This window comes from Melitaea cinxia, chromosome 6 (assembly GCF_905220565.1).
Source record: "Melitaea cinxia chromosome 6, ilMelCinx1.1, whole genome shotgun sequence".
Lineage (NCBI taxonomy): Eukaryota > Metazoa > Arthropoda > Insecta > Lepidoptera > Nymphalidae > Melitaea > Melitaea cinxia.
The window spans coordinates 12,003,647-12,147,825 of record NC_059399.1 but is presented as its reverse complement, the minus strand read 5'-3'; the positions used below and the strand labels follow the sequence as shown (position 1 = coordinate 12,147,825).

At 32.8% G+C, this 144,179-nt stretch overlaps 3 protein-coding genes and 1 long non-coding RNA gene across 4 annotated transcripts; 3 read left to right on the top strand and 1 right to left on the bottom strand.

The window, feature by feature from the left end:
• Window positions 1–47,393: 47,393 nt before the first annotated feature.
• On the top strand, window positions 47,394–93,126 carry LOC123654375 (polypyrimidine tract-binding protein 3). Its single transcript, XM_045590287.1, has 14 exons — window positions 47,394–47,494; window positions 56,082–56,228; window positions 62,762–62,908; window positions 68,308–68,427; window positions 71,647–71,773; window positions 78,570–78,628; window positions 86,707–86,920; window positions 87,577–87,773; window positions 88,240–88,273; window positions 89,160–89,252; window positions 89,923–90,037; window positions 90,802–90,903; window positions 91,242–91,319; window positions 92,994–93,126. The coding sequence occupies exons 1-14, from the start codon at window positions 47,435–47,437 to the stop codon at window positions 93,124–93,126; spliced, it is 1,626 nt and encodes a 541-aa protein (XP_045446243.1). The 5' UTR covers window positions 47,394–47,434.
• A 3,769-nt stretch (window positions 93,127–96,895) lies between these two features.
• On the top strand, window positions 96,896–97,863 carry LOC123654657. The gene is made up of 2 exons (XR_006743261.1): window positions 96,896–97,294; window positions 97,713–97,863. It is a non-coding gene; the product is annotated as an uncharacterized LOC123654657 (long non-coding RNA).
• Window positions 97,864–102,377: 4,514 nt separating this feature from the next.
• LOC123654656 (RPII140-upstream gene protein) lies at window positions 102,378–106,653 on the top strand. Its single transcript, XM_045590548.1, has 6 exons — window positions 102,378–102,705; window positions 102,799–102,964; window positions 103,557–103,645; window positions 103,785–103,918; window positions 104,936–105,044; window positions 106,469–106,653. Exons 1-6 carry the CDS (start codon window positions 102,536–102,538, stop codon window positions 106,587–106,589), a joined length of 789 nt encoding a protein of 262 aa, XP_045446504.1. The 5' UTR covers window positions 102,378–102,535; the 3' UTR covers window positions 106,590–106,653.
• A 10,995-nt stretch (window positions 106,654–117,648) lies between these two features.
• LOC123654655 (twinfilin) lies at window positions 117,649–122,687 on the bottom strand. Its single transcript, XM_045590547.1, has 9 exons — window positions 122,663–122,687; window positions 122,421–122,498; window positions 121,877–121,988; window positions 121,552–121,714; window positions 120,718–120,851; window positions 120,018–120,121; window positions 119,777–119,920; window positions 118,823–118,941; window positions 117,649–118,022 (listed from the first exon to the last, which is right to left on the bottom strand). The coding sequence occupies exons 1-9, from the start codon at window positions 122,685–122,687 to the stop codon at window positions 117,870–117,872; spliced, it is 1,032 nt and encodes a 343-aa protein (XP_045446503.1). The 3' UTR covers window positions 117,649–117,869.
• Between the last annotated feature and the right edge of the window lie 21,492 nt (window positions 122,688–144,179).

Genomic DNA, 144,179 nt, shown 5'->3' with positions numbered 1-144,179 from the left:
ATCTTTTATCTATAAATTCTACTGCTGCTGGTCAAGATGGAGTATGTTCCAGAATGATAAGTATCATTCTTCCAGAATTTCTTCCCATACTAACTCATTTATTTAATTATTCTATCTCTAGTTGTGTTTATCCGTCAGCGTGGAAAAAAGCCCACGTTGTCCCTTTATCAAAAATTAACAAACCTACTTCACTAACTCATTTTCGTCCTATCTCCATACTTCCTTTCCTCTCTAAAGTGCTGGAGCATATTGTGCATGAGCAATTGTCTCGATACTTGCTAACTGTCTTCTGAACCCTTGGCAGTCTGGATTCCGATCGGGACATAGCACTGTTACTGCGCTTGTGAAAGTTTCGGAGGATATCAGATTTGCTATGGAGAATCAGAATCTTACGGTTGTTGTTTTGCTGGATTTCAGCAATGCATTCAATTCTGTGGATTTTGACATTTTATTAAGTATCTTAAGATCTTTAAATGTTTCTTCCTCTGCGTGTAGCTGGTTCGATTCTTATCTCCGGGATCGTTCACAATGTGTTTGCTTGAGTGAATGTTATTCAAATTGGTGCACTCTTAGGACGGGTGTTCCTCAAGGTGGAGTTTTGTCTCCCTTACTATTCTCTATTTTCATAAATACAATTACAACGGTAATCTCTTCCAATTTTCACCTCTATGCTGATGATCTACAACTGTATCGACAATTTAGTGTTGTGGATGTAACGGCTGCTATTGCTCATATTAATGAAGACCTTAATCGTATTAGCTACTGGGCTGAGTGTTTTGGTCTTGTCGTCAACCCCGAAAAATCACAGGCACTGATTGTTGGTAGCCGTTATATGCACTCTTGCCTATCTACTTATAATGTTCCTACTGTGACGTATAATGGCGTACCTATTAATTATGTCGACACGGCAAAAAATCTAGGTCTTCATTTTAGCCGCGACTTGTCTTGGTCCAAACATATCAGTGAAATCTCTAAAAAAGTACATTATTCATTCATTAAAAAATCTCCAATACTTTCTTCCCATTAAAACTAAAACTATTCTTGTTCAATCACTTTTACTTCCTCTCCTTGACTATGCTGATGCTTGTTATCTTGATGCTACTGAAGAACAACTCAATAAACTAGAGAGACTACAGAACTCATGCATTCGTTTTATTTTTGGACTTCGTAAGTTTGACCACGTCTCTAAGTTTCGAAGTGAGCTCAAATGGCTTCCCATTAGGCTTCGCAGGAATACTCATATTCTTTGTCTCCTTTATAACATTTTATTTAATCCTTTGTCACCTAATTACCTTCGCGAGCGTTTTGAATTTTTACATCCTCCTGGTTCCTCGTGCCGATCCAACGTACAACTACTGTTGCGTATTCCTTCACACTCTTCTGGTTTCTATTCTAATTCCTATACTGTCCACGCAGCTAGGCTGTGGAATTCATTGCCGTCATCAATTCGCACTTGCACGTCTATATATACATTTAAGAAAAAATTAAAAGAGCATTATCTTTCCTTATCATAATTTTAACTATGTGGGTATAATATATTTATATTTGAATATTATTCTTTTGTGTGTCAGCTATATATATATTTTTTTGTATGATATGTATATGGACTGTGTGAGTATATGTTTGCGCGTGTGCATGTCCATATGTGTCTGTATGTGTGTGTGTGTGTATGTGTGTATATATATGTATGTGTGTGTGCGCGTGTATATGTGTGTATATATATCAATTATTTAGTATTTTCTTTTGTACGTCTGTCTACCTACTTTAATTTCTGTCTGTAATCGTTCCTTTTTGGGTGTGCTGGAAGAAATCTCTCACAGGGATAAGCACACCCATTATACGTGAGTCTCCATGACAAAATATTGTGTATAATCTTGTACGTATAAAAAATTGTTAAATAAATAAATAAGAAAGTCCAGTCAAAATATGCCAAGCCGTTTCAAAGATTAGTCGGAACAAAAAGACAGACAGACAAAAATTGTAAAAAATGTTATTTTGGTATATGTATCGTGTTATACATCCATATGCATTTAGTAAAAAGCGATAATTTTAATATTTAAAACAGACACTTCAATTTTATTTATTTGTATACATAGAACCTGCCATTTGAATCAACACAGAAGTCCTACATCCTGCATATTTAAATAAATAAGTTTTTTACACATCATATACATATATATTTTCCTGAACTTCTTTTTATCTATAGACAGAATTATTTTTCCGCTATTCTTAATGGCTATGTTTGAGTTCAATATTAAAAAAACATTATAAACTATAAAATACTAATAATATTTACAGAAAAAAGGAACAATATTTTATATTAAAACGCGGTAAAAGCGTATGAAAATTATTAAAGAAACTAAAAAAAGAGACGCTAAATGTGAAAAAGAAGACTATAGGAGAGAATAGTAGTTGAAAATACCGACGATTCCTGGCTATTACCCGTAGTAATGTGCATACCTCGACACGTAGGTGTCAGAAGTCATAGGATGCACGTGCCGACGTTCATTAGCGGCCTGACGCGTTCGACGTCGGAATCTAATCTTACCGCATGCGAACAATGCACAATGCAATTGACAGCCGATTTGGGCGCAACCGTTAAGATTCATTCCTAAAAATTGCATGGAGGTTGTTTTTTTAAATATATGATGCGTAATTAAATGCACACTGCATTCTTAATTATAACCGCTTAAATTAAAACAAAACTTTGTATAGTTTTTCGGTAACTCAAGAAAACACAATTATGCTGAATTAAATATCACACAATTATACTTGCACGATTTTGTCTGTTTCTTTGAATTTCTTTGTGGATCGTAATTAAGTTAAAATCTCTACATCTGGAAATTTGTTTATTTTGACGACCACAAAATATTCTTATCCATTATTATTTATACTAATATTATAAAGCTGAAGAGTTTGTTTGTTTGTTTGTTTGAACGCGATAATCTCAGAAACTACTGTTCCGATATGAATAATTCTTTCAGTGTTAGATAGCCCATTTATCAAGAAAGACCTAAAGCTATAATTATATCATCACGCTAAGATCAATAGGAGCGGAGCACTAATGAAGTGTGTTTCAAAATCGGCTAGTTTTTTTCAAGTAACAATTTCATGCGGATGGAGTCGCGGGCAGAAGCTAGTTTATAATATGAACATTAGATTACAACAAGAAAAATATAATCTTGCTTATATCTACCGTTCTGTAAAATTACGTCGCGTGTAAAAATCATACAAGCAAAGATTAAAAGATATCGTCTGTCGTCGACACCTCCGCTCCACTGATGCGCGTGGCTCAAACTGAAGTGTTGTAAAGTCAACACGGCCAGGAACGATATTGAATTCTATTTCCAGGTGGCTGATCGGTATATTTGTACACTTTATTTAATCTCATCTCGATGATATTCATGTATTGTATTTGTCTGTGAATCAATGTTCTATTAATTTGTTTTCAGACAAATCATTTCATTACTTTAAATGAATTTCATTTCAATCAAATGTTTAAATTTTTATATGATAGTCTCGGCAATCGTATATTCAAAAAATATTTTTATCAAGAAGAAAGCCACAAATTACATTTTACTTTCTTTACAACTATGTCGGCAAACAAGTATATGGCTTGTCTGATGGTAAGCGATTACCGTAGCTGTAGACGCTTGCAACACCAGAAGCATCGCAAGCGCATTGCTGGCCCTACCTCTAATACCCTTCAGGAGCTCTGGTTACATCACTCACCACAGGAACACAACAATTCATGAAACCAGTATTATTTAGCTGTGGTCTTCTGTAAGGTCGAGATACTTCCCAAGTCGGACTGCTCCAGATTTTGAGCAGGTCATTTACTGTCTTAGTGAACTGGATTACTTGTTGAAATATTAAAAATTTTATGGCAAAAAGGTGCAATTTATGGAGTAAAAAAAAGCGGGTAGATTGAAAAAAATAATAAGTTGTCATCATACTACTTATTTACTACTACCGTCTGTAGTAACACGTATGTTATCTTAGTTTACATTCCATACTGTGAACCGCGGCCGGGTGTGTTTTTGATCAGTTTCCGTAGTGTTTTAGTGAATATTAATAACAAATAATGGTGTTTAGTATACGTGATATGCTAACTCGCTTGAGATACATACACGACGAACGAGACAGCTTGCAAAATGACGACGAGGTAAGAGTAATAGAATATATATGATTTTTATGGAACTATTAGAATTAAATTTTAATAGTCTAAAACCATTTCCAACCATTTTTATTTTGTTAAATTAAATATTAAACATGCCATTTATTTTTTAATATATATTTAATGAATGATATATAGGCAAGCTTCGTTTCGCATGGTTTGTCGTATGGATATTTTAAAAGGATTTTTCCATTATTCAAACTGTATTGTATTCATGCAACTTTCAAATAATTTTTTTGAAATTCAAATACTTTCATTCATTTTTTTGACTTTCAAATACTTTCATTTAATTTTAATTGGACTTCTTATGCAGTTCGTTTTCGTTCATTCTATACAATGTAAATACAATATATAATATAAACTTTAATTATGCTAATATAACTTCGGAAGTGACAATTTTAACTAAGTTAAACTAAATTTAATTTAATCACATCAAATGTCATTTCATGTCCTGATGTGACAATTAACTAACTATGTTTTAATATGCCAGCATTTTGAACGTCTATAATTATGACAAGATTTATAAACTTCATGTTCAAGTAAAACAAATGATACTAGGGATAGAAATACTTAAAAAATTTATTTAAATTAGTATTTTCTTGAAAAATAAAAGAAGCCTTTTGGTAAAATACCTGTATCGACGATGTGTCAATTGACATTAAATTATGCAACAGAATTATAATAAATAAAAAATAAAATTACTGAACTAAACTACTGAAGAAATACTTTTAATTTTGTAACCCTACCTATAACCTTTACCTATTATATAAAGGGGATACAAAGACTAAATACTATACCTAAATAATAACAGAAAGTTAGAAAACTGCTGCGTGATATTTGTGTTAATTAGGATTTACAACGAATGCATCTACACAAAGTACCATACTGTATAACTATATACTTATAATAAATTAAACTGTTGTTTTTTGAATATATAAAATAATTTTTTGTATCTATTCATTGTACTAATTATTATACTAATTTTATGATTGTATTGTAACAGTAAACTTTTTAAATACATTATAGTGCATAAAACCATATCATTTATAAATAAAAATATATAAACAATTAGTAAACATGTACTGTATATAAAACTAGCTGTTACCTGCTGTAGCTGTAAGCTGCTGTCGTGTTGAAATGGATTATATTTAAAAATGGGTGCTAAAGTAGTTCCTAATCATTATATTACATTAACTTAGGACCTCTTTGCATATCATAATTATCGACTTTAGCCCGCTAGAACTACCGGACTGCTCGCAGTGAAGATCTGTCGTGGAACAACACAGATAAACAGTTGTGCGAAATACAGTCTCTCCTTAGTCTACTTCAGCTATTTACCATCCAGAATTAACGCTCAGGTTGGGACACTAATATATTTAAAATGCAATCAAAAGCCTAATTATTTTTATAGGATATTAGGCATGAAAACTCGATTGAGACTGGAAAACTTACTTATTTATTTTTAGCCAGAAAAGTATGGAAGATGCAAAAGCCTAACTAAAATTATGATTGGTTTTGAGAAGATTTAAGCAGTGTAAAATTTATGTGTTTATTAAACTTTGACTTCAATTTAATTTGACGTGTTGTAAATTATTCCTTGTAATAAAAAACAATACACCATTTGCAGTACTTTGTTTAGTTTCATACAAACGTTTAAAACTTATACCTACTACGTATACCTACAAATATACAGTGTGTCATATTAAGCAAATGTAAACCAACGAATATTGGTGTTACCGATGGCTTGGTTTCCATTTGTCTTCACCGCAGCTTCGGTTCTTTGCTGCACGTGCCTCGTCACGGGCAGAACATTTATCAATGAATACATATACGTTACTGACACTTGCAAGCACCTTTTCTAAGTGGATACACTCGTCTCCTTTAGGTTTATATTTTATTAGCTTTTCCCGCGACTTCGTGCGCGTGGAAATAGGAAAAATTCGGTTATACATGATTTTTGTGAAACTTTTTGTGTTTACGCAGCGCACGCAGCGGAAGCACTCAAAAGAAAAAGAATTTTAAACATTATCCAATGGTGATCCGCTCCTATTGGTCTTAGCGTGATAATATGTAGCCTTAATCCATTCTTGATAAATAGGCTATCTAACACTGAAATAATTTTTCGAATCGGTCCAGTAATTTCTGAGATTAGCGCGTTCAAGCACACAAATAAATAAACTCTTCAGCTTTATAATATTTTGCAAACTTAACACGTAACAACGACTTCGTTAATAATTTACTTTATGAATAATTATATATATATATATATATATATATATATATATATATATATATACATATATATATACATATATATATATATATAATATACATAATATACATGTTGTATAGGTATGTAAATGAAAGACAGATACGGTTTTACTTCGTTTCTTATACTTAAATTGCTTATTAAAAAATCTTATTTTTTTTTCTTACCTATTTCTTTTAAAAACAAAATTTAAATGAATTTACCATATTGAAACTTTTCTTACAGCAATCTCAATTTAGGAAGAAAAATTTAGTCACGCATTTTAAATATAATTCTTATATATATATATATATATATATATATATATATATATATATATAATCCTTATACATCAAACACTGCATAAGACGCAGTAATAAAGCATGTCTATAACTATTATTTTTTTTTACAATTTAACATATCTGAATTTATTCATGTGGCATTTAATATAGCGTCGTATTTGCGATAGCAATTTGAATATCGCATCATGACATTTTGGTGTATATTACGTTTGTTATTTTAACCCTTTTTCATATTTACACGAATGAAACACTTCTATCGAGTATGTAATCGTATGAAGTTGATCACGAGTCACGACATAAATCAAATTTGAATGATATATCGGAAATTGATAGTGTTTTCTCCCTCCAGAACTGATCCTTGTTAAAGCATTGTTTTCTCATTTTATTAACCTCTGACAAAAAGAGGTGTTACAAGTTTGACGCCTGTGTCTGTCTGTGGCATATTACTCTAGACCCATTTTGATGCAGTTATTTTTACGTGAAACGTTGTTGTTACGTGTTACATGTTTTGTTTCATGTTTTATTTGAAATCAAGCTTTATGCAGAACTTTTAAGCTTTTTAGCAGCTTAGATAGTATCAATTCTTTTCCAAAACAAAAGGCTTTTTCGACATAAAATGGAATATGTTTTTTTGCGAAGGCAATTTTAAAACTTTTGATTTAATAATTATTTATTTGCTTATGACTAAAGAATTTTTTGAATTTGTAATTAACGTAAATTCAATAAGTGACATTAACTCAATTAAAAACACATATTAAATTACTTTACCAGAAAAATATCAATTTACTTATAAACAACAGATGTAGTCAATGTTATAATATAAGCGATTAAAGCGCTTTACGAAGTCTTAACGGTGAATTTGATAGACTGACAATTGAAGTATTCAATTAATTATAATTAAAACTGCAAAATTCAGGCGTCTGTCAAGTACGAACTGTAGGCAATCCACTCTTATAGTAATTGTTTCGAAGGAGTTTTAAATTTAATACTAAAACAATGAGTATTAACGCTTAATGTACCGACAATACGACGGGACTTAAAAACTTCGGCACTAGAAACTTGCATGAAATGTCCACACAAGTTGGTATGTTAGGATATCTCTGTTTACTATAAAATACTTAAACTGATTAGAATATCTATAACATAATATTACGTTCTGTATCTGTTAGGAAATTAAATTTAAAACTGTATTAAATAAAAATTTGATTTATATTTTGCAGTTTAAGTGGCCGTTTAATTTATAAAAATTGCATTTTAACCTGTTTAAGCAAGAAATACTAGTATGTTATCATGAATCAATTTAATTTCTATATCCCCTAAATTTGCATAATTTGATATCAGTTCAGTTCAGCCTATTGCAGTCCACTGCTGGACGTAGGCTTCCCTAAGTTCGCGCCAGACATCCCGGTTTTCCGCAATCCTCATCCAGCCTACACCGGCAATCTTACTTAGATCTTCGGTCCAACGGGCCGGGGGACGTCCCACACTGCGTTTGCCAAGACGCGATCCATACTCCAGGACCCGTCTGCTTCAACGGACATCGGTCCTGCGACACAAATGATCAGCCCACTGCCACTTCAACTTGCTAATTCGATATCATTGTTGTTTTATTTTATTGGTACAATTCAATGTATATATTTTAATAATTAAATTAATATAATATTTATATTAAATGTAACTTACTACCATTATTACTTGTATTTAAAACTTTACAAATCTAAAACCACACGGATACCTATTGACGAAAATAAAAATAAAAAGCGCCTGTCCACAACAATCAACATTAGTTACAGTATCGTACGTCGCGCTCATTGATACGTTTATTCAACTAGATAAATCAAACTTCAAATGTATCGAACACGGTCGACGTGTATTCGATACGTAGGTATAGCTACAAATTCAACGTTAACTCGGCCGCCTGACATTCCGCATGTTCAGTAGTTAGTAGTAATTGGTATTCAGTGCATTGGAAGCGCCTGCGTCGGAAATTAAAAATGATTGTATTGCCTTGCATGCATACCTCGACTGTATAACTTAGCTTTTATTGAGTGTAAGCGATACCGTGTAGCGCGTAGCTCTACTGTAGACTCGTAGCTTGTAAAACGAGGCCATTTTAAAGATTAAGTTTAACGAAACATTTTAAGTGATTTGATTAGATCTTTATTTTTCTTAAACGTGCTAGTCAGTTCATAATATTTAAACAAAATAAACTTTTTGTCATTTAATCGTTTTTAATTATTTTGAGTAAATGTCATTGGCCTTGATCCGTCTACTGTGGTGCCTAGGACACTCTTAAGGAAAACGCAGAGGTGCCTAAGCTCTGCGCCACCCTCACATCCTCACTGGCTAGGCCCACAGGAACGACGACGAGTAAATGTAGTACTTATCAATTAATAAAATTTGAATAACTCCCTTCATTACATATTATATATTCGATGGAATATTTAAACACATGAACTGCACATTTTTCCATCAATTAACGTATTGAGTAAAAACTCACAACAAAGGCCTGTCATCGTGGATGCGTAAATGTTTACTCAACACATCGGACTGTGTGCATCAATTAAAAATATATTACTCGTTCGGTTCACCGTGTTATTTTGTGTAACGTTCGGAAAATGTTTTAAAAGGAAAATTAAATTATGTTATACGCTAAGTTATTTCATCTAATACAATGTTTTTTAATTTGTAATATTTTAACTAGTTTTTTTTTTTTTTTTTGATAATAAAATTAAACTAATCTATAATAAAAAATATTAATTTTATTACTCGTTACATTGATTAAATTTCTTTGTATAAAACATACTTATGTTACCGTTCATTAAAAAAATTACAGAAATGTTAAGGCTACGAAATCACCGCTCGTTACAAGTTGGTATCATAACGTTGAATGAGAACTTTTTAGTAAAAAAACATATTTGAACAACTTTTATACTCGTCGTTTAACTTTCGCTGCACATTTAGCCATATTTGCATATGAATCTGCTTCGTGTGACATATTTTGATTTTTTTTTTGGTCGTTACCGTCGACTACCGATAGAATCAAAGCGTATCTGAGCAACGAATAAATTGAAAATATGAGAGGAATATTTTTTACACAATTTATATCGTTGAAATGGATGTATTGCATTGAGCGCTTCGAAAATGTGATAAGTCAGTCGTAAATTAAAAATATATATTATTTTTTACGTAACTGCCCACTAGAAATAAAGATGAAATATCATTGCAAATATTAATTTTATTGGTCTTCTCGTTCAGGTATTCTAATTGTTTCTATCTATGTGTATTTATCAGATGTTCTTTTTCTAAATTGTTTTGTAAAACGCATAAAATGTAACTTAAGTCGTTGAGTGGTTCATAAAGAATTAAAGGGTATAAAATTTTCACGTTAGTCGCTTTTTTGTTGGGTTACTTTCTTGAGATTATGCCTTCTTAACTTTATGTAACTTGAATAAAAAAGGCGGAAGGTGTAAACGGAGTACCGTTAGAACTAAGCATATTCTTTATTACGAGTACGATGTTTTATTAGACTGCTTAGTGAGTATTTTGACTTAAACAAATATAAAATCATTGCTATAAATAAACTCTTCTATTAAAAATAATTTTACACAATCATATAGTTTATATATAATTGTGTTTGCTCGCAAATAAAAAAAAAACGACTTCAGTTACATTGACTAATAATGCGAAGCAGATAGATGAAAAAACTATCAACTATATAATAAATGGGGTTAGATACCAAGTAGCAGCTTTTTGGTAAAAAAAGAATCATCAAAATCGGTCAAGTAAATACGCATTATTAGAGATAACTCGAAAAGTACTTGTCAGATCTGATTTAATTTAAATGGGTCCACATGACAAGAACCAGCACAAGTGCAAAGTTCTGAGGTAACACACAAAAAATACAGTCGAATTGAGGACTTCATTCTTATTTTGAAGTCGGATAAAAAAACGTCCGCCTGTATATACGTAAATCTTACATTTACTTGAAAATGTTACGTTTTATAAAGGTCAGGATTCTAATAAGCACAAGGTCGATATCGTGAAAAATGATCAGTCTCTTCGCCTTGGCGTAACAAAACCCAAGCATTCATGCATATCCTTTCTGCTACTGATTCGACAATCAATATGAAATAAATACAAACATTGAGAAGAAATAACAAAATAAGCCACATTCATTAAAATTAGGAAAAAAAGATGAACAAGTTAAAATTGTGATTGCTTACAAAAAAATGACTTCAATTACAACGACCAGTAATACAAATTAGGTAGACGAAAATATATATATATATATATATATATATATATATATATATATATATATATATATATATATATGTATGTATATATAGTATATACTTTATTGGACATAACTCCAAAATACTAATCAGATCTTTATCACATTTAAATGGGACTGTATGACAACCACAGTGCTTTTGATTATAAAATGCTCACTGAAATCGTTCCACCTAGTAAGTAAAGTTAAAGTACAAGTAGTAAGTAAACTAAGTATAAGTTATGAAGTAACACACATAAAAAATACAGCCGACTTGAGAACCTCCTTCTTTTTTAAGCCGGTTAAAAAGGGTGCATCATTGCCTGTACCATTGAAGTATTTAAATTTTACGTATCCTATTCGAGGAATTTCAATTAAAAAACTAACAACATATTTCCAATATTATCTCTAAGTCGATACGCATGTTTTTTCGGATTTTTTAAAAGCATAAAGGGTTGAATATTTTAACCCACCGCCAATACTGATATGTTTATCTTCCTCTCATCTCGATATACGTATTTGTTGATGAATGCTGCGATCAGGATCTTTCGTATTTGTTTTCTCGGACCGAGTAATTGTACATTTATTATTTTATTCTTATTGTCTTATTACAAGTCAAGTAGAACAAATGAAAAATACGGAGGTCTGAGTTTGTACTCATCCATGCGTTGATGAACATTCATTTTTAATTACTCCTATATAGGTACCAATTAGGACATAATTATTTTAAAGTACATTTACATATGCATGTATGTAGAAAATACAAGCTTCGTTTTCGGGTGTTGGCTTTTCATCAACATGGTAATCGTACAATAACACTGTTTAATACGCAACTGCGCACCTGTCTCGAATTAAATAAAAATAATCCACCAAATGAACGTAATGGGTAATATTGTAAAGGCAACGTTTTTGCGAGTGTCGTTACGTACACTCAAAGTGCCTATCATTGTAAAAAAGTTCGCTGAATAGACATCATTAAAACCTTTGTTGAATTTTATAATATCGAAGTGTTCGTGCCAGAATTGATTTTTTAAAGCATAATTACAAAAGGCGTAAACACCTTAGCCAATAGAAAAATAGGAATTAAAAAAAAAATATTTAAAAAAATTTTATATTCCGAGACAATTAAACATAGTGACCAAGGGCCGTTTTCGGTCGTAAGTTATGTTTACGACACTATATATTTAACGGCAATCGTAAAAGTACTCATGTTTTCCATCTAACGTAAACTAACTGCAAATAGTGCTGGGAAAGTTGTTGTGACGTATAGATAATCCATTCACGGGTTCGTCACGGGACCCGCTTAATGACACCCAATAAAATCTTTTACGTCCGAATGTGTTCTGACCGTGTTTTTGAACGAAGAGAGAATACTAATTCATACCGCTTAAGTTTAGAACGGTAATACTTGAACGTTAGAACGAGATTTTTTCCACTTAATAAAGAATCGTGTATTATATTTGATTATTTTTTTATTTACATTACAAAATCTATCTTAAATTGCATGATCAATACAAAAATTGCATGATCGATACAAATTTGAATTAAAAGTATAAGGATTAGTAATTTTCCGATTCCTTTCAAGTATATGTCATCTATATTTCAATTCTGGAAACCTAAAAAAGATTTGATCGAACTAAAATCACGATAATAATAATAATTTTCTCGATTGAAACAACATTTACCCGCAATATAGTCCCACAGGTAAACAGTCGTACTTTTAGATGAACGCACGCCAAGCTATCGATAGTGAGAATGGCCGTTGTTATGTTACGTACCGTACCGTAGCGATTTATTGCAACCTTTCCTAGCGCCTTAGCTCCTGCGGTCGTTCGGCTGTTTTCACTAATAAAATTTCCTGACGCTTACATTAGGTATAATGCGATCGGTTTTTCTATACGCCTCTCGGATACTTTAGTATGTATTGATCGTTACGGTTTTCTTTATAAGTAATGTGACTAACGAACGAATTTCTACATTATTTTGTATAAAGTTTTTGTTTTACTATAAATATTAACTTCTTTCTAAAAGAACCATTTGTTGTGGTTGTATTATTTTACTTAACAATTGAATACAATATTATACATAAAACTGAAATAAAGTAAGCGTATAGTTTTCGCAAGATTTTTAGGATTTTGTCCACCATTTGACCACCATCGGTAATGCAGCATGGTGGTTAAGGCTTAAACCGTAAATTTTAAATAAAATGAGTTACGTATCTTCTTTAATAAATAAACTCTGTAGGAAGACGTGTATAAAATATTAAAATACAAAAAATTATTTATTTATTTTAATAAAACAATGCTATTTTATAATAAGCCAGTGGTTATAAAAGTTATATGCTAATTAAAAAAACTGTTCTATGAGGAACCTCAGTAACGCTATCAATCATGCAAATATAACAGTCATAGCCAAATCAAATATGCACTTTAATACATTTACGATAAAACAAAGTTCTCGAGACACTATTGATAGAACCGCTGACCGCATAACCGCTGTCATCATCAGTTGTGTTGACTCGGACCGAATTTATAATTACCACCTTTCCACATCTCATTGCTTTGTTTAATATTAAATCTTCAAATTCGTCAATATCAGATTTTTTAATTATATTATACCTTTATTCGAAAATATAATTTACAGTTTATTTTAATTTCACTTTTAGTGCAATTAACATCAGGAGCTTTAGGGCCTGTTTCACCAGTTGTGGCTAACACTGTTTGACTGATAACGATATCCAACAGATAAAAGTATTTGATCGATTCTCACTATATTTATGAAATGTTTCTATTCGTAAATATGAACCTAAACCTTGTAGTTTGTTAATTGAGGTGAAACAGGACCTAATGCCATATTGTACCTCACACGCACACACTTCAGCCTATCGCAGTCCACTGCTGGACATAGGCCTCCACAAGTTCGCGCAAAAATGGCGTTAACTCATGTGTGTTGCCCACAGTCACCACGCTGGGCAGGCGGGTTGGTGACCACAGGGATGGCTTTGTCGCACCGAGGGCGCTGCTGTCCGTCTTCGGCCTGTGTATTTCAAAGCCAGCACTTAGATGGTTATCGCGCCATCGGTCAGCTTTTTAAGTTCCAAGGTGGTAGTGGAACTGTGTTATCCCTTAGTCGCCTCTTACGACACTCACGAGAAGAGCCACACAGCATGATTACTTATTGATATTATACCTACTGCTGTTAAATTCTAATGGTAACTTATTTGCAAAATAAACTTTATATCCAAATGGTGAAACACGCCTTTAATGTTTTAATGTACACATATGTAAGTAGTAATAAGAGTTGGTGATTAATTTAAAACATGAAAAATGTCAACATATAATTGAATATGTAACAAACGTAATATTTATAAGCAGCAAGTGAAAGAGTTTATTTTTAATGTTAGGTTACCAAAAAATATGTATAGGTACCTACTTCATGTTAATAAGTAACGAGTATCATGGCGGGTGAGTGACCGCACAGCCGCTGTCAACGTCAGCCGCTTCTGTATACGTATGTATCTAATTAAGGATCTTTCCTGAAACTACACACTTTATTTACATTTTTCTCTTTATTATTTATTACAATATTATAACATCACTAGAATCTAGTGTGTAGTCGAGATTTCACGATAATATTTACGCTAACGAAAACTTTATCATGAGAAAAATCCAGTAAGGTAGGTAATTGAAACACGCAATTTATTATTTATATATTTTACGGAAAAATAAATTTACACAAAATTTAATCTTTTTACGTCATTTCGACATTAAACAAAAATATATAAAAGAAAACGTTACTTTTTGTGTATATTTAAGGCGGAATAACATCACTTTTCACATATTGCGCAAATGTTGACATAATAAAATTCTCCTATTTGTTCACATCGTCGACATCCTAAATAACCGAAGCGAGTGAGATCCGAATATTGCGCCTCTCTACCCTATTCAACGATACAGCACACGCATTGTAGGTGCAGGAACTCTTTCCTTTACAAAAACCTTCTTTATTATGCTCCTGTGTGGGATATGAGGAAATTGACTCAATGGATTTATATAAAAAAAATTGTGTAATCTTCGTAGGATATTCCGAATATATATAATTCACCTTTTTACGGCACACTCATCCTAGATAATTAAATATGGATAAAATTAAATTAAAAACTTATGTGCTTTATAGCTGATTTTTAGAATAGTGTTATTTTAGCTGGTGACGAACATGAAAGTATTTAATTAAAAGTTAACACCTACGTGCTAAGCAAGTTACATGGTGCGGTCGAAAGGGATAGCATATTTTACGAGCCGATGAATGAAAAGTTTGCTGTACCTTATATAGTGCGCTACTTGGATTCCCGAGACGTGGCGTCGGATCATGATCGCCGACTGAACGCGCCTCGGGACGTGAACTCGCTATCACCTCCGACGCTTCACCGGTCCTCACAACACAGCAGTTATGAAAATTCCGACATCGGAATTTCGACTCACACTAGAGATATTCGCTGAGCTTTGCGGTTGTCGTCAGCCGGATTTTTTAAAGAACCCGAGTCTGTTACGTTTATTTCAGTCTGCATTTTATGGAGGCGGGAATGTGCTCCGCTTTGGTTTATTTGTGGGCCGCCTTTCTCATGAAATTGCGCTGTTTCATTGCTTACGAGCCATTTTGAGATTCTCGTTAGAGCAACATTTTTTATCGTGATGTATTTTTCTCCACAAATTATCTATCGCCGCACCGGCACCTCGTTTTATTTTTTGGCCGGCGGTGTAAGCCGATAGACAGAATCCCATTTCAGAGTAATATTTCATAAATAGCAATTTTATCACAAAAACTTTTGATCGCGTAGACTTAAAGTTAAACGAATATTAGAATATTGTCAATTCGTTGTGGGTATCAATGTTACAAATTAATGATCGAAAAATCAAACAAAAAACGACTGGGGACGAATATAAATTTTCAAAACCCATCAACCATTAACAATAACAAAAGAAAGGTAAGGAATGAAATGTTTTATTCATTTTGTTAACGAGGAAATTACCGAGAGGGCGGCGATGGATCGGATTGCAAGAGGATTTCAAGAACCTTTAGGGGGAAGTATGCCCAATAACCTTTCTTGATATCTTCACCAATTAACAAAAGCATCTTACTCGAGTACTCTATAGCTTTATTTTACAAATTTCATAATTAATCATATATACTATAGCATAAGCTATAGTGGCACTAACCCTAATGTTATAAATTATTTTTGAGTGGAATTTCAGGTAATAAATAACCTTTATATATTGCAAGGTTCTGATAGCCGCTTAGATTACTACGAGTATAATACCCGTAATCGTTTGTTACAAAATAATTATTAACGCAACAATTTTCGTCTGTCAAACGGTGTAATTTAATTTGTAATTATGATTTGTTCTTAAGCTAAAGAGGCAATTTTTTGTATGAAAATAAGGTATTGTAAAGAGTGGTGTAGTATGATTACAAATTTGACATTTAATAGCTTAAAAATTAGAAATCTATTACATACGGTATCGGTTCGCAAGGAATTTCATGTGTGTGTGTGTGTGTGTGTGTGTGTGCGCGTGCGTGTGTGTGTGTGTGTTTGTGTCTAATTTTAAAGTAATATTTACCTGCACAAAATATTTTATATTAAGAAATCGGAAAAAAAAACGAAATTAAGATGATAAACACCAATAGCGAAACTCACATACAAAGAATTCCGTATATCTTTTTAATTGAATAATACATCATTAAAAATATATATTGTGTGTAACCTTCTTCATTTTCATATTATTTATATAATTTTTATTACTTCTCGTCGACTACAATACGAGTATTATAAAGAAACGTTTATTCAAATAAACGTCTCGACGATTAACCAAAAATCTGACTACTCTGTAATAACAAATTTTATTTGACAAAGAAAATTCTATTTCATATTTTAAGTGAATTTTTATTTAAGAATATTTTGGTATGATATTTAAAAAAAAAAGAATAAACGTACTCTGTAAGGTATCCAATATTTACAAAATTTAAGCATTAACATTTAAGATCGGAGCTAATTACGTAAACTTTCGCTTACAAATTCAGAATGGGTCGTAAAGAGTGTGAATTTGCATCGAGAATATTTTTCGTCAACAATTAGCCGGTTAGGCTTTTGTCTGCTAGCAGGGGTTGGCTTTAACGACGTTTTAAAAGATTTCAACCCGCGAGACCGAGGGCTTATCGCGAACGTGCTCGCCTGCTTGTTACAAAAACCCCTTTATTAACTTTACGATGTCTTTAAAGAATAACAGATATAATAAATATACAAGATTCATTTTACTACGTGGCAATTTTATGCGCCTGAAATCTTTTTAAAATCCTTTGCTTTTATATTGAACGATTAAAACGAAAACAAATTATTTTTTATTGAATAAAAATTAGTTATATTTTTATGGCTTTTTAAAAATATTCATTTAATAAATATTTTATTCTATTTTCTAAGAGGATCTCCGTAAATTATGTCACATTTTTGAGCCCCTCCTCGTACTCGTCACAACTGATCACATTTATGAGATATCACATCAGTTTCGACATTATTTTTATTTTCATTTCAATTATTTTTTTATAAAATCAGCATCAGTTAAATAGATGTAAAAAAATTTATAAAACATTATTAAAATTTAAGATCCGCTCCTAATACTTGTACATCGAGTATTAATTCGCCAACAAAACAATTTTAACTGAATTTTATTTAGTTATTTTTTAATAGGTATGTATAGTTCAAACATCATGTTTTTGCACTTACAATTAGATATATTTGAAATGTGATGTCACAAAATTTTGTCCCCCCTCCCCTGTCACACAATGACACACTTCTTCGATTCCCCTTAACCCCCTCCTCCCCTAAACGTGTGACGTAATTTATGGATTGCCCTCTTATCTTCCTATTATTTTTCTTGGATGTTTGTTATCCTTTTAAAGACATCTAACAGGCATTTATGACAAGTATAGTTACGATTACACGCACATCATAATTTAAAGCTTTACTTTATCTTTGCCTAGCATAGAGTATAATAGTTAATCCAGACTGGTACAATATCAAAAGCAATCGGAATTGCATACGCAAGCTATCAATGCATTATAAGCATCAAACCAGGTCTCTTAGTTACAAACGCCACATTGCATCGACGGGTTTATTATGAGATACAAAAGCCTTTGCGCGTCCGTTTCGAGTGCCCTGTTTAATTGGTGAAACGAAATTCACCGGCTCTTTGTGCACCATACTCATGAGAGGACTAATACAAACTATAAACCGTGAAAATATAGAAATATAGGAATAAAATTCGATACTTGGATATTTTATCATTGATAACTTTGTACTGCCTTCGAACAATCTGTTTGGATTTTGAATTAATTAGTAAATTTGTACACTTGTTATCTATATTAATGTAAGGAGAGTTTAAATGAATATAATGTTGATCTTAAGACAATTACAAAAAAAGTTTTTACACCTCTAAAAGGCTATTTTACAAAACATGTGAGATGAATGTTTAGCTTCGTAACACCGCTTGTGCAAAATGAGAGTAGAAACACAAGGCGAAGGCTGCGGGAGATAGGGATCATTTTCCAAATGCCGTGGCATCCGGGATTATAAATTATATACCTGCGTATGTAGAACTCAGGATGAGGGGTGTTCGGTGCTGTCATAGCCGCTTTGTCGACATTGGCCGGGCGATGTCCGTTGAAATGATTTATGTTTGCACACCAGCTTGTGCCACTTTGACCACGTTAGCAACTAAGGCGAACTTTGTTCAGTTTCATGAACAATGTATTCACAAACAATCCTGTGAAGTTGCGATGCACACGTTGGCACCCTAAATGTGCTTACAACAAATGATAACTTTTTTATTTATGAACGCTTTTTTATTTGTGACACTTTATTGACGCTACGTAATATATTTAGAGAATACAACAACGTTTTGCGTATAAAACATTGGTGAAATCACTCTCGAATGTTTAGCTATGAATAGAAAGGAAAATACATCATTGAATAAATGACTACGCATTTGACAAACGAGCATTCACAGCTATATCCCGCGGTAAACGAGGAGAATGATCCTCCCCAACGTATTATAAATAATATAGGAATTCCTCAAGGGGCCGCGAAAATGTACTGGATTTACCGTATCTTATACGCGTTTTTGTTTCGTTGAGTAAAGTTTGACTTACTCTGAAGTTTGAACTTATTGTTTTAAAAGGTGCGTTACTTATTGACTCCGAATAATCAATTATTCCTATTTCTCAAATTTATATGTTATAGTATTAGTTATATGCATATAATATAGGTATTAAAAGCGAAAATCGAAAAGACCCGCGGAATCCCGCGCCTCAAAAATGCGTATCCGCAGATCCCTCATGTTTAAAAATTTGCGGGCACAGCTAGTATTATAATATAAATAGATTATATATATATATATATATATATATATATATATATATATATATATATATATATATATATATATATACAGTATTGGGAATAATTATATATAGTATTGGGAATTTACCTTTTATGTATCCATTCTAATACATCTGAAAATTACAATTCGGTTTCATTTTTTTTTTGTAATTTGTTTGTTTCAGTTAAATCAAATATATTATTATAATATAAATTATGAAATAACATTAATTTTATTCACTTTGTAGCACTCGGTAATATTTCTTGAAAAGCTTTAGGTTGTTAGGGGAAATTATCAAGTAACACAATTTTTCTTATTCACGCAGAGAAAGGCAAAGATTCCATTGCTCATACTTGTTTTTCTTAAATCTCTCTAAGCAACTCTATTATGACGAATCTGGTTAACGTTTGAAATCATTTTCTTTGCCTCAGGAATAATGAGTGCTGTGTTTTCACTCGAAACTGCGGTGACTTTTGTTTAATGGAATGATAATACGAATGCTGGCCTCTTTGTAGTGGGGACCGAGAATATTGTTGTTTTTCCTCGGGCGGGTTACTTTAGTTTCCAAGGATAATTTCATTGCTTTTCTAAATTTTTCGCTAATGGATTACGAGACTGTACAATATTAAAGTCCCTTTGCAAAAAAACTCTCTCAAAAATACATTATTTATTTACTGAAACGATACGAGAAAGGTACGATGGCGTTGTTGTTTAATATTATGCAGAAGATGAAATAAAAGACTTAGATGAAAGAATTTCTTAGGAGGACATTTTCAAATAGAAACACTTTAAATTTTTTACAGTATATTAGTATTGTTACAATTTTTATTAAAAGTCCTGCTTTAATGGACAGCCGTCAATGAATTCACTTTCTGTCTTCTTTATCCGGTAGACGTTGTTTTTATTTCGTTGCGGAATATGTAGGTAACCAAATTTAATTACAGCCTTGAATTAGCCACAATAGCTGCCATCGCCGCGAATGGAAAACTTCAAGACCACAAGTTTAAACGAGTTTCCCTGCAAGTGGATCTCACAAAAAGTGTTTTGTAAAAAACACCTTTTGTAAGTTCTATCACAATTACATTCACAAGTTTTTCAATAGGGACGAAGTGTTCACTTTGTGGTATGGCTTTTTACGTTTTCTTCTTATTCTTTCTTTATATATATTTATAAATTTTAAAGAAAATTAATTATATATGAAATTTATCTAAAAACAATTCACAAACTTCACCGACATCAATTTTTCTTAAGATTGTTGTCGTGAGACAGCGTTTAATACTTTATAAATTGACATTATTTTCATGGTGCTTAAAAAAACTGAGTTAATGAATGATTTGTGAAAAGTTAACGAAATCTAAATTTCTGTAGATTACGTATTTATTATTCAAAAAACTTTCATTTGAATTCATTGAAGTATTTTACAAAGTTACAGATATCCAAATTTTGATAGGTCATTAAATAAAACCGATACGTGACGGCAAACACTGCAAGGAAAATCGCAAACTATGTAATCAATTTGGTAGCGATAGCCTATTTAATATTAAATTTACGTTTTCCCAGAGGTTTAGAATTCGTGAACCGAAATTGCGGTATTGTGTTAAATAAATTGTTATTAATGACCAAAACGCTCCTTACTCGCCGTAATAATAGCTGTCCGTATTTTGTTTGGGATATTTGGATACATAGTTGAAAAGGGGGAATCTTTCTAACTCTCTTTGCTAACTTAAGGTATTTTAATAGTGCTACTTTTTTATGACCTCTCTTTTTATGAACTCTCTTCTAGAATTTATTCTATTCAGCCTGTAACATCCCACTTACACTGTTGGGCTTAGGCCTTTTTCTCTACGAAGAAAAAATCTAAGATTTATTAAGTATAATGGCTTCTTTTCTTAGGACCTTATTTAATATTTATGTGAAGTTTTATGAGTTAGATATTATATATATATGAATAATTGAATATATTATATATTCTTAAATGGTGTTAATGGTTTCATTTTCATTGATATTAATTACTATTTGTATAAAATGTAAATTATGACAGATCATCTATACAAATAAATAAAATTGGAGTGTCTGCTTGTAATATTAAAATAACCGCTTTTTACTAAATCCATATGGATGATTACACGATACATATACTAAAAAAAACACATTTTACAATTTTTGTCTGTCTGTTTGTTCCGGCTAATCTGAAACGGTTGGACTGATTTCGACAGGAGTTTCACTGGCAGATAGCTGATGTAATAAGCAGTACTATATTTTTTATTATTATTTTAAAACTGTTATGTATTGTGTGGCTACGGTACTAAAGAATATAGCCACCCCCTCTCTTCCCGTTGGTGTCGTAAGAGGCGACTAAGGGATAACACAGTTACGCTACCACCTTGGAACTTAAAAAGCCGACCGGTAGCGGGATAACCATCCAACTGCTGGCTTTGAAATACAGAGGCCGAAGACGGGCAGCAGCGTCTTCGGTGCGACAAAGCAAGTACTGCGGTCACCAACCCGCCTGCCCAGCGTGGTGACTATGGGCAAAACACATGAGTTCACGTTATTTTTGGCGTAAACTTGTGGAGGCCTATGTCCAGCAGTGGACTGTATAGGCTGTAATGATGATGATGATGATGATGATAACTGTTAACTCAACAATAACCTTTGTAAAATTCCGCGCGGACGAAGTCATCGGCGCAGCTAGTTAAATAAATAAAATATTTGAGATTGTGTAAATTCTCAACATATAAAATAACTTCTTCTGGCGTGACGCCTGTGTGACGTCAACTTTACTAGCTTTTTACGGCTAAAACGATACATCTGGCGGTGGACTTTACTATCGCGCAGGGTGACGTCTGAACCCGCCTCATATATAATGATGAAATGTGTAAATTCTTTTGAGATAGGTACAGTTTTCGTTCCTTCCTTACATTTTTACGTATGTTTTCACTACCTCAGAAAAAAATATTTTACGAACAAGAGATGTACCAAAGAGTAAAATATGTTAACGCTTACCAAACGAGAAAAAACGATACGACGACATCTTTAAGTCTGAACTAGAAATCCTAAATTCTCATCAGCTCAATTTGTCTTGAAATTGATTTAATATTTTTGTCTTGTTGAAAGATATCGTATAAACCCGATATTTTTCGAAAGGAATTCTAAGATATAATATTTATATCCATCCTTTACGCAGAGTGGTGACTGGGACATTTGCAGGATGTTACAATTACAGTTTCTTACACTTATTACGTTATAATGATTATTTTTTTATCACCAACTTATTTTATTATAGATATGTATATTTTCTGATTATAAAAAATCAATAACTTATTTAATATTATCAGCTAGTATTCATATGTTCATAGTAAAAGGTCGACTGCTCTTTATACACTGAAACCACGGTGAACGTAGCCTAAAGATAACCCAGAGGCGATGTGAGTGCTGTTGAATTTTACGATTCTGCTAAGCCGCCTTAAAGTCGGGCCCTTCCTGAATATTTTGATTTATTTATAGGCAGCAAGGCGTAGCCAAAGGGGTGTTTCGAAACAATAAACGTGTGCTCATCGACACCACTTTGCATACCACAGCTATTTCGCATTTGTCTCCTTTTTTATGAATTCGTATCTACACTACTCTAAGGGGTCATCCATTAATCTCGTGTGACTCGAAAGGGGGAAGGAGTTCGAAAAATATCATACGCTATATCACAGGGTACTGAGATATCACGTTATAATTATATCGTTGGGCGAGCGCTTTAAAATTCAAAAAAATCTTTTTCTAAACCAATATGCTCTTTGTATACTTTCCTACCGCTTCTCATTTTCTACGCCCTGTCCTATACCCCAAGTTTGTCTGGAAGAGATCGCTCTTAGCGATAAGACCGCCTTTGTACATCTTTCTTTGCATGTATCACTTTTTTTGTTACGTTTCCTTATGGTTTACGATTCAGCCTTTAACATCTCACTGCTGAGCATTGCTGGCCTCTATCTCCATCTAGGAGAAGGATTATGATATACAATAAACAGTAGTTATTTTATTATTATTTAAACAACCAACAAACACCATGCAACCATTATGCCTGCCAAGAATGTTGTAACACAATGCTTAATTTTTCAAAGTATAATCAGATTATGCCTGTATTTAAAGATAACAAATGAAAATTACAATTTCCTCTACAAAAAAAAAGATAAATTCTCGTAATTTTTTTTAATCTGAAACCTCACCAAATATTAACAATAATTTGGTAGGGGGTTAATAGTTTACTAAAAATCATCACATGATAAATAAACGGTCCCTAAAGGGTATAAATACTAATAAGTTAATTTAGTATATCTACAAATAAAATCAAGGTGAAAACACGTTTTTTAAATTTGATAGGTATACAGATAACCGATGCTATATGAAGAGGTGAATAGAATAATGTCAACTCATAATGTGAACTCATAATGTCAGCTCAAAAAATGAAAAAAGAAAAGATGATACTTAGTTGAAGCTGAAATAGTTCGACAATTGTGAAGTTTTATATTGAATATATAATAATGTAATATAACCGTGTGAGGAGACGCAGGTCGCTTTAAGCACTTGCCGCCTTCGCTTCTAACACTTCATTGTGATGCTAATTTGGGACAGCTTTACGAATATAGGGGGCGGTGCTCCCATCTCGCACTTTTTGCCTCACGACGCTAAATTAATTTGAATAATACTGCCTAAAAGCAAGGAACTTCTCTGAAATGTCTTTCATACGAGTTTTCGACGTGAAAACTCCGATATGAATGTGATAAATACATTGTCCCATTTTCTTAAAATCCCTCGTGCATTTTTATGTCTATTAGAATAACAGAGACGGCTTATTTATTAACTAAAGACATTTTGAATAAGATATAAGTACATTTACAATTTAAATTTAGAATGATTGAGAAACGGAAATGTGGAAATAATGTACATACGAAACTTCCATTAAACAGTCGTATTCTTATATGCACTCAAGCCCGGAGTAGTACCAATAAAATAAATTTTACTTAGCTCCTAATCACGTCCCTAAAGCGTGAGTGTCCGTGTGAGGGAGGTAATGGTGCGAGCACTAAGACAAAATTGGCTTAAGCAATCTCACGCTCGGAGAATATCTGCGGTGCGCGATGACTGACACCAATTGAAATACGGCATACACGCGAAACGCGACGGATCTAAGCCATACGAGTACTGTACGTGTTCGTCATAGAAATTACTTACGTAATTTTTAAGTGAGCTTTTTCCGTTGCAACGCTTACACTTATTCAGTCCCGTTCATACGTTCGAGCATCCCGAGGAAACGAATCCACTTTCAAACAAATGTTAACTGTGAGAGTATCATTTGTAAGTCGCATCGTTCTTTAGCCATTTCAGCAGTTCTTAAGTAGATCTCAGTACTAATTTTTATCAAAGGTATTCTTTTACTCGTTTAGTTGAATATGATGGAAGATATCGTGGTATAAACGATTTTGCTATATTCTCAAGGCTTACAAAAAAAAAAAATACAAATAAAATTGATAGTTTCGTAAGCTATATTTAAATCCTTAAGTAGGTAAAAACAGTTTGTCCAGTATTGAGAACAAGTACGTTGACTTTTTTCTTATAGTTTGTGTAATTATAATCTATTTAAACTAAAAGAATTTGTAGGATATACATATTTTACATATATATGTAGAAAAATATTATAGTAGTAAAAAGAAAATAAATACAATAACAGTGTGTACTAAAATATTGAAAAGATGACATAAAGCCATTTAATAGCAACTTTATGGGCCATCAAATAGGGCAATATCAAATGCTACCATAGTAGGACACACTTTACCTTAACAATCCTTAGCTATAAATCCAATGGATTTCAATCTAAAATTATGAGCACATTTTTAGAATAGGCCTTTTGTTAAAAACAATGCTTTGACGAGACTACACAACTTATTTATTGAGATTTTCATCTGTAATATTAAAAAAAATCACAAAAAAAGTATTTGTCAATGTATATGTTTTAACTTAAGACATCCTTAAATATATTTAATATGTTCGATATATTTTGAATTTGATCTAATACCTCGTAACAAATCGTTATAAAGGGTTTCCAATGTGTAACAGCTAACAAAGTTGTTATTTATTTCCCAAATAAAACCAAAGCAAAACACGAGCGGAACGGTCTTCGATGTTGACAGCCAGTTCGGCTAACCACTAAACGGTGCAGCTCTTCCGCAGCTGCTACAAATGTTTGCCCACAATTGTTTGTTCTCATATTCGCACCGCTATCTATTATTTGTGCTGAGTTACGCTTGTCGCTTTGTAACACAAATAACGCCGATGATACGCCTAGTGTCTAATAATTGTTCTATTTGTTGTATGGCTAAGCGAGAAGTTAAACTCAAGCGGTAATTACACCTTACACCTGCACGAGAGGCTACCGACTTAGTGTTTTCTTAAATAATTAGCACCGTGTAATATACTTCACACTACGTACTAGTTAGTAGTTATTGGATTATATTTATTTAATGTTTTATAAAAATGAGACTATGTAACGACCTCAAATGTGATACAGTATGACATCGCGTGCTCGTAATGGTTGTTCATATATATTTAAGTATGCTGTATGCATAAATATACACTTTTAACATAAATGTTTACTGTAGATTATTGAACCTATATTAAGAAATAGTTTTAAAGATTATTAGAATCGTAGCAGTATATATTTTGAGATTTAAAATATAAAATCAGCTATAAAAAAGCTATCAGCCTTATTTTTGTACTTATATAATAAAGCTAGACTTTGTTTGTTGTTTGGCTTGAATGCGCTTAACTGAAAGTATCTCATATATCAACTGAAAATATAATAATATGTATGTAAATAAACAAATTTAAGATGCCTACGCTTCTAAGGGCCGAATGTTAAACCTTAAAATAATTTTCAACGTATCAAAATATACTAACACCTGTCATTTACTGTTAAATAAAAAAAAAATCAACTAAGTACTTGTAAAAACATTTATTTTATCTATTTCTCACTAGGAAGTTCAATAACATTTTTTTTTTCATTATTATATTATTTGACAGCGATATTGCCCGTGTCCATGACAGCGTCGGTAACTCGTCGCCGGTGGTCACCGAAATATCGGAAATCTCAAAATACATCAATTTACATTTTATACTTATAATACTAACAGTGATATAATCGACTTGAACATCAACCACAACATCGTGCTACGTTATGCACAACGTTATATTTACATCGTATCGAATTGTCCGTCAGATAACTCTGATATCTCTCTATAGTGTATTTGACGTGGCAACTGCATTTAATTTTTAATGTTTTAAAAATATTCGTCGTATTTCAGTTTTAAATTTGTTCATTTCGTTTACAAATTAAAAATTAATATTCTTTGTGTTATATCATTGCAAATATAATTCGACTTAAAAACGAAGATCGTTCGTAATTGGACTTTTTTGTGTGTACTCGTATGTTACGTGATATTGTCGACTGTAACGAACCCGTTTTATATCGATTTAGACATATTAAGGAATATCATTTTAATTGAAGACACGACAATCAAATGTAAAAGTTTATGAAATTAACGTTACAATCACTGAATATTTGTAAATACATATGTGTTAATTAATATCACGGCTTATGAATCGCGGCGATGGACTGTCAGTTGTGATCAGTTACTAAGTTTTATTTTCCATCCACTCCGACCCGGTTCGATCCGGTACGATCCGGATTTCCCGTAGATTGTCACCGCGCGATAACGTTAATAATAACGATCCATCAATACTTTTTTAAATTAATAATGCGTCTGGTAATTTTGTTGTACTATACCGCCTCGTGCTACTGTGGACTTTTATTGTGATTCTTAATACTTCTGATAAGGTTTATTTTTATGTCTAAATTATGCATAGAAGTTTAAGTATTTGTGTGTGTTGTAATAAACAAATCGACCGATTTCAGATAAATGTCAAATAAAAATTACGAGTCTAAGTGAATAAAGGACTTTCAAGTATAACTTTTAAAATTTCAGGACTAATAAATACTAAAGGAGAACAGATATATTACTTAGATATAAAAGTTTTTATCTGTGATTGTTGCACATAACTATTATTCTTATACATAAGCTTATTATTTTAGGCGAATAAAATTGATTATTAGTTTAAATACTCGTAATACCAATTAGTCTAAGGTCCACATGTGAAACATTTTATTAAACACAGATCTAAATCAAGTTACGCTGAAAACATTGATATCGAACCGTGCAGCTTAGTCCTAATAACCGTAATAAACATCAACGGTAACGAGCAATAGGCAGCGATTCGTGCTGATGTTACACTGTTTTTATACACGACCGGTACATGGGAAAGCTTTCTAATTGCCGGAACAATGCTGAGCCGGTTATTTGCCGGCGGCATTGTTTTTGTCTGCCGGTTCATTTTACCCCACCTTCCCCCGAGCCGGAAGATTAATGGAATTTGAATACGCATAGCCTTTGTATTCGACTTTACGCGTAATTTAAGCGTACACCGGCTTCGTGAGTCGGCGTTTCGCGTCGTTCTTAGGATATCGCAGGTGCCCGGTCCCTCTTGGACTCAAACGTAAATCACATATCGCCCGTTCTGTGCACATCGGTCGATGTTTTTCGCAAAGTCATTGCTGATAGTGAGTAAAAAATACTTATCATCCTGATCTTTTCATTCCCATTGTAAACATTACAAAAGTGAAAGATTTTCTATCTTATAAAGCCTTTCATCGCATCCACTCTGTTTTCAGCAACGATTTTCAAAATATTTTTCTTGACTTATGTGATGATTATTTTCGTACATTTTGAAGCGGCTTCCGTTCAATAATAATCAGTGTGTGTGCTCAAAACACTATCAATCATCCTCCTGTGCCTATACACGGAGAGAAATAAAATGTATTTGTTTTATAGCAGCACACGATATTGATTTTAGAAGGAATGACTGATGTCCGGCGGGCTTGTGTTCGGTAATGGAATAGGCACTTCGTTAGAACTTGAAAACCGACCAATGGAAACTCTTATTAATACTTACTCAAACGAGATAAAATATAGAATAATATTTTCTGTTTACACGTTTGTTTCTTCAGTCATTAGTTTATTTCACTTATTAGAAGCAAGTCCATTAGTGTAATTGAATATCTCGTGTCCGGGCACTTCGCTGCTGAATCGAAGACATCTTTGACGCATTCAAGTAATGAAGGACTGAGTCGCGTCATCAACCCTAATGCATATTTACAATACTACTTGCTCCACTCTCAAACAAAGCTCGTTGAATCAAATCAATGATGAAATGAATTAATATCCGTTTCTAATTTGATTATTTTATTCATAATCGTTGATTTCATTGTTCATATGCTTTTGGGTTTTATAGCAGCGTCTACGGTGCGACAAAGCCAGCCCTGCGGTCACCAACCCGCCTGCCCAGCGTGGTGACTATGGGCAAAACACATGAGTTCACGCTATTTTTGGCGTAAACTTGTGAAGGCCTATGTCCAGTAGTGGACTGTAAAGGCTGTAATGATGTAATGATGATGCTTTGGGGTTTATATTTGATCCGCAAAATGAAATCCATATATATATATATATATATATATATATATATATATATATATATATATATATATATATATATATAGATCAAATATAAAATATATATATAATAAAGGCTGATCAAGTTAGAGATTGCTCGCTAACGGAAAAAAAAACGACTTCAATTACATCAACCAGAAATACAAGGTACAGTAGACGAAAAAATAAGCATTATTACAGATAGGTAACCCAAAAAGTACGCGTCTAATCTTGGTCAAATTTAAATATGGCCGCAAGACAAGCACCAGCTTTCGATAAAAAAAAGAATCATCGAAATCAGTTTACCCACTAAAAAGTTCTGAGGTATCACACAAAAAAAATACTGTCGAATTGATAGCCTCCTACTTTTTTGAAGTTGGTTAATTATACATTTCTATAACAACCAAAATTCAAACATTGGGTATTTATTTATTTGGTTAGTGTGTTCGTATTTTGTATACAAATATATAAATTTATACATTTATTTGTTGACTCGTTTTTGATTGAAGTCACCAAATTTTTTTTAAAGTAGTAAAGTTTAGTCAGAACATCATACAGGTCAGAACATCATACATATAGGTTATTTTGAAACGAATATACTAAAATGTAATCAGTTTAATCTATTTGTTACTTTAGTTGCAATATACCTATATAATATCAATTATGTTAACCAATCTGTAAAAGAAATATTTACTTTAATGAGCACATTACATAGTTATGTGTCGCAAATGAACCATTGTTCACACAAAAATGCGACGGAACACCGCCGCGCCGATTTATGATATTTTCAAAATTGTAATATAATTGGGAGCCGGTGTTGCCACAAATTAATTAAAGCGCTACGCGATTTTATTAACTTATTGCAATTATATTTATCGGGGCGATTACGGAGGCGAGCCGCGGGCCGCAGTCAGCTTTGCCTAATGTCATTGCGTTTACGCCTCGGAATTTGATCAAACTCGAGTAATCGGGGACAAATAAATCTCACCATTAAAATTAACGGTGACCTCACTGCTCCACTTCCGACCTCTTCAGTAGATTTATAATCGCATTTCTAAATGGCGCTGCTATTATATTAAGCCGTAAAATAGGTATTAGCCGAATGTTACCATGGCTACAGTGATAATTAAGTTCTGAATACCCATTGAAATATGCATATATTTTTTATAATTTTATATAACACTAAATCATTAAAGTTTACATTCTTTTTTATATTCAACTAATTTAATTTTAAAATATTAAACAAAGAAGAAATAAAACACATAATTTATAAACTTAATTTATTCAATTTGATAAATTTTTAACTATCGTTGTTGTACTGTATTTGTAGATTAGATGCACTTGACAGTTTCTGTGAAACAGATTGGGTAAGCCTATAAGGGACCGCCTGACCTCACATTGACAAACGATTCGGACCACTTCATTAATTGTGGTCGAGTAACGCGACCGCCTCTAAATAATTCACATGCGATTGCTTACGAACGAAACTATAACTATATCATGAATAATTTTTATTTTTACCTGTATTTTTGTAATTATTTACTGCATAAAATCTTTATAAAAAATTATTGTAATATCTAAGAAGTATTTGAAAGAGATGATACTTTTAAATCTTACAAAATATTTTTTGTGCCTCTATTGATAAATCTCGATTTCATTTTCGTTTTATGCTTATCGCTCATTAATAAAAAGAGGTTCGATGAATACATAATGTCTTAATCTGCGGAGTCGGATGTCGATGGCGCAATAACAAGAGGTTGGATGAGGAAAAAGCAGCTGCGTACCCACTCGCACCGCTCGTAACTAGAGTCGTTACGCAATTCGGGAACAGCCTAATTGATTCCTCGCCCTTTCGACCAGACGGGGCGTCGCATTATCGAGCACAGGTGCCCCTTCTCTCCAATTATTTGCCTCCTCACGATCGACGACAATATCAGCTACTTCTGATTTGCAACACTCTGAATTCATTTCGTCTTTAATTGTGCATCGGATATTTTTTGTGACGTGACTCTATTAGTAATAAATACGATCATGGTGCTCCATAACGGAAATGACTTAATTTTTCACCAAGATGGAAGTGTTCGTTACTCGATCGCAGACATCGTCTTTTCCCTATTAAAGGAGTGTGCAATTCAAAAAGGTCTTCGTGAGGTAAAATATGGCGAACTTTCGGTCGATTTGTATGCGCGCCAAACTCTCGGCAACTAATTTATTTAAAGTATTTTTGACGGCAAACGTGAAGCATAGCGGGAGCGCAAAACTAAGATGCGTTCTCAGTCTTTCAATTACATTAAAAGCTTAATTAGTAATATTAATGAAGTGTCGTCGTTCTTGGTCAGAAATTTTACTGAAAACGACTGCCAAAGGCTTCCATACTCTTTAGTAGTTGGTCTCCGTGAATTTTCTCGAGTTTGTTCACGAAGACTTCACCGTCGGCCAAACTTTTGAGATGCTTAGACGAAATGTAGCTCGCAATTAGTGTAATGGAAGTAACCTTCCAGAGTAAAATTAACGTCATTCGTCTGTAGCGAATGTAAGGGCGCACTCGGCACAATTAAGTTGTAGAGTAGAGAGAAATTGCAACAAGTGCAGTGGGCCTCGTTCTGTCCACGGTCCATTTAACCCACTCGGTTTGCGGCCATTCCAAAGTCCGCGCCAACTCTCACGAGCGTTCACGTAAACACCTTTCTGCCGCATATTGCACACTCGATTAACCTTTGTTTCATTCACATGTTTTCTACTTTGATTTTTATTTTATTTTTTAAAATTGTTTACTTTAAATAATTAATAGATGATTTTTCCTTATATTTATATAAATAATAATATATATTTTTTTATTGTTTGTCATGCTGCTGTGTGGCTACGGCACCAAAGAATATAGCCACCCCTTCTCTTCCCGTGGGTGTCGTAAGAGGCGACTAAGGGATAACACAGTTCCACTACCACCTTGGAACTTAAGATGCCGACCGATGGCGGGATAACCATCTTACCGCTGGCTTTGAAACACACAGGCCGAAGATGGGCAGCAGCGTCTTAGGTGCGACAAAGCCAGTCCTGCGGTCACCAATCTGCCTGCCCAGCGTGGTGACTATGGACAAAACACACGAGTTTACACCATTTTTGGCGTGAACTTATGGAGGCCTATGTCCAGCAGTGGACTGCAATAGGCTGGAATGATGATGATGATGATTATTTGTCATTACCTAGTAATGAGTAATTTACATAACACATAAGAATCTGAAATTCGACCTAAAAACTTAAATTTTTTTATCAGTTTTTTGAACGATGTAACAAATAGTATTTTTATGGTTGTATATTATTTATTTACTTTTAATCTTAAAAAAAAAATTATAAAATACATTAATAGAAAAGCAAAAAAGGTATTTACCGTCTATTTAGGAACTTTGAACAAAAAGGTTTAGTACATTTTTAAATCTTAGATGATATTAAAATACAATGCATTCTAAGTGTTATTTTCATTAATAAGGGTGACTGATCAAAAAATAAACCGAACAGAGTAGTAATTAATTTGAGATTCACTATCATTACTTTTTTGAAATACGTAACTAACAGTACAACTTCTCTAATTAGTAAAATGATGCCTTCAATCTAGTTCTTTAAACAATGTGTATTTTCAACAATATCGCTAAATTTTATTTTACTGTATTTAATGACAAACTAAATCTTTTTTTTAACTTTATTTAAAACCTTTTTCTTACTAAGTTCAAAAATGCATTGCTAATTTGAAAAGAGACAATGCATATTTCAAAGCTCTATTCTAGTGTTTACTTAGTCTTCTTTTTTCCAAATAACTCTACGAAATCGTCTCCCATTTATTTGTACCTCCTGTTTTTAGGGATGTTACATAGAGAAGGAGCGCAAAATTGGTTTCCCGCCCTCCCTGTATTTCGTATTTCTGTCGTTTGAAGTTTCGTTTGACATTCAATGTCAACTTACTTTAGCGCCGAGAAAAAGTCGAATATAATATAAATAATATATCAATGTTAGTTCATCTTTCAAAACATTTTGAGTAAATAAATAAATTAATATTCCATAAGTATTGAGTTGTTTTTCATAGAAACTTTTTTTTTAATAAAAATGGATCATACTTTAGATACTTGTCTTGTATTTCCATTATACGTTTAGATATTAATCTTTATCATAAAACGTTGTACAAGAAATAAAATAGACAATTTTAATTCTATTACCACTTTATATTTAGTCAATAATATCTTACAATATCATCAGTCTGCCCATTGTTTTGAAAAGATAACTTAATGATATAATAAACATTTATTTACTTTAAGCAAATTTTCATTACATCGATTTTCGCGAAATTAAAGTATGTGTTTTTTGTATTGAGAAATAGCAGAAAAATAAGTTGCATGCATCGGAAAAAGTCGTTTGTTATTGTTACATAAAGTTATAGTTCTATAAGAATATTATATATTTTAAAAAAAGTTTTTATGTTTTTAACACAAATTGAATTTTTATTTAGCCATTGTAATTATGTGAAACTCAAGCGCCCAAACAAAATATAAATAAAGCATCGCAGTTCGACCTCGGTTTTAATAAAATAATGTAACGAAATACTTAGCTTTAGCTGCGATAAAACAAATCACGGTATTTTTTGCGCGAGTTAGGAGAACAAATGAGTGTTTCCGCTTTAATGCAATGAAGCCGCTCTCACGGAGGTGAAATTTACCTTATTAATTTCATTAGCGCGGAATAATCACGCTGGTTGCCTTCACTGATCCTTAAAATTATTTATGAGAGATACTGTTACATGGCTCACAATATTACTAAAATAATTGTACATAATTTATATATTTTCGATACGTGTTAAAATTATTAAGTGTTTTGAAACATGTGATTTACTGCGCCTCTTTCGTGCTCTGGTGTAATTAATAAATAAAAAAGAATTAAAAAAATAAACATAAATAAAAAAATCAAACTTTTCGTAACGATCTCGTCACGCATTCACCAGTTTACTCTCTAGGTCAAGCGTCCGTAAAGAAGTTTTACTTCAAAGAGGTTACAATATTTCATCTGATATATTATTTCTGAAAATATAACTATGTTTAGTAGATTTGGACTGGTTTTGGATTTTGGATTAGTAGGTTTAGACTCGTATTATGAAAATAGCAATTATAAAAGATTTAAATATTATTTACAATATTTAAAGTCATTACACTAGTGTTAACTTAATCTAATACAAAAAAAAAATAGATATACACACTGAGTGCATTAAAATGACGCAAGTGTACGCAGTTCCTATACCGTACGCGCGTTTGTCACTAAGTAAAAAGGAATCTAAACTTGTAAATTAAATTAGTTAAAGTAGTTAAGACGACACGCTGGCGCAACGGTCACAACACTGGCTTATGGCTCTTTCGCTGGCGGTTGCGGTTCGATTCCCGCACATGACAAACATTTGTATAGGCCATACAGATGTTTGCTTTGGTCTGGGTGTTTTTGTGTAGGCCTTGTGGGTCTACCCATCGTGCCTTATAGAGTACATTAAGCAGTTGGTCTCAGTTGTTATCATTTACACCGGATAGCGATGATTACAAATAGTAGGGAATATATCCGCCAACTGGCATTGAAGCAGCGTGGTGGATTAAGCTCTGGTCCTTCTTCTACATGGGTAAAGAGGCATATGCCCAGTAATTAGTAGTTAACATTCTATGATTTGTGTTGTAAATGCAGAAAATAAAATTGGACATTTTTCACACTGATACTACAAACACGATTACAATGGAAATTGTTAAAATAGTTGCAGGCCAAGATCAATACGTAGGTAAACTTTTTACCAAAAAATCCGAAGACAATTAAAAAGAAGACCATGCATCGCTCTTAAACATATGAGCTAAAAAAGGATACATTTTGTTTATATTTTTGTATCTCTACAATAATTATCTCAAGATAAATTTAAAAACAACAGTAAAGTATGTCAGCTTAGCTTGTGATCTCGGGAGCACGCACTTTTATCCGAACCATCTAACCTCGCGACGTCCCAAGTCTGTCTTACAATCAGATCCAACTTTCACTGAGTTATTGCTCGACGAACTTAATACTTCTTCCTCCAACAACTTCAGGACCACCTCCTGTCTATTTCTTATCAGAAGTTTCGAATTATTTTACTAGCGTCTAAAATAAATTTCTATACTTTACTATATAGCGATTTAAATTAGCTACTAGTCTGTTTTATATTACTGCTTACAACTAAGAATAATTTAATTCATACAACTTTATGTAAATTTTCTTTTACTTTGTCGCATTACATTATAATTCATTGTGTTAGAACATAAATATAGTTTCGTGAATTGTTCGAAAAAAGCGCAAAGTTTTCCAATTACCTATTCAACGCTCCATTCAGAAGAAATTCGTTGCTCTTTGAACAAGCGATACTATGAAAAGAAATCACAGAGTAGGTGAGTGCGGGCAAACTCAAGAGTAAATATTTGCGTATGTAAACTCGAATTATTCACGAAAAAAAACTTTTAATGGCGTCCCCGGAGTTCCCGTCAAACATTTATCAACAAAAGAATGAACGTCCCGCAGGCGATAGAACTTGAAATGTATGGAAATTACCCAGACACGAGCGAGAGAACAATTCACTAACAGCATAGGTAAATATTTTGTAGCAGCTTGTTTCGTCCCAACAAGTCATAACTACGATATACAAATACAATTGAATACTACATGCTTTAGAGGCTTTTTAGTAGTAAAGCAAATAAAAAAAATATTTTTGTTTCAAACACGTGGACTAATTCTTTTTATAATTGTGATTAAGAATACCTACGTAGGATTGAAAAAATCTTTAAGAAGCTGCAATCTGTAATTAATTGATTGATTCAGCCTGTAACATCCCACTACTGGGCAGAGACAGGTTGATCAGTTAAATTTAAAGTAATCGTTTTACAAATATTTTATTTTAAGTTTTTTTCCGATACTACTGCAAACAACTTTAAACCGCTCTAAGTTACTAAACAAATTTAAAGATCTTCTCATTTTGTGACCAGAAAGATAATATTATACAGATTAATAATTTCTTTATGAACCAATTTACGAACAGTGTAAACGTAATTGTAGAATTTCTCATCTCCTTTGGGATCTGAAATGATAAGAAATTATAGGGTTGAGGATAAAAGTGTAAATATTGATATTCTGCCTTCTTAATTTCAAAGATTGTTTAAAAAGTAATGTAGAATAAATACGTTTCGTACGGACACCGTTCCATTTGCATTTCAATCAGAATGATATGGCCGGTGGAAAGAAAAATCCGCTCTGTCGCCTCACTTAAAGCTTTTGAAATATTCCTATAACTTCTGATTCAACGAGAAAAAAAAGCCTATTTGAATTGGAAAGATCAAATCGTAAAAATTTATCTTTACAAAAAAAAAAGCGCGGAAAGACCGTCCAAAAAGGCGTCAGGCACTTATTATTTCAACAAAGTCAGTATCTCGTCTCCTCTCTCATTCTATTTGTCTTTTCGATTGTTCCGGTGCATAGTCTCCTCCATTACTCGGCACTGAAAGGAAAGTTTTGTATTCAATTTGGTATTATAATTCCCATTTGAAGTCGCCACGCACCATCGCGCTGACATCGACTATGTAAATGGGCGCTTCCGAAACTTAGTCGCATTTTCACCAAAAAAAAAGACTAAAAACTTTAGTTCCCCTTAATCGTAATCACCTTTCTTATGCACTCTTATTAATTGTTTTGTTTAATAAACAATTCAAGAACGAGAGGAAAATGTAATGGACTAGTTTTAGTTTCATAGATAATATGTGATACAAATAACAAAGAACAAAACGTTAGTTTTTGGTTCTTGCTTGTACTCGTATTAATGTTTTGGTACGGGGACTGGAATTTTTATTCGTCCACACGTCGCTAGACGGTAGACAAGGTAACATTTCAGAGTTTCTCTTCAATTTAAAATGGAAACTTATCCCGGGGCTACCATAAAGTCTACATTTTCCATAGAAATCCTCCTAGCTCCCGTATTCTATCCTAACCGGTGTCCGAGCGGAATCCACCTGGATTTAGAGCGCGCACATTGGCTGAACAGTCTCTGCTAGAGAGACTTGCATCTTATAGCGACAGGTTTTATTTTACGAGATGTTTTCCGCGACCGTTTCGCAGATACTAAAATAATAAGAGTTTTACGTCGCCGCGTATTATGTAGCTTTTATGGCCCTCCCGAGCTCGACCGAAGCGCTGTTAGACTGGCTTACGAGGGTTCTTGTGACGAAATAATTAACCCAGTGTTATTCGTATTAGAGTCTGCTTCTACACAGCATTGACTACTTATATGTTTTACATTTTATTGCTGTCGTTTCAAATTTGCATGGAAATTTTACGTCCATCACTTTATTATATTGCGGTTTTCTTCTTAAAACTTGAGCCCTTACGAGATATATTGTTATTGTTTACAGGTTTTTGCAATTGGTCCATAGATTGAATCATTAAATTATCAAGGAAACAAAAAGGGAAGTATAATAAAAACATTTAAAATAACTAACGAAAGCAATAATTTTAATATGTCCATGTTCAAAACAACAACTACTAAAATCTCGACGAAATAGGTCGGTCCGAACGTCTATATTCAAGCAAGAGACAAGGGACCGATAACAGATTACCCGCAAACACGTTTTAAATTCATTTCCCGACCCAAGAGCCGATCGCTCCCCGATAAAATGTGGGGACCTTCGGGGACCGCCGGGACGGGGACATATTTACTTTGTCTCCCCGCGTCGCCCGCGGTGCTTCCATAGTCAGGTAACATACGAAGTGGCAAAATATGTGCACGGAGACTTGTTACTTGACCATTTAAAGAACATTCGATTTAACTAAGTTAGGCTTGATTCTTTTTTTAATATTTAGATGAAGATTTACACACAAAAAGACAGACTATTGTTAAATCAATATAACGTATAACACTAGTTTTAATTCACACCAATCATCTGAAAGTTAATATTTGCGCTCCACTGATTTAATTTCGCTCACATATAAATTGATTACCTAATTTGACTCACAATCCCCTCGTGGTTCTAACTAGTGGCGCGCTAGTATCCGTACCTCGGCGCACGTATTCGAAACTCGTAACACGGTTGTTGTCGTAACCGCAGAGCCCTTACGTACAACTTGTCCACTAAAGCTAACTCCATTAGCGCGTCAAGGACGGTGTTTTGACTCCTGCTATTTTGGGAGCCTGTTCCGAACACTTTTAATCCGCTCAAAACATGCTTTGCGGCTCCTTCTTGTTATTCTAGATTCTATTAAATTACACAACGCCTGGTCAATACATGTATCATTCATTCTATTATAAACTACTTTTTAATTGTAACGATTAAAATAGTGTTTGTTATCCTACACTGATGATGTTTCGATAAGTAAAACTATCTATTTTAAAAAATATTACCATTTAGATAGTTCAGAATATATATGCATACAATATATTTGTTGTGTTTAAATTAAATATTTTGCAATTTTGTTATTTGATAAAATCGTTACTAAATTGTTGTTATTATTATTATAGAAATAAACAGCATTTTTTCGTCATGTTTTTCTAAATGAAAACCCCACGACAAATGGTTTTAGATATCATAGAAAATTAATGATATAATTATTTTAAAGAAGTCAGGTTTTATTTAAATTTGTTTATTTTGAATGAAAATAAACTTAAAACATTATTAATGTGTAGTGCGAATATCGCATTCATAATTCATTATGCACTCAGTTTGTGCTGCTCCATAACACAACATAACCTTTGTGATAATGGGTGTTTGAATGAGAAAGGAGATGAGTGAAGTTAAGATGAATGAATGGGATCTAACGTCCGTCTAGGCAATTAGTGGGGAGATCGAAGCCACATCACTCAGGTGGGCTGCGTTACAACCTATATTAGCGGGAACTGTGACTAATGATAATTCGAAAAGTACGACCAGACACGGATTACGCCGTCTTAATCAAGATGTATGTACATTTGTTTAGCAATGTGTCTTTATTATTTATAAACTCATTTCCTAAAGTAAAACTATGGGAATATTTTACTCCTAATTAATGAATAAGCCCTGAGTTTTTTAATGAATGAAAGATGTGTCCATATTATTGATTTCTTTAAAAAATAATAACTTTTAACGGCTAATGCTTCTTGTATGGTTTTATTTTATACATTCGTATATTTATGTTTAATGGTATAATATTTATAACAGTTAGGCTTTTTGGATACAATTCATGTATAACGTAAATTATCTTTATATTAGAATAGTACAACCGCCCTGGTATAGTAGTGCGTGTGCCATGTACGCACCTAAACACAGACTATTTGCGGGTTCGATTCCCGCTCGGAAGGAACACGTCAAGCTGTCGGTCCCGATTGTTATCATATACACCTAATAGCGATCGTTACTATACATAGTGGGGAATATAACCGCCAACCCACAGTGGAACAATGTGGTGGATTAAGTTCCGATCCTTCTACGTGGAGAAAGAGGCCTATACCCAGCAGTGAAATGCTACAGGCTGAATGGTAAGAATAGCACAAGAAATTGTATATATATATATAAAGTCTTATTTATATACTAATGTCTTATATATATTTAAAAAATAAAATTTTAATTCCGATAAGCTTTAGCGCGATGCTTACAAAATGTGTTTTATCACTTAATATTACGAGTATTTTATTTATAATTATGGCAGTGTAGATCAGCATTTTCAAGTAAATAAAACAAAAATTTGAATACTGAAAGTCTATAAAAATAAATATTCTAACAATAATAACGGTGAGAAAACGTTGTAAAATCTTCGATTGTGGAAGTCTCTGATATGAAATTTGCGTTGCCTCCACATGGAATCTATACTTTGCATGATGTGTGCACCTCTTCACTCTAAAATATCATTTCACATTCAAAATAAAAAGTCGTCGACTTGTGGTTCTCTATTTTCATTTGAGACAAGGTTTCACGAAGCGAAAATATATTTCAAAGGAAATGTAAAGGTTAAAGCCGATAAAAAATACGAATGATTTAAACTTTACATAAAAGCTTCAATATTACTAACCGTAACCGATAAACGTAAAATTATTTAAATAAAGCAATGTTTAATTTTGTTAAGTCCACTTTTTTAACAAAACTTTTAAAATGTATTATATTGTTTTACAAGTATTTTGAATAGGATAATATTTACCTGAAAACCATGAGGAATTCACTCAAACTGCGAAATGAGTACAAAAAATGTTTAAATTTTAGTAATTTTTATTTATCTTGGCGCTACGCTGGCGGTGTTTAAATATCTGCGGCTAGCAGTCATAGAGACGTGAAGGCAAACACGGTAAAGCCTTTGAAACATCATCCTTTAGATGTTTCTGTTCGTATTCCTGAATTATTTATATGAGTTTATTAAAACTTAATGAAGAACATCTGAATAAGACCAAATGTTATTTCGGTTTCATTGAAAAAGAGAAATTTAGAAAAAATATCTTAAGGTGTATTTATTATACTCGTACGATGATTATAAGATCGATTTTAACTCGTATTCTTATTTAATATTTTCACACGTCGATAAATTATAATTAAATTTTAAAAAAAAGATAAATTATGTCACGTAAAGGTTCTCGTAACCCCAAACGTTATTTGTTTAAATGATACTTCACATGTCGATATACAAAATCGCAGAGACGAGGGGCTTGAAATAACAAACGAAATCGTGGCCGTGTATTGGGCTCGGCATAACATTCGGGAAGCAAAAGGAAAATATGAAAAGGCGGAATATTGCCCGACGAAATTACGATCGCTTTAGATTCCGTACGGTCCATTGAGGGGTGAATTGTTACCTTCCTACATTGCTATAAAGAATCTATTTGTTTTCTTCACGGAGCTAAGTTATCGATTGCGCACTCACTCGATTGACAGAGGTGCCGTACGTGGATTCAATCACGCTCTACGACGCAACGGCTTGCTTTTTAATTGCTTTTTTCCTTAGCCTTAAAGAAATGGAATTCGAGCGAATATAATCACTCTTTACCTTTTTGAACAATCTTCAAAAAGAGTGGAGCTATGAATTCTGATTTACTTTTTTTATACATATGAAGTTGATTTCTTAGAGATATGCGTGATTTTCATTTCATTTAAATAATTGTGAAAAAATAACGCAGAATTTCTCTTTACTCCCCATGTTCATTAGTAAATCAAAAATGATAAAAACTTATTTAAAAAAATTCACAGGATAATCTTTAGTAAAAAATAATAAAAAATTCTAAAGTAAATCTCTATAATCTGACAATTTCCCTGTGATCATTTATATTTAAATTTCTTGACATACAAAAACTAGCGTAGACAAAGTTAGGAAGTAATGGTAAATAATGTTTACGGATTTCAACACGATAATCAACTGAATGGATTCGTAAGAAAATACGACTAGTAAACGTTTCAAAAAGACTTTCGTAAAAGATAGGAAATAGGAGTAGATAACCATTATTAAATATCAAAATTTATGTATGATTAAAATACTGTAGGCAAATAAAAAAGAGAAATAATACCTACTCGTAGTGTATAATACAATTATAGAAAATATTATAATGAAAGTTTCCCGAAACTACTTAAAATAAAATAATGGAAAACATAAAATACCAGCAATGTGCTTGCTCGCGATATTTATTCAAATCGTCTCGTATGCAAATGAATGTCGCCTTTAAACGCTGCCCTTTGTTTCTCTCACTGCTTCTCTTTGCTTTTATCTCACGATTGTTTCAAATTAATTTTTGTTAAACCATATTTCCTAAATACTTCTTGCAGACATATAAATAAAATATTTTGAAAAACCGGTCTTAACGTAATGTTATTTTAGAATACATGTTCATATTTAGTTAATATTTTTTGTATTTACTTCTAATAAAAAGAGACGCGATGGAGATTAATTTATCGTATAATTTTCACAAAATTTAATTAATTACACTAGGATATGTCGTATTGTGTAAAACTGATGTCATTTATCCCCAGATCAAGTAATATCTTAGAATATCCCTTTGTCTTGGATTTTAATTACCAATAAAAGTATGCAAAACAAATTATCGGTGTAGTTCCAACGAATAGGTCAAAATAGTTCAGTTATCGTAGAGCAGAAGTTAAAATGGTATGCGAGTTGCGCTCTAGTGGCGGTTAACGTCTGACGTCTCTATTCATTACCGAAGTAACCAGCCTCCAACTTTGTTCATGCAAACTTGCTGCTCCTACTTTCTCTATAAAGTAGAGTTGTGACAGCGACTAATGTCTCTCTATATTGTCTTGGGGTTAAGACGTTTGTTTCTTGTGATGAGAATTGTTAACTTTTACACAGTGCGAGTGTATTCAATTTGCTTGAGATCGTTTTTAAATATTTAATATCAACTAGACGTCTTGAGACTGAAAACTTTATAATAGAAAAGTAATATGTAATACCAAATTTATGTTTCATATATACTTCGAATTTAATGCAATTATAATCTACTAAGCTATTCGTTGGGATCAGTAAAGGTAGAAAAAAAGAGTTTTCATTCATCGATTCTAAGTATCGATTACGAAGTTTACGCGAAAATCATCCGCTACGGGTGGGCGCTTGACAAATGTCCGTTATAAGCGCTGTACAAATTGGTGCAATTAATTACTAGCAGAGCTGGCAGCGCTGAGGCAACAAATATTATGAAGATCGTTAATTTCGACATCCTACCCTGAGACGCTCGGATGATATTGGACATTCGGGACGAATGAGCGGCGCACGCTGTACGAGTGTGGGATGGATCTCATCGCGAGCTTAATGCTCTCACATGTGATTGCATCTTTGGTTCACCTCTTAAATTTTGATGATATTCAGAATTGAAGTGTTTTAATTAAAATTTCTAATTACAAGGATCGTTATAACCTTAATTTATATACGTAAATGGATTAAAATTTAAAGAAATTAATTCTCAAAACGTATTATTAAGAATAAAACAGTATTATATACAACAGTATGTACAGTCCATGTTGAAGTTAAGCTAAACCTCCATATAAAAAGAATATTAAGATAATATAGCATTTCTGGCAGTTCAATCTAACAGACATGTTAAGCCTATGAAGTCCAAATATAAAAGTGGAGTCTAACACATAATTTTCAATGAAAAGCGAGGTATATTATACCGCATAAAAACATTTCACGCTCGTTTTCAACGGTGGTTATTAAATTAAATCATAATTTATCCGCGTCGAGTTAAATCAAACAGAATAGGTCATGAAATGGCAATAAAAATATTATTAGGATCGTTGTAGGTTCCATGGCACAGTTTCCTTTTCTCCATATTAGTCATACCAGTTTAGAAAAACAATAAAATCATAAACGCTGAAACGATTTTTCATTTTCATCGCACATGTTCGTATTGTCTCGGGCTCATTTTATTCGGCCAACAGAAACAATGTCATTTTGGTTCATGAATTGCTGAATTTTGCTGCGGTTGTAAAGTGTGAGTGTTTCTTCAACCTGTGTGTCAACGTAATTTTTGTTGTATTAAGAATATATGCATATGTATGTACAATATTTCAACTTATTTGTATTTGAATCGCAGTTTTAATATAAGCATAATAAAATTATTCTGTACTACTTATTGTTAAGCAAAATTCTGCTATTCCTCTATTATTTAAATATCCGATTTAATTCTTAAAACTTTAAAAAGTGCATGAATTAGCTTTTTTATATTAATAACGTTTCATTGTTTATTTAATTATTTAGCATTAATATCAAAATTCCGGATATAGAAATGAAAATAATCGATTAATACATGAATGGAGGGTAGTGTCGCATAAATATTTCATATGACGTCGATAGTTGGTTATCGGTCGTGTTTACGACCTTCATAAAAATCGCGACACATAGAAATGTTTTATTGAGTTTATTCTCTTTATCATTTGTTATCTCTTATATCGTGTAAGTATTTATTACGTAATGTATTATCTAAATTTAAGTAAGTCACTATTAAACTAGCAATTTAGATAACTCACTTATAAAATATTAGTCAGACTGACCAATGTCTTGCTAATTGGAACGAAATTATAGTGGGTTAATATTAATGATAATGATGATAATTATGCAGATTTCGATACAGTCATTAAATCAATAATAGATTCAATTTAAAATTTAATACATAAGATAATTAATTACTTTACGTTTTATAATAAAATTTATAGTGATGAAAAAGCAGTCTCTGCTTATGTGACTCAGATTATTAAGTAGAATTACATACCTAAAATTATATATATACCTAATATTTGGTATTATTAACTTAAATCTATATACATGCGAAGAATGTCACGGGCAATGTTATTTAAATGAATATTAAGATAATTTTAATTTATATAATTTGTTTTATAAAAAAATATTATTATGTTAAAACAGCATTTACTAAAATGAGAAGATTGTGAAGGAAAACGCGATAAAAATTACGCTCAAATAATATTGACACAAGCAATCTGTAAAATAGGAATGCCCTTCTGAAATAACAATAAAATCTTGCCGACCCATCTTTGTTGAACATTTTAATATCACTAATAGATTATCCGTATCAATTCCTCACAATAGGACTTGATGCTTTTGTTTGTATTAGTATAAACATACCATCTCCGTATTATTTCTTACATATTCTTCACGTTATGATTTTGTTTACTGCACAAAATAATTTTGAATTTTTTCTACATTCGAATAAGTTAAAACTTAAGGAAAAACAAAATTCGGGGCCCAATTTCTACACACGTTTTGAAATGATGCCTATTTAGAATCGTTGTGATTCGCAACTCTATAAAACGCAAATGCCTCACGATAAAGAAACAAACGCATAAATGTACACTATTAAGACGGCGAGAGAATGAGACAGAATACATTAAACACTATTATATTCTCGGTGAAAAAAATCTCTCGTTGGCTACTTTTCAGAAGTATCAATTCCACATGTGTGAATTGCACACACACACTTTTTAATATACTTATAACGTTTATCATGGTATTTTGGGTTACTTCAAAAAACGTATGTATCTGGACATTGTAAAAAAGGCCTGGGGTTGTTTGTCTGATCTAAGTAAACCTCACCTTTTATGTATATTTTATTTCTGATAATATTTTGATACGAAGGGCTCTTGTATCACATTCATTCATATGACATATTGGAGAAACATTATAGTATATTGTGATCGGAAAATATTCAGATTTTCTTTGGAGAATAAAACTAAATACATTTTTCTGAGAGGCAATATAAGGAATTGGGTTAGCAACAGACTTATTCAAGTGGACCTATTTTTGTGTCGCGCAAAGACAAGCACCTATTTTCGTCCGTTTACAATACAAACAGAGTTTTAATACATATCAGACATTTAATAATTAGTCGAACATACTAAATCACGAATTGTTCGTTATGTTTATTTAATCTAATTTTTAATCTTTGAAAAATTTATGTGTATTAATGTGTATTCGAATAAAAAAAAACATTTAAATATGGATATATACTTCCAAAACACATCTTATCCAGTTATATTCCCTTACTATTTATAAAGCAATTAACATATTTCCACTCTAACTTAAAAATGACTGTAAATAGGTATTTTTTATTCCGTTTCCTAATGATTCATGAACAAAACATCAAAATTTTCTTCCTTGTTGTCTCTTCATTGTGAAATATTGTATTTAATGTTGCACAATTATTACACGCGCTCTACAAAATTACTCTAAGGGACCACCTTGTATCAGGTTTTTTTTTCCTGAGAATACCGTTTATTTTTCTACAATGAAAGCTTTATATCATAAAATGGGATTGTTGCGGTTAACGTAATCTTTTTATACTTTTATGCAAATTGTAAGGGATAATTTTTGAATTTTATATATATTTTTTTATTTATACTTCGAAAGTATAGTTAAGTATTTACTTATACTAGTAGAAATATATAAAAATATACCTACTTTATGTCGTAATTATTCCAAAAATTATTCCCCAGCTATTTTATTTCTTATTTTTACATCAAAAACGTAGATGTTTGTATTACCTTTAAGAAGGATGAAATTATACCATACACTGTACTTACTTCTAATATTAGAATAATCAATTTTTATCATAAAAGGAATAATTTTAAGTTTTAGATAACAATCTGATTCCTTAACTGAGGTTTTAGATTTCTCTATTTAAATTTAAATTTGTTTTCATTTTTCTCTCAGAAACTCATGCATGCGGAAATATCTCTCTACAATTTATAATCTCCCGAGGCAACGACACGTGGCGAAAAACTAGAAATAAGCAAGAGTACGCGATTTTTGCGAGCAATTTCGTCATCAGCATCTGTTTCGTTTTGTGAAAAAAGCATTACGAATGACGTGTGGGCTTTATTAAGTGTCTCGTGTGACGGATAACCGAGTGCCGGCAGGTGCGAGCGAGTGATATTTCGCCGCATACAGATTAGCTTCACGAGACACACTCACGGACCATTGTTCACTAAATGTCTATTCTACTAAGTCTTTTGTGGTACTTTGGTCATTTTCGAATTGCTTCTAATATTTAAACAAGTCATTTTCCTTTTTTTTTAATAATCCTCAGTTTAGTAATAGTGTCATTATGATCTCCAACTGTATGTCTCAATCTGTGACTATCTGCAAGAACCAAATCAACCAATCGAACTTATAATGTATTTGATCACTAGTTCCTAAGCAACCTACTAGAAGGCTCTGTTGAGTATAAGCAGTAAACAATAGTGTTACATGAGTATGGAGGCACGCAGGTTTGGAATTTTCCAAATATCTCTTATTATTCGATTATAAGAAACGAAATATGATTACTATATCAATGACTAGCAATATTTTAAAGTATCATTGAAACTGTTCATAACAGTCACCAATATTAATTTGTACATTTGCTTTATTCCGGAAGGTGATTTATACCTCTGCCCGGTGCGTTTAACTGCTTCCCCTGTCATTTCCCTGTCTTAAATTGAGATTGATCCCATGACAAGGGAAGGGCTGATGTGTAGTCGCGTGATGTTAATTTGCTTTCCTTTTCTTATATTATATTTCGTAGTAAATAGCATTCGGAACTATTGCATCTATCATATTTCTATTTATTGTACTGAAAATTTTAATATTACAATAGTTTTTTTTTTATCATAACGTGAAGTTTGAAGTGAACACTAACGCAATGGCACACAGCTTAAAAGTGTTACACGTTATTTTTTACACAATAGTATTTTCTTACTTGTTATATGTTCATTTCTACTACATTAAAAATAAAGGTTATATTCATTCTTATTTAATTTTTAAAAAGGTCCGTGATTAATCTTTTCTTAGAATCGTAGTTATTAAATTTGAATTTATTTTGTTACAGAGAGGCTCCGACGAGCTTCTTTCGCAGAGTGGCGTCACCGTCATGGCGCCCGCCGCTCCACACCATGCCGACAATAATAACCAGGACTCGGCCGCCAAGAAGGTAATATTATAAGACTAAAAACACTTCTTATTTATTGATTAAAGAAACGAAATAAAACAATTTTAACAGGGATTAATTAGAAGATTTTTAGATTTGATTTGATGTATATTCTTCTTTGATACCTGAAAATGTTTAAAAATGTAACTCTTACGATATCAAAATAAAGAGCCCTCATAAAAGGCCAGCAAGCCGTAAAGGGACATCCCTAGCGGCTTTGAGGGCCAGATTTTTATTAATCTATCCGACTTGCAGATAAACTTACGTATTCAATAGACAGTGAATTGATAATAATAATTTGAACGAATGAACCGTAAGAATAATTTCGCGCTTAAATGACTTTTTATCGGTTTCAGGGTTTTTATTGAATGATGTAATTGTTGCAATGGATAATGTACGATTCATGTAAAATTAAATTGATGTATGTAAATACTTTTTTCTAGTATATATATCATTTATTTTCACACAAATTTGTTTACTCCTATTTCTTTTGTTTTGCGTTTCGAAGTTCGGTAACATTATTACCGCTCATTGCTACCGATCCGCTCCTATTGGTTGCAACATAACGATTTACATAATATATTTGGTTTAATATTACCAGCCTACAGATAAAAGCAATGCCGCTATCAAAATTCGTCTGGTACGACCACCTTAGATAAACTCATACAAAAAAGAAACAAATAAAGTTTAGTTTTACTACCTTTGTGTATCTGTACTTAAGTCATTATTCGTAAAATTATTAATAAATAAATAATAATAAGTACGTAAATATTCACAAAATAAATATTATTTCAAAAGTTTAAAGTTCTGCGTAGTCTTAACAGCAAAGCCAAATTTCACCTGAAACATGTAGTACCGTAATAAAAAATAAACAATGATGTTTCCCACTGCATAGTTTTTTCGAGTGTATTTACATAAACTGGGCGCACGCGGCTCGTAAATGCACATTTTGTTTGTTACTGAATAAACAAGACACATTTTTCAGAACTGACCAATCGCCAAATGGATTGTATAATCTATTACTACATCACGAACTAAATTTTACGGGAAAAAATAAACACAACTTTTTAAATTACTTTGTTTTGCTACTTCATTAAAACAAAATATGCCGCAAATTAGAATACTCCTCCAACATTTGGTTACCTTAGAAAAAAAAACCTGGTAAAGTATTGAAAATCTCCAAACACTTTTTTCACTAATGTTTCACTTCAACTCATGAAACAACAAAGTTGAATGTTCAGATCTATTGATTAGATTCTTATTTCCGATACATTATACCATAAAATACTCGTGAACAGGATTTAGAAATTGTTTAAGTATGTAAAAGTATGGACAGTAATATTAAAATTGGTATAAGGCAAAAAAAACAGTAGCAAGTACCCTAAAACAGTTTGCAGTAACAAGCAACAGTTGATGTGGGATTTGTCAAAAGCAAATAGACAAAACTAAACCATCAACGTAAAACAAACAATTAAGAAAAGTTGTGTTTTGTACATTTTTTTTTTGTACAACATCCATGGGTACATCGTAGTTGCCTGTATCTTTTTTTTTTAAAACATGTAGTATTTAATTGGTTATCCGCTAAGGGTTTTTGTTACACAGGCACTTCAGGCCAGCAGTCCTCAGACTGTCTATAAAAGTTAGGACGTGGTCCGAAATTGACTCGTTTTTATGCTACTAATGATATATGCTATTTTTATAACTATGCATTTTTCATTTTTTTTTTTGGAATATAGCCAAGGCAGAGCAGTCAATCTATAAGATTATTAACAATTGTTTATATTTTTTTTTTTTTATTTTTTATTTATCAAAATATACACTTACATACATACATATCTAGAAGACATAAACATAGTGCAATATACCCATTACAGATATTACAAGATTAAAATCGATTTAATTAGTGATGGAATTGTTTCATTAAATGTAATTTTATGTAATACTCGCAACCATTCGACCAGCCTATTAAATAAAAGTATCAAATTGATGTCAAATTTGAATATTAAAATTTATTGAACCTAAGAAATTTAATCGTCATTAAATTTCTCAAGGCTTATGAATGTTAATAAAAAGTAAGTTTATTTTAATCAATATTTTTATCTGAACGACTCAGATAAGTGATTACAAGTACGTAAAAAAAACGAGCCTGAATAATTGACGTTGATTCAAAAATTCTTAAACGTCAATTGAAAAAAAAAAACACAATTACAATATTATAATCGGCCGGCCTCAAAGTTACTAATTTTAAAGGTATTTGTAATTTTTACAACTTACGATAAATTTGCACTGCTTTTTATTTTAATATAAATAAAAATTATAGTAACAAGTTAAAACAACATTATAATGTTGTAACTATAATTTTTCATTCTTCATTTAATTTTAATTTTTATAAATAAAAAATAAAAAAGCAAATTAAAGAACCAAAAAATTATTGAAATATATTTTTAGAGAGATTTTTTTCAATTTCTTTTTATATGTTTGTGGCGTATTGGACCGGTGAAACGCTAAATAGATGCCTCAGGCGAAATAAAAAAAACCTTTCTAGTATTTTGCCCGTTAGGTATGCATAACTTTTGACTATATTTATGAAATTGCGCAAATTAACAAATTACTTTGTTTAATTTACAGTGTGAAACAACAACGCATGACACTTAAATGTATGTACAATTTTGTTCAGTCTCATAACTACGGCGATGATACCAAGCCAAAACAATTTTTTCAATACACTATTTGACTGCGATAGGCTGAAGCAAGAAAGCAAGCACTTCGAAATTGTCTTAACGAGTTTTACTATTTTTATTGAATACAATATAGCAATTAGGTATGAATGTTAATATAACTGAATTTAATTTTATATCGTTTTTATTTCGTAATAACCTTGTAAGTACCAAAAAACATAACCGTTCGAGCGACCATTTACTCTGATTTTTTTTTTCTTTTCGTAGGTACATTGAAAAACCTCGCCTCAGTAATCTTAATTACATTGTGATCTCGTTACAGCCCACCCCTAATTCATAATTAAATAGAGACATTTCTTTGTTTTGCTATGCTTATGATTTAGCTGTAGCGTCTACCTACATTTTTTCTTGTATAAAATTTTAAATATTACTATTTGCCATCCCTCTTTACTTTTATTTTACTCCAAATATTCATTTAAAATCCATCACAGGAATAGCGAGTCGTTTTTTGAAGATTATTTTTTTTAAGTTGCTCCTTTGTCGTCGTGAACACCTCGCGCCCTGTTAAGTTTGAATCAAAATTGAAATATTTTGATTGTTTTATTATATCCAGAGATTTTTGAACATATTTTTTTTTCAATTATTGTACTGAGAATTGCTCTCAATAGTGTATAATTACAAAATTGTTTTGCTTAGTATCGTCGGCATATAAGACTAAGACTAAACAAAATAGCTGAATAAATACATTTAAATGTCAGGTATTGTTGTTTCTTCGCTATAACACAAATTGCATTTTTACAGTAATATGAAATAAATAGTTATTTAAATTTATTTGGGCACGTAAAAACCTCATTAAATATATCTTTTATTATTTAATGCATTATTTTTTTATTGATTTATTGTGATTAATTTTATTACAATACATACTACAAATATAAAATGGAATGACATTGTTTGATTCTTTTAGTATAGAGCAATCCAAAGTTTTCCAATGTGATACTCTATTCAGAATAGAATTCAGCAAAAATCAAAAGCTGAGGCTGTTAAAAAAAATATTAATATACTTTCGTCTTCCTCGGACTGAGACATTAATGTCCAAATAAAGTAATTAATTATGTTACCGTATTTTTTCTCATTTTCTTAACGGTGGCCTGTAAAAACAGAACTCTGAAGAGAACCCTGTGAAGTAAAGATCAATCACAGAATGATGCTCAACGACTATTTAACCATTTACGAGCTTTTCTCGCGAAGTTACGACTTTTCTCCTCCAACATCATCATAATTCTTTTTTGTCTTACGCCTAAATATTTTAAATAAATTTTAAATAAGCATACAGCAAAAGTGAATTTATTTTTAAACGGCAAATCCTGTCAAAGTAAATTCTTCAATTTTAACGACTATCTTTGTATGTGATTTAAGAAAAATAAATCGATAATGCATTAGAAACAAATGTCACGTATTTAATCACACCAAAGAAAAGTAAACTATAGTGAAAGAACGCATTCAGCTGAATACTCCAGAGAAATATTTTCCGTTTATTAATTAGTAAGGTTTATAAAGATCCTTTTGATTTCATAAATGTAATAGAGGTGATTATTTCTTATTTCTATAGGTTATATGGTTATGATTTTGCACAAATGCTGCCAACGGAAACTTAATGCTTCTTCAGAACCCTTAAATTTCATTATTTGCCCATTCTTTCAACTCTCACATTGATACATTTTAAATAGATAGGTACGTAAAATTTCACTGAATATGTTGCATTAAAACTTATATATATAAATATATATATATATAAATATATATAATTATATCTATAACTAGGTCGGCAAACAAGCTTACGGCTCACCAGATGGTAAGCGATTACCGTAGCTTATAGACGCCTGCAACACCAGGAGCATCGCAAGCGCGTCAAGTCGCATCGTTACCGACCCTATTCCCAATTTCCCCAGGAGCTCTGGTCACCTTACTCATCAACAGAAACACAATACTGTTTGAAAACAGTGTTATTAAGCGATGGTCTTCTGTAAGGACAAGGAACTATCTCAGTCGGGCTGCTCCATATATTGAGCAGGAAATTTCCTGCTGTGCCCTACCTCAGTCAAAAAGGTGTCAGCCTGAATAATAAAATAAATAAAATATCTGCAAATGTATATCCAGAGAAATTACGATAAATATAATTTTTTTTAGTATATCTGTTATTGCACTTAAAAATTGGAATATTACAAATGACGTTTACGTTTACGAATTTTTTAATAACAAGCTATTAAATCAGTAACTTGCAATCTATAACTTACCACGCAATATGAAAATGAATGTTGTTAAAGTACCGTAAAACCTTAGAACGGTAACGACGTTAAAGTTACGATGGACATCTATTAACAATATTAGCGCTGGTCTACCAATTAAAAGTTTACCGAAGCAGACTGTGTCGGTAAATAATCTATTATTAAACCAAAATATTAAACAGTGATGGTAGATTTAGTTTTAATAACTTATCAGGTAAATTTTCCGTGTACTGAACTCTTAAGTGGAATTCGTCTATTCGCATCTCGTAAACACGATTGAGACACTGTTATGTGGGATGTAATTTGTGACGCTGTAATAACAGTTACAATATTCAGTCAAAGTGATAAGACTTGTTACATTCGTGGCTTAGTGAAATAATTAAAGTGGTATAAATAAAACTGGCGAAGATATAAAGTGTTAATTTAGGTTTAAAACTACATTACGTCTGTCACTTGGATACACGATAGATATACAAATAAAATAATTTTGTTATTGAGTTTTCGAGTGTAAGCTATTTATTTATAATTTTAATGTGTATAATAATAGTTAAAGTGGTAGAATATGAGTAATATTTCATTATATTACATAACCACCACAAGCGGATTAACCTTTGATAGTATCTCAAGTCGGTAACTCTACCGTAAGCCTACCCATTATTGTATATTCTTATGTAACATTTGAAGATACATTAATTTACTGGTAAGACCTCTTCTTATTATGTTATCTGCAAATTTATATCATATACCTGAGAGGTTAGTAATCATAAATTAATAATATAATAATGATTAACTTTTAATAAGCTACGAAAGCTATCCATCAATCTTTGTGTTTGAACATTTCAAGAAACATTGCGTAGACTTCTTATCTTCGACTTAGGTTAGCGCCAGATTGAGTAATTATATTTCAATAAATGCGACGGACGTAATCACTAGGAAAATGGTCCGATTTCCGGAAATCTTCTCGAGTAAATGTCATATGATATCTTTTTTTTCTATTCCGGCGACCGAGTCAAGATTTAATATTTATGGATGAAATGTGAGACGGAGCGGATGATTTAAAGTGTCTGATGTGGAAATCGTTCTTCGCGGATTTTCTGACCCAGCGATTGTAATGTCCTTCTTTACGTTTTACGTGCCAGTTGTTTTCCTTTACGAGAAGAGAAAATACAGAAATATACCTTCGAGGTGGGGTGAACATGCTCCACGATTTATTCCTCCCTTTGCAACTCAGTTTGGAAAAAATATATTTTTTTTATTTGTTTACTTACGGAGATTTGCTTCTTTTGGTGTCGATTGTACGGGATTCGTATTGTTAGAATACAAGATGTTGTCTATTTATTTTTCCTTTACTTAGCGGTTTATTAGTGAATTATTATTCACATTTTCCATTTATTTACTCTTTTTATATTTATAATAAATTCGTATCGGTATTTAGGATTTGCTTAAAAAAGCAAATCTATGAAGTATTTTATAAAGTAATCAGTAATTATTTATCTCTTATATATTTTCTTTGAAATGTGTTAAATAAAAACATATAAATTATTTTCACATAAAATCTCGTCACACAATAGTTTCTTTCTTTATAAACTTCACTAGAACCAAAAGAGATAAGTGAACTGCGAACAAATCTTCTTATACATTCTCATACCACAAAGTCGTGAATCTTTTTGATAAACTTGTCAATGAGCAACTAACAGGCGGGTCATTTGTAAGACATTTACGCTTCGCTGAAAAAAAGGCGAACATAAAAGAATGCTTCTTGGGATCCTCTAATACTTAGTTTATTTTTATTAGTTTTTATAGTTCCTCGATAATTAATTATAATTTAATTATTACAAAATACCAATAATTCTAATATATAAAATTCTCGTGTCGCGGCGTTTGTAGTTAAACTCCTCCGACACGGCTAGACCGATTCTCATGAAATATTTGTGTGCATATTGGGTAGGTCTGAGAATAGAACAACATCTATTTTTCATCCCCCTAAATGTTAAGGGTACTCCTAATTTTTTTTAATTTTTAGATAAATTATTTATTCTTTATTTTATTATGATTTGGCATTAAAAAAAAAACCGACTTCAATTACATCGACAAGTAATACAACGTAGATCGACGAAAAAATAGCCAAGCAACTACGCGTTATCAAAGATTACTCAAAAAGTAGTTATCAGATCTTGATAAAATTTATATGTGACCACATGATAAACATCAGCTTTCGATTAAATTAAAAATTATCAAAATCGGAACACCCAGTAAAAAGTTATTACGGATTTTCGAGAGTTTCGCTCGATTTCTCTGGGATCCCATCATCAGATCCTGGTTTCCTTATCATGGTACCAAACTAGGGATATCCCCTTTTCAACAAAAAAAGAATTATCAAAATCGGTACATCCAGTAGAAAGTTATGCGGTATAATACAACGTAGGTCGACGAAAAAAGCGTCAAGTAAAAACGCATTATTAGATATAACTCGAAAAGTAGTTCTTAGATCTCAAATAAATTTAAATGGGACCAATTGGCACACACCACCTTTCGATTAAAACAAAATTTGTCGAAATCGGTCTACCCGATCAAAAGTTCTGATGTAACATACATAAAAAAAAAAAAATACAGTCGAATTGAGAACCTCCTCCTTTTTTGGAAGTCGGTTAAAAATACATACAACCCTAAATTTTCACTCCTCGACCACCAACCCCTATTTTTAAACAGCGTTTAGCGGCAAGACAACGTTTGCCGATTCAGCTAGTTTTATTATATAAGTGAAATCGCTGAAATGTATGTACGTGCATAACCTCCAAACGATTGCAACGCATTATATACATTTTTAATTTGTTCGTTATTTTTGTTTAAAAAATTAAATAAAAAAAATCTTTCGTTACGAAGTCCGCGGGTTAACTAGTGTGTAATAAAACAATACATAATATTTAAAATAAAATAATATAACATTACTGTACCAATTATTTTATATACATACCTCTTCTATAATCTATCTTTCTATATAATAATCAATATGAGATTTTTTCAGTAATCAGTCAGGATAAGTCGCCATAGAGGTAACTATTTTCACTCCTATAGAAACTGAAGTGTCATACAAAGCTACAATGTATTGGGCCCTCGGTTCGGGCCCGCCGCCGTAATCAAAAGGCTCTCGGGGGAACAATAGCGCCCACATCGGGTCGGGACCGATAAGCCTCAACAATTATACTACATCGAATTTTCAATTATCCAGCCGACTCTTCCCGCGAACAATACTAGCTTTATTTGTGTATATTAGAGCGGTCACTTTGTACGGTATTTAAACTTGTATTCACACAAATATTGTGCTCCATTAGGCATATAAAACGGACATTATTCCATCGCCTAAATAAAAACCTTCACGTTGTTTACAAATAATCTCGCCTGTGTTATCTTTTCGTTGTCTCCTGGTGTCGGAGGTTGAATTTAAATACGTAAATCATAAAAAAAATTGTATATTAAAAATTGCTTTTCAGGTAACAGAGATAAAATATACAAAGATAAAAAATAAAATACAATCCGAATATAAAGAGTGAAATACATTTATATATATCTGTATAGCTGTTATTTTTCCACTTTGTGACTTATTTTATTTTTATTCTTTCGAAGGTGAAACTGGAACAAAATGTCGGCAAGCCTTCGAGAGTTATCCACATACGGAACATACCAAACGAGACGACGGAAGCTGAGATCATACAGCTAGGTCTGCCCTTCGGGCGGGTCACCAACGTTCTCGTTCTCAAAGGCAAAAATCAGGTAAAGACGCAAAATTATGCTGAGCTACAGAAAAGCCTCGGGCAATGTCGGTTTTGTAATGAAAATGTTCGTTTTAATAATATAAATACATTACCTTGTTTCACTTTTTGTATAAAAATATATTATTTCTCAATATTTGTTAGAATTCTTTGTATAAAATTCATTTTATGTTGTTATTTTTTGAGATATGAATAATATAAAATATTACTAATTAATTATTATTATTTATTTTTTCGATATCATTAACATAATAAGATTCTAACTCTATATTAATACTCATAAAATAATCTTGATTGAAATCCCCTTTGATTTAAATTTACAAAGGACTCAGTTGTAACGCTATTCTTTTAATATTAATATACAATAGTAATAATTTGGTAACAAGTATTTTCAATTTATAACTGTGAAAACAATAATTGTTGATCTTACGAAACGGCAACGGAAGATCTCGGCGGTTTCGAATTTGATAACGGCTCTTTTAAGACATGAAGATGACATGAGGTCATTAAGACCGCTTAAAAATTTAGTTACTAAAGAATTTGACGTTATGTAAAAATAAAATTGCAATTTAGAGACTGATAATTTCTTTATTTAGATGTAATTAGTAATCAGTGAACCCGCATTGTAGCAGCGTGGTGGATTAAGCTCTGATCTTTCTCCTACATGCAGAAAGAGGCCTATGCCCAGCACTGGGATGTTACAGACTGAAGCGAAAGCGTAATTAGTATGCGTAGATTACGTATTATAAGTACATTACGTGTACAATAAGTGAAATTCAATTCATCAAACTGTTGTAGGATTATTTCAAAGTGTAACAAAACGAGATGAAAGACAAAATAATAAAGTTCATCTCACCGGCAGCGAGTTCGATAATTCTTACCGTCGAGTTGATAAACAACAATAGGGACCCAACTGCAGTTAGTAGTTTCAAACTAACATCGCATAAAGTGCAAATATAGTTCTTATTTCTTCTAACTAAAGCCATGGAGTAGGATTATCTAGTGCATAAATAATGAACAAATCGCTTAACTTCGACTCTATGTATACTTTACGGCCGAAGAAAGTTTTGACGACCATTTTGCTGCGACTCGAGCAGTTGCTCTCAAGCTTTCGAGTAGGCTATTTAATTTGCAGAAATATCGTACATTTCTTTCAATAAAATTTTATATTAAAATTCGGACTTATATTTTAATTAAAAATACTGCGTATGCAATGTTAAACGTTTAGGTGAATTATATTTATAAAAGTACACAGGAACAAAATGATAAATGTAACTGTGTTAGTATTAAAAAGTATACCAGAACAACAAGAAATGTAAAGTGTGATGACCATGTAAACTCGGTCATGTAACGACTAGTCTACAATAGACGTAGCTGCACCGGAAGCACAACAAGTGGGCGGCGCGGTCTCGTCCTCAAATAGGCCGCTAACCATTGTGGTACCGGCCTCCACCTATTTGTTTCCCGTTTTATATTACTTATAGATCCACTATGAAATGGATGAATGATGATGAGTTACTTTTCGAAAAACAGAATTTATTTTATATTTCGGTCAACTTGTTGAAGGTAAAATATTTCGCTATATTAGATAACTTTTTTTTAAAATATATTTACTTACATTAAGAGAGGTAAAGAAATGAAAAAATAGCAACACAAATTGAACACATACAAACACACACGCACACACACACATACACGCACACACACACACATACACGCACACACACACACATACACGCACACACACACACATACACGCACACACACACACACACACACACACACACACACACACACACACACACATGCACACACACACACAAATTGTAATGATACTTAGTTACGTTTATTACAAAGTTTTTGTATGATTAAGCTGTGTATTATTACAAAGAAACAACTTTTTAGGGAGGACCTCCCATGACCATTGCTATAAAGTATCCGAAACGTCTGGCATCTAAAAAACTTAATAAAACGCGATAAAATACGAAAAAGTTGTTTAGGTGTATTATTTTCATTTTCCTTTGGATTTATGCATGCTTAGTTTGTGTCGCGGTAATTTTCACGGAAAGCTAACCAAATTTATGATAAATTAACCTCACAAAGGAGATGGAAACGACTCCATACATTCTTGGGCCAAAATGTAATGAAATGAAAATGGTATCAATTAATGCATTTAGGCTTATTTATTCATTGCTGAAAATTCTCTATAATTTGGGTATCTGAGAGCGGAGTTATTAGAGGTTTTGTTAAAGTGAGGTTATTTTACAATGTCTATAAAAAACCCGATCACTAAGTTCTTGAAGGACTAATGTTTATTAAAATTTTTAGTGAAAAATGTTTGAAAACTAATTGCAAATATCAATCACTTGAAACCATAAATAAATATCAGGAATGGACTCAGAACGCATCGGAAAACATTAAACACGAAACGAGTGACGGGACACACAGTATCAGTGTCAGTCAGCTGTCAAAGCTGTCATTAAAAATATGATTTATTTTAAATCAATACGAAATCGATAATCATTTTGGTTTATCAAGTTTTAATTGATATTTTCGCTATTAATGTAACTTTATTTAAATTCACTTTATTGTTTACAACTTCAATTGTGCATCTAAATACTTTGAGTAAGTTAACTAGTGCAGACTTTTATTTTGAATTCTGTAATCGATTATAGTTGAATCGATACCCAATTAATTTTAAGAAAACTATCTTTCTCAATTTTCTCCGCCTCCAAAATCAGAATTGAGCTGATATTATTTAACCATATTTTTGAAACCATATCTTTACTTATTACATTATGTCCCAAAAGTCCCCATCTCCTTTATGTATGATATATACTAAGATTAGGTCGGTACGTGTAAAAATCTCTAAATTTAGAATCTGTAGATGTAGTAGTTACGTAAGGTAAAAGACGCACAAGAAGAAAACATTAGGGTTGCTCGTCATCATTACCATTATTGTTACCGTACAAAACAAAATCATTATTTACAAGTTTCGTTATGTTCATCTATTTCTTCTTCTATTTCATATGAAGTATTCTAATATGATTTTTACTGCTACTGTTAGAAAACATACTTTTGATAGGCAAGTCATTAAAAATATAAAAATGTATACTCGCTACCCTTACACTTACAAATCTTAAAAGTGTTATATATTTTGTAAAGTGAACTAGTAGGCTTTATTATTCTTAAAAATTTAATCGAAAATTAAGTTATTAGGTATCAAAACTATTTACAGTACAGCAGTGTCGTTATGAACGCAAATAAACATGTTGAATGTTAGATATCTTAGATATTTAGTAGTAATAATCGATTTATGTGATTCCACTTTAACTATCACGTTCGTGACAGATAAATGTGATTTATCTCTATTTTGATCTTGTGATTTTTATTTTAATGTATTTTAATTAATAAGTACTTTCAACCCCAAATATATGCGAAAGAGGAAAAAAATTATAATAAATTAGCCTGAATGTGAAATGCCATTAAAATTCTACTTGGTTGGAATTCAAGGGGTGGGTGACGTTGAAATAAATTTCAATTTGGATTACGAATAACACGGCGCGTCAAGTGTAAATATTATTTTACGTAGGAACCTACTTATAAATGTATATATAATATAAGTAACTAAATACTAGAAACGTCTCATTGCTGGACATAAACCTCTTTTCTTATAAAAGTATAAATAAAAAAAAATAAGCTCTCAGCGGTGCCCAGTAGGATTTTCTCTTGTGTTGGGAGTCCAAAAACAGTATTACTGATGTTTTTTTTATACATGCCGAACAAAAAAAGTCCAATTCTTAAGACAAATTTAGTAACACGCGACAGTTTGGTTGCGATTCACGTATTTTAGCATCTGTGCCATCACGGTTTGACAATTTAAAAATATGGAGACGCTTGCTTATGAACTAAAATAGGCAGTCAAAGTCCCTGTTTTTATCACCACTTCCTGCATCGTCACAACGACAACGGGTCTTGCGCCTTGGAATTTATGAGTTGCCGCTGATAAATTAAAAATAAGTCAGTTTACAACCTGGAAATGAAATAATAAAAAGAGAAATCTTATTACGTGCACGCAATAGGACAGACGCTGCGACAATGTTATCCCATCTAATAAATAGCCTGTATGACATCAGCACCGTATACATCGTGGCGTTAAGAAAAACAATCTTTCTTTCAGCAAAAGAAACAAGCTGAATCCCTTTTCTAAGGTCCTGATTTAGCTTTTTCTAGTATAATTTGATTTGTTTTTGTCATTGATATGGAAAACAAGTTTATATTACATTATTATGGCCTTTATAATTTTATTTACTAATCACCCTATACATTTTCTTCATAGATAATTATTATCAAACCTAATCGATGTTATATAATTATATACAGTGTTAATCTATGCAAGTAAATAAAATGGGAGTGTCTGTTTGTAATATTAAAATAAACGCTTCTTACTAAATTCATATCGATGTAAACACGGTATATATACCAAAATAACATTTTTTACGATTTTTTGTGTCTTTCTGTTTGTTCCGGCTAATCTCTGAAACGGCTGAACCGATTTTGACGTGACTTTCACCGGGAGATAGCTGATGTAGTAAGGAGTAACTTCGGCTACTTTTATTTTAGATATTTATTTTATAACTTTGCGAACTGAGTAATAACTTTTTGTTAAATTCCACGCGGACGAAGTCGCGGGCTCAGCTAGTATTATATAAAAATAATCAAATTACTTTTAGTATATTTACTCATCAATAATAAAGCACTCGATAGTTGAACAGGCTTTCGACCCTTTGATGGGTCCGAACAGAAAGATGAAAGTATCACAGCTGATGGTAACCGAAACTCGGTGAGTCCAGTTACAAAGGCGGTATCTGTCGAGAGGTGGGCAAACATTGATGTGAGTGGGTGCGGACAATCGCTTCCACTCTCGGTGATTAAAACGAAGAGCCGTTGACACTATTTTACGATCGAGCTTCGCGAATCGCGTGGCAGCTATGCTATCCATTAATGTATATATCACCGCTTCCCTTGGCATCGTTTTATATGATTTATGTACCAATATAATTTATCACATTAACAAAAATGATTTAAAGCTCTGCTATTATTAGAAAATTATGTTGAATCGATTAACACAATCAAAAACTCTAAATTCTGTTCATACGTTTCGGAACCATTTCATTTTATTTAGGTAGTATAATTTTGTTTTCCTTACAGTAGAACCGGTATCTATGAATGTGTTCTTTTTTTGCAAACGGATTCTCTTTTTCCACTAGGTACTAGGTATACGTTTTTTAATTAGCAGCAGACAAATCCTATTTAATTTGCGGGGTTAATACCGTTGTATTTTGCACGTTGGTCGCCCATGTTCAAATGCCAAAAGCAGAATTCTGCGGTCGGGAATGGAGCGCACATGAAATAGGAAGCGGGCATGTTAAATTTTCTCTCTAAAATGATCGTGAAAATCATAACGCATTTAGAAAGCGATGCAGTGCACATGTAGAGATCAGTGCTGTTGTTTGGTCACTCAGTTTATGTATGGTGAGTTCGTCAGAGCCGATTAATTGCAGACCATGGTACGGCAGACTCGAAACCCTGTTACCGGCACGTTATGCTAACATTGTTTAGAAATTTACCTATGAATTTGTCAAATTTCACCAGACACGCATACACACATCTGGTCTTATAAGGAGCATATTGCGATTACAATAGAGATAGATGTATTATTGCATTATATATAAATACGGCTATGGGTAGGGCTTATTCCATAAATAAAAAACGCATAACATAAAAATGTGATCGATCACCATTTAAAGACTTGTCAACGAAGAAATGATGAATGTCTTTTTTTTTTGGTAATTAATCCTTCTAGTGTACTCGTAGTGTTTTTAGTCACTTTGTATAAAAATTTATATTGTAAATACATTAATATTGAAGCCATACCCGTTCCAACAAACGTCCTAGTAAATTAGATGACACTACCGTCACCTAGAGTAAAATATATGGGTACGACATACGCGGAGCGAGACCTCTCGACACGTCATCTTTCATCCTCATATATTTTGCTCCCAACTCCCGGCATTCGATTAGATTAGGTGATAGTTGTCGTAGACCCACTACACACTAGGTACTCAATTTATGTTCCTTCTTTGTATTCAGCGTAGTTACTACTATTTACATATCATTCGATTACAGATGTTTGTTCGTTGCGGATGAATTTTATACCATAAAAAGAATTACATTTATATTAGCTTATAACATGACATTACTTTTTTGCATTTTTAATATGATAACAAATATGAAAGTGATAAATTGCGTTATAAAAAAAAAGTGTGCTAAATCACCACATGACTAAAGTGAAACTTACGAAACGTATAACTCGTAAACGTAACTCTCTCTTTCTATCCTCACTAACTTACATCCGATTACACTTTTCGTAATGCCCTCGTCACGTATTCACCAGCTTACTCCCCAAGGCAAGCGTGGGTTTTTTGATTTAAAAAAAAAACTTCAATATAGTAATGTTATTTTTTTTCGCAGGCTTTCCTAGAGATGGCGGAGGAGATCTCAGCAGTGGCGATGGTCGCTTACTTCGGCGGCTGCGTCGCGCAGCTGCGCGGGCGCGCCGTCTACGTTCAATTTTCCAATCACAAAGAACTGAAAACTGATCAGACACACAGCAATGCGGTGAGTCTAATGTTTAAGAAAAAACTAATCCAGGGCTACTTCGATCTAACGCTAACTCCATGTATATCTTAACTGTGTTAGATGCTCATTAGAAGAAATTAAGTAGTAAATAACAAAAAAAAAACAGACTAAGAAATTAGTAATACTCTTAAAATTTCAAAAGTGTAAAGTTACCTAAAGTGACATTTTCACAGTTACAACTCTATGACAGACAGGCGAACCAAAAACTCAGTCCCGTTCGATATTAAGACCAGAAAAAATAATATATTCAATGATTTAACAACTCTACTAATTTATATATGTATATAAATATACATATGTAATAATAAAGTATTAATTAAAAATATATTTGATATGTAACTATAATTATGTATTTTGTGAGGTCTATGTATTCATAAGGCCGCAGAGATTGTTCAATTAGCTCTATTACAACTACAAGCGGATTACTGTGCGGTGTGCGATGGAGTATTAGAGCGGTCGTTACCAATGGCGAAATTGTAGCCTCAGCCTGCGGCCTCCAGTCAAACTATTCATATAATCTTTGCAAAGGGCTTTTGGGAACTAAAATTTAGATAGCTTTGTTCAATTAACGCGATAAACTTCTACGTAATACCTTACCAAACTTTGGCAACTTAAGATCCCTACTTTTATTATAAGAAAAATATTAGAAAACCATAACAGGTGTAAAACATACCATAATAAACATAATAATACTCATAAAACTAAATGTGTGTGCGGATGGGTGTGTAGCATTTGTAATATAATGATTGTAACGGATTGCATTATGAAGAAATGATATTATTAAAATATTCTCAAAAAAACCTTGTCTAAACTGTCGTAGTCTAATCATAATATATGCTCTAAATAGAAATATGCTTGATGATATTTTAAGCTAAATATATTATAATTAAATACAGCGATTTTTTCTTCAGTGATTATTATAAAACTAATTTTAAATACATGAAAGAATACATCCTTAGGATACAATTTTCTATAACACCTATTGTGAACTTTTTACTGCCTTAAACTACTAATATTTTTTCTCGCTTTAAGGGTTACAACGTAAAATCAATAATTACGATAACACGACAGCCGATGTCTGAATTAATTAAAACAGTTAATTAAGTTCGTTATCTTCGAGTCCTTACTAAAAACACTCCGAACTCATTTGTTCTCTTACAACATTTGTCTAAAATACATCGAAAGGAAAGATTAATTTAGGGAACTGTGATTCGACTTCTGAACGTTAAATATAAATATTTTAATTAAGAAGAATTAATGAATTCTTATATTGGGTCGCCTTAACCTAAATTAACAGTTTAAATATTAATTTAAAGTCTATTTAATCTGATTAAATATTATTCCAAGCAAATTTTCAATAAAATATTATATAAATATTAAAAGCCAAGTAAAGCTTAAAGTAAATGTTTGAGTATGAGAAAGTAAATTTGAATAAAAACGTTATTGGTGGTATAACATAATGTTTGAAAATAAGAATGATTCCTATAATATTGGTGTACATTTTATTTACCCTTCGAATCCATAAGGAAATTGAAATCTAGGATATCGAAAAACCTCTTACTCACACTGAAATGTGGAGGCAACGACTTATTTATCTAAGCATGCTTTAATAAATTATAAAATAAGCACAAGAGAGAGTATAAGGTTATATATAAGGTTTTATATATATATATATATATATAATTACTATGAAATAGAATATAAAACACTCACTGATTATTTACATTAGCAACTTTTGGCATTCAAAATACAATATAATACTTTAAAACATTGTTCAAGGCCTGAAATTGTTATTCATTATAAAAATTATATTCAGTAATCTATTCTAATACATCGATGATGATTTGTCACTATTTAATTTTTTATGCAGATCTCTTCGTGAACAAAAACATTTGTACTTTAATAATACTTTGTAAATATTCCCCTGCTGAAGTATTTTAATGAAACTCGTGATTCCCCCTGCAAAAACAAAAAATAAAAAATAAAAAACGAGTTTGCGTTAGACCACACGGCTGAAGTAAAACTTTGCAAAAATGTAACTCTATTTCTGTCTTCACTAACTTATATATCTCCCTCTCAAGTTCCGTTCGCCTCACCCGATCACACTTTTTGTAACGCTCTCTTCACGCATTCACCAGCTTACTCCATAAGTCTAGCGTGCTTAAAAAAGTTTTACTTCAAAAAGTTAAGTTAATTATTATTATCGTAGCCTTTACTACAAGGCTATTTAACTTATGCATATGAACCTTTTTATTTCATTGTCTACAGTATATTGTTATTGTTCTTCAATGTGGAAAATATGTCTTAGAGTGTATCGCAGTTAAACTAAGCCAGTTAACTTATTGTTAAGTAATTATAACAATGAAGTTGTTTACAATTCAATACATATACTTAGCTACGTTTGAACAAATTACATTATTGTGTAGGCAATTATTCGCGAATTATGATTATAAGCAGCTCGTTGTTTAATCATCATAGTATAATAGTTGTTTGATCGGATTGTCAACAATGCAAATAAGCGTCTGAGTAAACACAATGGTTAATTAATGTGATGATTAAACTGAAAATGGATACAACTACGTGTCTATTATCTGTTTGTTTTAATATTTAGACAAGAAATAGAGACGTTAATCTTAAATAATATTGGATGTTGTTTAATTTACAAGTTTTCTCAAGTTTCTTTTACAAGACAAAGCTTATAATTATTCTCGTATCACATTTAACGAGTAGAATTTTTTTTGGACTAAACCTACCTAATAAAAATACAGAGAACAAGTTACCAATGTCCTTTAAAGAGTAGCGATATATAGTCACAAAGATTTATATTTATTTAGTAAAAATTTTACGGTAATATTTTGACATTTCTTTGTCAGTCCTATTTCCTCCAGTACTCAAAACGATACTTCATAATGATGTGATTCGTGCCCTACGGGGAATCTCTCCTTAACATTATCGAGGACTTATTTCTTGTGACGATTTCAAAAAAGATTTATTATAATTATTATTTTTTACTTTTGACGTTTTCGGTAACTGATTTCCATTGTTTATTCTCTTTTTAAATTTATACCTTCTATGCTATTAATGTGTACCGAGAATTATATAAATGAAATACATCATTTTAAAAGTAGATTAATGTAAATGAATCAATCACAAATCATGTAAATCATAATATTCTGTTCTTTTTGCAGAAACATAAATTGAAACACAAAAATATTATAACAGTTTATCATCCTCAAAAGAAAATAGGAATGTTTTTGATAACGGTTGACACGAATTTATATTTAAAAAAAAAAAAAAAAAAAAAAAAAAAACATTAAATTTACAAGGGCAGTTTAAGAAAAATTCGAGAAATGATAAGAATTGCTTAATAAACTACTGGGCGAGTTTTTCAAAATTTATTTCATTTAAAAATCTTAAATGTTTAAATAAATTGTTTTCCGATACCCGGTAAACTTTACGATAAAGTTTAACTATGTTTTATCCGAAATTTACCAAATACCAATGCATTTTAAAGATCATACATTGAAGTTAAGACTTTGATCAATCATGCGATGCAAAAGGTTTTTGTGGTAGCTGAATAGAAGTCTTCAATGGCGGATGGAGTTATTTTGTCGCAACTACTTCGTCTCGACCGTCTGCCACTGGTCGCGCTGAAAGATTGTACGTCCTGTGAATAAGACCTTTTAAATAACTCCGGAGTTTGCTGCTGCACTTTCGACGATATTATTGGAAAAATATCTTCAACAAATCTGGATTTCAATTATTCTTTCTATGCTTTTTCATTATTTACGATGCGAAATAAATTTAAAAATCTCAATTGGAGCTATTTTAAATATAGTAAATAGTAATAAATCTAATTATATTTCATTAAAATTAAATAATAAAATGTGCAGTAACAAAACTGGTTGTAATCGATTATGTTAAAATATGCCACATTATAACTAAAAATGAAAACAATGTAAATATCGATGAAGGAAACGGGGAGAAGGGTAAAAGAAAGTCAACGTGAATTTGTAGCGGAGCCTTTGGCGTCGACGGCAGGCTTACCTACTGTGACACGTTTAAAGCCTTATTTTTGTGTCTGGCCTGCACGCTTGTCAGCTTGTCGCCGGGCACAAAGCCATGGAAAATATAGGATCAAAGAGTACCCGGCCTCTGCGATCATTATGTCCTTCAACAGCGAGCGTTTCATTTACTTTTCCTCTTTTGTTGCACTTTGATCAGGTAACACTTTATATTTTATATTTAATAAAGGAAAAGTTAATGTTATCTCAACATGAAACTTAGTAAAAGCTTTATGACCAACTTTTTAAAGATATTGCAATGGATTATTTAAGAATTCTCTTTATTCTCATTCGCAACAAATCCCTCGTTCTAAATGTTATGTTGTTTCTACATTGAGCCCGGAGGTCATATTCAAGTCCCTATTTCCTGACAAAGTAGCGGATTTCCCGACGATACAAAATAAGTTTATGGCGGTCCTTTTGTTTGCGGCGGTCAATGTTATCTCTTGGTCTAAGAGTCCGAGGACTGTCCAAGGTGTGCGAGAGATAACTCCTATTGCGCCCTATTGTTGTCCGACTTATGGAAGATAGGTGGACATATTTATTTTTACGTGACTCTAATGTAGTTTATTCGATGTAATAATGTACACATGATGCGAGTTTGTGCTACTATTATCAAGAAAGATTTGTTCAGGCAATTTTTTTCCTCTCATATAACACCCTTCTTAAGCTTTTGGTTACTGTACGTCATCGTCCTTAAATGATATGTTTGATGATCATGAGATCTATTTATAATCTCATTTTGTATTATAAATATGGTAGAAATTCGGATATTGATATGTTTCATTCATTCCTTTGTTTCATAAGATCCGATTAGTACGCCTGAAAGTTGTGTATCATAAACCGACCAGTCGAATACATTGTTGTCTAAATCAACAGTTACTTTATTAAAAACTAGCTGTGCTTCATCCGCGTGGAATTGAACAAAATAGTTATTGTTCAGTTCGCAAGGTTATAAAAAAAAACACTAAAATATAAATAGCCTAAGTTACTCCTTATTACATCAGCTATCTGCCAGTGAAAGTCCTGTTAAAATTGGTGAAGCCGTTTCAGAGATTAGCCGGAACAAACAGACAGACAGACAGATAGACAAAAATTATTAAAAATGTTAATTTGGTATATGTACCGTGTATATACCGTGTATATACATACTCGTATCAATTTAGTAAAAAGTGGTTATTTTAATATTACAAACAGACACTCCTATTTTATTTGTATAGATGTATAGAGAAATGAAAGTGATTGTTATTGTGTTACTTAAATATATTATTAATATTATTTAGAAGTGGCTAAAATTAACCACATTGTCCGCAGTCGGCTTCGGCGCAAGCCGCTCTACAGGCCGCACAAGCAATATCAAACAGCGCGGGTGCGGCGCTCGTGGCGGGCGCGGGCGCGGCGTTACAACCGGCGAACGGTGGCACTGAAATACAGGTAATTATCCCTATATTATCAGTAAAAAGTAAAAAAAAAAATTAATGAGTGAATTGAAGTATTTCAAATTTCGAATAAATTTAAACGCATTTATTTTAAATTGGTTAACTCTTAAATTCGAATAGAATAGGATCGGATTTCGAATGTTTGTTTTCGATCAGCTTATTTGTCCTTGTGAATCTCCCCATCATGGCTTTCAGAGCACGTTAAGCTTTCGATCCAGGTTGTTGTCACATATACCTTATAGCAAGCGTTAGTCATAGTAGGGAATATACCCGCCAACCAGCAGTGGAGTGGCGTGGTTGATTAAGCTCTGATCCTTTTCCTGCATGGGGAGGGAAGCCTATGCCCAGCACTGGGATATATCAGGCTGAATCTTATAATAGGTTCAGATAAATGACGTATCTGTATTTACGAGTCGGTTGTGAAAAATCATTTAAAATATTAGTCGATATTTGTGGTTACATCTTCGCTTCTTTAAGACTTAATTTCTAAAGTCTTACAACCTTCGTTAACAAACAGTTTTTCAAATTGGATCGAATACTTTTTCATGCGCTGTCGAATACAGTATAGTTTTTATATTATATTAGCTGTACCCTGCACGCATTGCTACGCTTTTTTTTATTTTATTTTTTGGTCGTACCAAATCAGAATCCTTTGAGCTCGTGTACAATACTTTGCTGAAGATCATGACATGATCAAATGCCTAGTTTACGATTCTACAAAAGACATACAGACAAACGTTTTTTTATATATATAGATATTATATTAATGTGTCGTTTTACTTTTGCTCGCGAAAATTAAAAGAGTTCTTACTTTAAAAACGAATTATTTAAAAAAAATCATAACACAAGTAAACAATCTGTCTCATGATTAGTATTGTTTTCATACACAATATTCAAATACTAAACGATATATGTTTTCTTCGGAATTAATATGAGTAACTCTGATTTATTACATGTAAAATTATGATGCCTCCTAATATGTAATTACAATTACCACATATCACCTATTCCATTAAAAATAAGTTACGACGTCAGTTCATTGCGCAGTCCCCGAAATTTCATGAAACATGACACAGAAACGAGCTTCAAATATGATTTAGTTTCTTAATAACATAATATATCATGGTAATGGCTCGCTATACATTCGGAGTATTAAATCGCACATTAATGTCACCTGAGGGTGACGTAAAGCAAAGAAGATTATCTATTTAGCGATAAACCAAAGCAAAGCTGATTACCAGAGACCATCTTAAATATTACAAGCCCATAACGTAAATCAGATTTCGAGTCCAGAGGGAGTACCTGCGGCTAGGATATAGACTGATAGAGCTTACGTGGCGCAAGCAAACAGTGTTTATAATACAAAATAGCGCGTGCTGACACTTTTAAATGCCTTCACGAACAAGGCGTACTAATCACAATAAACTCTTCCCTACACTTTACCGTCTTCGGGGACTAGTTAGAAAATTAATGCTGACTGCAATTTAATACAATTAAATTCTGTTTCTTGCAGTGTCTTATAGGAGTAATTGAATATATAAGTAATTGTGTTAACTTTCTTAACCGACTTCCAAAAAAGTAGGAGGTTCTCAATTGGACTGTATTTTTTATGTATGTTTCCTCAGAAATTTTGACTGGGTGAACTAATTCCGATGATTTTTGATTTAATCAAAAGGTAGTGAATGTCATGTAGTCCTATTTAAATTTAATTGCGATCTAACAATTACTTTTCGCATTATCTATACATATAATAAAATGGTAGGAAAGTCAAAACTGTACATTGAATACTTTTTTTAAAAGAATACTTGGGGTGTGATTTACAATCGACACCAAAGCCAAAAATATAGTTTTTAGAATTTTTGTCTGTTTGTCTGTTTTTTTGTATGTATGTCCGGGATAAACTCAAAAAGTACTGCATGGATTTACTTCAAATTTGGCACAAATATTATTAAGAAGTCGGGTCAACATATAGTATACATATTATCACGCTATCACCTACGGGGAACGAGCAGTGAACCTTTATTTCTTCAACGCATTCTGTAACAACGTGTAATCTAACGACAAATATTTGAATGTTGTTGTTATTATGTTAACAACTATAGCTAGCTTCACACTATAAATAAAGACATTCTGTAGTATATTTAGTATCAGCATTGCACCCATGCGAAGCCGGGTCGGGTCGCTAGTATTTAATAATGTGTAATTACTTGACTATTTTTCGTAGACTTACGTTGTATGATACTGCATAACTTTTCATTGGGCGTAATGATTTTGATGATTCTTATTTTAATAAAAAGCTGATACTTGTCTTGTGGTAACATTTAAATTTTATCGAGATCTGATAACTATTGAGTAATCTTTGGTAACGGATATTTACTTGACTATTTTTCATCTACCTGCGTTATCTTACTTTTCGATGTAAATGAAGTCGGTTATTTTCGTTTGCAAGCAAACACAATTATTGCTTAACAAAATGAAAAAATTAAAGGCATAGGCATTGTACCTACGCCTTGGACATATTACATGTTTATTTTTATTTCAAAATACTTTAAAAATACCACTACGCGACCCTATGTAATAAATACACTCTTTCAAACTGTCACTAAACCTTAATGTCTATAATTTCCACTTAGAAAATAACGGAATATACTCATAACTGTAAATACGAACGGGACCGTATGTGCTGACACTTCACTGATATCGCCAGTTACTATTATACATACTCGTATGAAAGCGTTACTATAGTACACAGAGTTTTAACAGAGACATACCAATTACACCAGCAATTTTGACATTTTGGAAAAAGTCTGTATAATAATCTAAATAATCTTTAAACTCATTAACTTTCTCTTATTTTTGTGTGTTAAAAAATGTTTTCTTATCTGTCATTAATAAGTAAGCATTATGTATTTTAAGAAAATAATTAACTTCAGTGTGAAAAATCAATCTTATTTCTGTATATTGGTTTAAATTTCAAGTACTCCAAATTTTTACAAAGCTAATCGTATTAGCCTGCTCAAAACATTTTTTATACGCAAAAAAATACTTTTACTGGAGTTACCGCTATTGTCATTTTGAAATTTCCGATATTTCGACGATAGTGTCTTCAATGCATGATCGCGAGTGACAACCGTCACTATAGCGACCATGAATGTTCATAGTGACCAGTGATTATGAAAACTTAATTATTAAGCGATGTTCGCTTGGTCCGCAGGGAGGTCCGAACACGGTGCTACGCGTCATCATAGAGCACATGTTGTACCCGATAGTTCTCGACGTGCTGTACTCCATCTTCCAGCGGTACGGAAAAGTGCTCAAAATCGTCACCTTCACTAAAAACAGTAAGTAACTAATAATGGAAATTTATTATCCAATTTCAAAATAAACTTAGATATTTTTTTTTATTACTGGCAATTGTTTTTAAGCATTTCTTCATTACATAATAAATTAAATAAACTTTTATTTGGCACGACCCGTTGAAAATATTAAAGCATAATTAATTAATTGATAATAAACGCTTCACACCCAACGGATCCCCCAGTAGGATTTTCTCCTGTGTTGGGGGTCCGGAAACACACACAATACACAAACATCTATATGGCCGATATAAATGTCTGTCGTGAGCGGGAATCGAACTGACTGCTGCGCCAACGCGTCGTCATATATATAAAATAATAAAATTAAAATTATAAAAATTAAGATAATTTTGAAAGTAACATATACCGATAAAAAGTAAATATGTTTATAAATAATGACTTCATGTAAAGTTTTCGCTTAGCAATAAATATAATAATTAGGTATTGTTGCTGAATGATAAAAACATACCGTGAGCGTATTTCGTTTAATTTCAGCAACGAGGTCTTAGTTGTTTACTAGTTTGTGAAATACCTGGCTGCTAACTACCATATTTATTTTTAATTAAAAATGTAAAGGTAATCTGAAAAAAAAAATTAATGATCGAAATTAAACCGAAGATAAAATGTGTTCTAGTGATAGATTTACCAAATATAACGTTCTAAAATCCAAGGGCGCAATCCGTTTAAAATTTAAATCCTACCCTCATGCATATCCTAAATAAATCCGGCACACAGGAGGCAGGTAGGTAGGCAGGTACATATTTGATAAGCTTTGCCCAAGACTGTGGTGCGCTGTGTACTGCTCACTTTCAGCTAATTATAAACTTCGTAAATACCTAATTGTACTGTTTTACTCGCTTTTGAACTAGAGAACTTCTTGCGAGCAATACGCTAATCTTGAAATTGGTTCTATTTAGTAAATATAAATTATATTTATAAAATGTAATTTTATGCGCTACAAAAATAATATACAAATTTATTAATTACGTATTTTTTTTTTAAATTTTATATACGACAGTGTTAACTAAACCTTATTACTACAACTCCGCTATTTACAGCGCGATATGCAAAAGTAATAGGGTGTAGACTTGAAATAATCAAAGCCTATTTTCTTGTTGGCAAGAATGACGATAAGATAAAGTTAAAAGTAAAGAGGATCTTAGAAAACATGATTCTAAAATTTTCATGCCATTTTCTATTCGCCTCATTGAGCAATAATCGGAAGTTTTGAAAGATTTGAATATTGTACAAGAGCTACAATTACAAGTACGTTTAAGTAATTGATATAGTAACCTAAAAGAGGTACGTTTAATACGCATAGTTTCTCAATCTTAGATATCCCTATTTAAAACATCCCTAACATATATATACTCTTTTAAGGAATTGTGTTTACTGCTAAATAGAATTATTTCTTCGTTTACTTCTTTATCAGACCCTTGTCAAGTAAGTGAAACAAGATAATAATATTTTATGAAGCTTTTAGTTATTATTTATTCATTATACCGGTCTTCTTTTAAAACGGCAAAAACCTCTGTCAAACTCAATATTATATAGTTTATTTGAAATGTTTATCGCATTTTCTTTGTTTCTTCAACGGAGAGCCCAAGAAAATGGTAGTCGATTATTTTATTTAAATAAAATAAAATTAAATTAAATTTGATACGAATTCGAGTATAAGCAAGCAGCGAGTGATATTTGTCTTGTATAAATACGTAGTCATTTTAATTGCTACGATATTATCCTGTTCCGAAACAGTCATAATTCGTCGGTATCGCGACATAGCCAGCTAATGCGGTGTTTCCAATTTCCGAACATCGTTCAACCCTGGCACCGCTTCCGAACCGACTGTTTGCTTTTTTACCGCATTCGTCATTGTCCAATTGTAAAAGCTTTTGTCTTTGCCCGTTAACCGCTTAGTTCCCATTACACCGTGTAGCTTCAAGTATTTAAAGTGCTGCTGCCATTAAAATAATTTACTAACATTAAACTTCACTGTCTATCGCCGTATCTTCTTTTGTCAAATACTGTTAAGTTTTAATTTGTACTAGTGGTCGCCCAGTGGTCGAAATTCGACCATAATTAATTAAAAATTTAAGTAGTATACTTCACTACATAGTATAAAACAAAGTCGCTTTCTCTGTCCCTATGTATGCTTAAATCTTTAAAACTACGCAACGGATTTTGATGCGGTTTTTTTAATAGATAGAGTGATTGAAGAGGAAGCTTTATATGTATAATACATGCATAATATAGTAGAGGAATACTGGTAGTTTTTGCAACCTTGCGAAGCCGGGGCGGGTCGCTAGTCTATAATAATAAACAAAAGAGTATAAATATGTACACACATATGTATATGTGTGTATGTGTGTTTCAAATATGTGGTAGTGTGTGTCATGTTTTTTTTTATTGACTTATTTCGTATTTATTTTTTGCATAATTTAAAAAAAATATATTAGCGTTCAGCTCTCCTTCTCTATATAAAGTATAATTGAGCGAAATTTCATAAACCGCCGTCCGCGCAATTTTCTTAAAAAGGGGTACTAAGTTTTTGCTTCACGTATTAATTATATAGAAGAAGAAGATATCGATTAAGATTCTAGGTACAGTTGCTACTAAACTTTAGTGTCTGTTTCACTATAAATATAGAGCTATAAATAAGAGTTTTTTAAATTTTTATTTTTAAAGCCTATTTCACATCATCTCTCACTACCATGGGTTTACTGGAAGGGGTCTCTTTTAGATATTAAGGTCGCCCTTGCCAACTTCCTATATTATAATGACTATTGTAAAATTACTTAGTGCAATAAAAAAGGATATATTATTTTTGTCGACGACTTCATTGTAACAATCTACTAAGTTTTCCAGTACTTTGGTACTTACATGGTAATCAAAAAAGTAAAACAAAGTTATGTGAGATTTTTTAAATTAATTTAATGTTAATTTGACATAAATTTCAAAAAAAAAAAAAAACAAACTAAATTGACCTAAACTATTTTTCACCTACCTACCTACATTATTTCAAAAAATATAAGCAATATTGTGAGTTAAATTGAAACGGACGGAGTAATCTTGTAGATGCAATTTTACTCCGAACGATAAACAAATATACCAATTTCACAATATAAACCCAAGTACATACCGAGAGTAGATCGTAGATCCGAAACGAATAAATCCCTACTTCAATTATCCTGTCTCGTGGGAAGCGAATACAACACATATTTCGTATACATTTCACTTTCAATAACACTTTCCTGACTAAAATTAAGTAACTTATAATGCTTTGGTGGGTATTATTTAACAGAATAATAACATTTCTCTTTATTTTCGTCTGACACGTTTTTTATATTACGAATGATAAAGTTGAGGGACTTTGCACTCCCTTGCCGTGTCTAAAAGGCTTTTTCATCTAAAAGGCTTATTTTCAATTATCCTTAAAAGAAAGGAAACAGAAATTATGTAACACATTTTTCAATCTTCTGAAACAAAAATGTCAGAATCATATTTTGCAATATTTATTCAATATTTCTCTCGTGTCTGTTTTCGTATTCAACACGACCACCGAAAATGCTTTATAACTTTAACCACTTAAGAGTTGTCACCAATTTTCTTGATTCCTGTTGTTTCCCCTTGTTGTTTTCGCAAGTTTTGCAAGTTAATCTAATGAATATTCCCTAAGATTTTATCATATTAGTACTAACAAACGAGATGAACTTCACATTTTGATGTCGGTTGCAACAAAATGTTTAATTATTCCATTATGTTGTTATCTTGCCGGTTACACGTACTCTAATTTAATATGAACATTATAACATACTTTAAACGTGTACTTTACGAGATCAGGTTCATAATATTGTTAAATCAGAACACGGCTGAGTAGCGAAATAACATGTTCTGTCTTATAACAAGCTCGAGATCGCTAAATATCAGACGAATGAAATCCTTAATTACGGGAATCTTACAATATAGACACGACATTCACCGCAAACAGGGGACGCATAATAATTGTAGCGGGCTGCTACACCTTAATAAAGCCAATCGAGTGAGGGCAAGCGGCAGGGAGCGGGGTGGGATTACCGCGATCTTCATTGAGATTTGTTCTGGGATTAGTAACGTGATGTTGACCCGCGTTTGTTATAACGTGTTGCGTTGACCGGAAGACGTGACAATAATTAACACGACAAAAGAATAAAAAGGAAAAATTATGCACGGACAAGATTCTCAGTTAAATAATAATAATACTAGAAAACGCTATAACTTATAGTGTAATATTAGTTGTGCATATTAAGATTCTTTTATAAATCATAAAAACAAAAAAACATAGCAGGATATTCTAAAATGAATTTTTAGTAGAAAAAAAAAATACGATAAAAGGCTTACCTCAACGGCATAGTTCACAAATTCTAATTTTATTATCTGTAAGAGCTTCGGCGTCACCGGATGAAAGGATGCCTAAATTGCGAGCCAAAATGCATTTTAAGTTGACATAGCACTGGAGTAAAAGCAGTGAGATTTAAGACATCATATTATATTGTAATCGGCCGCTGGACAGAGACGAGACCTCGCTTAAATTTACGTAGCGAAAACCACGAAAGCAACCTCTTTCCTTACCGAGGAAACACATTTTACTGAAAACTATGTATAAAAATTCTTACTTGTATTCTATCTAAATATAAAATGAATTAAGTACATCAAATATATAAAAAAGAAGAAAAAAATTTCGATTGATAACAATTTTTGTTTACTTTCAAAAAACCATTTCATTACTCATACCGTCTTAGTATTTTCCACTATATACATCATGTTATTAGACTGGCATCCTTCCTTTTAGGGCCATATACAGAAACATGGAGACATACGTATACACGATGATAATTTTATAAATAGTAATTATATAATAATCAATTTTATAATTTTGCTAACGAGTTAGGGCAAGTGAGTTGCAAATTTAGATTACAATATCGATTTTGATATCTTAGTTAAATGGAAGGACACCGTTTAATAACACGTAGTATATAATTTATCGATAATTCATATAGACACAATTGTCTTTAACTAAAATGAAATGTTACCAGTTTGTTTATACCTGCAAAGTGTGTAACATTTTGCTACTATATGTTTATGTCATAAAAACAACAAAGTCACCCAGAACATGATTCTTATTTCAATATAATCGGATTAAAATAATTGACTATCCTACTTGAATTTTTAATGATAGACATCCCGTAGCAATTGATTGGAATCATTTAAATTTCTTGTACACAATCGGAGCGAGCATCGTTATTGAATTAGCCCTCGAATATTTCATCTCGCATAAATAAATTTCAATAAAGGGTAACCGGGCAAAGATGCTTTAAAAACTTCCGGCCCGGCTGTTGTTAACAATGTCGAATTTTTGTCGCACGAATTTTATACTATCGACTTCAATTTTATTTACTTTGTGATTTTATTAACTTTTTTTCCATTCCGTACGTTTTTGTATAAACTCCATTCTTGTTTATAAAAATATGCATTTAAAACAATTTCTATAACAATATTATCTTGACTTATTTCTCTGTAAACTTTATTAGCCTATGGCGAGACTATAAAATTTTTCAAAACCGGGCTTTGTTAATTTTCCTAGTCGTTTATAATCTCGCTTAAATATAAGAGAAAGAATTTATTTTGTTTTTCAAGTGTAAGTGTAAAAATAAACCCTTAAAGAACATTTAACTATGTATAAGGATACAGCCCGTTAATTTTGATTTTCTTCGCCGTTCTAAGGGCGCGTTGGAGTGTCTCTATATTCTGTATTTTATCACACTACAACAAAGAAAGTATTATTGTTTTATAAAAAAAATAACTTGTCAAAGTTATTTTATCTCGTAAAAACATTGTTATAGCATTTTATATACCTATCGCATTTTCCTTTTACGAATAAATTATAAGAAATATGTTTATACAGTATGTGTTTTATATCGATTGCTACGTTACGTTATTGTATATTTTAAACATTATTAATACAAAATAATACACATTAGTTTTGCTATTTTAAGATGTCCTTTACTATATACTTTTATTTTCGGTCATACCTACGAAAGATTAACACTATAAAGTTGGTGCTATATTACAGTACGATAACTTTGTTGTATGTAACTAAGAAATAGATAAATAATATATACTCAGTGCTCAAAACATACATAAATTTCTCGAATCGAGTGAGTAAAACGTATCAATTTATGTTTCTCGAGTTCGCGATAAAGATAAAATTACATAAAACTTACCTCGCATATTTGCTAGAGTGTTGTAGATGATAAAATAGCTGCGGTGCACCTGAGACCCAAACTCTACGAACTCTAGGAGAGTAGGATTTCATAGCGCTACGTTCGGTGGCAATTTCACCTCGTTGAGTGAACACGGTATTACCTGTAAAAGATTCTACACCCGATGAAGAAGACTCATTACATTAGCATCTCGTTACGCTTATTACAAAATAACTTGATGTATATTTTGTCATGTGTCAAGCGTTCTGCTTCTCGTACGAATCATAATACTGTAGTCGAGTAATTAAACGGGTATTCTGTTTCTTCGTTTGTGAAACAAAACAAATGAATTCTAAATTTGTTAAGTTATTAGTACTAAACTTTTGAATTTAAATTTTGATTGTTTTTATAATATATATAGATATATAATTTAAAAATAAACAGAATACATTAATTAAATATCGTATAATAAATGTTTTACACTTACAGACACGCTCTAACTTATCGTGAACATTTTCAACATTAAAACATTTCTTTTCCAGATTCATTTCAAGCTCTAATCCAGTACCCAGACACCGGGTCAGCGCAAATGGCGAAAACGGTGAGTTGTGAATACTTCTACGTTTTTATTTAACTGTTTGTAAAGTAAAGCTATAAAACAAAGTTCTTATTGCCGCACGTTTCATTCACTTTAATGACTCGCTTTCGAACTATCTGGAAATGAAGTGACTAAGTCTTATCTCCTCCGACTGCTTACCCGCGACGAGGCTAAGACTTTCATATTGATAGTTGTTCTTAGTTTTGTCGCAGAATTACATCATAACTATTTCTAATTACGTTATTTGTTACACATCACAAACGAACATTTATTAATAATTTACATTTTATGCACCGTATATAGGTACTGGTGTAATATGTATATGAAATAACTAAAAAATTAATGTTTACCTTAAGTACATATAGTAATTTCTGAGGTTAAATTAATGCGATATTGTCTCACATACACCAGCTGTGCGTCGCGACAATAGTCCGCGCCCCAGTCGCCGAGTGGGACATCATTTTTCTCGGCTCAACTTTTCCCATTCGCTATTCATTTGCGTTAGAAGTTGAGCGTACTGCTGCCTACTGCAGCGACTGTTTTAACTTTATTTCTGATGCAGCGTTCAGAGCAAATTAAATTTCGTTTTGCGGCTTTCGCAAACTTGCTTTGCTAGCATAATAATTATCGAGCTTTGTTTTTCCGTTTCCCGACTGTTATTAATCGGTACGTTCAATACCTTCCTTGTTGTCCCGTTTCGTTGACTCGCTAAAAGTTTTCGTCTGTTTTATTTTAAAACAAATAGAGTAAAAATTTCTTCTCAATTTATAAATTATATCCGCCAACCCAAAGGAGCAGGAGTTTTGAATAAACTCCAATCTTTTTCCTACATGGAAAAACAGGCCTATGCCCAGCATTGGAATGTTACAGGCAGAATCGTATCGTATCGTTATAAATCAATATAATTTGTAAACTGACCGCGATCGAATTTCACAAAAACGGCAAAAAACCTTTGACATCGTTCGTTATATCCAGCTTACAACTTGCCCAACAAATTAATACACTCAAGCGAGGATGCCATAGTAAAATTGAGATATCATGGCCAAAGCGGAGTGGTGAAAGCTTAGTAATGCTAAGACCCACTCTTACTCGGCGGTTATGATTGAAACTCTACGTAAAAGGACTTCGCATACAATATTGCAGCCAACTCTACGAATAATGTTTGTCATCCGGAAATATTAATATCATTATTACAATTTCATAATCATTTATATCGCATTTTTCGTTATTATAGCAGTTAATGAGGTACATTATTAACTAGCAATACCCGTGCGAATAATTCGCACTAAATAAGTAAAAACAGCATCTTCGGTGCGACAAGGCCTGCCCTGCGGTCACCAACCCGCCTGCCCAGAGCGTGGTGACTATGGGCAACACACATGAACTCATGCCATTTTTGGCGCGAACTTGTGAAGGCATCTATGTCTAGCAGTGGACTGCGATAGGCTGAATAAGTAAAAAAATTACCGACTGTCAATTTTGTTAACGTTGTTTCAAAATTAACGCCTCCACGTATAAAAATTTAATAATTTATCAATTTACAAAAACAAAAGCAGTAATAATTTTTTAGTTGTAGATGTCGATAGAGCAAGCAGTTATCTATAAAATGATATATAATTTATGTCGAGTAATCATTTACTTAAAGATTCAGCTTGTAAAATTCCACTGCTGGGCGTAGGCTTTTCTCTCCATGTAGGAGAAGGATCGAATCGTTCTAGTGTAGTGGTTCGTGTTGTCACCTAAAATACTCACGATTTGCGGTTTCGATTCTCACTTGGAATGGATTCTTTCAAGTTTGGATATCTTTCCTTGTGTCTCGCCACTGTGCCTCAGAGAGCACATTAAGCCGTCTACTTATCAGGAGTACTATATTAAGATAACAAAATTTTAGTTAAAATTACAAACAACATAACAAATCAGTTTTTGTTAATGTATAACATTCGCTTTACAGAACTTTATATTTTTGTCAGGCAAGAGATTTATTCAGTATCTATAATTCCATACGTCATACGAGCTTGATGCTTTGGAACCGGACTGGACGCGAATTTTTCTTAAAATGAAATTGAAACGTCCCGCAAGGTAAGTGGCAGCAGGAGTAAGAGGTACAAAGTGAAGTGAAGCCGGATAGTGCTCCAACCACAAAGGGCACAGTCGGATGTTGGAGCACTGAAATCCCCCGATCCCCGACTCTATGATCCTTGACATAAATCTCTAACCTCGCCATCAAATCTTTTCAGAGGGCGGCTTATGCGCGCAGACACGAAATGTAAGCTTTTAATGTGCTCAATTCTTATACCTGTATATCGTAACGCGTTTTACGACCAACCATGTCCGCGGTGCATGAGGTTGTAGTAAATTAATTTAGTATTCCATTTAATTTACTTGGATTCAAAGCATATTGCTTAAGGCCAGCTCTGCGAGCATAGGGAATAGCTTCGTACTAGGATTGTATCGTTTAATTGCTAAATAAAACAGTACATTTACTTCATTAGACATTATACTGGTACTATGAATAGCTATCTAAAATAGTTAAATATGTATTACACTATTACATTAATAAACTCAGCGCGCTACTAATTCAAATCGAAGTACTCCATCAATACACCGTGATTGATAACAATATGATTCATTCGACTCGCAGAACCGCCCCCTGTTCTACCTCATCCATAATCGCGACAATAACCTTCGATGACGATCACTCATTTTAACACCATTCTCAAAATATCCATCTATATTCTATAGTACGTAGTAATTAAATTCAGTATTAATCTACGCATTATTATTATACAATATTACATACTAATTGACATCATTCAATGCAATATCCAAATTATAACAAGTGATTAGTTAATAGTTTGGTTTACTATTGCTGTTTCTTATACATATAGTATACGACGCGTTACAGTCACAGCACTGATTTGTGGCTGGTGCGCTGACGGTTGCGGGTTCGATCCCTTCAAATGACAAGCATTTGTATTGGCCGTGCGGATACTTTCCGTGGTCTGGGTGTTTGTGCAGTCCTTGTGGGTCTCCCCACCGTGCCTTGGAGAGCACGTTAAGCCGTCGATCCCGGTTGTTATCATGTACAGCTGATAGCGATCGTTACTAATAGTATGGAATTTGTCCGCCAACCAGCATTATTAAGCTCTGATCCTTCTCCTAAACAGGTAAAGAGGCCTATGCCCAGCAGTGGGATATTACAGGTTGAATCGTGATATAGTAAAAACAATAGAGTGCCGTATCGTATTAGTACAGATGTAAAATTTTGCTTGAACTAAGAATAAATATTTAAAAGGTAAAAAACATAGGTTTGTTTACATTTTAAAATTGCACTTTGCAACACGACCGCGGCTAAGCGGAGCTTTTCTGTCAACACAAGAGACATATTCAAACGACGTATCTGTCGAAAACGTGATACCTGAGCTGTGTTGTTTCTTTGACAAATTGTGTATTTTAAATTTTTTGATATACATAAAGCAGTATTCTTTACTTAAAAGAAACGTTTGTTTTTGTTTGTTATACTTTAGCAATAAGTTTATTAAGTTATATTTCATATTCAAAGTTATTGTAGACATGGTTTTTTATCATAGAAAAATATAATTTTTTTTTTCTATAATATGTTTTTAATAAAATGTCGAACACCAGATACACAACTGAGACAACATCTTCAATGCTCTATTTGTTAATACTAATACTTGTAATATATTGTAGCTACTACGAATGCGTAATCCTCAACACCTTTATAAAAACGGTTCACAATAATTCTGAATAAAATTCAATTATTTAATCGTATTATTTTTAAATAATAATCATAAAAAAGTAGAAAATAAAGTAACATTTATCACAAATGTATACATCGTATATACTACGTAATATCGTTATTCATAGGACCAAGGACCCGCTCCTGCTTAATATTGCAACTTCGATGGCACCTGTTTAGATTCCGTCCGGTTCTGTCAACAAAGATCAGTCTGCACTCTGCGCCACCTCGGTCCGTGTCAAACAATGTTTTATTAGTGCCCCGGACCTTACACACCGTAATTACAAACAAATAGTTGAACTTTCGAAACCATTGCGATACTTCCACCCCCATCGATGGCTAACAAACCTTCAATAAATGATATTTCGTGTAGGTAGTAACGTTTACATCATTGAGGGTGAAACAATACCATTATGTAGTGAACAATAGTAGTGATCATAGACAATGCCAATTCAAGCTTTCGGTAACAAAAGTCGACGAATTCATTATTCATGATGTCACAATATAGAACAACATCTGCGTACTAATCACTAATATTGGGTTTCGTTAGGGGAGAGCATTAAGGAGCGGTTTTTGAGCAATTATGGCGTCGATCGTTGTCTATTTATCACTAACAATTAGGGGTTACCCTTGAGTATTAATTACATTTTCTAATGGAACGAAACCAGTTTGATCTAAATATGCTGAAAAAGGCCATCTTAATCACAAAAACGATTATGATGACGCATTAGTATGGCAGCTTTTAATATCTTATACATATAAAAATATATAAATAAGTAAGTTGTAAGAAGCCATCCTTTCGTCGAGATAAAATTCTTCGCGTTTTTCCCTTTGGACTTTTGATTACATTTCTTACTGACGCCTTATACTGATACACAACATAATGTAGCATAGTCATATGGCCTTAGGATAAAAATTATAGGCAATGTAGCACATTCAGAAAACGTTAATGTTATTTATATTAACGAAAACAATTTTTTTATTATAGATTTGTATAATATAGGTATCCTAAAAAACTATATAAAAATGTCTGTGTCTCTATTTATTAAATTGTTGAGATCTGTACGAAAAGGAAAAATTTGATAGTATTTAAACAGCTGAATAGATTTTCTTTAAATATACACATACTTTACTTTTCTTTCAAGACCGCATAGATTAAGCTTTAAATGATAAATGCGTCGAAAGTAGACCATCCATTTTCTCGCTACGGATTTTATTTATTGCGTTTCCTTTAGATCATTTGAGGCAACAAGACATAGACGATCAAGGTACTACTGAATAATAAAACTAACTAATAATAGGTACCAAAGATTGTAAGGACTGTTGGATATATAATGTTTAATGGGTACTCTTTGTCTTGAAAATTATTTAATTGCAATTGGCAACTTGAATTATGTAGATACCAATTATCAATAATATAACATAGACTAGTTATTGTTCTAAAATTCGAATGATATCTGAAATTACGCACGTCTTCTATTAAATCTAGTATTAAATACTATTTCAAATATTCTTACAGAATTTAATAACCTACGTAGACGCTCGATGAGAGTTACAGAAAACCGGGATTTCTGGCTGATCTGACTGACTGACACAATTAAAATATAAAAATGATAAAATTTATCACTGTAAGCTTTTATTCATAGTGAAATAATTTATCTAATTGTTAAAAGCACCTAGTTGTATTTGTTTTGGAGATCCGCATCCGACCGTCGATAAGTAGCCTTTATCTTTGACTAATCGCGCGAACATTGCTTTCTCGCCTAATACAATTAATTAAAGTACACCGCGTTCGTGAGTTTTTCTTACGATTTCTTCCACTTTTCTTCTAATTTTATACGAAATACGGTATCGTTCAGTTTATGTGATACCTTTAAAAAATAGATAAATTAAACGTTAATAATAAAGAAATATCTAACTATATATAGTAAAACTAATTTTATTTTAATGTTAGAATTCATCATTTCTATTACATAAAAATTTAAAATATATATATATATATATGTTTTTGTAACGGACAAATTTATTTAAAAAATGCATTACATCATCGACGTAATCCTTGCACCGGCCACGGAAGCAATCTGAGCGATGTCCGCTTTTATAAATATTAATCGTTGCAAGCCGGGACCCCAACAAAAACGTTTATCTGGTCTCCGTGGAAAAACCGCCAGAATTAGCAACAGGGGGTGGATTAAGGCGGACCGCACTTAATCCTTCTCTAAGAAGGCTTTGCTTAAACGAGTTCTAACGAGCTAAAGATAAAACAATTACCGGAGACGTGATTAAGAGATACGGAGGACACTTGTTACGTCTTACGATGATTCCGTCTCGCTGCTATGACGGCCTCTTTGCTCTTTAAATTAACTGAATTTACCTCCTCGCTAAAGAAATAAAGGTAGATCAACTAGATATCAAAGGTCAACAGAAAATAACAAAAAATTTATATTATTGTTATTATTTACAGCGAAACTTTTAAAGCGTGTGTAACATAACGTATTTACAAAGTCAAAACGATTCTTTAATAACAATATTTCATATATTACAACATAATAGCATTAATTTTTAATCAAACTGTACATACATAATATTTAAATGTGACATAATTAATCAAAGAATATTAATTGCTCATTCCCTCACCTATGCCATAAATTTATTCATAGCTTATATTAACGCAGAGAGTTTAAGTCTTAAAGGGAAAATATTACACAAAATGTTTTTTTTTTTACTCGGACTTTAGATTTAAAAGTTTATAATATAATGTTACAAAAATCACATCATCATATAAGTATATCTTAAATATGAATATTTAAAAAATACAACTTACATGAACAGAATACCTAAATAATAGCTTTTTCAAAATTGATGTATTGAAAACAATTTCGTTTGAACGCCCGACTATTATTCAATCTTCACCGAAACCAAATTTTGGTGACGTTTGCAAAACTAATTACGTATCGAACCGATCTTCTTCGCGCTTTCTTACGTGCTTTTCGTATTTCCATATAAGTTGAGCTATAACGAACCAATCTATTCACGTCTACACATCAGGGGTTCGCATTTGCATATAGAGCAGAAATTTATTAAATCTACAGCCAATATTCCAGCTTTCCGACATTGAACTCTTACTCATTCATTGCGTCTCTGAAATTTTTATTGGATTGTAAAAAGGTATTCAAATTTAACTCCATTTATAGGAAATACGAGCGTGGTTTAATCAACGATTTAAGAGTTTTTTTTTTTTTTTTGTGACGATCGATTGTATTTTTATCACCCTAATAAATTGCTGCTTCATTTAACGGCAAAATTAAAAGTAAGAGAGCGAAGAACAATCGAATACACTCCTTCGCTTTAAGGCGAGTACGATCACTTATACATTATATACCATAGAAGTACTCTTAGTAGCACTCTTGATGTCTTCGAATATATAAAAGATTTGTTAAGTACGGACATATATACTTTCCGTAAATTACTGGATAAATTATTCATTTGCTTGTAATTCTAAAATTAAGTTTCAAGTTCCCTATAAAAGAAAACAGTAATGTTAATTAATTGAATTAATAATAATGTAGCGAAGGCGAGGCCTCTGGCGTCTCCGAGTTGACAGTACTAACGAAACTGTTTCGTAGGAAAGGCCTCGGGCAAAATTGCTAAAACGTTTGAATTAACAGAAAAGACTGTAAGGTGTCTCTCTGAAGAAATTGCAAGAGAGATAAACAGTTAAAAATTAAAGTCTATTTGCGGCAAACAAACTGCTCAGGAGTAATCCCTGTAGCAACATTTATCTTTGCTAAATTAGATAGTAGAAGGTCCCATGTGGCCCGGTTACCTACGCGTAAGAAGCAAATTGATATAATGATGTTGAATAAGAGATATTGCTATTTCTTTTTAAAGGAAATTCTTTTTTACTATAAAATTATCATGTACATACACTTTGTGCCGGTGAAAGGCAAGCATAATGCCCACAGGAACGGGTTGAGTGCTGTTGCATTTTAATTAATTCTCTTTTCTATCGCGATGGGGTGTTATCAAGCTCCCGCAGGCGCTGTAGACAAACAAATAGGTAATATCGTAGGAAGTAAAGATTTTAATACTTTGATATTTTTCCACCGCGATTTATGGATTTTATAAATATTGATCGTCAATGTTTACGCCTCGAAGCCAACTCCCGTTAGTTCAGGGATTTGTGTTGTCTATACGTACTTTAAAATTTAATAGTATAATTTATGTGCAGTTAAACAGAGATAGCACAAACTTCGTGAAATATAATGTAAGTAAATGACTTATGAATTACTAATTTATGAATTGTGCAATTTGTCCGCAGGCCCTGGATGGCCAAAACATCTACAACGGCTGCTGCACCCTCCGCATCGACTACTCGAAGATGACATGCCTCAACGTCAAATACAACAACGATAAGTCAAGGGACTACACTAATCCCACGCTCCCGTCGGGTGATGGCGACGCGCACCAGCTGTTGACCAGTGAGTTGATGCCTCAGCGGGCTCGCCTCGCCTTGGCCCTCGCGTCCAGGATGAGTTAGTCTTATACTACCCCACACCTGGAAGCTTGATTCACCGCTCTTCGATACACTCGCCTACGATGTAGTTACATGTAGAAGTATATACACTAGTTTTTTCGTACTATATTTTCTATAAAATAATTAAGAATTTAGTATTTCTATAAATACTAAATTCTTCTATAAATGCAACATTATTGATGGTGTTTGTTTTTGGAATGGGTATATATATATTTCATCAAACGTAAAAGTTACAAAACATACTTTCTTACAAAGCTAAACAAAAGCACATTCACTATTCTACTTTACTCCCTAGTCTTGTTTGTTATTCATAATCAATTCTAAATGTATCCACAGTGACTAATAACTTATCATAAATCCCTATTGCACCACAGAGGGTTGTAATATATGAGGATTACTCCTGTAAAGTCTGTTCGTTGCTTTCGTTATTGTGTACTATTGCTTTATATTTGAGAATATCTGCAAAAAAGGGACGTACGTTTTGTGTGGCTTTCGGGAAAAGTTTCTTGCGTTGCTTAACGAAAAACGACGATGTTTCGTATATCTAAGCGAAGCATTTAACGTTTTTGTCCACTAAATCACGCGACGATTCCCTTTCTGTTATGAAAACGATAATGAAATATGACGAAAAAAATACGTTTAAAAAAATCCTAGGTGGTGGAGTGTTAGCGCCGCCATTCCTGGGCCTAGGGTCGGGACTGGCATCGCCGTACGGTGTGGGCGTGGGAGGAGTAGGGCTGCCAGCTTTCGGCGCGCTCACGCTGACGCCCGCGTCGCCAGCCCTGCGCGCCCTCGCCGCGCCGCCGCTGCCTCTCGCGACCGTGCTGCTCGTGTCAAACCTAAACGAAGAGGTAAGTAAACCCCCGAGCCCGTAACCGCTCTCTCTTAGACCCGAAGACACCTACGTGTAGTCTGTTCGACCGAATAACTGTTTGCTTTAAAGTTTCAAATTTCGATCTTAGTTTGATGAAGACTTAAAATTGTGCCACTAGGTTAATTATTCACTAGGCACAGAAAGTAGAAAGATTATTTATAACTCTTTGGTAGTTTAATTATTTATTGGCAAATTATGCATATGCTAACACAATAGCCGGTAACGTCCTTAAACATCGTCTCAAGGTTTAATACGATACCAAATTACCGCTGACGACTAATAAATTCGAACTAATACATCTGGCGTTACAGGCTATTTACGTTTTTATATATTCTACTTAAAACTCCTTAAAAATAAGTTGCTAATTTATTTATAGACATGAGATCAGATATCTTTTACGACTATTTATAATACTATCTCTTTTCTCTTTCCTATTGTTTTAGATGGTCACGCCTGACGCTCTCTTTACCCTTTTCGGTACGTGTGCACATACATTCCGTATTTTATATTAAAACATTAATATTACCTCTGCTCCTGTCCGCCTGGAAGACAAATTGTCAGCTAACATTCTCGATTTCTATACTGATAACAGCATCCGATGTTTTGTCGAAGCTTGTAAGCGCTTGTTAACACTATCCATTCTGAAACCACTCTAAACGCTTTTATTAACGTGACAATTTGTTTTTCAGACGTCTTAGTTGTAGCTAGGTTAGTGTATGTCCCGATACTGTACTTGTTTTGTGTTTTGTTTACCTGTACTTGTATATTTATGATAAAAATCAACATAATTTTTGTAATAAACTCAGACACTAGACCTAAAATAGTTTGCAAACATACTTAATCACAATTTAAAGATTAGTTAAATTAAACGAAGGAACCTTTCTCTTATTATTTTCTTTGAGATTTCTGTCCGTCGCAACTGTTTACAGTCGGACTATATTTGTAGTCTCTGCTTGATACGGCCGGCTGTAACCAAAGCCGATGCTGTTAACCGCTAAGCATTAATTGGAAGCTTATACGTGACCAAAATAGAGCTTGGAGTTATTTTCTTCCTTAATCATTTCTTTCTATCCAATTTCACCAAAATTATTTTTTTGTATTAATTAAATTTGTTTTTACTAAAAACCCTCTGATGTCTAGATTATAACTGTGTGTAAATGTAGTAACTGACTTAGTCATAGATTAAAGAGATCGACATCCTCAACAGTACTTTGTAAGATTAATCCATGTAGTGATTCATAAATAGTAAGTTTAAATAAGCATTGAAATATCGTTCAAAGCACAGTTGAGATTGTCATTTAAATATAATGTAATAAAATGAAAACGAATATTGTTTGGTTTGTAACGCATTATTATTATGTAGGCGTGTATGGTGACGTGCAGCGAGTGAAGATCCTCTACAACAAAAAGGATTCAGCTCTAATTCAAATGGCGGAGCCTCACCAGGCGCATCTAGGTATTATTACACTTTAGTCCTTATTCCTAAACGCAAAACGTTCGTTTTCTATCTAAACATGTTTTATTTATATATGCAGAATATCACGTAATTTTCCACTGCTTACATTTCATATTGCGCAAAGTGGTAGATCTGAATACTCGCTTGTGCGATAGTTATTATTGTAACTAAAAATAAATTATTCGTTCTTTAACAAGGTGCGAATTAGTAAGTTTTACAAAAAATATGCACTGTCAAGTATGTTAAGATCGACTTAATAAAATAATTGTTGTAATGGAATTTTGTGTCTATCTACGCATCTATATCCATAAAAATATTTCGAAAAACTCATCGAAAAATACATATTTATTGATAAAAGTAAAATATTTTTCTGAAATAACTATCTGTCTGTCTTTACGATTGTTCAATGAATGCGTTTCCATATCCAGGTGATAATATTTTTATCCATTTCTATGTTGACACTATATAGAAATACAACTTTTACAAATTTCGATATTTGTAGGAAAAAGATGACTATTTGTAATCGACAAAAGATAATCATTATTTCACCACAAGAAGTAGTTAATTTAGAAGTAACATAAGTGTACAAAATTTGTTTGTGACATCGTGTTGGACGTAAAGTGACAGATGTACATATTTTCAAAATTAATTTAAAACAAATTTTTTACAGCTATGACACACATGGACAAATTGCGTGTCTTCGGGAAAGCGATGCGTGTGATGCTCAGCAAACATCAAACGGTGCAGCTTCCCAAGGAGGGACAACCGGATGCTGGCCTTACTAGGTAAGTTGTAAAACTCATGTAAGAAAATAAAATCATCAACATAGATAAAATGCTGAAGTTGCTGAGTTTATTTGTGAAAACAAACTGTGTGGTGTCGTGGGACGCTAGATAGGAACGAAGTTCTTTATAACAAAATATTGATTTCAAATTCTATTCGAGGTATAAAGAAAATAATTATTCGGGTCTACATTTTTATTATGATTTTTTTTATCGATAAAAATACAAAAAAAAAAAAAAACAATTTTAAAAATTATTTTAACACCTTTATTTTATTAATAAAAATATATAATAATTATCGAATGATATAATAATAATAATAGCAAACTTCAATAATAACAACAGTAATCACGTAGACTATACATTAGACACTGTTATAGCCATCATACATGACTATAAATAAAAAAAAATCTTACGCTTTTTTTAACGTTACAGACTTTTTTGCCAGCTAGGGCCCTCCGCAACGCCCCATAAGGAACTTCGCCTCAAAAATATTTACTAGATATCTTTACATAATTTTGGCAACAACAACATTTGGTACTACCTTGATACATACAAATATTACAGTGTGTACTATAAAATCCAAAATTTACACGACGAAGTTAAATAAAATACGTAAGGCTGCAATAACTTCTTCAGCGGAAAATGAAATTGTATTCAGGAAAATATTTACAACGATATCGAAATACCATTGTGCGCGAAATGTAACATTCGATATAGGAAGGATTATTGAAAACCCTAAATAAATTTATGTGTGCCCATTACAGGGACTACTCGCAGAGCCCGCTACATAGATTCAAGAAGCCCGGCAGCAAAAACTATCAGAACATATACCCACCGAGCGCTACGTTACATCTCTCCAACATTCCGTAAGTTATTGTCAAATTCCAATAGTCATTTTATTTTATACTCAAATGGCCCAGTGGATGGAACGTCTGAGTCGTGACAAACAGTTAAGGGTTTTACTCAAGCTAGTTATGCAACTTTTTTATTATTAAATTTCTATAAACAAATATTTGTGTTTGACTGTCAAAGAAAACATAGTATCGAATATTTCGAAGATCGTGTTGTTTATTCCGAGATGCTTTTCATCCGAATTAAAGCTGCGTAAACTATTCTAATTCTCTATATATCAAGAGAAAGAGGTTTTTTCCCGTAAATGGTATATTTCTACTTTTTATGTATTATATTATTCATACTTCCACAGAGCCACGGTGTCCGAGGACGACATCAAGGATGCGTTCACTAAAAGGGGATTCGCGATCAAGGCCTTTAAATTCTTCCCGTGAGTTTAATTTTCACTAATCGTTTAATATTATACAATCAAACCAAGGGAGATAATGTTTGATTATAACGTAATTTAGTTACTGAATTTTTATACATTTCGGCTAGTCGACAAAAATTCGACAATGACTAGATAATTTTTCGTAATCCCTCCAGTTCGACCAATATCAAGATCGAGCCTAAGCTTGTAAATTGTTAGAGTAATCCAACTTTTTTCATCTTTTTCTTGTTACATTTTAAATTGGTTTTTATTTCGACAAGTAATTTATTTATTCCGTAAAATAATACTCGATTTTGATGATAAAAATTAAATATACATTACACAGATAAAAAAAAGTTACTGACAAAACCAATTGACATTGATTTCGATCACTGTATAATAAAATAAAGTAGGTTTGTATATGTCGTACTTAAAATCCTGTGTGTCTCCCTTATAAATACCGAAACAAAATTAAATACTCGTATGTTGAAAGCAACATATTTAAATTTTCCGTTCCCTTAAATCCCTTATTACGAACATATAAATTGTAATTTTAAATCCGGTCCATTAGTACGAACTTGTGGGGCTCTCACTGGTAATGATTTCTAAGTTTTATTATTACTTTATTTTATACTTAAATAGAAACAACCTTTAGTAAAACCGAACTAACAAAACTTTTGAAATGCCGGACATTTTAATGAAATCTATTTACCAAGCAGTGCCGAACAAAATATTTTGACAAATCAATAATAAATTAGTCGTCATCGTCATCAATGAATATTCGCTAAGAGTTATTTACCCACAATAAATAAATAAATATCATATAACATACACACACGGTCGTCTGTTCCTATGGTAAGCAACATAATGCTTGTTACAGGAAACAGCCGACTGTTATAACTATATTTTTTTTTGATAAATATACATAGAAATAATACATATATAAATATATAAATACAAATATTATATTATACCCAGACTCAAGCGGGAATCGAACCCACAACCCGCGGCACAGATAGCACTACAAACTGCGCCAACGGGCTAATACCTACAGTTCTCTTAAAGCAAACGTCGGAATAGCAGACGATATCTTTTGTAAAATATTATAAAGTTAAAGAGTTTGTGTTTTAACACACTAATCTCAGAAACTACTGAATGGTTTAGAATTGATTTTTTTATGTTGGATAATTAATTTACCAAGAAAGGATATAGGCTACATAATATTTTAATTCGTCAAGTTAATGAGGCTAAAACCGCGGGGCGCGGCTAATAAAATATTTCTCTATAATATATATTATAAATAATATTTCTCTAAAATAATAAGAATACAGCAGTATTTCAAAAAATCAGGACATATATATATATCTTTAATGACACTATTTTTAAAATTAAAACATTGATTATATTCATCAGCAAAGTAAGCTTAATTGTGATCAGTTTATAATGTTGTTACAAATTGTTTTTCTTTAATTCTTTGGTTTTTTTTAAATATTTCACTGTAGCTGAATATAATGAAAAACACTATTTTAGTTCTAACCGTGTTTATGTAATTATTGTATGTTATTAGTTTAATGTAGTTATCACCTATAATTAAAGTTACAGTCAGAATTCACTGTTACTGTATAATGTACTTGACATATGGTGTATACTTCGTTGGTGTTCTATAAATAAATAAAGTGGCGGTAACGTTCGCAGGAAGGACCGCAAGATGGCGCTGGTGCAGCTGCCGTCCATCGACGACGCGGTGACGGCGCTCATCAAAATGCACAACTACCAGCTGTCCGAGTCCAACCACCTGCGGGTCTCGTTCTCCAAGTCCAGCATCTAAGCGCTCCCGAATATCACACAACGGCTCAGCCGACCGCTCGTGACTACGTCGTACCTCTCTCACGTATCGAGAACTATACTCGACTGAAAATTTATAATCTGTATTACGCTTACTCGGATCAGTGTAGATGTTAAGTGCTAACTCTATTTCGTTAGTATACGTACTACTGTTACTGTACATCATAACTTAAGGTGTGTCATCGTTTCCCGACGGCAGCTAGTTGAGGTCGTTTTTTGAGGGTACTCGTGAATTATTACGGACTTTCGTGAGCTCCGCTGTACGGCTTGAGATGTTTTTATTTAATATTTTGTGTGATATTCATTCCGTATTTTTGTAATTCGATATATTATTTTTATACATAGTGTTATCGTTTCCGGTATTCTCGATGTTGGTTTCGAACGTTTTGTCACATAGAAACAGAATGCAATTAGATTGCGCTAGTTATTTGAAATTTGGCAACTTTCTATCTATTTAACGCGATGTTAAACATCGCCTCGGTTATTTTGTGGTTATTATGATGACAGGATTATTTACGATATAATAGTATTACATTATATATTCAACACTAGAGCACATTGTTAAACAAGTATTTCTTAATTAATCACTTTAATTTGCAGTTATTATATTCTAAGATTATATTTTATAAATATATTTTATGCTCTATTATAATCTGCACAATTTATTATGGCATTTTTAAGTAAATATATAGTTTTGTGCGCATACACATTTTCTATATTTTTATGAAACGCTATGTTTAGAAATGTGTATGTGTGTGCAATATTAGTTTTAGAAAGGGTTAAGTATATTTTAGGTATTAACAACTGTCTTCTCCATCCGGTTTGTCGGAGCCTCCGCATACTTCCATTGCTGTTTCGTTATTTAGGAGAATATTCCGTTCACTGTTACATTGTAGTATTTCTCGATTAGTTAGTGTAATCACAACTATCACTAACTTAGCTCGTATATCGTCTACATAATGTTATTTTCGGTGACATATAGTGACATGATGCATTTATTTTGATGTTAATTTATATTAATGGTAGCTACAACATATTATAAATGCTCGTGCATGCGTTTCACTAAGTGAATTATATTATAGATAATTATTTATTTCACTACGGTCGGGGAGTCCCCTGTACGTGATACTTTGGCCGATGTTGGGTTAACGTATTTTAGAATAATTTCCATTAAGTATAATAAACACAGATGTTCTATTTCAATGTCGCCACACTGTTCACGAGACAGTCGTTGAGGTGTTGTAGATGTAACACGGGGATCGCGTCGCCCCTCACAAATGTTCATATCAACTATTTGCCTTCGACTACTTATAACACAACAGTATTTTAGTCTAATTCTATCCCCTCGACCTTTGTATATACCTCGTGTTACGAGACGTTTCCACACTACTCCATTGGTATCCACACATCTTTGCCTTCTTAAATTAATTAAAAAATGCGTCTAGTCCAATGCAAAAGAGATTAATTTCGTGAAATAAGTAAATTAACATAAAGACTAAAAAAATCTTCACATTGAACTCTGATAGAGCTCTATTAAAGATAATTATTTATTTATCGTAAAGATGTTTCGGTCGAAGAGCCGTGCCGCGAGCTTCGCTCCGACATTAGGACCATATCAAGTGTTCAGTTACACGTCCAGTCTATGTGATTAGGCAAAGCATGCGTGAAACAGATACCTGAATTGTGACGATTTAGTGAAACTTTGCTGTTCGCAATTTTATGATAATTACATTTTTAATAATAAAATTCCTAATATTAGATGAGAAATGACAAAGGAATTCATACATATCTTCCTCTACGCCGGCGGTTGTAGATAGTAGGTATCGAGTGCACGACATACGGTAGGTTGTCTTGTATTCGCCGTGACGATATCGCTAAGGTCGCGAATGTACTTTATAACTTCGATTTGATCCTAAAGTTGACGTTAAAAGTCACATATTTACACTATTATAAAATGTATAATATACATCAAGTACCGTTGATATGTATAAAAATAGAGCTTAGTAAGATGGTTATACTAAGTAAACATAGATCGTCATTTCGATGTAAGGTTAATAGAGAAGTTCGATCATAAATAAATCGTATTGATCAGTACCTATTTACGATAGGAACGTGTAAGTAGTAGAATGGTTTAAATAATGTTAGGCGACCAGGGTGTGGTGATATTTTGCACGTTTTTGAAGATTTTTTTCTATAAGGTACGGGAAACTGTGCCTGCGTTTTGAAACGATAGGCGACTAGCGGTGGTCTGGTCGAGATGGAATCGGTAGTGATTGCGATTTAATTATATTATAGCGTATTTATTAAATAACAAAAACACAAAAAGGAGATTACATATCCAGTGTACTGTACCGTGTCGTACCGTGTCGTACCGTGTCGTACCGTGCCGTACTAACGATAAGCGTGGAACGCTACACAACCGTCTCGGTAGAGTTTAGTACGCAGCTGTCGCTTGTGCTCAATACGACGATCACGATGCGTGTGTAGCGTTTTGTGGCCTAAAACTTTCTCAGTAATATCGGTATTGACTAATAGGTAATTAATAGGGATTTATGTGTTTAGAGAAGTATTTTAAATATAATAGGATAATATCGTAATATAATTAAAAAATAATAAATCAGTGTTTAGAATGAGATGCCAAATTTAAAAGTCAATACACATTATTTTAGGTAAAATGTAATTGAATTAATCCTAACATTTATTAAAAAGTTAATGAAAATGTTACAGTTAAATTATATTTGAGAGTTTTATTAAGCGCAATATATGTAATTTTATTCATTGTAAGCGACATTGTTTCAATTTGTTGGTTAAAGTTATGCGTTGATAAAGATATGAATGTTGCTTTCGATCTTATTTCATTAATTCATTCGCGTCGTATGGACGCTGATTGTAATTAGTACTAAATGTTTACTTTACTTCGTGTGTCTAATGTCCTTTGAGTGTCTCAACACATATCCTGTCATATCACAACATTTTCCTTAAGGTTTTCATAAACCTTCTATACACTTGTTCTCTTCTCGGTTATAGTTCAATAAATATTTTGTATAAGTATGGGTAAACGCCGACATATCAGTGAAAGAGTGGCAAGGACGCATGTATATGTCTCAACATCTAGAGCCCTGTTGCTTCTGCTTTCTTTATGTCATATTATATTTAATTTCTATTTTATTTTTCATTGTAATTTAAGTGTCGTCTTTATATTTTCCTTATTTTATAGAATTAAGCCTTGTGTGTGGTTAATTTCACTCTTATTTTTAATTTCATAATTAAACTTTTATTATCATTGATTTCTTTTGTTTTTATTTTATTTCCTCTACGTTTATTGCCTTTGCGTATATTTTTTGTAAAATTAAGTTTTTATCATCTGTATGCAATATTAAACTCGCTTTCTATTAATCCTACCTTCGACAAAATGTTAAAACTATTTGTAAATAGAACTCATAAATTTTAAATGGGAACAATATAATGAAATTATGTACGATTGTACACCATCTATAAAATACTAGACATATTCTTATCTTAGATCTTAACTCCTTGTACAGCTGTGCTATTTAAATTACTAAAACGTTTCAATACTTACATCTTTATTCAATCTAAGCCTTCACATTTCGCTTGAAACACAGTCCACGGACTAGGGTGAATTTAAATTAAATACAGGTGGTCGAGTGAAATGGATAAGGGACTCAAATATTGCCAATGGTATGTTTTATAAAATAATCTGAAGAAATACTATGCACAGGGTATAATGTGAATATATACGACGACCCCGCGAGGGTCGGTTATTGTCCGTGCCACGTCCCTTATCCCGTTGCGTTGAAAGAACTGATACATAACCTTATTGAAACGTTAACCTAGGATGAATTGTATAACTGCCAATTAATAGGTCCTCGAGCTATTATGTATCGCGATTGATTCGAAATTGTACAACATAATCTCTTTTGTTAAAATAGTCAAAACCTATGAAGTGGCAGTTATAATCGTGTTAAATTAATGTAAATACACGACCTTATAAATAACTTAAAATAAAATTATAGAACTATTACAGATAATATAATCGTTAAGATTACATAGATAATATCCTATTCTTATTTCAGTAGTCGCTCTAGTAACCTTATACCTGCCTAAGAAAAGGAGGAAATATTTTCTTCGTAGTGAGTATTATGTACCCATCTTCATTATCATATTTAAGGAACATTTTGTTAAATTATTAAAAGATTAATGGTGTGCAAATTAAAGGGTTGTGTGTAAAATAAAATAGTTTAATAGTTATAAATCGTTCCTGGTGACGATAGTACTGTATCCTCGTTTTCCTAAAGCACATCCACTATTATTTCAGTATTTCTTATTTATAAATGAATACGTCAAATTGTTAAGATTTAACTAACAGTAATTTAAATCAATATGCCAAAGACCAATCGTTGGAAAAAATAACAGGGATCTATCAAATATTATTTTCACTAAATAGAAGATCAAATATATCATGATTCAAAGAAGCTTTAACGAGCACCAATCTAAAGATGTATTTTGATGATTGTTTTGAGTAAGTTTATTTTATGTAAATTCCAACAGGCCGCTGCTGATGGCTACACTGTCTGTCACGCGCAGTTTATGTGAGATATATAAATATATACACTATTTTAATGTCTAAGTGACTACCTACACTATTAAACTCTAGATTTATTCTTTGTCATTTTATAATAAAATATAGTTGAAAATTAAACCTTTATTTATTATTCATGATTCCTCATCCTAACTTATTTAAGATCTAGTTATCAGACGAAAGAACTTCGGACACATGAAGTTAATTACACCTTCAGATGAAGACTACTTTAAAAAACAATAACCGATAATTTAATATTCGGTTTCGGCCACAAAATCGAGTTTCAGCCTTTATTTCAGTTCCGATCAAACATGGACCAAGAATCCTGTATTTGTGAAATGTCCATCGTTCGAGTAACTGAGCTCCCCCGCGCCGCTGGCTGATGCATGGAGCATAGCCATGGTCTTATGTCTCAAGAAGTAACATATTATCCTAAAAATGTAAACAAGAAGTTTGTGATATCAAAACGAATGTTTTATTTTTGTATGTTTGTGCAAATAAATGCTTAAAAAATTCTAAACTTCAATATACACTGTTGCAATGTGATGACACGTGAGTTTCGGTTTCGGATTGGGCAGAAAAACCTGTTTTGATCGGATGCTAGTATATATATGACGACACGCTTGAAATTCACCAATTTCAATTATCACATTTAAAATTACGTATAATTTTTTTCGTCTATGAGTACATAATTATGACATGGCATGACTTACAACGGTCTACTAACTAGAAAGGTATCAAGACATTTACCACGAGAATCGAGCCCATAACTGCTTGTGCCTGTGTGACAGAACCTCAGTTTATTTGGTACATAACCTAGAAGATAAGGTCAGGCAATATTTTTACTGACTTTATTCACAGGCATGATAAAATGAAAATAAAGAGGGGTAAAATAAAGAGAAGTCATGAGGCCGAGATTCCAAAAAAGCATACTTTGGTTTTTTTTCTATAGTGTAATGTATATTTTTATTCTTCGTTCATTCTCTCAACAATTATTTCGTTTCGTCGAATTCTTCATTGCTGAGCGTTTCGCTATTAGCCTATTTTGAGTGACGTAGGGCTGCGAAGCAACCTGTCTTCAGCCTCGGTCAGGTTCAGGGTGCGATTTTGTTGGGGTCCTTGGCGTGGCGGATACGTGCGGTGCCGTTGTTGCCGGGGATACCACGTGACAGGATTTTGTGGGTTGGCTGCTAGGACCCCAACATCTACGATAAAGAACTGCTCAACCTCTTCGATCCTTCTTGTGGCTCGTGCGGTGCTGGGGCACGGATCAGCATCGGGATTCTTCCCTCTGGCCGAGCAAAATTTTTTTAACCCCGGCTGACATCGTGATGGAGATGGTGTCGTGGAGTTTGGACAACTGAACTCAAGAGACTGGCGGGTGATCATCCAGGGAGTTTCTGCGGAGCCACGTGTCATGGAGACCCGCTATGATAAGTGACCACAGTTAACCTCCACCCACGTGTCAGAAATATGTCGAACCCTCAGTGTAGTTTAAATTAATATTAGATTAATCAAAAATGTATTTCGGTCCATAGTGTAGATTTAAAATAATTTTGGGTTGTGTTAAACTCGTTCGTTTAATCCATAAAAGGAAGATAAAGTTGTTTGTTCATTCAAATTTGTATTAAGCTTAAAATTGTGTTTCCTTGTATTTAATTACTTTCTACATTAGTCTAATTTAATTTTTTTCTCCAATCCAATCTGATTTTTTTTTAATATATATTTACCTCTCTGCGATTTAGTTCGTCGCGTTAAGAAAGAATTAATATTCTCTTATTCTATGCTCTTTTAATTTAATTACATTACATATATTTATTACATTTTTTTTTAACGCGCGACAACAGAACGCCTTATTTAATAATACTTAATAATGTTATTTACTAAATTTTTGCACATTATGAAGCATACTTCTAAGAACATTCTGCTACAATTTCCATTTCTTTCTTATATCTCATTGCTGCAGAGGCAAGTCTGCTTAGGGGTTTTTTGGTGTTCCGCCCACGGCTCGTTGGATAAAGAATTCTCTTAGCGACCATTAAAAATAATAACGATACTTCTTTTTACTAAAGGAATATAATTATGTAAGTTTAAAAAATAGCAATCATAAGATTAGACAAGAAACCTCCCTGTACAACTTTTTCCTATACCTACCGCATACCTAATTAATTACCTACACCACTTTAGACAACGAATTCATGCCAAAATAATAATAAGTTTAATAATTAATAAGCGCTAAAATCTCGAATAGTATAAAACAATTCGCTTCTACATGCAGCAAGATAGCTTAATGTGAAATTAAAAAAAAAAAAAAAAAAAAACCAAAGGGCATTCATTAGTGAACAGTATTTTTGAATTTTTGTTAAAAATGGAACAAATAAAATCATATTTTTTCCAATGATATGTCTTTTTTTTAAATAAAAAAAAATAAGTTATAATTGAAAAAATTAAAATATTTTAATTCAAAAACAATTATTTAGTACCGAGAGAAATCGTGCCCACAGTTTTCATAAAATTTTGACTAGAACTTTAAAAAAAGGTTTGAGAAAACGCGCAAAAAGTTTGACACGACGAATTAATTAGGTTTTTTCTTTTGTAATCAGACATATAATCATCGATAGATCTTATTATTTTATTGCCTTGCTCTTTATATTTATGTGCTGGGTTATGTTATTATGACGTACGTCCTGCAGTGGATTACGATAGGATATGTGATGATTTTCTCTTTAATTTAATATTTTTGAAATACTCAGTCAGTCAGTCAGTTCAGCCAAAGGCAGTCCACTGTCAACATCCCAATCCGCAATCTTCACCCAGCCTATACCGGCTATCTTACGTAGATCGTTTGTCCAACAGGTCGGAGGACGTCCCACACTGCGTTTGCCAGAAGCTTTTTGAAATAGTGGTGGCCTAAAATAAAGAGGTCAGCCAAAAAGCATTTGAATGTCTTTGATGTAAATTAAACTGTTAGTTAGTTTAGTTGTTTTTTTTTCAAATAAACGAATTTAATTGAAATTCTATTTTTTTTTGTTATTATACCGATTTTGGGCGCAAATATACCGAACTTAGTAGGCAGCTCTACTGATTTTAGGTTATATTCCACTATACACTGTTAGTTCTCCCGCACACATACAATTGTAAGTTGGCCGACTACCGAACAACTAAATTGCGTACTTTTACAATTTAGTTGATCAACTTTATTTTGTTGGTTGGTTAGCCGCAGACTATTCGATTTAATCAGTGATAGTGTTGCTAGCGCGGTGCGTGTGCGCGAAAATGCGGAAAAAAAAACGCTCTAATGGCACTAATAATAAAAAGAAGACGAAAACAAAAGAGAAAATTTTGGGTGCACCTAAGTATAAGTAATAGATTAGAATATGGGAAGCATCATACATTGCATTCTAAACTCAGATGTCATCCAGATAAATTTTTTGCATACTACAGAATTAGTAGTTCGTCTTTTGATGAGCTCGTATATCTAATTGGGCCAGCAATAATCAAACAGGACACACCTTTCCGACCCGCTATAGCCGTTGAAGAAATATATATTTTTTTAAATATAATTAATATACATCCACGGGCTTTTGAAACCCATGTCCTTTTTAGGTTTAAAGAATTTATTCTCAAAAAGAAAATTCACTTACATGAGAACAACATAATAAATGTATAATACAAATATTCGCCTTATAAGTAGGTACTTAGTTAACGGAATATAGTTTATATAAGTCGTTTTATATTTGTTCTTAATCACTATAAAAGTGGTTTTTTATTTTTAAAACATGCTATTTTTTTTAAATTAAGGTTCATCTATACGTTCTCTACTTTTTCGTTTGCAACGACTGATCGGGACGCAGACGTCGTACCCGTCGACGAAGATCCGGGCGTAGGGAAACCACGCGCAAGCGTGTAGTCGTCTTCCATCTTGCCGTGCGACTGACCAACTAAGTTGGATAGTCAGCGAGCTTGTATAAGGTAACCGTGCTAACAAACAGTTGGACAACTTTTTAACTGTACGTCGATCGGAAGTGAATTTCGATTCTGATGCAATCGATATCCGATTAATTAGTTGGACAATTTAGTTGGAGAAAATGTGCGGGCTAGCATATGTCACTACACCTATTAGTATACTTTGTGATTTAATCGGCCAACTTACAATTGTATGTCTGCGGGAGCACTTATAGAAGACGTGACTGTTCGCGACCACATTGCGCCCACTTTGCCCACAAGATATAGGTGGATCAGGGTTGATTTTCGTCAAAACGTGGCAGTAGTTTAAAAAAAAAACTTTCAATGTCGAGTTGGAAACGTTAAATGTTATCTCTCATTTGATTCGGAAAAAACACAACGACGAATACCCGGTAATCTATGCTGAATTAAGTTTTAGTCCAATCCATGCGAAATATTCACTCACAACGCCCACAGTTGCACGTTTTCACGGTGCTGCCATATTGCGAGCACACAGCTAACACCTGACAGTGCCCAAATATGCGTTCCACCTATAAAATTCACCTACAACGCCCGTTACGTTATTTACGGTAGTGGAAGTGGAACGGATATTTCAGCGGTCGTGGTCGATGGCGTTGTGGGCCTTTAGTGGAAAGCGCCTGTATGTAAGTATGACCCGTACGAGCGTAAACCGGAACGCAGTTTTAATCTGTGATATGTCAACTATATTTTCTAATTTCTTGTCAAACAAGTGAATTATGAAAGGAATGAGTTATTCTAAGATTTTAAATTCTAATGAAATTAAAATTTGAAGTTAAGTATTGTACCAGGAGTAAAAACTGTAATTATGATCTGGTCATTAAATCGAAAAATAATATTAGGGACAGCCATGAGGCTGACTCCTACATTCATAATACCAATCTTTCAAGGTGGGAATGAAAACGACTCTATTAATCCTCAAGCAGATCTTAATGAGAAGACAGGATGGGATAGAGTACGAGCGATGTACTCTAAAAAGTAAATACTGTTTATATATTTTTTAAAAGGCACAGTAATCGAATCGTATTACTAAATCATAACCTAATGATAAGCAAAATTTAAATGTTTCAGTGAATTTGATGAAATATCAGTAGAATTACACAGTGTAGCTCAAGCTACTATGAGTGGCCTATTTATAGGAGCGTGCTTGGGTGGTTTTGCAAAATCAAGAGATGCTTATTTAAACTTTATAGAAAATAATCAAGCAACCATTTTTCAGTCAACTTTTCAAGCAAAGGTAAATATAATATAAAAGATTTACTTTGTATTGTGGGCTATTCATAATTTATTTGTTTACGTAGATGTTTCATATACACATAGTATAACACTCACACATTACACCCATAATATATTATGTTTCTTCTTTCTTGCAAAGTTTATACTGAAGAAAATATTTTATTAAGAATATATTTTATTATTTTATAAAAGCAATTTAGAATCACATATACTGCACTAGGTAGGTCACAGTCAGATGACAGCCCGTGACTACAGAATCTCTCTCTCAAATAGTCTCAAGTAATAATGATTAAATAATTTATTAAATAGCCAAATAAACAGCTAAAGTATTATATAAGATTACTAAAAAACAAATGCTTGAATATAAGAAGAGAATTCAATGTAACTTCTTTCAGTTATACTTATTTGAAACATTTCAATGAGTAAGGAGAGTACAATAACAATAATATAAATAGCCACAAATGCATCAATTTTATAAATGTTGAAATAAATAATTTCTGAAGCTATCTCGTAGTTCAATTTAATTTGTTGAAAACTACTTGAATTGAGACAAACCCTAGAGGTTTCTTATAATTACTATATTTTTTTTGCAGAAAAAATTACAAGATTATGTTACAGTGGCTTTTGCAAAAGGTGCTTACCATTGGGGATGGAGACTGGGCATTTTTACTGGAATGTTTAGGTATAATAAAATAATTCACTAGCATATTGTAAAAAAAGCAGCAAATATTAAGAACTTTAATTTTATTAACTTAGTGCTCTTTAACATTAACCTTATTATAGGATTTAACTTCAATTTAAACGTTTCATTTGTTTTATAGTTTAGTTTCCACTACAATATCTGTGTACCGTGATCAAAGTTCACTTGGAGAATATGTAGCAGCAGGGACCATTACAGGAGCTATATACAAAGCCAATTTGGGAGCTGCTGCAATGCTAGTTGGAGCACTTGTAGGTAATGATAAAAATTATTAATATAGTATTATTAAAAATTATCAAATTTAATAATTTCAACACACATAATATAATTTATTAAATAATTACTGTACATGTTTAAATGTTTGCTAAATAATTGTTTTATTTATTTTTCTACAATTGTGCTAACCAAATTTTATACAGTTACGTTTGTATGTCATATTTATTGCAGCAATCTATTAATTTATTTTAGCATTTTCATCACAAATTTATTTATTAGTTTCATTTTCACCCCTTTATTAATATTATAAATCTATATATAGGTGTTAGACTCTTAACTATGTTTCTTCAAATAGTGGTATTCTAGAGGTGATCACATTCCACATGAAAAAAATTCTAGCCCATTCTTAAATTTTGCCTTGTCTTAATATCCGAGCACCTCTGGCAATGTACTTCTGCATAATCGTCCAATACTATTTTTCTTAGCCCTTAAAACTTCAATATACTAAAATATTAATACTAACTGCCTCATATAACTAAAACACAGCATATGAAAATGAATTCTTTTTCTGTACATGTTCTTCATTGTAAATTATAGTCGTGCTTACGCGCTCAATAAAGATATCATGCGGAAACAGTCTATCAAAAGAGCGTCTACTTGGACAAAGTAGAGTTTCAAAAATGGACTTAGAATTTTTTTCACTCGGAACGTGATGTATATTACACCTATAAAACCCCCAATTGAAGGAACGCATCTAGAAGCTGAACACCTTATAAAAATCTCGTATCACAATGTTTGTCCGCGCTAATCTTGGAAACTTCTGGACCGTTTTTAATGAAATTTTGCAAGGTTATGTAACTTTGTCGAACTTAAAATATAGACTATTTTATTATGATTAATGACCACAATATTTATATTTTAAACTTTAAAAAAATTGGTAGTACGAAGTTCGCCAGATCAGCTTGTATTTTATAAAGGCATATCTCATGTCTCAAAGACAAATAACTGAGAATATAAAAAAATTTTAATATGCAATAACATTATTTTTATTTCCAGGGGGAGTGTTGAGCATGTTAGGGGGAATTTTAATTTTAACCATACTTAAAATAAGTGGAATATCTATGGACGACATTAGAAAATCTTTATATAAATTGAAGGAAGCAAGGTAAATATTTTTCCGAATTAAATAATTTGCAAAGTTTAAAAAACCTAATATTTATGAAAATAAAATATAAATTTAAATACTAACATGACAATGATCTTGATTAGGTATAACAGGAATGATTTTTGTTGAATAATGATATTTGATGATATCGTATATAAGAATATTGATTATTTGTATGAGGGATCTTTCTGTTGAAAATATCCACATATAAACAAACTATAATATAACACTCTAAAATATATCTAAAACAATTTGTACCAACAATATACTATTTAAAGTAAAATTGTTCTCCATACTATGGTTTTGAAACAACTTTCTTATTAAGATTCTAGGCTTAAAAATAATGCTCAAAAATCACGTAGCATTTTGTATCCACCTTTAATGTTCTATTGCACCTTATCTACTAGAGATGAATATAATTATGTTATGATAATTATATAGTGGACTGCAATAGGCTGAAGTGATGAAATAACTTGGAATAAATTTATTAAACATTATACATATATAGAATTCACAACTTAATAAATAAATATTTACAGATAGCTTTGGTACAAATCATGTCCACGTGGAATTGTGCCAAGAATGCTGGCAGCATTTCCCCATTGAATCGCTATGCTGATTCTCTGGGCAAAATGCACCAGCCCTATTGTTACCAGTGGAGACAATAAGACGAGGAGTTATCGCATTGAAAAATTTATTAGCACTGCTACTCCAAGGTCCAAGTGTTTAACTGCAAACAGCACAAAGATGTAATTTGGAATTAGTGACAAATATTTGTGCCGTTTAGTTGTTTCAGCTTTTTCTGCTGGAAATAAATTGTTAATAGCACTTGGAATTGATAAAAACTAATTGAAGTACATTATATTGATGTATAACATATTAACTCAACATAAGCAGGATAATGTAGGGAAGTAGTTTTTCGTCCAACTTGTTTTACAGTTTAGTTTATTGTAAAACAAGTTGCACGAAAATAATACATATATAGGTAGCTATTATAGGTGTGAGATTATTAAAGCTATATAAAAAAAGATAAAATGACTTGTCGGATTTATTATCTTCTTCTTATATATAATATTCTCGTATAACCACACATACCGGATTGCGCAATCATCATATGATTGCCTTTATAGGTCATAAATTTATGATATTCATGCATAATAATCAGTTAAATAATTTGAATATGATGTAAAACCATAATTGAAGTACTCTTTAATTAAAAAAAAAACGGGCTGGGAAAAAATATAGAAAGTGAAATCATGAGAAACATAAATGCTGAACAGTGACACTAAGGATGACGTGTTACCAATGTATTTTTTGAGAAAGAGATAAATGTATATCACAGTGGTTGTTCAGTCGCTTGTCAGAGCTAACAAACTTTTTTTTTATTCTTTGTAATACTCATTCTGTTTGTGATATTGTTACAGACAAGATCAATTCAACCAGGCAGTCGACAAAAGTGCGTCCGAAAAACATGATAGCTTGACACAACACCATGATGAAATTGTTGGAAGCCAAGGTTTCAAGAAAATAGAAGAGCTACACTAAATTATTTATAGATTTTTTTTATTTAATTCAGTGAATAATATATTTAATTAGTAATTAAAACAAATTTACTAAAAACTTTTGGTTTTTTTTTTATTATTACCTTGACATGTTGTATCTGGACCTAGTTATTAATGAAAAAAGTGTTAGGTACCATAGAATAACCAACTTTTAAAATGTAGAACTCGGAAAACGTACAACTAAATTATTAAGACAATGTGGGAAGTTCATTATACAAACATTTAATAGGCTGCATATAAAAAATGAGTTCGCTATTCTGACCGTCCATTTCGTAGGACAGTTATTATTCCACGTAGGTATATTATCTAATTATAACAATATGCAGATATATAATAGTAATAATTTTATAAATTGTTTTGTTAAAATAATATAAAATAAATATATATTGTTGTAAGTCAGTCAGTCAGTTCAGCCTATTGCAGTCGTATATTGTTAGTAAGTAATAATTTGTAATATCGGAAACTGTTAATGGTTGAGTGATAGCATTTTGTTTGTCATTTGTGTATTATTATAATACCGTTTGTTTCCAAAATAAAAGAAAATAATAGACGGACATGCTATTTAGGCATTTTAAATGCTTAATAGAGTCAAGAACGTACAAATATTAATTCGCTTTTACACATATGTGGACCTTTATTCATGATATTCATTATATAGTGTTTCTATATGTATTACTATACATACTCTGTGATATAGTGTCATGTCACGTTCCGCCTGAGCCTGAATGTGCAAGCGAGAGCGCGGAAAAAGCGATAGAGAGACACGATCGGCCCAAGAGTTAGTTGTAAATAAATTGTTAACAGCACATTTTTACTTGTAATTGACCTGTAGAATAAAAAAAAAATTAAATTAACGAGTGTAAATAAAAAATCGAAAAAAAATATATTTGTTTTTCAATTAACTGCCTCTTTCAGTGATAATAATTGAATTCAATTTTAAAAAGTGTGCAATTTTTCATCAATGCTTCTTTATGACGTTATCACGTAAAATTCTCCCGTACTAATAGATACAACCATCACTGAGGTTCATAGTTTGATATATAATACCTACTATTTTGGCAGTCTTCAAAATTTACTGAGGTTGCTACCTCTAAAGCACCGACCAATCTCCGTCGTGTCTTCTCCATCTTACGTGACATTGGTGAAATCATCTGTGCTATTCGTCACTAGTGAAAGCCATTAATTCTAAATTCATTCATTCATTCAACTATCACTGGTTTTTAAAGTGATATTAACATTATGTTTATTTTTGACTTGATAATTATTGTGGTACATAGTAAATAAAGGCTATCTTTATAATAACACCTTACCTTTGTATAACTTTAAAAACCTAATTTCCCTAACCGAGTACTTGGATTTATCGATATTGTATCGACATGTTACAACTGCGGCTGTAAGCAACTTGTCAGTGTAGTTGCGTGCGGCATCTCATTATACCATGGAGCATAGAGAATGCTCCATGCATTATACTGTAACTAGCTGTGCCCGCGGCTTCGCCCGCGTTTAAATCAGTGAGTCAAAAAGTTTTCCCGGCAAACTTGCCACGATGTCCTTAGATGACGAAGTGGCTTCTTACGGACCGGGACAGATATAATATCATAAATAACGGTTCGTTATTAAACAGGTTTGTTATTTTTATTGGCGTCCTGTCGTGTTGGCATTGGCGCGTTAGCACGTTGGCGCATGGGCGTGTTGGCGTCTTGGCGTGTTGGCGTGTTGGCGTGTTGGCGTATTGGCGTATTGGCGTGTTGGCGTATTTGCGTGTTGGCGCGTTGGTGTGTTGGCGTATTGGCGTGTTGGCGTATTGGCACATTGGCGTGTTGGCGTGTTGGCGCATTGGCGTATTGGCGTGTTGGCGTATTGGCGTGTTGGCGCATTGGCGTGTTGGATTGTTGGCGTTTTGACATGTTGGCGTGTTGGCGTGATGGCGTGTTGGCGCATTGGCGTATTGGCGTGTTGGCGTGTTGGCGTGATGGCGTGTTGGCGTGATGGCGTGTTGGCGCATTGGCGTGTTGGCGTGTTGGCGTATTGGCGTGTTGGTGTATTGGCACATTGGCGTGTTAGCGTGTTGGCGCATTGGCGTATTGGCGTATTGGCGTGTTGGCGTGTTGGCGTATTGGCGTGTTGGCATGTTGGCGTGTTGGACTGTTGGCGTGTTGGCGTGTTGGCGTGTTAGCTTATTGGCGTGTTGGCATGTTGGCGTGTTGGACTGTGGGCGTGTTGACGTATTGGCGTATTTGCGTGTTGGCGCGTTGGCGTGTTGGCGTATTGGCGTGTTGGCGTATTGGCACATTGGCGTGTTGGCGTGTTGGCGCATTGGCGTATTGGCGTGTTGGCGTGTTGGCATATTGGCGTGTTGGCATGTTGGCGTGTTAGACTGTTGGCGTGTTGGCATATTGGCGTGTTGGACTGTTGGCGTGTTGGCGTATTGGCACGTTGGCGTATTGGCGTGTTGGCGTATTGGCGTATTGGCGTGTTGGCGTGTTGGCGTATTGGCACATTGGCGTGTTGGAGCATTGGCGTATTCGCGTGTTGACCTGTTGGCGTGTTGGACTGTTGGCGTGTTGGCGTATTGGCACATTGGCGTATTGGCGTGTTGGCGTATTGGTGTATTGGACTGTTGGCGTGTTGACGTGTTGGCGTATTGGCACATTGGCGGGTTGGCGTGTTGGCGTGTTGGCGTATTGGCACATTGGCGTGTTGGCGTATTGGCGTATTGGCGTGTTGGAGTTTTGGCATGTTGGTGTGTTGGCGTATTGGCGTGTTTAAGTTAAGCGGACAATAAAAAAAAGTCGATGTTTCCGATTTTAGTAATTTTCCAATATGCAATGAATCAAAACTAATGAATGAAAACTATTGCTAGCGGGCGTCAGATGTAGCCCGGACGACGACCACTGACTTCTGCGCTCAGTCACATTATATAATTTATATGTAGAAAGCCGGTAGAGATAACTCTAGAATAAGTCTCTTCCAGCTAATCTGCGGTAGTTGTTTTATTTATTTTTTATTTTATTACTGGACTTTCATTTGGACAAAATATCTGTGTTTTTACGGCAATAAAATATATAGCCACCCCCTATCTTCTCGTGGGTGTCGTAAGAGGCGACTAAGAGATAAAATATTTCCACTACCACCTTGGAACTTAAAAAGCCGACCGGTGGCGAGATAACCATCCAACTGCTATCAAACGCCCTTAGCAGTGGAATATCAAAAAATCCGTTCTTAGCGGACGTTTACTAACTATAATCTACATCCCTGCTAAATTTCATCTTTGTCCATCCTGGATGGATGGACCATCCAGCGGTTTTTGAGTTCTCGTGATGAGTGAGTCAGTGACCTTTCTCTTTTATATATATAGATTACGATGCATTATTTGGACTCCTTTTCACCATCTATAGAGCATACATTTTAAATTTCGTCTCCTACTTTAAAAACATAGGCCTTTCATACAAACTTCCGACCCTCGTTTTATCTTATACGTCCTATACAAAACCTACTTGCCAAATTTCAAGTATTAGAGATTTCGTGATGAATGAGTCAATCTACCATCCCCCGTTTTAACCCCAAAAGAGAGTTTATTTCTAAAGATACATTATTTGGATACCTCCTCATTATCTATAGAGTATACATTTTAAATTTCAAGTAGCTGACTTCAAAAACATAGGACTTTCATACAAACTTCCAACCCCCGTTTTACCCCCTTAGGGGTCGAGTTTCGTAAAATCCGTTCTTAGCGGATGTCTACGACCTATAAGGAGCCTACAATTGAGAAGCTAAATTTCAAGTTTGTAGGTGTTATAGTTTCGGAGATTTCGTGATCTGTGAGTCAATCTATGAACCCCCGTTTTAACCCCAAAAGGGAGTTGATTTCTAAAGATACATTATTTGAACGCCTCCTCACCATCTATAGAGCATACATTTTAAATTTCAAGTCTCTTACTTCAAAAATATAGGACTTTCGTACAAACTTCTAACCCCCGTTTTACACCCTTAGGGGTCGAGTTTCGTAAAATACGTTCTTAGCGGATGTCTAACACCTATAAAGAGCCTACCTGCCAAATAACAAATTTGTAGCTCTTATAGTTTCGGATATATCGTGATGAGTGAGTCAACCTACCATCACCCGTTTCAACCCCAAAAGGGAGGTGATTTCTAAAGATACATTATTTGAACACTTTCTCACCATCTATAGAGCAAACATTTTAAATTTCAAGTCTCTTACTTCAAAAATATAGGACTTTCGTAAAAACTTCTAACCCCCGTTTTACACCCTTAGGGGTCGAGTTTCGTAAAATACGTTCTTAGCGGATGTCTACCACCTATAAAGAGCCTACCTGCCAAATAACAAATTTGTAGCTCTTATAGTTTCGGATATATCGTGATGAGTGAGTCAACCTATCATCCCCCGTTTTAACCCCAAAAGGGAGTTGATTTCTAAAGATAAATTATTTGAACGCCTCCTCACCATCTATAGAGCATACATTTTAAATTTCAAGTCTCTTACTTCAAAGCATAGGACTTTCGTACAAACTTTCAACCCCCGTTTTACTCCCTTAGGGGTCGAGTTTCGTAAAATCCGTTCTTAGCGAGTGCCTACGTCTTATAAGGAGCCTACCTGCCAAATTTCAAGTTTGTAGGTCTTATAGTTTCGGAGATTTCGTGATGAATGACCTTTCGCGTTTATATATATACTAGCTGTGCCCGCGGCTTCGCCCGCGTTGAAATCAGTTTGTCACAAAGTTTTCCCGGCAAACTTCCAGTGAAACTCTCATCAAAATCGGCTTTGCCGTTCCGTAAACCTTCCTCTTGAAGCCCTCTCTCCATTTGTGAAACCGCATGAAAATCCGTTAAGTAGATTTTGAGGGAATCGGTCACATACGCTTTTGGGAACTTTGTTTTATAATACACTAACTGTTGCCCGCGACTACGTCCGCGTGGTTATGAAGATATGCATTACTATTAAGATGCTTAACGCAAATTATTTTTTTATTTCAGTCACTTGAAATGCTTATCACTCTGAGTAACTTTTTCAAAGGCACAATTTAGTATAATTTAATAGTTATTTTTATAAAACCTCTCTATACACCACATTTTTAGTTTTATTTTCAGGCTGCAGTATGAATAACCTATTAGGCGAACTTGTTGCTACTGTATATGTTTCATACAAACAATCAACCCCAATTAAACCCCCTTAGCGATGGAATATCGCAAAATCCGTTCTTAGCGGACGTCTACTAACTATAATCTACCTCCCTGCCAAATTTCATCTTTGTCCATCTTGGATGGATGGATTATCCAGCGGTTTTTGAGTTCTCGTGATGTCAATCAGTGACCTTTCTCTTTTATATATATAGATTACGATGTATTATTTGGACACTTCCTCGCCATCTATAGAGCATACATTTTAAATTTCAAGTCTCTTACCTTAATAACATATGACTTTCATATAAAATTCCAACCCCCGTTTTATCCCCTTATGGATCGAGTTTCGTAAAATCCGTTCTTAGCGGATGTTTACGCCCTATAAGGAACCTATCTGCAAAATTTCAAGTTTGTAGCTGTTATAGTTTCAGAAATTTCGTGATGAGTGAGTCAACCTACCATACCCCATTTTAACCCCAAAAGGGAGTTGATTTCTAAAGATACATTATTTGAACACCTTCTCAACATCTATAGAGCATACATTTTAAATTTCAAGTCTCTTACTTCAAAAACATAGGACTTTCATACAAACTTCCAACCCCCGTTTTATCACCTTAGGGGTCGAGTTTCATAAAATTCGTTCTTAGCAAATGTATATGTTCTATAAGGAACCTACTTGCCAATTTTCAAATTTGTAGCTGTTATAGTTTCGGAGGTTTCGTGATGAGTAAGTCAATCTACCATCCCCCGTTTTAACCCCAAAAGGGAGTTGATTTCTAAAGATTCATTATTTGAACACCTTCTCATCATCTATAAGGTATACATTTTAAATTTCAAGTCTCTTACTTCAAAAACATGGGACTTTCATACAAACTTCCAACCCCCTTTTTACCCCCTTAAGGGTCGAATTTTGTAAAATTCGTTCTTATCGGATGTCTACGCCCTATAAGGAGCCTTTCTGCCAAATTTCAAGTTTGTAACTGTTATAGTTTCGGAGATTTCGTGATCAGTGAGCCGACCTACTATCCCCCGTTTTAACCCCAAAAGGGGGTTGATTTCTAAAGATACATTATTTGAACACCTTCTCAACATCTATAGAGCATACATTTTAAATTTCAAGTCTCTTACTTCAAAAACATAGGACTTTCATACAAACTTCCAAACCCCGTTTTATCACCTTAGGGGTCGAGTTTCATAAAATTCATTCTTAGCAAATGTATATGTCCTATAAGGAACCTACTTGCCAATTTTCAAATTTGTAGCTGTTATAGTTTCGGAGATTTCGTGATGAGTAAGTCAACCTACCATCCCCCGTTTTAACCCCAAAAGGGAGTTGATTTCTAAAGATACATTATTTAAACACCTTCTCACTACCTATAGAGCATACATTTTAAATTTCAAGTCTCTTCCTCCAAAAACATAGGACTTTCATACAAACTTCCAACCCCCGTTTTATCCCCTTAGGGGTAGAGTTTCATAAAATTCGTTCTTAGCAAATGTATACGCCCTATAAGAAGCCTACCTGCCAAATTTCAAGTTTGTAAGCATTATAGTTTCGGAGATTTCGTGATCAGTGAGCCGACCTACTATCCCCGTTTTAACCCAAAAAGGGGTTGATTTCTAAAGATACATTATTTGGACACCTTTTCACCATCTATCTATAGAGCTTACATTTTAAATTTCAAGTCTCTTACGTCAAAAACATGGGACTCTCATACAAACTTCCAACCCCCGTTTTACCCCCTTAGGGGTCGAGTTTCGTAAAATCCGTTCTTAGCGGATGCCTACGTCTTATAAGGAGCCTACCTGCCAAATTTCAAGTTTGTAGGTGTTATAGTTTCGGAGATTTCGTGATGAATGACCTTTCGCGTTTATATATAATATAGATATAGATACTGTAATGACACAGAATGTATCTGTGTGTGTAAAAAATGTAAGTGTGTTTTCACACGACTGAAGTAAAACTTCTTTAGTGATAGGCTCTCGGTAAAGAATACTATATTCTTTGGTGATAGGCCTGCACTGTGTCTTAAATATACATAACGTAACTGGCTATGAGAGAGTAAATGTGTTCTCGTACCTCTCGTTCCGTTCACCTCACCCGATCATAGTTTTCGTAACGCTCTAGTCACGCATTCACCATCTTATTTATTACTTCATAAATCGAATGTTCATTTTTCAATTTATCGTAAGTATTAAATTTGTTATCAACGTTCAAGAATGAAAAGAGCCTAATTTGTAATTTGTTGCCAAAGTTAAAATTTAAGGTCCTAGCCATGAAGCAAATCGCCTAATTTGCAATAAATGGTACAATTTGATAACCCTGCTTGAGTTCCGTTTCAAAAAGTGTTTCACATTAATGTTACCATTCTCATTACTTTTACTAATCGCGTTAATGCTACCATTTTTATATTTTTTTATAAATTAATTGTAATAAAGGCTGGAATATAAAAATATTTTGTCGATATTTTTTAACGAGGAATGTTAAAACAAAAAAAAAAGACGCAGTTAATTTTATATTTTTGTTTTTTCTTCGGACCTTAGATTTAAAAATAGCATTAGCATTCATTGAGATAATTGCGTATGTAATTTTTCTGAAATTACAATAGGCAGTTTCGAACCTAAGTTAAAAAGTTAAGCTTAATACATTATAAAGAATTAAAGATAGAGGCTGGCGATATAAAATTAAATTGTAGATATTTTTTGAACGAGGAATGTTAAAACAAAAACGCGGTTAATTTCATATTTTTGTTTTTTCGTCGGACCTTAGATTTAAAAATAGCATTCATTGAGATATTTGCGTAATTTTTTAAAACAATGTAGAAGTAAAAAAACGCAACTATAGTGTATTTCTCCACCAACTTTAAACTTGTGCAGAAAACAATACAGGTAAGTTTTAGTTTTTTTTCTACGGTATATTTAAAACTAAGTATTCTTTATTTTTATCCGACTATGGTGCATTAAAAGATTTATATTTGAGGGTTACTAACATAATTTTCACAACAACTGAGTAATTGATGAATGTTTTTCTTGTCGATGTTTTGATTGACTACAAAAATTCTACAAACATCATCTACGATTTTCTATTCAGGTATCACCACAACTGAATAGGACATTGATTTGTTTTCAAATATTATGTTCATTTTTTTCGTAATCAATCGGTTTTGAGTCTTTCAACCGCAATTATCTGTTAATGAAGATAGTAACACCAGAGTCACCAGTGATCTTAAAAAATTATGTGGGGTCAAGGGACACCGTAGGAACGAAGTTCCACGAAGTTCCTTCGGACAGCATAGAAGCAACACAATTTGAACAAAGAAAAAGGGATTTTATATATATTTTCTAGTTCTTGATTTTTTTTTTAAATTTTGTTGATTGGTTTTCAATTAAGTACATAAAAGTATTTAGGAAATTTAGTATTTTAGAAAATAACAAATACCGTAAAATAAAATAAATCAAACAAAATAACAATAAAATAATAATTCAAAGTATTAAGTGAAATAAAAAACATGTCTTTATTTATTTTTGTCGATAGTATAAAATTACATAAATATTTTTAAAAAAGTTAACTAAATATTACAAACGTCATATTATACAGTCTTGTGACTGATATTACGTCACTTCCGTTATACATTTTTCTTACGGTTTTAGTATCACATTTTTTTCAGTTCGGTCGCCCAGCCAAATATCAAGCCTGCCGTAAGTAACTTCGTTCCAATAATTCAAATCGCTCCGCGTCTAAGCACCGACGGTAGCGTGTTCAATCCCGTTTGGGGTGGGTGCTGTGTGGCTACGGCACTAAAGAATTTAGCCACCCCCTCTCTTCCCGTGGGTGTCGTAAGAGGCGACTAAGGGATAACAAGGTTCCACAACCACCTTGGAACTTAAGAAGCCGACCGATGGCGGGATAACCATCCAACTGCTGGCTTTGAAATACACAGGCCGAAGACGGGCAGCAGCGTCTTCGGTGCGACAAAGCCAGTACTGCGGTCACCAACCCGCCTGCTCAGCGTGGTGACTATGGGCAAAACACATGAGTTCACGTTATTTTTGGCGTAAACTTGTGGAGGCCTATGTCCAGCAGTGGACTGTGTAGGCTGTAATGATGATAAATACAGCAAATAAAAAAGCTTCAAATTTTTTATGTTCTACGACAATTTTCGTAAAAAGAGGTACAAAGTTTTTTCTTCACGTATTAATATATCGTATAATTATATCTAATAGTTTCCCAAAACGCAACGTAACGTAAAACAACAAACTCACGAAAATAACGAACATCGTACGAGAACAAACGCGTTGTCCATACTGATTATTGACTATTTAACCGTTTAACGAATCGAAATAAATAAGTCTAACGTGTAGTATAATGTATAAGAACAAAAATATTCTTAAAATATTAGTTTACAAAATTATGTTAGTTCTGGACGTTGAAAAGAAAATAGTTCTTAGTTATAATAGGTGAGACGTGTTTTGATACTTTAACGTAAAGTTTCTTCAAGCCCTAAACTGTAATTGAATTAATTAAAGTCAAATTGATGTATATAAAAAAGCATTTATTATTAAAACATTACACGGTATGGTACTGGATATAAAAATATATTGAAGTACATTTATTAAATACATTTTGACAAGATTTTGTGCAGTTATGTTTTTCCAATACTATATTTATATGTATTTTTAACTTTAATTGGAGCATTTAAATGTCAGTTGATAATTAGATACTACTAGTATGACTTTTACCTTCAATTATTTTACATTCCTTACAAAAAAAAAAAAATTATATATCTATAAATAATGGCAAGATATAATGCAGCATGTTAGCGTTAACTTTATTTTGAATAACCAATAATGTTAAAGAATCTTAATTAGTAGAGTACCTATAGTTTCGTCATAGGTTTTTGCTATTAATTTAGAAATTGTACTTATTTTTAAGCAATGTAGGTCTGGTTAACGAGACTGCACACATATAGTGCCAGTATTCAAGTTGTAGACGTCTTTATTTTGGTAGAAATTATACAAACAAAAACTGTGTTTTTTCGGTATGAACATTTTCGTGGGTATGATATATTAATGTGCTTGCAATTTCGTAACTGATTCTAAGAGTATATTAAGTATAAGAAATTCAAAAGTATATTCCTATAGTTTAAAAATGAATTTGAGTGCTTTTTTTGATGCACACTACAAATATACTTATTTTCTTAATACTTTTTCACTAGCAATTTATACACAGATTTACACATTAGTTATTAAATTCAGTAGTTATTAATTACAACAAACATTCAATAGAATGCAATATATAGGTTTAAAAGGAATTGATACAATAAAAAAAAAAAACGATTTAAACTAATGCAATCTTATAGTAAAATTTAGTTTTAAATAGGTATATTTTAATCAAACTTCAAAAACATAAAAAATTACATACATATATTGACTTGATGAATTATAATGAACCTTACTTTTAACAGCACAGCATGAAACAATATAAATTTACGTTACGATCTAAATAAAAATTCCCAAGTTGGCAGTTAATGTTACATACAGAAAATATTGCACAAATCTAACTCTATTAATACTCTAATAGTTCTAATACTGTTATTTAGAATATTTAGTTATTGCTTTACAAAGTGACTGTTGGTCAATTTCTACGTGTCTCTTTAACTAGTGAAATGTTACAAATATTTTGTCATATTTTAATTTATTTAAACTTCTATAAAAAATAATGAATAATAAAATACTATTAAAATATCGAAATTATTTTTTTTTTGGTAAAAAATTAAAAACGTTTTATTTTAAAGTGAAATTACAGAAAAGTTATTTTACTGATATTTGTAGATTTTTTGATAAAACGATTTCATACAAATAATACAATATGTTATGTGAATATTATAAAAGTGAAGTAATAACAGTATTAAATTACTTTATTCATAAAACTTAGTCATAAGCTAAAGCAATTTCATTGACACATCATAGAAATATTTAATTTAAATATCACATTAGATAATAAAAAGCAAAATAGTCTAAAACTAGAAACTTGTAATATAAAGTTTATGATAAAAAATTATTTGAATCTAATTAAAATTATGAAATATAATGATAGCATTGATTACTTTAAGTAGGCAAATTACTGAGTTGACTGTGCTTTAGTTATCCTTTTCGCTCCTCTATTTGGAGGGCCCTTTGGTTTCGCAAAGGCTGGTCGATGCAAGTTCCTCTTTGGATGAATTTCATCATACAAATATTCCTCAGTCAACTCTTTACCATCATCAATTTCCAGCTAAAAAAGAAAAAACATTGCATTTACATCATCTATTACAGCACATAAGAGCTAACATACTCATATATATGATTAATCTCGAATAATATTTACAACAAATACAATTTCAAACATCCTCAATACAAATACAATTTCAAACATCCTCAATACAAATATTTCTCGCCTAAAATGATTTATAAATAGTTAAAATTGTTTTACGGTATGAAATTATAAGAATCTGAATGAAGATGTTGCTTCTTACGAACATTACGTCTCATTAATTTAATTATATTTTTTGGCTTATATTTTTTAAGTAGTAAGTAGCTTTAATATTATATTGTGCAGAACTTATTATTATATATTTTATACTTGATTGTACACCACAAGTATATTACAAACAAAGCATAAAGATAGTTACAAACAGTGAAGTGCAATGAGCGTACTTATGGCTAATTAGCCATTTCTTCCAGGCAACCCAGACATAAAAAGGGAAACTTATTATCTAAATTGGGTAGGTGGTGTAAATGTATAATAAACTTACATACAAGTGTCTACATTCTAGTACTTATAGAAAATACATAAATAAATAAAAAGAAGAATAAAACTATAATATACTGGCTGTGCTCGCGGCTTCGCCCGCGTTGAAATCAGTGTGACAAAAAGTTCCAGTGAAACTGTTATGGCTTAGCCGTTCCGTAAACCTTCCTCTTGAAGCCCTTTCTGGTTCATTGAATTCGTCAGAATTGTGGTATGAAATAATGTAATAACATTATAGTATTTGAGAATTTGGATTAAATAGCACATAGTACAACAGAACTTACCCTCTTTTCAATTGTAAGTCCCATTTTTTCAATAATTTCTAGAAACTGTCCTTTGCAGCTGGAGTACATCATACGTTCTTTTATACTACAATTGTATCCTGGCATTGAATAGATGAATACTGCAATGAGATAAAGTTCATAATGTATATCAAGCAAGTTATTGTTATGGTTGACCTTTCTCCTATATGGATAAAAAAACCTGTTTTGAGTAGTAGGATGACACGAGCTGAATCAATCATCATACCTTTAGAAAACGAGACTACGACAGGTGATGATTGAATTTTTCAATCAATATGAAATTTGCAGATGATTCGAATCCGACATTTCTACTAAGCAATAACGCCAGACGCATGTACTGGAATGTGATGAATTTAGTCTTTAATTTTTTTTTGCATTCTATCTACAATATGCGTCAAATAGTTATAGTATTAGGTTAATCGTGCACTCGAAGGTTTGACTACTTAGGCTTCATAGCCTCAACATTAAGCACAAAAGACCGTACTCATGTACTGACGCAGTATTATAGGAGAGCCCTAGCTCTGGGTATCTAGCTCTTTTTTAATTTGTAGATTGGTCTGTGCTGAGGTCTCATTGGAGGTAAAACATTTGACATAGCTAAAGAAATAGGGAACATAGAGAGGCAATCGTAGTGGCGAACAACTATTATGGTGCAGTAGAATGTTACATTATCACCAATGGTAATGGGTTGGAATTTCCTGATGTGCCCACTAGTACCTACTAGTTGACCTTTACTCCCTACCAAACATTGCTCTAAGTTGAATGTTCGTATGCTATTTATATTGGTTACCTGCGATTTTTTAAGACCAAGATGTTTGTGATATAATATTTAAATGTAGTTGTTAATTCTAACATACTAAATTATAGTTATTATTTAATTGGATGATCTGCAACATGAGAGTTTTACCTTAAACAGAATGAATTAAGGTTACATACCTATACTTTCCATATGGTCACCTTCATGTGTGTGTTTGAAAATATACACATGATATCTTGCTTCATCACTTGGAACCTGTGCTGGTAAATCAGTCAGACTAATTATTGCTGCCTTCGATAGACAAATTTTTTCATCTTCTAAATCTATAATAAAAAAAAAGTATCATAAAATAGAAATATGTCTATAAATTAGGTTTATTATTATTATAAGATCAAATCATAATTGTATGGTAAACCTTACCTATTTTAAATTGTAGATAGTTATAGGATCCACGTTGGAGATCAATAATACCCTGTTTAGCTGATTCTGTAATAGGAAATGATATTCCCCCCATAGTCGATTGTCTGAAAATAGGTAAATAAAAATTGTTTTTTATTATTAAGTTAAAGAAAACATTAATAACACATCTGCAAAATTATTTTCTTGAGAGATTTTTTTTTCTTAAACTGCTACTAATACTTGTTGTAAATGTCTTAAAAGCACTATTTTTAATAAGCACTATTTTATTGGGTTATAAGAGTACATGTGGTAGATGTGAAAATACGAAACTTTATAATGTTATATGTAACAATGGTATATAGTGTAAATATTCATATAAAATAAAAAAAGTGACGTGATTCATTAAATAAATTCTTATATTTGCTTTGCTTAAAAATATGGCTAAAACTTTCATAACAGACCTGTATTCATAAGTTAAATACATCTTGTATTAATTTTATACAGTTCACCTGTATTTATGCTTGCTGATCTACTTACTTTAGCTTATAATTTTGAATTAAAATACTTCTTATCAATTTATAAGAAGCCTAGTTTTTTATATATAATAGCCAAAAGCCATTACACTCTAAAGCCATTTACATGTTATTTTGTTATAGTAAAAACCAAAATGATGATTGTTATAATAAAAATGCAAACTTTTTTAATTTCAAGAATAATGTACCTCGCATCTGTGCCATAATTTGGGTCATGTTCATTTTGTTGTAGTTCCTTCAAGGCTTCTTCTCTGTCAGTAAGTGGGGCTGGAGCATTGACACCACTGACATGAATTTTGTACCCTTTCAAACATACTTCATCCTAAGAGTCATAGAGTACATATTTCATTATATTGTAGATTTTGCTTTTATTATTATATATTTATTTATTATATATTTAATTTTTATATGAATATTTTTTTTCAAATATAGGTATGATTGAGCTTGTTAAGGTCCACGGGTGGGCAGAGGTGTTTTTCTCCATGTAGGATAAGGGTTTGAACTTTATTCATCAAGCTTCTCAGCTGGTCTTGACCAACAATTACTATCATGTATCAATAATAACAATCAGGACGAACAGCCTTGCAAGATATCGGAGGCATGGATAGCTTGGATCAATCACAAGTATCCACCCCAAGTGGGAATCGAACATGCAAACTCCAGTGTTCGGGTGAAAATATATACATATGACAAGTGAACTGCTAACCAGATCTTATTTACGACTAAAATATGACTTTACTATAAAAACTAATGTTGTTTATAAGATTAACCCATAATCACTATAGTAATAAATTGATTTGTGTATGTAGTGTTGGCCTATAAGAGGTTGTTCTTCTTGCATTTGTATATGATTTTTTTTGGAAAACCAAATAAACAAATAAAATAATATTTTTTTTTTTATTAATCTCGTAAACTAATATAGAATTTTTAAAATCTGATTATTAGAACACTAGATTAAATATTTAAATAATCTCTTGTCTTCTATATTATAAAGTATTCTCATTAAATTTGTTTTATATTACCTTGCTAGTAGCATGCATTTCATCTTTGATATGTGCAGAGCCAAATTCTTGCTTTAGTGTGGCTTTTGTTGAAGCATACAACATTTTATGCCTCACAGGAGCACTGTCTGGGGACCAACTGATTAAAAGCCATTCATATCCTAGGGAATTGGTTGTGTCAAACCTGAGAAATGAATTTATATTACAAGTTAATTATTTTGAAGTATGAATGTAGATTGAAGTGACTTTCTTTTAATGTTCTTTGTAAAGTGGCAACAAAGCAAAATTAGGTATTTTAATACTATGTTAAAACCGTGTAAAAGCAAGTTAAATGTGGTAATTTTACCTGTATAAAATATAGCATGGTAGATCTTCTTCTATTAGCGAAGGAACATATTTATCAAAATCATTCTCAAATGACCCTTTAACTAATTGAATTTTAGCTAATGTCAATTGTTCTAAAAATAATAAGTTTCTTAATTAAAAAAAAATAAATGATTTCTTTGATGATCTATCACAGCAGCAAGACCATAATGTTGCCTATCTCAGTTATTTGAGATTATTGATATCCTCATAAATAATTGTTATTTAACAATTTATTATGAGGATTTCCAACTTTACAAAAAAGTTATTTTTCATAAAGTAATATATTTCAAATAACTGTATATTATATTTCTAAATATTATTTAAAACTTTCTTCATACACTTAACTGCACACATATTAATTGGGACTAATGTATTTTCATCACATTCATTAACATTTAAAATAATTTTAAGCTTTCATTAGGTTAAATTAATTGGTAGGGAAATTATAATTAAAATAAATAAAAAATAAGCATTTTTTTATATTACAATCTGTTATAAAAACAGAGTATAGCTTAAAATATTACCGTTTTCTATGCTGACTTTGAGCAGTCTTATTTTTCCATCTCTACATTTACTCAAGTACTTTTTTAATTCAGAGTTAGCTGTAAGATAATAAATCACAAATGAATTACAATATCCCTTTCTGCTAATAAGACAACGAAGATAAAACCACATAAACTTGTTATCAGTTTGTATAAAAATATTATAAAATACGATTTTAATTAGCAATACGATAAATATCTACAAAAGGAGGTGCAAATAATACCTTGAATTCCAGTTTGATGAGACATTTTGTATAAAATGTATTAAATATTTATCATCTACAGTTTAATTTAACGATTATGAATACTAATATGTTATTTATAACGGGATATTATGTAGGTGCAAGCAAAAGTAATTCTGGAAAGTCCACTTGGGCTGTCTGTATGAAGAAGTTAAAAATAAATTGACTTTGACTTTACTGACGGCATAATGTCAATGTCATGTTTAATCAGTTCATAAACTATATTAAACACAATTACACAACTGAACCTAAAATAAATGAATTGATATCATATCAAAATTATAAGCGAAAATCAAGAATAACGTAATTTTAACCTAAATTTAACTTATTATTTTGGTTGTATAATGGCAGTGGAGGCCAGAATGCGAGTTAGACTTAGAATTGTTTGGCACGAATTTAAGGGTGAAATGAAGTGAGGGGGGATGAGGGGGTTCCCATCAACCTCCCCCATACCACTCGCAGTACAAGGTAAAGGAACAATCTTGAAAAAAAAAAATCCCATAGACATAACCTTAAAATTGGGCCGTTTATCGGCATAATTCCTTTCTGTGACACCTTCGGCGCTACGGAAGTCCTTCGCTTTTGCGTTAAGAATAATTGTGTTTGCTCGCAAACGAAAAAAAAAACCGACTTCAATTACATCGACAAGTAATACAACGTAGGTCGACGGGAAAAGTAGTCAAGTAACTACGCGTTACCAAAGAGTACTCAAAAAGTAGTTATCAGATCTCAATAAAATTTATATGTGACCACATGACAAACATCAGCTATCGATTAAATTAAAAATTATTAAAATCGGTACACCCAGTAAAAAGTTATTGCGGATTTTCAAGAAGTTCCCTCGATTTCTCTGGGATCCCATCATCAGATCCTGGTTATGGTACTAAATTTGGGATCTCTTCTTTTCAACAAAAAAAGAATTATCAAAACTGGTATATCCAGTAGAAAGTTATGCGGTATAATACAACGTAGGTCGACGAAAAAAGCGTCAAGTAAAAACGCATTATTAGATATAACTCGAAAAGTAGTTGTTAGATCTCAAATAAATTTAAGTGGGACCAATTGACACACACCACCTTTCGATTAAAAAAAAATTGTCGAAATCGGTCCACACGGTCAAAAGTTCTGATGTAACATACATAAAAAAAAACAGTCGAATTGAGAACCTCCTCCTTTTTTGGAATTCGGTTCGGTCGGTTTCGGTTCGGTAAAAATGTTGACACACGCTTGCAAGGAATGCAGTGGTATTTTTTTTTAATTTGGGAGGAATCTAACGGACATTGACTTATGCCTCAAAATGGTCACAGAAAGAAATCAGCTTACCCCTACTCCACGTAGTCTTATTTGCACTACCCCTAGAGTGTTCTTTAGAAACTGGAGGCACGTAGGGAGGGCAGCCCCTTCGTTCTTGCCTAACAAAACGCAGATACCTGGGTGTAAAAGAAATATAAATGAAAATTTCATGAAAATTTCAAGAACAGAAAAAAAAAACTATGAAATAAAAATAAGATAATAAAAGCCATAAGAAGCTTTCAATAGATGATATTATTTCAAAATATTTCAAGGTTCATGGAATTACCAATAAAACCAAACCTGAAAACTTTGTTTTGAGCAACTTGTCATAAAATTCCATAGATACCAATAAAGCACCCGGTAAAGACAATTTAAGGATATCTGATATTAAATATGCAGGGGAACAGATGTCTTCTGTTTTTGCAACTCTAATTAATAGCAATGTAAAAATTGGACTCTAGCGAGATGAACTAAAAATCGGATGTATATGACTCTTATACAAAAAAGGTCAACGCGATGATTATTCTAATCATCGACCAATAACGCTACTCTCATCAGTTGACAAAATAGTCGAAAAGAAAAAGAAAAAATCACAAGTAAATATCCGTAATCAGTTTGGCTTTCAAAAAGGGAAAGGAACTACTGACTTGTTTGCATTTACTGATGAAGTAAGCAAACATCTTGAAAAATTGTACTCGCTTTGTGTATTGATTTGTCACGTGCTTTTGACACTTTAAATCACAAGATTATTGAAAAAAAAAAAAACAAAAGAAACTAGATAACTGCGGTATAAGAAGGCCTTTATCGAAATGATGTGATAATTACCTGCAAATCGAATATTTACGGTTATAATTAAGTCCTTGTATCAACGTGACTGTCAGTACGGCTTAAGGATCGGTGCTCGGTCCAATCCACTTCTTGTTGTATGTAAACGAGATGAGTAGCTGTGATTAAAAGTGTACATGTTATTAATTCGCTGATGACACGTATCTCGTGGTGGCTGATAGAAACCCTGAGGGTCATTAAGAAGTTACAAGATAATTTCGATGTATTGATACAGTGGTGCCATGATGTAGGAATTGTAATGATTAATGCGAACAAAACTAAACTCCTAATATTAAAATCATCACATCAGCAACACACTCTCACAACAAAGTGAGTAGTAAGTGTATATAGTACCTCCCACAATATATGTGGGTACGTGAGTCTCGGTTAATATACCGATTGTTTCTCCAATAAAAATAAACTTTGAAATAACAGAATCTGTACCAGGGACAATTATGTGCCTTGACTTATTTATTGTACTACGTTGTTAGATGTTATCTAATCCAACTAATAGCTCCAAACAATAAGACAGTGTGTAAATAGTTATTTGATATTTAATAATTAATTATTTAACCTATAATTTTGTAGAAAAAAAAGTATTTCACGTTTGAAATGATTAATCAAATCCTTAAAATCCCAATCTTGGGTAGTGTGTTTAACGTGATTGCACAAACACGCTCGGATACGTTTGTAATTAGGGAAAACCGAATCTATTCTGAAATTTGATTTCGGCAAAGCTTGCTCAAAGAGAATTGGTAATCAAGGATGAATATTTCGACGGAAAACACTATGGGGTTAAGTTTAAAATTGTTCTGATACAAAAGTTGGTTTCATTCTCAGATCGGTTTTCAAGGAAAAATTATTCAGAAATTATTTCTAACCTCCTTAAGTACTTCTTCCTAGTTTATTTGTTGAAAATATTAAGAGGAACACTAGATTTTTATGTATTATATTAAAACTGGTAATACAAAATCTATTAGGTCGGGGAAAAAGTTGCTTCGTATTTAATTACGATGTACGTACGAATTCAAGGTAAGATTGTAACAAAATTTATTTTTATTAATTATAATATATATTAAGTACCTGTAAGTATTCTGTTCGATATTTTGTCGCCATTTCGTAGGCAGTGATAGGATTCTGTTGCTGTAGAATTTTTGTCATCATAATGTAAAAATTTCACCTGTTAAATATATATATATATATATATATATATATATATATATATATATATATATATATATATAGAGAGAGAGAGAGAGAGAGAGAGAGAGAGAGAGCTGAGAAGATCACCTTCTTTGTCTACAGTAATATTTCGTTGTGACTAAGTTTTTCAAGGTGGAATGTGAACTTGAGATACTGTGTCATTTTGCAGCGATATTTTGAGATATTATATCCATGTCTGACACCCTAGCGACATGATATTTTTATGAGATGTCAGTTGGTCCCTTGTTTCTTGAAGCTGACTCGATAACGGACCTTAAATAGAAATTAATAAAGGAAATCCTGTTTGTTTTAAGACTTTAATTTCATAATTTGTAGGTCTTAATAAGACCCGTGCGATTTTTATGTCGGGATTATTAAGACACGTGTCACATATTATTTCGGAGAAAAAAGGTTGTCAAATAAAATGTAACAAAAAATTGTATTTGCTCGCAAATGAAAAAAAAACCGACTTCAATTACATCGACAAGTAATACAACGTAGATCGACGAAAAAATAGTCAAGTAACTACGCGTTATCAAAGATTACTCAAAAAGTAGTTATCAGATCTCAATCAAATTTATATGTGACCACATGATAAACATCAGCTTTCGATTGAATTAAAAATTATCAAAATCGGTACACCCTGTAAAAAGTTATGCGGATTTCCGAGAGATTCCCTCGATTTCTCTGGGATCCCATCATCAGATCCCGGTTTTCTTATCATGGTACCAAACTAGGAATATCTGCTTTCCAATAAAAAAAAAATTATCAAAATCGGTACATCCAGTAAAAAGTTACACGGTATAATACAACGTAGGTCGACGAAAAAAGCGTCAAGTAAAAACGCATTATTAGATGTACCTAACTCAAAAAGTAGTTGTTAGATAATAAATTTAAATGAGACCAAATGACACACACTACCTTTCGATTAAAAAAAAATTGTCGAAATCGGTCCACCCCCTCAAAAGTTCTGAAGTAACATAAAAAAAATACAGTCGAATTGAGAACCTCCTCCTTTTTTGGAAGTCGGTTAAAGAAAATGATTGAAAACATATAAGAGGAAGTTGATAGATATGTTATCTATCATATGAACTTTGCATAAGGGAATATGCATAGAAAGTAATGAAAATACTTTTTTCCCAGAGTAATTTTATAAAAACATGCATTCACTCCGTGTCGCGCATGTTTTTAAACGCTACTTTAAACAGACTCTTACAATACAAGATTGTAACTTTCCGTATGTGCTTTGTTTGTACACATAAACGTACATAAATTAAATAATAGTGTTTGCTCGCAAATGAAAGAAAGACCGACTTCAAATTCATCGACAAATAATACAACGTAATGAGACGCAAAATAGTCAAGTAAATCCGCGTTATCAAAGATTATTCAAAAAGTAGTCGTCAGATCTCGGTCAAATTTAAATGGGACCACAAGACAAGCATCATCTTTCGATTAAAACAAGAATCATCTAAATTATTTGTAAAGAATAAACTGCTACTGCCCTCGAGTAGATAATATAGATCACTACGTTATAGTAGATCTGGCCATATAACATTTGATCGATAGTCCGAACCAAAGTAGTTTTATTGGATTTCGAAAGTTGGCGACAAAGTACGCAACGTCACATAAATACGCGTCATCAAATATTACTCAAAAAGCACTGATTATAATTATCTCGATAAAATTTAAATGAGACTACAAGACAAGCATCAGCTTTCTATTAAAACAAGAATTATTAAAATCGGTATACCCAATGAAAAGTTATGCGTATAATACAACGTAGGTCGAAAAAAAAATGCCAAGCAAATAAGCATTATTAGATATAACTCGAAAAGTAAGTCGTTACATTTCAATAAGAGATTCCATCATGGGTAATAAGTAGTGCCTTTGTACCAGCATTGTTTATAAGAGCTATTTTGTAGTGTACATAAATTGTTAAATAATAATAAAATTTAAATGAGACCACATGAAAAATGCACCATCGTTCCATTAAAAAAGAATCATCGAAGTCGGTTCACCCAGTAAGAATTTCTGAGGTAACATACATAATAAAGTTTGTGTGTACTTATGTACGCACGTATGAAGTTATACTTCGTTGGCTAGCTAACTTTAGTTCTTCTTCATTGACTAGCCAACTTCAGTGTCGGTTTTTTTTGTGACGGTGTGCCCGCGCAATCATTAACTAGCTAACTTCACGTTGCTAACTTCTTCTTCGTTGAGGAGGTAACTTCAGGGTGGCGATATTTTTGTGACGGCATGCACACGCATTCATTGGCTTGCTAACTTCACGTTGCTAATTTCTTCTTCTTTGATTAGCTAACTTCATGGTGTCGATTTTTCGTGACGGTGTGCGCGCGCAGCGTAAAAATTTACTCTTATCAATTTTCCCTAACGCGCCAAAAGATGTATAACTTCAAAAATAGAGTCTAATTTAGCACCTCCTCCTTTTTTGGAAGTCGGTTAAAAACATAAAAAAAATCGAATTCGAACAGCAAATCAGGTGATTTAAAATATGGGCTTTATTAGGAACTGGGCCTTATTTGTGTTACCATTATTATTTGCTTTTTTATAATCTATTAAATCAATGAAATAGAGAATTAGGTCACTCTTTGATTTTACAGTACCTCTTACAAATCAATATAATAGAGATATGATTTATTATTTAAGTAGAACGATCGAGCTTATACAATTATATTTTTTTAAAGCTAAAACTAAGCTATGCACTTAATTCAAGCTGTCTATATTCAGACCACTGCACTCCAATATATCGGTTTGCAAGACAAGCGTGTTTCTTGATTCGATTGGGTCGAAACTTCAAGAAGTAGGTCAAGTCGTCTGTTGACACAGTCGTCTCAACTAATATGACCAAATCAACTCGGTCCTCTTAAGACTTATCTCTGATATGTTGCATGAGATAGAGTAAGAAAAGATCGTTAGAAGAAGAGAAATGTAAGATTTTTACCGCTATGCTAGTTTATTACGGTGAATGTTGTGGATTAAGAATAACATGGAGGCACTTAACAATAACTGGACGACATTTATGTTAATAAAATGTTATGATTACAACTTAAACCTTTATATTAGATTTTAAGAAATTATCTTAATAAAATCATATAATACATTTTTCCAAAAAGTTTAATTACAAAAGATAATATATTTTAAAACTGACATCCTATTTTGTAGGGTATAATTACCAAAATTATTGACCAATATAAATTACTTGGCAATGAGTATGAACGTAATACGTAGACAGTATTGAGATGTTTTTGGTGTTGGCACGTTTTTAACTTATCATTAAGCGGACGCCAAACTTTGAATGAACTAAGCACACTAATTTCAAACAAACCTGCGTATATAACAAAAAATAAGTCATTTAATTAGTTGACGACCGATATCCTTCTCAGTTCACGTCACATTTTAACCTCAGCGTTTTTCTGTAAACGTACGAACATAACGACCATCGTAAATCACTAAATGCGCCATACAAATAGATTGTAAAAACACTATAAATGAATGAAAAATGCGATCCTGGATATCTGTAGCGGCTCTCATCAATTAAATATTTCTGACCCATTAGCGCAGGTGGCGGCCAACGTAATGGAAGCCATTAGAGCTGTCCGCTGCCGTGCCACACCCGCATTATATTTGTACATTAGTGCAAATAATTCAAGATTGATTTCATATCTCCGTCTTGAAAGCTCTCGAAACACCATCCTCTATATGTATGTATGTGAAAGGTTACAACTTACCTATTTGTTTTAGAATAGATGTATGATGGCTAACAAGTCAAACAACGAAAAGCCTTTTCTTAAAACTTACATATATGTGTATTTAATATATCATTAACACATTAATATACCTTATTTTGTAAGTTATGACGAAGTAAGCAGTTAGTTTTATCGCTGTAAGGTGTAAATTCGAAGGTGCTTGAAGATTGTTTAACTGAGGTAGGGCATAGCAGGAATTTCCTAATCAAAATATGGAGCAGCCCGACTAGTACTCCTCGACCTTATAGAAGACCACAGCTAAATAATACTATTTTACTGTGTTCCTGTTAGTAAGTAAGGCGACCAGAGCTCCTCGGAGGGACTGGGGATTGGGTCGGTAACGTGCTTGCGCTGCTTCTGGCGTTGCAGACATCTATAGGCTACGATAATCGCTTACCATCGGGTAAGCCGTACGCTTGTTTGCCGACCTAGTAATATAAAAAAGGTGCTTTTGAGGCCTATTTAAAATAAGTTATTTTTTTATTTTGATTTTGATTTTACTGTTGTGAAGCTTTGTTAAACTCTGTGTAAGAGTCTAAAAGAAAAGTTTATATAGTGTCTAGTGACGAAAGAGACTTTTTCATTTACGTCGAATTGTATAGGAAAAACCTAAACCAAAACTGAAATCTGTGAGTAACCATTGACAGCTGACACATACTAGGTCGAGGTAAAAGTTTCTTCGCATTTTATATAGACTTTCAATGTTCTTACATTGAATTTTTTTTTACAAAATGTATTTATGTAAATTATAATATATACATGTATCTACCTCTTTGTTCAATAATTTACGTCTAGTTATACCTACGTATGTGCTTTTGAGTTGTCGCGATGGAAGAATACTTATAACTAATACTTTTCCCCAGACCTATTATTTTCCAAATATGGATGGATGCATATGCTTTGAACATTTATTGTATTAATTTTATGCTACATACCTTGAGCCTTGCCTAAAAATAAAGCCATGGCATCACAAGAAAAAAAATTAGAACTGATACTCCAAGGTACAAGTGTTTTGACCGCAAACGTTACAAAGATGTTTAGGGACTATTGTAGCGTCGGAATGAAAGTCTTCTCAGAAGGTGTCGATCGAATATATTTAAACAAAAAAATGGTAATATTTATATAAAATTATTAGCAATAAAAAACTAAGTATATCAATAGTAAAGAAGTTGTATAACCAATCAGAGATCTTTATTAGTAAGCCTTGCGTCTCTTTTCCGCACGTGGCTATCTCTTTCTCCGCGCGTGCCGCTGTCGATTACTCATGCGCTTCGTCGCGAGTCGGAGGCACGGTAGCGCAGAGCGATATCTATATATAGAACATACGTTCCCGCGGCTCGCTCTTTTCGGCGGCGATCGGCGCGGCGAACGGATCTCTGACGTGTACTTCACTCGGCGGCGGCGTGATTGTACTTCGTGAAGATATACATGAAGAATACGTGCACGTTAGCTTGAAGACTTCTGTGAAGATCTGTGCATGTGATTGCTGGTGCATCCGCTTGCATGGTGTGCTGTGCTATTTTCCAACAGTTCTTTTCAGAGCTAACAATCTTGTTTCGCGAACATTGAAACAGCTCTTTTCAGAGCTATGTACTTCCTGTTTCACGGACACGTCAATGTATCTTGGTAACGGTAATGGTTAAGGTTATGAACGGTGAAGGTATTTTTACGGTAAAGGTATCGGTAAGGTTAAATGGTAAAGGTATCGGTAAGGTTAAATGGTAAAGGTATTGGTATCAGGTAAGTTGTCTTGAAGCCTCATTGAATTACTATTACTACTTAAGTAATAATAGTTCGATGTGGTAGGTAGCCACAGATGTAATTTGGAATTAGTGACGGATATTTGTGCTGTTTAATCGTTTCAGCTTTTTCCGCAGCGGCTCCCGCTCTTAAGGCTGTTTTCTTTACATAAGACGGAGACATTGTGTCCTCGCACCCGTCTCCTTTCCCAGGGTACCAACGTCAAAACATCAGGTCTCTTGCCATCATTACGAATAATTCTAGTGTAGGCTGAGAGAGAGAGCAGGAACGTCGCAGAAAGACCATATAGTCCGAAAGAATTAACCTCCTTTCCGCACGGATATCTGTGTTCAAAGCACAGTGCAGCTCCCAACCGGAGACTAACAGCAAGTCTTCTTCTTCTTCAGGGTTAATGGCTTTCAATAGTGCCAAATGAGCACAGATGCTTTCGCCAATGTCACGTAGAATGGATAATACACGAAGGAGATTGATCGGTGCGGTCGAGGTTACAACCTTCGTTAGTTTATTTAAAAAGTATATAGGAAATAATTGTAAACAGCAAGTCTTAAACTTTCATTATTTTTGTCATTTGTAAGATTTAGCGTCAAATTTTTTTGAGCATTGTGAACTATTGGTATATCCCAAAGTTTTTTGAAATTATTAAATTTATATATTAAAAAAATATATATTTATTATATAGCACTTTTTGTTACCTTGTACTTTCACTGTCGAAGCATCAAAAATTGCTCAAGAACCCTGTGCGAAGTCGGGCCGGGACGCTAGTACGGTATAAAATTAAAAGAACAACTAGAACGTACTTATCACCGAATCGTTTTTATCATATATAACGTAAAAGAAAAAGTCAGTAGTTTAATTATTTACCACAAACTTGGTTAAAAACTGATTGTGGTAGAACTATATTTGCATTATAAAATGTAAGACCCTGCGAATTATGAATGCGTAGCATCTGTAGTCTACGAGGTAACTATAAATAAATAGGTATAAATAGGTAGCTGTAAAAAACTTCCTGACTAGGCTATATTATATTTGCCAACCGCCATACAAACCAGATTATTAGTAGATAATACTTTGTCATCGTATTCACAATGATACAGCACTAATTTCGATGTAAAATTTATGTAGGTTTTAAACATGTGGGTGAAAGTAACTAGTATCAATATTTATTATATTTAGTGTGTATTTTATATTTATTATTAATTAATATACCTGTTTATACATGCCAACCCAGTAGTTATGCGAGAAAATTATAGACAACCCAGCGATTGCACTTTATACATGCGTCATACTGTCCTTAGGTATTAAATATATCTTTTAAACGCATAGGTGATTTTTTAAATAAAAATGAATTTTTCAATTTCGAATAAAATATAGCCTGGCCAGGTATTTTTTAGCCAACCCGTTCGCGATTTTATTTTCTAATAAGTACAAACAATAAAATGGGTGAAGTTCGTCTCTAGTTCCGATCTCCTACTGAGTATTAAAATAACGACTTTTTGACGTTTAAGGAATAATTATTCAGGTAAGACTACTTTAAATTTTGAATATTCAATGTTTCGTAAAGCAATATCATTTTATTTTAATTTGTAGTCATGGCACTTGATCTTAATATAATTTATTCCAATATTAATTTGTTACTTATATGTGATAATAACATATTTTTTTTTTACATATTACTTGTTTAGTTACTAATTTACATTGATTATTATTGATGATCTTCATTGAAAGATCACGTGTTCAAATCCAGGCTAGCTTGTGCACTGTATTTAGAACTTTCTTTCTGTAAAGAAAAACATCATCAGAAAGCTTGCAAGAGTCAAAAGCAGTTCTGAGACGTATATGCTCACTGGTCTGCAAACAAATTACGCTTTAATCGTTATCTTTAACAGTAGACCGGTCATAGGACCGGCTACAGAACCAGCAGTGGGAAGTTATTGGCTAATATTACCAAATAGACAATACACTCATATAAACCTTTTCTGTTATCTGGGTGTTTTTATTGCGAGCCTTATATTATAGACTACACTTTAAATAATTAAGACACATTAGGCCTACAAAATATTTATTATTATGTTTAACAATGTATATTTGTTAAAATTAAAGTTAACAATACATTTCTTGTACGGTGTTTCACATGAACGTTTAATTTTTATTATTGCTGTACATATTTTATATAAAAATTTAGAAGGTACTTATGCGTTTTGTAATCATCCTTAAGACTGGCTTGTGAGTTGTGACAATTAATGAACGGACATACGCAAAATTATAGTTTTTTTTTTTCTATTGAAAAGGCTATTCGCTACAAAAAAACCTACATAAACACACCTACTTTTCTAAAACAATAATTATTCTTTGTTTTTAAATTCAATATATCATACGGAATTTCGTAAGTTATTAAGTTAATACGAGCTACGCCATTTTAGGCGTCACGGGCGGGATAAATTGCTGCAATCTCTCGACGTCGCTGGGCTCAGATCCAACTCGGGATTCCTTTCACTTCGCTGATTTAACGAAACCGCTCGGTTCTGCTCTTCTACGTTTATTCTGTACTCGTTATTATTAGTGCATTCCGGGTCAACTGTTTTATAGCAATGCGAGAAGCGTGTTCTTTGATAAGAAGTAAATTGACGTCCTCCTTTGTGCATCAGAATAAATCCACTTCAGATGTTCTTGTTTGTGGCGTTTCTGCTTATCGCAACTTCAAAGGCTTTGGTATTTACTTATTCAATTATATAAATAATAGCAAATAGCATCTGCTGTAACTAAATTGTTACTAAATTTTATTTTTCATTGATTGATTTGGAAATTGAAAGAAAAGTACAATTACGTTATGCGGTTCTTGATCTTGAGGTAATCATTGTTGTTGTAGGTAATCATCATGTTAGATATCATTTTTTTCCTACACATAGGAATACAAAAATAGAAAAAGAAATTTAAACAATAATGGACTTAGGTAGGATAAAAAATGTATCCTATGGGTTTAAAAACTGCCAAATTTTTCTCAAAGTTTAAGCGGTTTCAGTCTTTTATTGCGTGTTTTCTATATCTAAAAGTCACTGATATTTCTCAATATTTTTCTGATATGTACACGTAATATTTATCAGCGCCAGTTGGCTCTTGTGGCAATTGGAAATAAATTATCCACGGTTATCCGGCACAGCCTGCGCTTGGATGCTAATTGTTTTCATTTTTTGAGCGGAGCGTTGCCGAGGTTTGTTCATTGTAAATTTGTAGCTACAGTTTTTATGGTTACCCAGTTATTTATTGCTCACTGCGAAGACCGCGAATTTGAGTGTGGATTCAGGTTTTATTGTGGTAGCTAATAGCAATTTATGAATTGTGCTATTGCATAAGAGAACGAGTACTTCCCTAATATTTATTACATTATCCTGTTTACCTGTTACATGCAATTAAGTTACAAACACTTTGAATGTTTCACGAGCATGTTTTATTGTTATAACACATCCAGGATCCCTATTGGTTCCTAAACTAAATAGCACAGATAGTGGTATACAATTTTAACAAATAATTTGATAAAGAAGTTTATTCCTAAAAGTTATTAAAGAATAAAGCATTGAAATATATAAAGACTTTACTTGAGTAGTGTAATTAATAATTACTAATTATATAAAAAAAGTTTGAGTGTCAGCTCCGATACGCAACTGGAGTTTATTTTTTAACAACGATTACCGTGATATTTAAAAATTAAAATGTTTTTATAAATAAATCAGAAAAAAACTCTAAAATAAATCATATTATATTTCATTAAAAAATCTAAAAAACTAAGACCAAAGGATAAATTGACGCTTGCTATTTGTATCAGTAGGTCCAGTAAATGTATACGCTGTAAAATGTCACTCTCGGCGTCAGTTGTTTTACGCTATTTCACTCCCCATATTTTTGGAGCTTACTCCTTAAGAATCGATTTTAATATAAGGCCCCCGGTATGAAAAAAAATATGAATAACCTCATTACGTTTCTCGTAACGCCATCTATCACGTATAGTTGCGCTATTTTATTCGTTTATTTACCATTTGATATGATATTTTTTTTTTCTTAAACTAGTAAGCCTTTTGTGCCTATTAGACAGTTGATGTCAAGGAGTAAACTCCAGTCGTGCGTCGGAGCTGATACACACACTTTTTTAATACTACGGGTTTTATATCGTTTCTAAGAACGTAAACCTTAACAATAATAATCAAAATTAAATTTTTATAAAAACATCTTATTTCAAATATTATGTATATGGATAAAAAACACCAATACCTACCTATATGTTTTAGTGCTCATAAAGTTCGAGTCTAAAAAGTTATAAAGTATCTATAGTAAGGTGTGTTATAAAAATGTGTAATAATTTCAATTTATAGTTGATATATGATAAAATATATGTATGATAATTTGAGATATTTGGAAACACATACAAAAAAAACATGTAAGAGGCCACGAGCAGAGATTAGTATTGAATAAGATGACGTTGAAAAGAAAATTGTATATTTAGTTGAATAAATAATTAGTACATTTTATAGTAGACACGTATTAAATTTTTAATGCAAGAAATGCGACGTCGAGGCCACTGTAATGGGAGAGTAAATATCACTGAGCTTCTTATGAATGAATAATAAATATCAGGCGTTCGTTGAGCGCTGTAAATTCAACCGTCGGGAATTTTGTTACTAACTTTGGTTTTGGCTTGAGTTTTGGTCATTTAATATACCTATAGTCATGATGCTAGGCTTGCTCAAGGCGTTACTGAGATACGAGTAATTTTTGTAATGAATCCTACAATTTTAGACGTACTTGTGACAAAAAATTTAATCGAAATACATACATACATATAATCACGCCTTTTTCCGGTAGGGGTAGGCAGAGACCACTTTTTTCCACTTGCTACGATGCTTACATACTTCTTTCGCTTCGTCCACTTTCATTATTTCCTTCATACATGCTCTTCGGTTTAAGGTACTCTTGACCTGGTCTTTTTTCAAGACGACCCTTATTTGGTCTCGGAACGTCCGCCTAGGTCAACCCCTTTCAACTCTTCCATTCACACTCGCCTTATAGACTTTTTTCATCAATCATCCTTCACTCATTCTCTCGACATGGCCGAACCATCTGAGCATACCTTTCTGAATTTTTGTCACTACATCTTCTTTCAGACCGCAACGCTTCCTTATCTCACTATTTCTTATCCTATTACTCAGTTTAACTCCTATCATACTTCTTAACGCTCTTATTTCAACTGCATTTATTCTGCTTTCATGTTTCTTCTGCCATACTCAACTTTAACTTTCGTACATGAGTGCCGGAACCAAAACTCCCCATGCACAGCCAAACGAGCCTTGTTAGACACCCTCCGACTGCTCATAAAGGAGTGCAAAGCCCCATTTACCCTGTTTCCTGTACTCACTCTTCTTTCGATATCACTCTCACACTTTCCATCTCTTATAAACTTTGAACCCAGATACACAAACTCATTCCCCTTTCAATTTGTTCGTCTCCAATCACGATATTGCAGTCTGCCACTGCCTCATCTCTTTCAAACACCATCACTTTCGTCTTCTTTATATTCATCTTCGTTCTCTTTCTTACAAAAGCTCCACTCATAGCAGTTATCATCTCCTGCAACTCCTCGGCCGAAGACGCAAGTCATCAGCATAGAGAAGACATTTGACGAGTAACTCATTCATTCTCAACCCACTTTCATTCTCTTTTAAATCTGTCAAACAATTGTCCATGAACTGATTAAAAAGCCACGGTGACGCTATACATCCCTGTCTAACACCCTTTTTGATATTAAACCATTCAGTGTATGGCCCGTTTATCCTTACACAAGCACTAGAATCCCTATAAAGATATTGTAATGCTCGTATGAGGACACTGCTCACACCATTCACGGACAGTGCTGACCACAATTCATTCTTCATTACTCTATCATAGGCCTTTTCTAAATCCACGAAGGCGCAATAGACTTTTTTGTTTTTAGCCAAACACTTTTCGGCTATGCACCGCAAAGAAAAGACCTGATCCGTACATCCCATTCCCTTTCTAAATCCCGCTTGTGCATCCCATACTTTTTCGTATGTTCATTCACAACCCTGTCAATTAACACTTTTGCATACAGTTTACCGACGACGCTGAGGAGGCTTATACCGTGGTAATTTATGCAGTCCTGCCGTGACCCTTTTCCCTTGTATAATGGGACGATTACGGCTTTGCACCAGTCTCCCGGTACTTGCCCATGTCGCAAGCACAAATTGAAAAGGCGGTACAGCTGGGTAGCCTATGGCCTTGGCACTATGCCATGTCCAGCCTTCAACATTTCGACGGTAGTCCTGTCATACCCTGCAGCCTTACCTAATATCATACTTTTCAACTCATTACCTAATTACATAATCTCAACTTTCTTTCTCTTTCTCTACATACTCGTCTTTTTTTCCTTTTCTCGTAGATTTTCCACTTTCACTCTGTCCAAAACACTCGTAGACTCAGTCCTTCGGTGTCGCCACCGTTTAAAGAGGCCACGCATTCAGGCTACGATCAGGAAGTGGTCTGTGTGGAGACCTACACCGCGGTATGCCCAAGTGTCTAGCACTTTCTTCCTCAGTCTTTCATCTACTATTCTAAAATCAATCATACTTCTAGACTCACCCTTATCTATTGTATACAAATGGATCTTTTTGTGGTCAATCATTGTGTTGGCCACGCAAACATTCCATTCCAAGTATACTTCAAGCAGGCTTCTCCCATTGTCATTCACTCTCTCGTCCCCAAACGTACCCAGAACTCTTTCATATCCATCACGCTTTACTCCAACCCACGCATTAAAATTCCCTAACATCACGATCCGTTCATTTTCTCCGCACTTATTCAAAACATCTCTCATGCTATCCTAAAATTCCTCTCTCTCTCTTGTTGGGCTTTTGATGACCCACCTCCGCGCAGCTCTGTCGGTGCATAGACCCCAAGGATAAGCAAGCGAGTGAGTTCGACTTTAAGCTTGATCCAGAGGAGTCTTGGGCTTACACATTCATGCTCCATCACACATTCAACCATTCGAGAGGAAAGAATCTTACCAACTCCCTGACAGCCTCAGCTGGTTTGGGGGACTCCCGACCAGTATGCCGTGTAGGGACCATGTACCGTGGTATCACATCCCTTCCTCTTGGTTTCGTTCATGCATAGAATATCTATGCATCGTTCATCCATCATCTGACATACTTCATCTACCTTACCATCCATTCCTCCTCTTACATTCAACGTAGCGAAGCGGCTCTCCCTGGACCACTTTTCACTCTCGTGAGAAATGAGACGTGATGGGTGGCGAACCACATCGCCGCCATTTTGGTTAATTAATTTATTTTTATCCATGCGCTCCCACGAAATAGCAAGGGAAAGGTTTGTCCACCCCAGCAGAGTCCCGCATGCCAGGGTAAGGCTGGCCTAATTATGGGTCTCCCGGTCCCAGGGCAGAGTGGCACGCTAACGACTAGGCTTGCCCCTAGCCACGAATCTATCCGCGCGGCAGACGTTGGATTGGCGGAGTAGGGTAGGAATAGGGAAAGGGAAAATAGGTGGTGTGAAAAGGGAATAGGGGGGGTGGGGAGTAGGAAATGTAGGATATTACCGCCCAGAGGGATTTAAACGTAATATCAGAAATTTGTTGTGATTCCTAATTCCAAGATTTATTTTTGGTTAAAAAAGGCAGATTTTGTAGAAATTTAAAAACAAAGGTAAATTAAAATTAGAGTTTTGACGCGATGTTTATCCTCGAATATTAATAATTTTCTCATAATTTTTAAATAATAATTAATCGTTGCTACTATTTTACATTTATTATCCAAGAACATTTAAATGGAACTTAATTATTTAATTTATAAACAATAAAAACATTTGCTAAAAACTTGTTAAATTTTTAATATTAAGTTGAATTTTGTTTGCTTAAAATATCAAAGTTTTTATTTTCTCTCCGCGTTTGGCTTTGAGGTTTCTGTTAGGCGGTAGGTAGTGGTAAATAAAACGTACATTGTTTTCAGCGTGGCCCGCGTTAATTGCGCAGAAGTGTTTAATGAACACTTGTTTGCTGTTTGCTGGCTAAGCTATTCAACTGGAATGCTATTGTGCTCTTTAAAAGTAATAGGAGATTCGTTTATGAGCTATCTAAATTAAAAAAGCCTTTTTATTTCTATTTCAAAAGTTATTGTAATAGTTGAAATAAATATTGGTACCTACTTAATTTTGCTACAGTCTAAATGTTCTTGTTCAAACGAAATACATAAATACTAAGGTTAAGTTAGAACTTAAGTAAATATTTGAACGTGACAACGTCTAATATATCGATGAACGCCAGCGGCATGCATGAAAAAAGATGACTCATTGAGTTACTCTCATTGTCCCGTTACGCTCAGTGATAGTCGCTCATCGGTAGTATAGCGGCGCAAGCAGTATCTATTTATCTTCCATATATGTTATTTATATTCCGCATGCTATCACTCGATTGGTCTAAACGTCCGATGAAATGTTTTGTTATGACGTTGTCACGTTAAACTATCGTCCGTTAACCAACTTTACAGACAACCAATTTTTTAAATAACTTTAATTGAAAATGACGAGTGTATATAAATAAAAACTTTATAAAAGTATTTGTTTGTACTATAATTTATTTTTCGCAATGGCAAAATACGAAGGAAGTCAAAAATTCATTAAAATACATATTTTACTGAAAAAATGTCACAAAATTTTGACAAAAAAATGTATAACGATTCGATACGTATTTTCGCCTTTCATAATAGAAAATAATTCTAAATTGTTAGGTATAATACGACGTATATTTATTTTCTTTCTAATAATTAAACTACGAATGTAGCGAGTATTTAAGATTAAACATAGATTTTTAATTTTTAATTATATATTATACTAGCTGTGCCCGCGGCTTCGCCCGCGTTGAAATCAGTGTTTCACAAAGTTTTACCAGCAAACTTCCAGTGAAACTTAAAATCTCATCAAAATCGGCTTAGTCATTCCGTAAACCTTCCTCTTGAAGCAGTCTCTCCATTGGTGAAACCGCATGAAAATCTGTTCAGTAGATTTTGAGGGAATCGACCACATACGCTTTTGGGGACTTTGTTTTATAATACACTAATTGTTGCCCCGCGACTACGTTCGCGTGGTTATAAAGATATGCATTACTATTAAGATGTTTAACGCAAACTATTTTTTTATTTCAGTCACTTGAAATGCTTATCACACTGAGTAACTTTTTAAAAGGCACATTTTAGTATAATTTAATAGTTATTTTTATAAAACCTCTCTATACACCACATTTTTAGCTTTACTTTCAGGCTGCAGTATAAATAACCTATCAGGCGAACTTATAGCTGCTGTTTATGTTTCGTACAAACTATAATCCCCAATTAAACCCTCTTAGCGGTGGAATATCGCAAAATCCGTTCTTAGTGGACGTCTACTTACTATAATCTACCTCCCTGCTAAATTTCATCTTTGTCCATCCTGGATGGATTAATAACAACTGGATGGTCCCAGCGGTTTTTGAGTTCTCGTGATGAGTGAGTCAGTGACTTTCTCTTTTATATATATAGATTTATTATTATTTGGACACCTCCTCACCATCTATAGAGCATACATTTTAAATTTCAAGTCTCTAACTCAAAAACATAGGACTTTCATATAAACTTCCAACCCCCGTTTTATCCCCTTAAGGGTCAAGTTTCGTAAAAGCCGGTCTTAACAGATGTTTACACCCTATAAGGAACCTACCTGCCAAACTTCAAACTTGTGGCTATTATAGTTTCGGAGATTTCGTGATGAGTGAGTCAACCTACCATCCCCCGTATTAACCCCAAAAGGAAGTTGATTTCTAAAGATACGTTATTTGGACACTTCCTCACTATCTATAGAGCACATATTTTTAATTTCAAGTTTCATACTTCAAAAACATAGGACTTTCATATAAACTTCCAACCCCCGTTTTACCCCTTTAGGGGACGATTTCCGTAAAATCCGTTCTTAACGGATGTTTACGTCTTATTAGGAGCTTACCTGCCAAATTTCAAGTTTGAGGCTATTATAGTTTCGGAGATTTTGTGATGAGTGAGTCAACCTACCATCCCCCGTTTTAACCCCAAAAAGGGAGTTTATTTCCAAATATACATTATTTGAACACCTTCTCATCATTTATAGAGCATACATTTTAAATATCAAGCATCTTACTTCAAAAACATAGAACTTTCATACAAACTTCCAACCCCCGTTTTACCCCCTTAGGGGTCGAGTTTCGTAAAATCTGTTCTTAGCGGATGTCTACGCTCTATAAGGAACCTATTTGCCAAATTTCAAGTTTCTAGGTGTTATAGTTTCGGAGATTTCGTGATGAATGACCTTTCGCGTTTATATATATTATATGATGCTAAAGTATATTTTTAATAATACTTACATTCAGTTTTTACGCTAATTCGTTCATTATTAACAAAATACCTACTTGCTTATATATTTTACTTGAACGTGATATTTTGAACATCTCTTTAATTATAAATCTAGCAAAAATAGAATCTCCATTTTAAAACGAAGTATTTCTTAGTATTTTTTAGCTACTGTCAAGTAATTTTGACAAACTCTCTTTTTATAACCTAACTTGGAAACACTAACGAACCTAAGCATATAAACTTTTGTATACTTTAAGAAGTATTTAGTGCTCACTCTTTGTAATATAGCACCTCTCTTAAACAAGCTTTATCTTTAATGAGTCCGTGTGCGATTAAGCAAAGCTGTAAATATGAAGCTATGTTCTTGTTGTTTTTCTTTAAAATAATTACTATAAAATAACGTATTTAAAAGTCGCTTTTTTTAAAATACAATTCTATCAGCATGTATTTTTTTATACTCTATTTGACCATAAACTAACGTGGTGTTAGGTATTACTATCCAAAATAAAAAGAGAAACGAATGAAGAAAAATTTTTATTTAAAGGATTTTCTATAAAACGCACATGTTCAAAGTAATTATTGATAGCAGATTTTTGCTGTTGTAGAAATTAGTGATACATCCCCAAGAAAACAAAAGTTATTATGTAAATTAATGTTAATTCAATTTTTGCAAAAAAAAAACAAAAACAAATTGTGGACCTTTATTTTTGTAATCCTCGTTAATATTCAAGACGTCCTTTGTGATGTCAGAAAACACTGTTCGAGACATGCCAAGGATCGTGTCTGGATATGTTTATTTAGGACAAAATGCTACGTCTTGGCTGATGTCAAATATTGTAACTGTTGATGACACGATTCTTGTGAAATTGGAGAGATGTCTTTGTGTCGATATCTTAAGTTTTCGATATGTAATGATCATGATGTAGTGTACACCATTACATAGCTCTCATTAATAGAATTTTTTATACTGCAAAATTGTCTTTTATGCTCTTTATTCATTAAAAATGTTAAGTTATCGTTATATTTTTATATTATTTTAATCCAAATTTAGATAAATACGTCTTACAATACATTAAAAAATTAGATACTAAATATTTTAAGGCTATGCGGGTTATAATGTCGTAAAAAGAAAAATGTCAGGACAATAATGAGGTCAAACAAAGCTAATGAAATTGGGAGGAGAAATGTAAATTACAAGACTCTGTTTACTTAGTAATGGCAACTAGTTTGGTTTGTTTGATGAGGATCGCATGTTTTTGTGTAAGGGGCATATTGTATCTAGAAGTTCGGCGGTATTGCCTTTGAACGACGATGACATTGTTGATATAATTTACGATTTAATATATATTATTTACTGTTGGAAGTTTTGGTATTTACCACACACTGAATATCGAGTACTAAGCGACAATGTTTTGCTTCGTTATGATTCGATGCGAAGTATGAAGAGCGACTCAGTGCGACTATAGGTTGTCCCAACATGGAACTCTGAAATGTGTTGATATATGTCTATGTCTCCAGACTGATTATTTTTATTTATTGAACTGAGGTAGGGCACAGCAGGAAATTTCCTGCTCGAAATATGGACCAGCCCGACTGGAGTAGTACCTCGACCTTACAGAAGATCACAGCTAAATAACACTGTTTTCAAGTAGTTTTGTGTTCCTGTTTGTGTGTAAGATGACCAGGGCTCCCGGGGGGGGGGGGGGGGGACTGAGGATGGGGTGAGCAACGCGCTTGCGATGCTTCTGGTTTTGTAGACTAAGCTACGGTAATCGCTTACCATCACGTGAGCCGTACGCTTATTTACCGATCTAGTTATATATATATTTAAAAACTCATTATTGTTTATAATCTGTTAAATAAGTAGACCTTATGAAAAATTCATTATGATGAAATTGTTTATTTACTTCTAATTCAGATAAACCAGGAAATGTCTGTGAAATGAAGTGAATAGTTTGTTTTTGTACATACGAACACATAACATGTCGCCTGTGAGGACAGCTTAAACATTGCATATTTTTTTAACTTCTTAATAGCATTGTTTGTAAAATTTTAGGACTTATTTTTAAATTATACAATGAACATTAAAGGAAATTGGGCTTTTTAATTAGAATCTTTACCTTGATATAATATAATCTGCACGCCGCCCACCCGTGTGATTGTGTTTTACTTAACCTCCGTCTTAATTGAACTTTTGTAAGATGGAAAAGT

What these genes read in the sequence shown, in the direction of transcription:
- LOC123654375 (XM_045590287.1), top strand. Translation starts at nt 47,435, where the DNA reads ATGGCGCCCGCCGCTCCACACCATGCCGACAATAATAACCAGGACTCG. An exon ending in ACGGTGGCACTGAAATACAG is followed by an intron (nt 68,428 to 71,646) that starts GTAATTATCCCT and finishes CTTGGTCCGCAG; the next exon opens with GGAGGTCCGAACACGGTGCT. An exon ending in CAGCGCAAATGGCGAAAACG is followed by an intron (nt 78,629 to 86,706) that starts GTGAGTTGTGAA and finishes ATTTGTCCGCAG; the next exon opens with GCCCTGGATGGCCAAAACAT.
- LOC123654656 (XM_045590548.1), top strand. Translation starts at nt 102,536, where the DNA reads ATGATCTGGTCATTAAATCGAAAAATAATATTAGGGACAGCCATGAGG. An exon ending in AGTCAACTTTTCAAGCAAAG is followed by an intron (nt 102,965 to 103,556) that starts GTAAATATAATA and finishes TTTTTTTTGCAG; the next exon opens with AAAAAATTACAAGATTATGT. An exon ending in GCTAGTTGGAGCACTTGTAG is followed by an intron (nt 103,919 to 104,935) that starts GTAATGATAAAA and finishes TTTTATTTCCAG; the next exon opens with GGGGAGTGTTGAGCATGTTA.
- LOC123654655 (XM_045590547.1), bottom strand. Translation starts at nt 122,687, where the DNA reads ATGTCTCATCAAACTGGAATTCAAG. An exon ending in CTATCTACAATTTAAAATAG is followed by an intron (nt 119,921 to 120,017) that starts GTAAGGTTTACC and finishes TTTTTATTATAG; the next exon opens with ATTTAGAAGATGAAAAAATT. An exon ending in TGACCATATGGAAAGTATAG is followed by an intron (nt 118,942 to 119,776) that starts GTATGTAACCTT and finishes ATCTCATTGCAG; the next exon opens with TATTCATCTATTCAATGCCA.